The 108,003-nt window shown below is 43.2% G+C and overlaps 1 protein-coding gene across 1 annotated transcript; it reads right to left on the minus strand.

Annotated features, from left to right (window-relative positions):
• Positions 1–29,917: 29,917 nt before the first annotated feature.
• LOC137411317 (pigment epithelium-derived factor-like) lies at positions 29,918–88,337 on the minus strand. Its single transcript, XM_068096677.2, has 8 exons — positions 87,998–88,337; positions 82,610–82,731; positions 70,727–70,946; positions 68,343–68,495; positions 61,992–62,195; positions 57,889–58,031; positions 51,697–51,904; positions 29,918–30,389 (listed from the first exon to the last, which is right to left on the minus strand). Exons 1-8 carry the CDS (start codon positions 88,128–88,130, stop codon positions 30,070–30,072), a joined length of 1,503 nt encoding a protein of 500 aa, XP_067952778.2. The 5' UTR covers positions 88,131–88,337; the 3' UTR covers positions 29,918–30,069.
• Positions 88,338–108,003: the final 19,666 nt, after the last annotated feature.

A 108,003-nucleotide genomic window follows, 5' to 3' on the forward strand; every position in this document is an offset into this window, starting at 1 on the left:
GAGACCACTGAATCATTCATTGCAAGATGGATCCTTGCTAAGACCACTGAATCATTCATTGCAAGATGGATCCTTGCAAAGACCACTGAATCATTCATTGCAAGAAGGATCTTTGGTAAGACAAGTGAATCATTCATTGCAAGATGGATCTTTGCAAAGACCACTGAATCATTCATTGCAAGATGGATCTTTGGTAAGACCACTGAATCAGTCATTGCCAGATCGATCTTTGCAAAGACCACTGAATCAGTCATTGCAAGATGGATCGTTGGTGAGACCACTCAATCATTCATTGCAAGATGGATCCTTGGTGAGACCACTGAATCATTCATTGCAACAAGGATCTTTGGTAAGACCACTGAATCATTCATTGCAAGATGGATCTTTGGTAAGACCCCTGAATCATTCATTGCAAGATGGATCCTTGGTAAGACCACTGAATCATTCATTGCCAGATCGATCTTTGCAAAGACCACTGAATCATTCATTGCAAGATGGATCGTTGGTGAGACCACTGAATCAGTCATTGCAAGATCGATCGTTGGTAAGACCACTGAATCATTCATTGCAAGAAGGATCTTTGGTAAGACCACTGAATCATTCATTGCAAGATGGATCTTTGCAAAGACCACTGAATCATTCATTGCAAGATGGATTCTTGATAAGACCACTGAATCATTCATTGCAAGAAGGATCTTTGGTGAGACCACTGAATCATTCATTGCAAGATGGATCCTTGCAAAGACCACTGAATCATTCATTGCAAGATGGATCCTTGCTAAGACCACTGAATCATTCATTGCAAGATGGATCCTTGGTGAGACCACTGAATCATTCATTGCAAGATGGATCCTTGCTAAGACCACTGAATCATTCATTGCAAGATGGATCCTTGCTAAGACCACTGAATCATTCATTGCAAGATGGATCCTTGGTGAGACCACTGAATCATTCATTGCAAGATGGATCCTTGCTAAGACCACTGAATCATTCATTGCAAGATGGATCCTTGCAAAGACCACTGAATCATTCATTGCAAGAAGGATCTTTGGTAAGACCACTGAATCATTCATTGCAAGATGGATCTTTGCAAAGACCACTGAATCATTCATTGCAAGATGGATCTTTGGTAAGACCACTGAATCAGTCATTGCCAGATCGATCTTTGCAAAGACCACTGAATCAGTCATTGCAAGATGGATCGTTGGTGAGACCACTCAATCATTCATTGCAAGATGGATCCTTGGTGAGACCACTGAATCATTCATTGCAACAAGGATCTTTGGTAAGACCACTGAATCATTCATTGCAAGATGGATCTTTGGTAAGACCACTGAATCATTCATTGCAAGATGGATCCTTGGTAAGACCACTGAATCATTCATTGCCAGATCGATCTTTGCAAAGACCACTGAATCATTCATTGCAAGATGGATCGTTGGTGAGACCACTGAATCAGTCATTGCAAGATCGATCGTTGGTAAGACCACTGAATCATTCATTGCAAGAAGGATCTTTGGTAAGACCACTGAATCATTCATTGCAAGATGGATCTTTGCAAAGACCACTGAATCATTCATTGCAAGATGGATTCTTGATAAGACCACTGAATCATTCATTGCAAGAAGGATCTTTGGTGAGACCACTGAATCATTCATTGCAAGATGGAATCTTGGTAAGACCACTGAATCATTCATTGCAAGAAAGATCTTTGGTAAGACCACTGAATCATTCATTGCAAGATGGATCCTTGCGAAGACCACTGATTCATTCATTGCAAGATGGATCTTTGCAAAGACCACTGAATCATTCATTGCAAGAAGGATCTTTGGTGAGACCCCTGATTCATTCATTGCAAGATGGATCGTTGGTGAGACCACTGAATCATTCATTGCAAGAAGGATCTTTGGTAAGACCACTGAATCATTCATTGCAAGAAGGATCTTTGGTAAGACCACTGAATCATTCATTGCAAGAAGGATCTTTGCAAAGACCACTGAATCATTCATTGCAAGATGGATCGTTGGTGAGACCACTGAATCATTCATTGCAAGAAGGATCTTTGGTGAGACCACTGAATCATTCATTGCAAGAAGGATCTTTGCAAAGACCACTGAATCATTCATTGCAAGAAGGATCCTTGGTGAGACCACTGAATCATTCATTGCAAGATGGATCCTTGGTGAGACCACTGAATCATTCATTGCAAGAAGGATCCTTGGTGAGACCACTGAATCATTCCTTGCAAGAAGGATCTTTGGTAAGACCACTGAATCATTCATTGCAAGAAGGATCCTTGGTGAGACCACTGAATCATTCATTGCAAGACATCATTTTCCTCATTCATTTTAATGGACAAAAGCAAAACAACAAAAGCTTTTGATCGAATTGATCACACAATTTCCATCGCAAAGGTCATTCGATCATCTCGGTGTCCGTCCATATGTTATTCCTTGGATCTGGGATTTCTTGTTCTCCCGCCAGCAGTGCATACGCTCCCATGTAATTCGCTCGATTAGGCATCGCTCAATGCAGGAGGTCCTCAAGGAACATGCTTGGGACCCATCATTTTTTTTTAGCTATAATCAATGATTTAAAGTTGGAAGCTCATGTGGAGAATACAGAAAAAAAACGTGTAAATAGTAAACTCCATATGCTGTGCCTTTTGAAACGTCATAGATTACCACCCCAAGACTTGCTTGTTTTCAAAATTAATATTCGGTCTTTTACCGAATATGCAGCACCTGTTTGGTGTGGAGCACTTGCAAAACACTACAATTTTCATATTGAAAGAGTTTTAAAAACATGCTCTTCGCATAATATTGGCAACAAAATACGTAACTTCCCATTAAGTTATTTTTCTCGGTATTCACTTCCTCGTCTGGAAGGGAAAGCATAAAATCACTTTGTGTAGCGACCCATGGGTCCCCCAAGCGAGACCAACAACAGAATCTCCTTGCTCCAGCCGGTGACGTCACCGGCGGGCAAACCACGGCGCCGGGGTGGCCGGTCACGTGACCACCAAAGCGTGCCGCACGTGCGGTTATAATCCTTTGCACCTGTCGGTCACGTGACCACCAAAGCGCGCCTCGCCTGAGAGGCGTGGCTTTCGGTTTCGGTTGTGCTTTCTGGTTGTGATATATATGCAGCCCGATAAACGGGCTTTTTAGAGTTCCCGAGTTGGTTTTTACAATAAACATCTTCTCGGACGAGTTTGTGTCTTGCCCGTCACTTCGTCCGTCTCAAGCAAGAGCCCTGCTCTTCACTGGTGACCCTGAATTTACGACACGCGATGGACCCCGCAGTGTCCCTCAAATTGCCCACCTTCTGGGAAGCACACGCCGCCGTCTGGTTCGCACAGGCGGACTCCCAGTTCGCCCTGCGTAGCATAACGGAGGACGCCACGCGATACCATTACGTGGTCGCCGCGCTTGGCTCCGCGACCGCCACCCGCTGCCTGAGCTTCCTCCAGAACCCGCCCGCTGACGGCAAGTACGACGCCATCAAGGCACTTCTTCTGGGCGCTTTCGCTCTCTCCCCGGCTGAGCGTGCACGACGCCTGCTCGACCTTCCTGAGCTCGGCGATACGCGCCCGTCCGAACGCATGGACTACATGCTCGCGTTGCTCGGCGAGCACCCCTCGGATTTCCTGTTTCGGGAGCTTTTTCTTCGCCAGCTCCCGGCCCAGGTACAGGTCGCCCTGGCAGGCACGACCATCGTGAACCCCCGCAACCGCGCCAAGGAGGCCAACAAGATCGATTCGGCAAGCCAGCTCGTCGGGGTGGCGGCCGGGAACCCTCCCGCCCACCCGCCCGGCGCCCGTGACGCAGTTTCCTTCCCGGAGGCCGCCGGGCCGGCGCGACTGGCAGTGGCGACGCCGCATCGCCCGGTCCCGACGCATCGACCGGAGCCCCCGCCGGACCCGGCCTGGTGTTATTTCCACGCCAGGTTCGGGCGGCAGGCCCGATCATGTCGACCCCCGTGCACTTTCGGCAAGTCGGGAAACGGGCGGGCCGGCGTTCCCTACCAGCAATGAACGCCGGCCGTTCCAGAAACCTGCTATTCATCGCGGACCAAGCGTCGGGGCGGCGCTTTCTCTGCGACACCGGCGCCCAGCTGAGCGTCATTCCCGCTTCGGCGGAGGACAGGCGGGCCGCCGTTTGCGGCCCCTCCTTAATCGCGGCCAACGGCTCCGCCATCCACACCTTCGGCCCACGCACCGTCGCCCTCCGCTTCGGCAGCCAGCTCTTTCACTGGGAGTTCGTGACGGCGGACGTCCCCATGGCTTTGCTCGGGGCCGAATTTCTGTGCGCCCACGGGCTGCTGGTCGATGTGAAACGCCGGCGTCTCGTCAACTCCGAAACTTTCAGCTCCCTGGCATGCGCTTTGAGCCGTACCACGCCCACCGAGTTTTCCTGCATCCTCCCATTGGCAGACGACTTCGCACGTCTCCTCGCGGAGTTCCCGGCCCTCACGCGACCGACGTTTTCAGCCATCGCGGTGCGTCACGGCATCGAGCATCACATCCCCACTACGGGCCCGCCGGTGTATGCCCGGGCTCGCCGTCTCGATCCCGCCAAACTCGCCATCGCCAAGGCCGAGTTCGCCGCGCTGGAGCGCCTCGGCATCGTGCGGCGCTCCGACAGCGCCTGGGCCTCGCCGCTGCACATCGTCCCGAAGCCGGGGGGCGGATGGCGGCCATGCGGCGACTACCGCCGCCTTAACGACGCCACTACCCCCGACAGGTACCCCGTCCCGCACATCCAGGATTTTTCCGCCCGGTTGGCGGGGCGGACCATTTTTTCAAAAGTGGACCTGATTCGGGGGTACCACCAGGTGCCCGGCCGACCGGCCGACATCGCGAAGACAGCCGTTATTACACCTTTCGGCCTCTTTGAATTCCTCCGGATGCCCTTCGGCCTCAAAAATGCGGCACAGGCGTTCCAGCGCCTGATGCATGGCGTGCTGAGCGACTTGCCGTTCCTCTACACCTACCTGGACTACATCCTCGTCGCCAGCACATCCAGAGCCGAGCACCTCCTCCACCTCCGGACGCTGTTCGGCCGCCTCAGCGAGCACGGATTGATCGTCAACCCGGCCAAATTTCACTTTGGTGCGGCGACGATCGACTTTTTGGGCCACTGCATCACCCGGACCGGCGCCGTGCCGCTACCGGCCAAAGTCGAGGCCATCGCCGCTTTCCCGTGCCCCCGCTCCGTCAAGGCGCTGCAGGCGTTCCGCGGGATGGTGAACTTTTATCACCGCTTCGTGCCCCGAGCTGCGCAACTCATGCGGCCCTTGTACGCCGCCCTCCGCGGCCAGCCGGGCGAAACGCGACGTTGTCTGGTCCACGGACATGGACGCTGCTTTTACCGGCGCAAAACGGGCCCTCGCCAATGCCACGCTGCTGGCCCACCCAGTACCCCAGGCTCCCATCGCCCTCACCACGGACGCCTCCGACTACGCCGTGGGCGCGGTCCATGAACAATGGGTAAACGGGGCCTGGCAGCCGCTCGCATTCTTCAGCCGGCAACTCCTGCCCAACGAGTTGAAGTACAGCACCTTCGACCGCGAGCTCATCGGGCTGTACCTGGCCGTCCGCCATTTTCGCCACCTCCTGGAGGGCCGCCCGTTCACGGCTTTTGTCGACCACAAGCCGTTGGTTTTCGCCATGGCCAAGGTCACGGAGCCGTGGTCGGCCCGCCAGCAGCGCCACCTCTCCGCCGTGTCGGAGTACACCACGGACATCCGGCACGTTGCCGGGAAGGACAACGCCGTGGCCGATTACCTTTCTCGAGCCGGCGCCAACGCCGTCCACCTCGGCGTCGATTTCGCCCTCATGGCAACGGACCAGGCCACCGACGGCATGGTGCAGGCGCTCCGGGTGGCGGACACGGGCCTCCGCTTGGCTGACGTCCCCTTCGCGGACACGGTCCTGCTGTGCGACATCTCCCAAGGCCGACCTCGCCCCGTTGTGCCGGTCACCTGGCGGCGTCGCATTTTTGCTTCACTCCACGGCCTCTCTCACTCGGGCCGGAAGGCGTCCCAGAGGCTGGTGGCGGCGCGTTTCGTCTGGCATGGACTGCGACGGGACGTCCGCGACTGGGCCAACGCCTGCACAACCTGCCAGCGGGCCAAGGTCCACCGTCATACCCAGGCTCCGCTGGCTCCCTTCACCGTGCCCGAGCGACGGTTCGACCACGTCCACGTGGACCTGGTGGGTCCCCTTCCCCTGTCGCAGGGGTTCACCCACCTGCTTACCATGGTGGACAGGACCACCAGGTGGCCGGAGGCCCTGCCCCTCGCATCCACGACCACCGCCGACGTGGCCCAGGCGTTCATTGCCACCTGGGTCGCGCGTTTCGGCGCACCAGCGGACATCTTGTCGGACCGCGGCCCACAGTTCACGTCCGAACTATGGGGCGCGGTCGCCCTCAGGTTGGGCGTTACCCTGCACTGCACCACGGCCTACCACCCCCAGGCCAACGGGTTGTGCGAGCGGTTCCACCGCTCCATGAAGGCCGCACTCATGGCCGGCCTCCAGGACGACGGCTGGGCCGACCGGCTCCCGTGGGTCCTTTTGGGCTTCCGCACGGCTCCCAAAGAGGACCTCCAGGCATCCACCGCCGAGCTGGTGTATGGCCAGGCCCTCCGCGTACCGGGCGAGTTCATTCCCGACGCCACCAGCCCCTGGTCCGCCGCGCGCCAGCGCACGGAATTCCAGGAGGCCGCCCGACGTTTCGCCCCGGTGCCCACGTCCCGCCACGGCGACCCCCAATCCTACGTCCCCCCAGCACTCCGCACGGCAGAGTACGTCTTCGTGTGCCACGACGCGCACCGGGGGCCGCTCCGGCCACCATACGACGGACCCTTCCGGGTCCTACGACGGGACAACATTCATCGGCGGCCGGGCGGACCGGATTTCGCTGGACCACCTCAAGCCGGCCCACATGGACGTCGGCCAGCCGCCACGGCTGGCTCTCCCACCACGGCGCGGCCGCCCCCCGTCCACTGCACCCCCCGTCCGACCACCCGCCACTACACCGGACACCCCCCCCCCGCCCCCCCCCCCCCGCGACTGGCCAGGAGTCGTTTCGGTCGGGTCATCCGGACCCCCCTCAGGTTGACCTTCCTGGATCAAGTCCATCCTGGGGGGGCGTGTGTAGCGACCCATGGGTCCCTCAAGCGAGACCAACACAGAATCTCCTTGCTCCAGCCGGTGACGTAACCGGCGGGCAAACCACGGCGCCGGGGTGGCCGGTCACGTGACCACCAAAGCGTGCCGCGCGTGCGGTTATAATCCTTTGGGCCTGTCGGTCACGTGACCACCAAAGCGCACCTCGCCTGAGAGACGTGGCTTTCGGTTTCGGTTGTGCTTTCTGGTTGTGATATATATGCAGCCCGATAAACGGGCTTTTTAGATTTCCCGAGTTGGTTTTTACAATAAACATCTTCTCGGACGAGTTTGTGTATTGCCCGTCACTTCGTCCGTCTCAAGCAAGAGCCCTGCTCTTCATTTGTATCATTCATGGGAAAAAACTATCAAAACTACAAATGAGTTTATTTAAAAAAATTCCCCATTAACAGCTCAACAAGGATCCTGGAGTGGACTCACAAAATCCCTTCAGGCGGGAGTAATGCATTCGATCGTGTCTGTGTGTGTGTGTGTGTGTGTATGTGTGCGTGTGTGTGTTCGTGTGTTTGTGAACAAGATATCTGGAAAAGTTCTGAACGGATTTAGATGAAAATTGGTGGGATGATTGCCTTTGGGATAAGGAAGAATTGATTCGTTTTTGGTGAAGCTCAGGATATTATTCCGGATCCAGGAATTTTTTGAAGGATTGCTTACCTTTGAAGGAAGGGCTCATTTTTTTTTTTACAGTATCTTCTATATATTCTATATTTAACATTGTGATATGAAAATAGTTTTCATATTTGTTGTAAATGTAGTTTAAACTCGTGGTTATGCGTTAGAGCGGTGTATTTTATTAGCAGCGTCGTCTTCAAGATTCTTTTTTTTCTTTCTAATAAAGACATATTCTGTCATTATAAAACAACCGAAGTGTGTATTAGGTTTCCCCGTTTCATAAAATGTATCGCTTGATACGTATAATGCTTTTAAACTGTTTTTTTTTTTTTTTTTACCTCAGAAGAGATATCAACATTTACCTCAGCGAATGTGAATCGCGGTGTCAGTATTTGATGAACTTATAAAGACTTAGGTGAGTTATAAGTGTGACAAGCATGTGCACGGGATTCTTCCCAGAAGAATGAGTGGTCGCATTAGCTTGTACGACTTAAAATGAGCGAGTTTTGTTTTGACGTTTGGGCCAGTTTTACATGTTGTATCCCTAAGGAATGAAACGAACGTTTTTTCTGGCTTACAATTTTATTTGAAGTCACACATGCCTCAAAATACACTCACTTATATGGAATTGAACGCTGAATCCGAAAATGTAAGTGAAATTGGCTTGTTTTTTTTTTAACATTATCTTCTATATATTCTAAATATATATCTGTGCAGTGTCTGTCTTGTGTTGTCACTGAACTACTCCCTCAAACTTTTGTGAAATCGTACTATTCCAACTTGACCCACGGCGGGAGTATGCGCTCTACTGAGTGGCGTTCTAGTTTGTATTGTATTTGAATGTGAATTTAGTTGTAAAAACAAACCGTTTGAACAACAGTGCTGTACATTACTTCGTTCATATTTTAAATGAAAAGTAGATTTGATGTTATCAGAACTATGCTCGCTGAACTAACTCTATGTTGGTCGTGCATATGTATGTATTTTATTGTTATTTCATAGTGTAATTTTTTTTTTTACTTTTTTAATTTTTTTATTAACATGATCATATTGCTTTCTTTTTTACAACGTATTGCTTAATTTTATCTAATATATAATTTCTTAAAACGATTGCACCCACTCTATATGGGAGTGGCAGGAGGGTTTATGTTATCCTCTCTGGGATATATAGATTACAGTAGATCTATGGTCGGGCCTCAAGAACATCAGGAGGTGTGTTCATTTACAAAGTTTCTTGTGGAGAGCTCGCCAAGTGGTTTAAGCATTAGAGCAAGCACACCATTCAAAACCATTGATAAGGAACGGTGGGCTTGGCAAGCGCTAGCTCGCTGCTTGGTAACTGAACACCCCCTGGGTTTCCTCCCTTGCAGTTTTGTGTTAAACAGCAGGAGCGACTGTTTAAAAAAGCAATCCAACGTGCTTGTGGTTGATAATATTTTTACTTCTGGTCGGGGCCGTTGCCCCCATGAAACGGCATGATAAGATGTTTATAAACGTGAACAGCGTTTGTTCAAGGAGAATTCCTTTGGGAAGGTGGGAAAAATGCAGTTGCTGCAACCTTCATTGTGTGACCCTTAGTCCTCCTGTCAAGTTTGGGTGAGATTGGATGAGTAACGATGATCCCTTTCTTAATTCTTTTTTTTTTGTATACAGTCAAGGTTCGTGGAAGAGCTAACATATTGCACAGGAAAACATGCATGGACCCATAAAGCATCTAATAAATAAAGGGAGTGGGAGACAGCAGGGGGAGAGAGAGGAAAGCAACCAAGCACAACAGTAGAGAACAGGGACGTGGAAGATCTGTGGAAGGGAGTTTGGGGGAACGGGGCATGGGAAGGGGGTGGGAGAGGTACAAAACACATGGACACTGCTCGGACCTCCAGAAAAGAAGTCGGTATTTCAAAAAAGTGGCTCCCCTGTATTTTCTTCTTTTAAGCTCACCCGGAACGTAGTTCTACGGATGGCGCAGAACATGTTCATGCGATGGCGCGTTGTCCATCCGTCAGTCATTCTATAAACACTTGCAACTTCCTAAACCGCTGATGGGATTGCGACCAAATTTGGCACAAATGATATTTGTTGTGTTGTGACTAAAGTTTGTTCACGGCATTAAAAAGAAAAATCGGAGTCTAAGTTGGTCTATCAGGGGTCAAAGTGGAACCAGGTTTGACCCCCCAAAATAGGAATTTGCTTTTTTCTCTGAAACTACACATACGATTTCGATGAAACTTGACCACAACCTTCATCACCCATAATGTACCAATGTTTGTTCAAAGCATTCGAAAAATTGGGGTCTGAGGATGCATACGGGGTGTGGGGAGGGGGAAGGGGGTGAGGTTGCCCCCCAAAATAGTTATTTTACTGTTTGTTTGTTTAAAGTCTAATGATTATGTCAGTATGATTCTACATGCTGCTCTGTCTTCGAGCAACCATGGAAATTGGTTTCAAATACCTTTAGTCAGTGCAGTTTACTGTTTATTGTCCCCCGTCGCTCAGCGGAGCGAAAGGGGGACTATGGCTTTCCCCTCCGTCCGTGTGTCCGTTCGTGCGTGCGGGCGTGCGTGTGTGTGTGTGTGTGTGTGTGTGTGTGTATGTGTGTGTGTGCGGGCGTGCGTGCGTGCGTAAGCGAAGGACCGCATTCGAATTTGGTGTGTGGGTGCAACCCACGTCAAAATCCAAGATGGCCGCCGTCATGTATGTCTGATGCCATGTATGTCTGAACCTTGTAACCTGCATATCTTGAAAATAAGCGAAGTACCAACTTCTAATCTGGTGTGTGGGTGTATCTCGGCAGAAGGAAGAACGCTATTGAAAATTGGGTCGCCACGTCAAAATCGAAGATGGCCGCCACCATGTATGTCTGAACATTGTGAGATTAATATCTTGAAAAATAAGCGAAGTACCAACTTCTAATTTGGTGTGTGGGTGTATCTCGGCATAAGGAAGAAGGCCATTGTAAATTGGGTCGCCACGTCAAAATCCAAGATGGCCGCCACCATATATATGTCTGAACCGTGTGAGCGTAATATCTTGAAAAATAAGCAAAGCACCAACTTCTAATCTGGTATTTGGGTGTATCTAGGCATAAGGAAGAACGCGATTGAAAATTGGGTCGCCATGTCAAAATCCAAGATGGCCGCCGCCATGTATGTCTGAACCTTGTGAGCAAAATATCATATCATAGCATGTTTTCTGCGTCTTAAACTTTGTCAACTCAACTCACATCACTTCACCGACGGGGGACCTAGGCGTAACGCTTGTTCTACCAGGTGAGTGCCAGGGGTATTGCCCCTATGTTTTAATGACGTAATCCACATGAAATTCGACATGTAGTTGCATGTGTAGAATTGAATAAACAATCTTGAGCTCACCTGGAACAAAGATTGTTCAGGGGAGGTATTAATTAGCATCTTGCGGTGTCCATAAGTCAGTCAGTCAGTCAGTCAGTGAGTGAGTCAGTCAGGCCAAGCTGTATGTAGAACACCATTAACTTCTTCGCAGAAACTAAACACGATTTCGATGAAACTTGACTACAACCTTCATCACTCGTGATGTGCCAAAGTTTGTTCATTGCATTAGCAAAATCGGGGTTTGAGAGGGTGTATGTGGTTGGGGAGTGGGAGGAGGGGTTGGTTAACCCTCAAAATAGCTATATTTGCTTTCTTTTCTGAATGTACACACACAATCTTGATGAAACTTGCTTGGCAAGTTTGTGCACGGCATTAAAAAAATCAAATCGTGGGTTTGCCCCCAAAATAGGTATTTACTTTCTTCTCCGTTATATTGTTATGTCGGTAGGGTAGCGCAATATCTAGAGTTAGGTAGATCTGAATAGGTAACATGCTTCGACTGTCGCGATAGGGAATCTACCTGTAATAAGTTCTGTATGTTTAGTCCGGTTTGTTGGGTTAAGATGTCTGCTTGTGAACATACCAGGATTTTCGGGTGTTAGATAGTGTAGGGATTAAGAATAAACCCCTGTGTGTCACACCTGGTAATCAAACCTTTGTCCCTTATGGCAATGCATACACCTGTAGACACTTAGACAGGCCCTGTAGTGCACACATTAATTAAATTCCCTTCCCTGACAAGGACTTCGGAAGAAAACAGGCAAGAAACCAGGCCAGGACACCACCGATGGCGGCCACCGTTCGCATCACGAACTTGCCTAGCAACATCGCGTGACCACGCCACAGGGGCCTGTGATTGGAGGGAAGGCGCTAGGAGGTTCGGTGGAGGGCGCTGGTTGGTGGCGCGCCAAGATTGACGTCACCGGGGAGGTTATATCAGGGCGCGCCGAACGACATTTTCTCTCTTGCAGCTCGCTCTGGCAGATCCAGCAGTTCGTCTTGCACATCCGGCTCTTCTTGCTTGCGCAGCACGTCTCTCTTGCAGTTCGAACTCTCTTCACAGCATGTCCCTCCCTGGCGGTCTTGTGCTCTCTGCGCTTTTCCTCTTGGTCTTGAGAGGTCCTGGTGGTCTTGGCTCGCCATCTGTTTGGTGCTTGGAGCGGTGCTTTCGGAGCGAGGGACCTCGTGGTGTGCGATCGATTGGAGCTTGGAGCGAGGCCTGGTGGCGCGCGAGCGGGGCCGATTGGAGCCGTCTTTGGACGGCAGACAATACAATACAATACAAGACGACAGACGAGATAAGTCTGCACCCACACCCCACATTTACAAGTACAAGACGTTTCCTTTTATTAATTCATCTTCCCTTTAGTCAGGTTCACTGTTTTTTCGTTCAAAATTTTGGTAGATTAGCAAAACTATACATTTTTGGAATATTCAGACCATGAGGAATACAAAAATTAATGTTTACATTTGCGTAGACACCTTTGCGAAAATGACACTCAGGACAGTGATGAAGATCTGTAAAAGCATATTCCTGAACGGTATAGACCTCGTAGATCCTGTGTATAGGACTTATAGTTCAATCTGATACTACCTATAACTTCCTATAACAACCTATAACTTCAAAGGACTTGCAATATCATGTATTATGTAATACAGTTATATCACAAATATAAAGACAATGGTTTTCAATTACCTTTGTTGCTTTTCTATAATCTTGAGCACTATTTTGAGGCCTTTATTGGATTCCTTGACCCAGAAAACATAGGATTAGCATATTTAATTAAGTCTCTAGGTTGACTAGAAGCCGAGATAGCGCAAAATATGTATTTTATGGCGGCCATTTTCAAAATCCAAAATGGCGGCCATGCAGGTGTCTGTGCAAATGCCAACATTGATTTTCAGATTCTCCATGCTCTGAAGATTCCAAAAATGTACAGGTTTGCTAATCCCAAAATTTTGAAAGAAATTATATTTGTTAACATAGTGAACCTGACTATCTTCATCACTGTCCTGAGTGTCATTTTCGCAAAGGTGTCTACGCAAAGGTAAACATTAATTTTTGGATTCCTCATGCTCTGAATATTCCAAAAATGTATAGTTTTGCTAATCTACCAAAATTTTGAACGAAATTATATTTGTTAACATAGTGAACCTGACTACTTGTTCGTTTCTGAAGTGAGTTGTGGGGACTTCTCAATTTAGTACTTTTATTTGATTACCGTCGCATTTCATTGTTATCGGGTGCCGGGAATAAAAGTGTTTATTTTTGTACATTAAATCTTGTGGTTGTTCGGTTTATTAATTTCCCTGCAGGATCGAAGCTGGCGTCGGTTCGTCTTCCACAGGTACGCGCTTTTACCGCAGCTTCCACTTTCCTTCTTCCTCCCGCGTTTTATAGCCGAATCCGTGTTTGGTCGTTGCCTCCGTTAAAGCCGTTCTGGTCTTCCGCGGTCCCTGGTGTTAACCGAAGGGTCCATTCGACAATATTTTGTCGGTCATCCATGCCCAACAGTGATTTCCTAGTTCTACCACGTGAGCCCAGTGGCATTGCCTCTATTTTTAGTATTTATATTATTTAATTTCGTGGCGTCCTACCTTAGGTTCCGCTTCCGGTCCCTCGAGCGACGGGGCTTGCTTTGATCTCTCCACGGCATCAAAGTTTGAGTGTTTTCCCGTTCGTTTCTTTGTCAAATTTCCGCTGCGTATTTTGTTGTGTATGTGTTATTGTGTGTTTCTATTTGGTTTTGGTTTTGTAGTTGTTGCAAATTTGTGTGTAATTAGTCGTTTCTTTGTCCGCGCCTCGTGCGGCCTGGTGTCTCGTGCGGCCTCCTCGTCTCGACTTGTGCCCCGCCCCCTATATTCTCGTTTGTACTTTCACTCCTGCTTTCCTGCTTTCCTGCTGCACTCCTGCTTTCTCAAATCCACGTTCTCACTTAGAGACTTTTCCCAGATTGTTTTCATGGTTTTGTTTAAATATATATTTAAATGTTTAAACCGCAGCGGTGATCCCCCCCCCCCAGGATTTCCATGTTTTAAACGTTTCCCAGTGTGTACCCTGGATAAGAATAGGTACGCCGTATCCCTGCGTGTCGTAGGAGGCGACTAAGAGGGTTGGCGTCAGGAAGGGCATCCGGCCATAAAAAAAAAAAACATTGCCTCAAAAAGAGAACCATGACAATTACAACTACATGTGGGCAGGGTACAGCCCGAAGTGGAGATCGGTTTCTGAGGTTTGGGACATGGAATGTAGGGACAATGACAGGGAGATCAGGAGAAGTGGTGGAAGTATTGGTCAGAAGAAGAGTGGACATATGTTGTGTGCAAGAGACGAGATGGAAGGGAAGTGGTGTGAGAATGGTGAAGGGTAGGCAGGGACAGAAATACAAGTTTGTGTGGCAAGGGTGCCTGGAGGGCGTGAATGGTGTTGGTGTCCTGTTTTCTGAGGAGTTTGTAGATAGTGTGGTGAGTGTGACTAGAGTGAGTGATAGGTTGATGATGGTGAAAATGATGATTGGAAAGCTCTTGGTGAACGTCATCTCGGGATATGCTCCGCAGGTTGGTCAGAGCGATGAAGAGAAGGACAAGTTCTGGTGTGCGATAGAGAAGCTGATGGAAAACGTGAAAGATGAGGAAGTTGTTGTGGTAGGAGGAGACCTAAATGGACATGTGGGAAAGAGTATGGACGGTTTTGAGGGAGTTCATGGGGGTTACGGATATGGTGTGAGAAATGGAGAAGGTGAAAGGATTTTGGAGTTTGCTGATGGAGCTGATTTGTTGATTTGTAATACTCAGTTCCAGAAAGAGGATAATAAGCTTGTTACATACACGTCAGGTGGGTCGACGACAACCGTTGACTACCTGATGGTGCGTAGGCGAGATAGGGGGCACCTCCGAGACACAAAGGTGATCCCGGGGGAGGAGGCTGTTTCACAGCACCACTTGGTTGTCTGCGACGTAAGGGTGAAAGGTACGAGGAGAGCTCGGCGGGTGAAGTACCAACCGAGAATGAAGGTGTGGAGGTTGAAAGAGGTGACAGTAAGGGAGGCATTAAAAGAGAGGCTGAGAAGGGTCAAGGATGATGTGGTTGAGCTTGAAAGTGGTTGGATGTCAATGAAAGCTAGTCTGTTGGGAGCCGTTGGTGAGGTATGTGGATGGACAAAAGGACCACCGAGGCACTCGGAAACATGGTGGTGGGATGATGAAGTTGGAAAGAGGATTGACGAGAAGAGGAAGAAGTTCAAGGAGTGGCAGAAGGCGAAGGGTACGGGAGCAGAAACAGCAGAGCATGAAAGTTATAAGGCAGCCAGGAAGGCTGCAAAGAAAGAGGTAGCAAAGGCGCAGGAGGCATGTAGGAAAATGTTCGGAGAACGCTTGGATTCGGAAGAGGGTCAGAGAGCGGTATTCAGGATTGCAAAGCAGATAGCGAAAGAGAGGTGTGATGTGATGGGGTGAGCTGCTTGAAGGATGAAGTGGGACAAATCGTTGTCGACCCAGATGGAATTAAAGGAAGATGGAAAAGATATATGGAAATGCTGTTGAATACAGAGAATGAATGGGATGGCAACATAGAGAGTAACCCAGTTTTAGGACCGGCAGAGAAGATAACTGAGAAGGAAGTTGAGGAAGCGATAAAAGCAATGAAGGGTAGAAAAGCGGGAGGGCCGACAGGAGTTGTGGGAGATATGTTGAAGGCAGCAGGAAGTTGGGGTGTGAAGAGAATGACAGAGATCTGTAATCTGGTGGTGAAAGAAGGCCGCATTCCAGTGGATTGGGAACTGAGTACTCTCGTCCCTCTATACAAGGGGAAAGGTGACCCTCTGGAGTGTGGCTCGTACCGAGCGATAAAGTTATTGGAGCATGGAATGAAGGTATTGGAAAGGGTGTTGGAGAGGAGGATAAGGAAGAAAGTGAAGATCGACGAAATGCAGTTTGGATTTATGCCAGGAAGAGGAACGACAGACGCGCTTTTCATTGTGAGGCAGTTGCAGGAGGAGTACATGGAGAAGAGGAAGAAGTTGTTTCTTGGGTTTGTTGATCTGGAGAAAGCATTCGATCGGGTTCCACGCAAAGTATTGACATGGGCATTGAGGAAGTTAGGAGTGGAGGAATGGTTGATCAGAGTAGTGATGGCAATGTACAAAAGAGCGCGCACAGCTGTAAGGACGAAGGACGGGAACAGTGGTGAGTTTGAGGTGAAGGTGGGAGTGCATCAGGGGTCGGTACTAAGTCCACTACTCTTTGTAGCTGTGATGGAGGTGCTGGCTCAGAACGTAAAGGAGGGTTTACCGTGGGAGTTGTTGTATGCAGATGATCTGGTGTTGATTGCGGAAAGTATGGATGGACTGAAGGAAAAGATGAACACGTGGAAGGAATGTATGGAGACAAAAGGTCTGAAGGTGAATATCGGAAAGACGAAGGTGATGACAAGTGGTAAAGCATGTGGTGAGGTGGAAAGAACTGGGAAGTGGCCCTGTGCTGTGTGTAGGAAGGGTGTCGGAGTGAACTCCATTCAGTGTACAATGTGCGCTGAGTGGGTTCATCAAAAATGTAGTGGTCTGAGAGGGTCATTAACGAGTGTGGCAGCTACATTCAAATGTAAGGTGTGCACAGAGGGAGCTGCAGATGGAGGAAATGTTGAGTTGGATCTTGGAGACGGTGTGAAGCTGGAAGGTGTGAAAACATTTTGCTACCTCGGAGACATGCTGAATGGAGAAGGTGGATCAGACTCGGCAACGGTTGCTCGAGTGAGATGTGCATGGAAGAAGTTTCGGGAATTGAGTGGCGTGCTGATGATGAGGGGAGTGTCGTTGAAGCTGAAGGGAAAGGTGTATGCTGCATGTGTGAGAAGTGTTATGATTTATGGGAGCGAGACATGGGTAATGAACGTAGAGCAGCAACGAAGGTTGGAAAGGGTGGAAATGCGAATGGTTCGACGGATGTGCGGAGTATCGTTGAGAGAGAGGAAGACAAATGATGAATTGCGAAAGATGATGGGAATAGAGCCTGTGATTGATGCTGTGAAGAGGAACAGGTTGTGATGGTTTGGTCATGTGTTGAGGAAGGATGAAAGTGACTGGTTGAGAAGAGTGATGGAAATGAATGTAGAAGGAAGTAGAGGACGGGGAAGACCGAGAAAGACTTGGCTAAAGATGGTGGAAGAAGAAATGCGGGCAAGGGGGTTAACAAGGAGAGATGCAGAAAATAGGGCAAAATGGAGAAGATTGTCATGGGGACCGCAAGGCCCCGCTCTAGCAGGGAAAATGGCCTTAAAATGCATGTTGTTGTTGTATGGATCCAGATCCGGCCAATCAGTGGATACAAAACGTTAACTAATCAGCCCGGCGGAGGTATGTGCTCTACCGAGTGCCGTTCTAGTCTTTACTGTATCCCATGTTGATGATCAAGTTATGACGTTTTAGCACTCACTTTTTCTGTTTTCTTATCTTTGTTCCACGGGCTCTGATGGATTGTGACTGAACCCATGACCACTTGAAAGTGTATTTAGTTTGTGTTTCCTGGTATTTCTTTCCTAATCTGTGGAGGTTCTGCTTTATCACTCCAATTTCTCTACCAATGGCACAGTGTTGACAACTCCTCAACTTCCAGGTTCTCTTGAACTCCTCCTGCATATCTTGGTGCTTGATCCATTTCCTATTCACTTTTGTGTAATGCTGAGTGACAACACTTGTCCTGACACCACTTTTTGTTCACACACGATTTCCACTCAAAACAAGTAAACAGGGTAACTTTTTTGTTTATTTCCAAGCAATGATGGGACAACTAACAATTCCTTTACCTGTTATGCTCAATCAATTTATGCTGCCACAGTTGCTTTCTTTCTCAGTACCCAAGTGAAAGGACCATTTAATAACATTGAAACAGCAAAAGTTTCATTCATGTGAGGAGGATTCTGATGAACTTTCCTCCGAGCTTTCGTCATTGTGTGATTCTGGCTGCACAAAGTGCCCCATAAACATCACCAGGCCAGAACTTCTATTTCTGATGACAAATACGAAAGGGCGGTCAAGGAGAAGTTCAGGTAGGAAGGCAGGGTTTATTGCCGTGCGCGATATTTCAATGGCAGAAGATGCAGCGGCTTCAACTCCTTCCTCCGAAACCTTGATGACTGCTTTGTGTAGGGCACCAGTGACGGCGAGTGGTGCAAGTGAGATACCCGAGAGGTTGGGAGTACGGAATAGATCATCAAGATCTGGTGCAAAAAAAAAAAAAAAAACGTTATTTTTTAAACTCCATTTTTTAACCTTAGTGTGCCAGCATATAGCAAGAATCACTGTTTTATTATATCAATGACACTCCGCCCAAAAGGGGGTTCAGTGCTACCAAAGCATTCTCACTGCAATGGTTACCTGCGTCGGTGAGGTAGTTTGTCTTTGCTTTCCCAGAAGGAATTTGGAAATCGTTTATTTGGCTGTTAATAACTCTAGGATCAGGGTTGAGATGAGATGTACCATACTAACGGAACGTTGGTACAGCTGAAGCAGATTCTAGGCACATCTTATATTGGGTAGTTTGCCATTGCCTCCCCAGCAAACAGTCAAGGCAATAATTTGGCCGGTATGCTGGCGATAACTCCTCTACTATTCAATTTATAGCTGGGCCGAGATTCGAACCCAAGCTATGAGCTCAGAGGTGAGTGTGCATACCTCCAAGTCTTGCCTATCCTGCAAGTCCCAAATCAGGGTGAGACTCCAACAAGTAGAAGTTTATTGGATTATTCAACATCAATTGAGCGGTCTAAAGATTGTAAGATCCACGCAGATCTCCAGCAGGGTCCAGAGCGAGCCCTAAAGCTTAAAAATAAAATTGTTCATACACGAATATTCAAACTTTTCAGTGCCAATTCAATTTTCCACCTGAAAGATGGAAGTACAGATTTAATTGTTGGGCCTTTGACTTAGCCTGAAACAGACTCAGTGCTTAACATATAGTTATCTCTCAATGTCTTGGCTAGAAGGACAATCCTTACCTTATCTTGAGTAATGTGATTTAACTGTAAGTCTCTATGTTGTGTGTCACTGTTTTTGTGTACAAAATATCAGCTCATGAGAGTGTGATGACAGTAAAAATGCAACATACTGACAGTGGTGCCACAGTTGGACATAAGCTAGGGAGATAATTAACAGGAAAAGAAAGGAGTGAAGGAAACACAGTAACTTGCAAGAGGGTTGTGGTAGATATAGTTATTGATGAATGATGAGAAAAGCTAATAAACAAGTACAGATACATTCAAAGTACACCGCCCCCATGCCAAATAAATAAATAACATCCTCTAGTGCGGCATTGCTGGGGCGCCTTTGGCTTTAGTGTATGACCTTTGCCCTTTAGCGCCCGGTGACACCACCATGCAGCGCAAAGAGACAGGCCCCGGGGGTGTCACAAAAGACACTCGACACGTGCCCACGTGTGCCCGTGGGTGCAAAACCGGGTGCCCACCGACGCGCATGACAACAAATGGAACACATGTCCTGGTCCTTTCGAGGGACGTGAAAGAAGATTGTGCTTGTGCTTGTGCTGTGTGTGCTGAAAATGGAAACGTTAAAAAAGTAGTGATTGATTAATTGCATAATTAAAATCAATAAATAATGATCATAAAATATTTTCTTAATCAATTGGCTAATAGCATACCGAAACGACCCGTGCTTCATCCGAAGCTGTAACTTTTTGAAAATTAATGAAATGTCATTCATTGAAAAAATTAAATAATTAATTGATTAATAAATAAATAATCAATTGATTAATCAATAAATCAGAAATATCCTTTTAGCCACATCACTTGGTAACTGTCGTGTGCAAATATCAGTTGCCCAACTCAAAAGGTGCCGGAGATAATGTCCAGATGGGAAAGGAAATAAATAAGTACTTAATTAACCACCTTTAGAGGCCATTTTTCCCCGCAAAGCGGGGGTTGGCCTTTTTCGGGAACCGTGGTTGTTGTTGTTTTTTGGTCCCCTTTTTGAAGCAATGTTTTACGGCCGGATGCCCTTCCTGACGCCAACCCTTTTTGCCGCCTTTAACGACAAACAGGGAATTACCAGTGAACTGGTACTCAATTAGCCGACCTCGGAAGGATGACAGGCTGAGTCAACCCCCCTGGCGTTAATTCAGCGATCACCGGGATTCGAACCCAGGATCCTAGGATCCTAAGCCGGCACCCTAGCCGCTAGCCCAACACCAGGGTTAAACCAGCCGCCATGTCACGTGACCTATGACGTCATAATTAGGATATGCATCCATCAAGTGACATACTGTGCTTGGTCAAAGTTTCAACTCAATCGATCGAAAAATGACATAGATGCATTTTAAAGGTTTTCATAAAATCCAATATCGCCGCCATGTCACGTGACCGATGACGTCATAATTAGGATATGCATCCATCAAGTGACATACTGTGATTGGTCAAAGTTTCAACTCAATCGATCGAAAAATGACGGAGATGCATTTTAATCGATAATAATTAAGTAACTAATCAATTAATTGATTAATCAAAAAATAAAAAATAGCATTTTTTCCAAAGCACTTGCTCACTATTGTGCCGAAATTTCAGCTTCCTAGCTCAAAGGATGGCTGAGATATCGCCCGGACAAACAAACAAACAAGAAAACAAACAAGTACAGATACATTCAAAGTACACCGCCCCCATGCCAAATAATTAAATATCAGACAGCGCGGCATTGCCGGGGCGCCTCCGGCACCCGGCAATACCACAGTGCACCACCACCACCATTTCATCAGAATCTGTAACTAAAGGGAAAAAATTTTTTGGCCATTAATCGAATTCATTTAATAATTAATCGATTCCTTGATTAATTGATTAATTAATAAATCAAAAATAGCCTTTGCAGCCAAATCACCTGGTCATTGGAATGTCCAAATATCAGCTTCCTAACTCAAATGGTGCCTGAGTTAATGGTCAGAAGAGAAAGGAAATTTAATTAATGAAATAAGTACTTAATTAATCGCTTATAATTAAAGAACTCCTCAATAAATTGATGAATCAAAAACCAAAAAATACAGTTTTTGACAAAGGACGTGCTCACTATTGTGCCGAAATTTCAGCTTCCTAGTAGGCTAATGGTGAAATCTCAAAAGGGGCCTTTAAATGGGTCTAACCCCTCCCCATTTAGAACAAAAAACAACCTATTTTTTCTTCAAGGGGGATGTCTGGGGAGTTAGAAAATCATGGTTGTGAATATGAAAGCATTGCACATCACTCCGAGAATCACATTTGCATATATATATATAATAGGTGCTGATGTTGACGCCAAGAGCCGATTTGACGTAACAGGTTTTTTGCCTTTATAGGCGTCAATATTGATGCTATATGCACAAATATGGTATTAAAATGTGCAGGAAGATAAGACACAATCAATAAAATAGGAATAAGGCTTAAAAAAATAACTTTTCTTGGGTAGAAATGACAAAATGTTGAAATTAAATGCTACAAATTCAGTTCGGTTTCATCGATAAAATGGGGACAAATACATTGTAATTTCAGAAATATTAGCTTCATAGTCATAAAGTTTATGTTCAAATTTCCCCTGTTCATTCGTGTATTTAACATTATTAACCAAAATGTTAATATCAATAATACTGATAATTATACTGTCAAAATCAAATGTCACCCCCCTAATATTTTATTGAAATTCACAAATCGCAATACCGCCAAAACATCAAGTAGTGGGGCAGATAAGGTCATATATGGAAGGTATTGTGCATTTTATGTGCATGGCAGTTTCAGCATATAATCTACATACCCCAAGGTTTTATGTCAGACATGGAGGCAATTTGTTTCTGACCTGTGGTGACCTTGAGAGGTCATTGACCCCAGCATTGCATGCTCCATTGACAGTTTGACCTTGATCCCTTGTTCCAAGGTGAAATCTGATGGTGGCAAATGATTCCCCATATATGATTTCCTATTAGTGCCTAATACATACCTAAACTGTCTGACCATTATTTAAAGAGTTACAGGTACTTGAAAGTAAAAGCTATAAATAACTTCGGGACATCCCCTTATGTCATGTGACTGATGACACAATCCTCTCCGCTTCCAACTGTCTCCATGTGGACAAACAAAACTCTGAGGTCAAGGAAAAAGGTAAGATTTTGAAAGATATAAACTTTTTCTGAATGAAATAATGTAGCAATATTATGCATAAGAGTACCAAGAACATGTATAACTAAAAAAATGGCATGTTTTAAGGGGGAAATAAGAAAACTAAGGCAAAATACTGAAAATCTGTTGACTTAAACCTTCATTGGGGTATGTAGATTTTCTGTTGAAACTGTCATGCTGTAGTCATAAAATGCACAATTGGTTTGCTATATTTCTTTCCAGATGGACTTTTCTGACAATGGTCATCACTAACCTTCTACCATGGATTTGGAAGCACCAGCTGTGAAACGTCGAAAAATCGATACGGACCATTGTATCATATATGCTCCAAAACTCTTGACCCGAAAAAGGACCATGTGGTTAAGAACCCAACTGCTGGTGGCTTGAATGCAATTCTAAAAGGAAGTAAGCTGAGACAAGATGATGTTTATGAAGCACTCTGGCCTTTGCAACAAGAGATTTTAAGCCTGAATCTGAAAGTGGCTTTCCATAAATCATGTCGTGCCAATTACACCAGCAAGTCAAATTTGCCTGAATGCCAATCTACCGATACTGAACAACAACCGTGTACGTCGGAGTCCATCTCTACGGAACCTTCAAGGCTCATGAGAAGTGAAACAAGCGGGTTTGACATCAGGAATGATTGTTTCATTTGTGGCAAACGGAACACTTCAAAGAGAAAAAAGCTTACACAAATTTCCACAGGCATCGGACAGACCACCAGAGAAAAGGTTCTTGCAGCGGCCCGCAAAAGAAAAGACGACACCATTCATATGCGAATGCTCTTGTATTCAGATTTGTTTGCCTATGATGCCAAATACCACCGATTATGCTATGGACATTATATAACAGACCTCAACATAGCTGCTGCGCAAAACAAGTCAGGAGAGTCAGCAGCAGTTACATTACACGATGTAGCCTTTGATGAACTTAAAATTCATTTGGACCAAACTGTCTTCTCCAAAAAAAAGACTGTGACAACCCTTGCCAGTTTGAAAGCACAGTTCATCAACTATTTAGTTGAATTGGGTGCCAGTAATGCGCAGCAGTACACCGCCTGGAAATTGAAGGAACGATTAACCAAACATTACAGTGATCAGTTGGTCTGTGTTACATTACGTTGTACTGACATCGTGTGCTCCTCTTATGTGACCTTGGGTGATGCACTAAAAAAGGCCACTGCTCTGCAAGATGCAAACGATGATGATGACTATGAAGAACTGGTTTCTACAGCACAAGCAGAACCAGTGAATGAAAACCCTATCTTGCACACTGCTGCTGGCATACTGAGGAAGCACATGGCTGACATCAAGCATGCAACTGGTGTCTATGCACCAGCTGAAGACACAAACATTGAGCAGTATGCCAACTTCATTCCAGATGCTATGTATGACTTCATTCAGTGGTGCTTCAGTGAGAAATCATACACGAATATAACTAGCTGTAGCAACGAGGGTGTTTCAAAGAGCAACCTGAAAACGATCGCCATATGTCATGACATAATATCACAGAACCAAAATGTGGACACAGCAAAAACCCTGGACCTAGCCTTAAAAGTACATCACCAATTTGGAAGTAAGAACATCATTGACTTACTTCATTCACTGGGTCACTGTGTATCATACGACGAAGTACGGCGTTTCCTCACATCTGCTGCCATTGATCAGACAAGTAGATCAGAGGATGTTTACATACCCAAAAGACTCCAAAACCTGAGGGTCATTGATGATTATCCTATCATCAACGGCGCCATTGATAACTTTGACCAAAATGAAGCAACTTTGGATGGAAAGTCAACTACTCATGCCATGGCAGCCGTACTGTTCCACAGAGGAGCATCATCAGAATGACATGTATATACTACTGCGATTTCTGGATGTTGGTAAAATATTAGGGGGGTGACGTTAGATTTAGACAATATAATTATCAGTATCATTGATATTAACATTTTGCTTAATAATGTGATTTACACAAATGAAAAGGGGAAATTTGAACATAAACTTTATGACTATGAAGCTAATATTTCTGAAATTACAATGTATTTGTCCCACTTTATCGATGAAACCGAAGTGAATTTGCAGTATTTAATTTCAACATTTTGTCATTTCTATCCAATAAAAGTTATTTGTTAAGCCTCAATCCTATTTTATTGAGTGTGTCTTATCTTCCTGCACATTTTAATACCACATTTGTGCATATAGCATCAATATTGATGCCTTCGAGGCAAAAAAGCTGTCATGTCAAATCGGCTCTCGGCATCGACATCAGCACCTATTATATATATATGTAAATGTGATTCTCGGAGTGATGTGCAATGCTTTCATATTCACAACCATGATTTTCTAACTCCCCAGACATCTCCCTTGAAGAAAAAATAGGTTGTGTTTTGTTCTAAGATGGGGAGGGGTACTCGACCCAAAAGCACCCTACACCACTCGCCTATAGCTCAAAGGTCGCGTGTGTAGCGACCCATGGGTCCCCCAAGCGAGACCAACAACAGAATCTCCTTGCTCCAGCCGGTGACGTAACCGGCGGGCAAACCACGGCGCCGGGGTGGCCGGTCACGTGACCACCAAAGCGTGCCGCGCGTGCGGTTATAATCCTTTGCACCTGTCGGTCACGTGACCACCAAAGCGCGCCTCGCCTGAGAGACGTGGCTTTCGGTTTCGGTTGTGCTTTCTGGTTGTGATATATATGTAGCCCGATAAACGGGCTTTTTAGAGTTCCCGAGTTGGTTTTTACAATAAACATCTTCTCGGACGAGTTTGTGTCTTGCCCGTCACTTCGTCCGTCTCAAGCAAGAGCCCTGCTCTTCATTTGTATCATTCATGGGAAAAAACTATCAAAACTACAAATGAGTTTATAAAAAAAATTTCCCCATTAATAGCTCAACAAGGATCCTGGAGTGGACTCACAAAATCCCTTCAGGCGGGAGTAATGCATTCGATCGTGTGCGTGTGTGTGTTCGTGTGTTTGTGAACAAGATATCTGGAAAAGTTCTGAACGGATTTGGATGAAAATTGGTGGGATGATTGCCCTTGGGATAAGGAAGAATTGATTAGTTTTTGGTGAAGCTCAGGATATTATTCCGGATCCAGGAATTTTTTGAAGGATTGCTTACCTTTGAAGGAAGGGCTCATTTTGTTTTTACAGTATCTTCTATATATTCTATATTTAACATTGTGATATGAAAATAGTTTTCATATTTGTTGTAAATGTAGTTTAAACTCGTGGTTAAGCGTTAGAGCGGTGTATTTTGTTAGCAGCGTCGTCTTCAAGATTTTTTTTTTTTCTTTCTAATAAAGACATATTCTGTCATTATAAAACAACCGAAGTGTGTATTAGGTTTCCACGTTTCATAAAATGTATCGTTTGATACGTATAATGCTTTTAAACTGTTTTTTTGTTTTTTTTTACCTCAGAAGAGATATCAACATTTACCTCAGCGAATGGCAATCGCGGTGTCAGTATTTGATGAACTTATAAAGACTTAGGTGAGTTATAAGTGTGACAAGCATGTGCACGGGATTCTTCCCAGAAGAATGAGTGGTCGCATTAGCTTGTACGACTTAAAATGAGCGAGTTTTGTTTTGACGTTTGGGCCAGATTTACATGTTGTATCCCTAAGGAATGAAACGAACGTTTTCCTGGCTTACAATTTTATTTGAAGTCACACATGCCTCAAAATACACTCACTTATATGGAATTGAACGCTGAATCCGAAAATGTAAGTGAAATTGGCTTGTTTTTTTTTTACATTATCTTCTATATATTCTAAATATATATCTGTGCAGTGTCTGTCTTGTGTTGTCACTGAACTACTCCCTCAAACTTTTGTGAAATCGTACTATTCCAACTTGACCCACGGCGGGAGTATGCGCTCTACTGAGTGGCGTTCTAGTTTGTATTGTATTTGAATGTGAATTTAGTTGTAAAAACAAACCGTTTGAACAACAGAACAGTGCTGTACATTACTTCGTTCATATTTTAAATGAAAAGTAGATTTGATGTTATCAGAACTATGCTCGCTGAACTAACTCTATGTTGGTCGTGCATATGTATGTATTTTATTGTTATTTCATTGTGTAATTATTTTTTTTTTCTTTTTAAATTTTTTTATTAACATGATCATATTACTTTATTTTTTACAACGTATTGCTTAATTTTATCTACTAATATATAATTTCTTAAAACGATTGCACCCACTCTATATGGGAGTGGCAGGAGGGTTTATGTTATCCTCTCTGGGATATATAGATTACAGTAGATCTATGGTCGGGCCTCAAGAACATCAGGTGTGTTCATTTACAAAGTTTCTTGGAGAGAGCTCGCCAAGTGGTTGAAGTATTAGAGCAAGCACACCATTCAAAACCATTGATAAGGAACGGTGGGCTTGGCAAGCGCTAGCTCGCTGCTTGGTAACTGAATTACCTGGGTTTCCTCCAGGAAATCACTGGAGGAAACCAGTCCTGAGTGTCATTTTCACATCACTGTCCTGAGTGTCATTTTCGCAAAGGTGTCTACGCAAATGTAAACATTAATTTTTGGATTCCTCATGCTCTGAATATTCCAAAAATGTATAGTTTTGCTAATCTACCAAAATTTTGAACGAAATTATATTTGTTAACATAGTCAACCTGACTACTTGTTCGTTTCTGAAGTGAGTTGTGGGGACTTCTCAATTTAGTACTTTTATTTGATTACCGTCGCATTTCATTGTTATCGGGTGCCGGGAATAAAAGTGTTTATTTTTGTACATTAAATCTTGTGGTTGTTCGGTTTATTAATTTCCCTGCAGGATCGAAGCTGGCGTCGGTTCGTCTTCCACAGGTACGCGCTTTTCCCGCAGCTTCCACTTTCCTTCTTCCTCCCGCGTTTTATAGCCGAATCCGTGTTTGGTCGTTGCCTCCGTTAAAGCCGTTCTGGTCTTCCGCGGTCCCTGGTGTTAACCGAAGGGTCCATGCGACAATATTTTGTCGGTCATCCATGCCCAACAGTGATTCCCTAGTTCTACCACGTGAGCCCAGTGGCATTGCCTCTATTTTTAGTATTTATATTATTTAATTTCGTTGCGTCCTACCTTACTCTCCAAATACTCTGCCGATGTCATCCAAGACCAACTCCACACATGGCTTGCTGACTTCCTCTATTTTCGTAGTCAATGTGTGGCTCTCAACAGAATCCTTTCATCTCCTCTCCATATTAAGGCTGGAGTGCCTCAAGGCAGTGTTCTTGGCCCCGTCCTATTCCTAATCTTCGTAAATGATCTCTTTGCCTCTCTGGAAAATCCCCTTTATTTATTTGCTGATGACTCTACTCTCTGCTGTGACATCCCTCTGACAGACAGGCTGCAGCCTCTTCCCTCTCTGACCATGAAAAAAATCACAAGCTGGTAAAACACTTGGAACATGTCTTTCAATCCTGACAAATCTCACTCTCACTATCTATTTATGGGTCCGTGCATATTTTTTTTTTGTGTACAAGACCGAGGCTCGTGTAAGAGCTAACATTAATCACAAAAAAAAAACTGACATAAAACATATGATAAAGGGAGCTGGAGACAAGATGGAGAGAGAGGGAAGCACACAAGTACAACAGTAGAGAACAGGGACATCGGGAGATCTGTGGGAGGGAGAGGGCTTGGGGGGGGGGGGGGGAGGAGGCATGGGAAGGGGCGGTGGGGGTGGGACAGGTATAAAACACATGGACACTGCTCGGACTTCCAGGAAAGAAGTCTGTATTTCAAAAAAAAGTTTTTCTGTTATTAACAAGACAAAAAAAAAAAAAAAAGACAGAGCTGGGGGAGCTACGCTGGAGAGGAGTCTGTAGAACACTTAAAGACCACCAACCTGCCCGCTGATTATTGGGAGCAGGCTGATTGGTCTGTAGTTGCAAGGATCTGTTTTTGCACATTTTTTGTGTAAAGTGGTAATGGTTGCTGATTTCCAAGATGCTGGCAGATGACCTTGAGCAAAAGAGAGGGTGAAAAGAACAGAGAGAGGGTGAGATAGAGAGGCAGAGCAGGATTTTAGGACCCGTGGGCTGATACCGTCTGGTCCAGTTGCAGAATCAGAGTCGAGGTTTGACAAAAACTCCTCCACCTTGTCAGGAGAGAAGGACACAGAGTCCAGGAGCAGTTGGGTTCGACTGGGTAAGGTGAGAGCAGAGAGAGATGGATTTGGGACACAAGATTTTGAGGCAAACACAGAGTTGAGGCACTTGGCTTTGTCACGTGCGGTGTCAACTGTGTAGCCATTTGAGGTAAGGGAGGGGATGGAGGGGGAACAAACACCAGAAACAGATTCTCCGAAAGGACCTTCTGGCAAACCCCCGTTGAGCATTCTGCTCTTTTTGGCCTCAACATTTGTGTGATGATTTTCAATTATTCCAAGTAATGTTCAATGATACCTGTTGTTCATGGTGAATATGGAAATGCTCAATTTAATTTTTTTTTTCTGATAATTTCGATAATAAAACATAGAGGCAATACCCCTGGTGCTCACCTGTAAGAATAAACCGTATACTACACTGACTAAAGGTATTTTAAACCAATTTGAATGGTTTCTAGAAGACAGGGCAGCATGTAAATCATACTGACATAATCATAAGACTTTAAACAAACAATAAAATACCTATTTTGGGGGGCAACCCCTACCCTACCTCCCATCCTGTATACCTCCTCAGACCCCAATTTTTCTAATGCCTTCAACAAACATTGGTACATCATGGGTGATGAAGGTTGTGGTGAAGTTTCACTGAAATTGTGTGTGTAGTTTCAGAGAAAAGAGCAAATACCTATTTTGCGGGGCAACCCCTCAATAGACCCCTCACGGCCCGATTTTTTTAATGCTGTGAATAAACTTTGGCACAAGACGGGTGATGAAGGTTATGGTCAAGTTTCATCAGAATTGCCATTACCTTTAGTTAGTGCAGTATACTGTTTATTCTACCAGGTGAGTGCCAGGGGTTTTGTATTGCCCCTATGTTTATTTTATTTATTTAAATTATTTTTTTTCAGTGATTCTTCACCATTGAAGGTTGGGGGCCAAAAACGATACATATGATATCATAGCATGGTATTTCAAAAAGTTATAAACGAGTTATGACAAAACTTGGTGTATGATTTGGATAAGTGACAAAAACAAGCCCCAATTAGATTTTGGTTCAGGTATGGATCCAGATCCGGCCAATCAGTGGATACAAAACGTTAACTAATCAGCCCGGCGGAGGTATGCGCTCTACCGAGTGCCGTTCTAGTCTTTACTGTATCCCATGTCGATGATCAAGTTATGACGTTTTAGTACTCACTTTTTCTGTTTTCTTATCTTTGTTCCACGGGCTCTGATGGATTGTGACTGAACCCATGACCACTTGAAAGTGTATTTAGTTTGTGTTTCCTGGTATTTCTTTCCTAATCTGTGGAGGTTCTGCTTTATCACTCCAATTTCTCTACCAATGGCACAGTGTTGACAACTCCTCAACTTCCAGGTTCTCTTGAATTCCTCCTGCATATCTTGGTGCTTGATCCATTTCCTATTCACTTTTGTGTAATGCTGAGTGACAACACTTGTCCTGACACCACCTTTTGTTCACACACGATTTCCACTCAAAACAAGTAAACAGGGTAACTTTTTTGTTTATTTCCAAGCAATGATGGGACAACTAACAATTCCTTTACCTGTTATGCTCAATCAACTTATGCTGCCACAGTTGCTTTCTTTCTCAGTACCCAAGTGAAAGGACCATTTAATAACATTGAAACAGCAAAAGTTTCATTCATGTGAGGAGGATTCTGATGAACTTTCCTCCGAGCTTTCGTCATTGTGTGATTCTGGCTGCACAAAGTGCCCCATAAACATCACCAGGCCAGAACTTCTATTTCTGATGACAAATACGAAAGGGCGGTCAAGGAGAAGTTCAGGTAGGAAGGCAGGGTTTATTGCCATGAGCGTTATTTCAATGGCAGAAGATGCAGCGGCTTCAACTCCTTCCTCCGAAACCTTGATGACTGCTTTGTGTAGGGCACCAGTGACGGCGAGTGGTGCAAGTGAGATACCCGAGAGGTTGGGAGTACGGAATAGATCATCAAGATCTGGTGCAAAAAAAAAAAAAAACGTTATTTTTTTAACTCCATTTTTTAACCTTAGTGTGCCAGTGTCAGGGAATAAATATTCATATTGACAATATTGCTAGAATATATATCAATGTAATCTTGTTTAAAGTGGAATTATGTTTTACTTTACGAATGAGCAAAAGAGCATAGAACTAGAATTAACAGGTGGTCAGGAGAGTTAATTTCAGACAAGAATGTGTAACGCTCTTGGACCGCCACCTGTCGATCATTAATAGCCTATGTTCAGGGCACTGCGCACACGCTGCAAATTCTTTTTCAGCAGGTCAGAGTATTTGACCTCTTGAACAGAAATAAGTATTTGCTGGCCAAGAGAGCCAAATAAGGTTTTGGATAAGGAACACCCTGCATGCTCTGCAACATCAAAGGAGTTTGGGGCTTTAAAACCAGGAGAAAGTTGCGAGCAGAGAGAAGAGAGTGGACTGGGAGAGAGAACTGAAGAGGAGTGAGAACTGAAGACCAGTTGAACTGATCAACCAACTGGAGACTGGTCAACAACTGAACGAGCTTCAAAAGACCTACAGACCGAGCTTCAACCAAGACCGACCAAACAAGCTTCAACAGACTCTGGAACAAAGACTCATTAAAGATCTCGGCTTAGTATACAACAAATTCTCAGAAGTGAATAAAACATTGATTTTGCTAAAACGAGTTTCTGAAGTTTCTGAAGTAGAACAGTAGTTAAAATTATTATTCTACAATTGGTGGCCCGTAGGGACTCAACTGCCCAGGTAAACAAGGTAAGTTTTTGTTTGTTATCTGTGTAGTCTGATGTTAATCTGTGAAAATAGCTCAGTGTTTGAGTTTTGTGTGTTTGTTGATATGTGGAAGGAAAGGAAATAAAAAATCACGAGGCCTTTTAACAGGTTTCAGAAATCATGACGATTTTTTTCTCTTTTTCTTCCAAAATTTATGTATACGCATTTTTGAGGGATGGTGCCATGAACCGTCACAAATATCCACTAAAGCCTTTTGTCTTTAGAAAAGGTGCTGTGCTTTCATGAAGGATTTGTTTTAAAATTTCAGAAGTCATGACGATTAAAAAAAATTTTTAAAAATTAATAATCAATTATTTTTTTGTTTTTTCTGTAATTTGAATTTTTTTTCGGTACATTTTACGAGTTTAATGAGACGAGTGCAAAGAGCCACTAACGAACCCCGGGCGTTAGCCAACAGGTGCTGCATTCGTCTTGTCATGTACAACTGAAATATGGATTTTGTATATTTCTTGCTCATTTCATGAACGTCATGAATTCATGAAATAGAACGTCAATTTTGTAAATATCTTCAAAATGATTTCCAGTTTAATAGTCTGCATTAAATATCTGCTCGTTTTCGTGATCAAACGACTTATAAGTGTGTCGATTTTCCCGTTAAAATAATGGTTGAGATCCTGCTTGGTTGTGACCACAGGCACGAGCAGATTGCAGAATGGACACTATTTGATTTATAATCATATTCGCGGTTTTTGTAAAAAGCGATTTTATACAGCATCTGTACAGTAAGCCAAATAATGGTAAAATCGGCTGGATTCGATTTTCAAACATGCATTTCCAGTGTGGTACAAAAAGGTGAGTTTAGTATTTAGCATTGTTTAGCATTTAGCCAATTTGTCTGCACGAGTCGACAGACAGTCCAAAAATAGGCATTCTTTTCCACGTTCAGCCGGCCACTGGAATGCGTGCAGGCAGGTTGCCCATGGTAACCGTTTGGTGTTGTGTCCTGGGTCCCGTAAGATTTGCACACACTGACCCTGCCACTGGAATGCGTGCAGGCAGGTTGCCCATGGTAACCGTTTGGTGTTGTCCTGGTTCCCGTCCACTTATCTATGGAATCAGAAGCGATTTTAAATGTAACCTCTTTACATCCTGATTAGAAAAAAAAAAATATATTTTTAGGATTTTTTATGGCGGCGGCCATCTTGGACCACAGCTAAAAATCCTTCAATCAAGATGAAATTTAATGAGAGCCAATCCCATGCTACTGTGATCCGTAATCTCTAAAAAAATAGAACCATCAAATGTACCTTTGATCATTTTATATTTCATCTGTCTTTTAAGATTTTAAAAAGGGAATTTATTGATATAAGATCCTATGACATTTGACAAGGCAATTAAATGGAGGGAAACCAATGATGAAATATATTGTGATCTGTTTATACATGAATGAATTTACATGTACATGAATTTGTTGACCCCAACCCAATCTTAACCCTAACTTCATTCTACCATTATCCATCCCCTCCAAATCATGTTATATTACTGATTGTATGAGGCATGTAAAGGATTGTTGATCCCATATCCCATTGGATCCCATGTTGATTTAGCATATCACCTCATTATGTGGCTTTATGTGTTTTTGTGTGTGTGGGTATGTGTTTTTCATTCTCATTTTTAAAATTTCTCCCTCTCCCTAAAGAATATGGCCCCATAGTGTTATGAGTGCCATGATACGACACAGTTTACATCGTTAAAATAATACACAGATGAGTGTATGATTTGCACCAAGGTTGAGAGGGACAATAGTATCCATCATATAACCTTTCACAGCCTTGTAAGGGAGAATAAGTGCAGCCAATCATACACAGTTATTTTTAGGAAAATACAATGAGTGTCTTATTTCGCATAGTAAATACCCCTAAGCCCCACCCCTCCCCCAGCCTCATTCCTCCCTTGGCATTCTGCCACTTCTCCTCCTCCCTTCCCCACCCTTTTCCTCCCCCCTTTCCTTCTCCTTTCCTCCTCTTTTGCTTCTTCTTTTACCTGTTTTCACCTTTCATAGTTCTCATTGTTTTCTCATTTCTCTCATTGTTTCTCATTCTCATCGTTTTCTCTCATTGTTGATGAGATTCATTATTGTCATTATGATTGTCATATTGTTGATTATTATTGATGTTCATTCTCAAATTTTGTTAATGATAACTGTTTCATTGTTGATTATACCACGTGGATGTGTTGATACAGGAAATGTTTGTCTTCTGCAATGGATGATTATGGTATGACTCTGAAAATGGTAACAATTTACAATTTTTTTTACAAATTATAATTTATAATTGCCAATTTACAATTATGGTAAATTTACATTTACAATTTATAATTACAATGATTTACAATGGTCATGATTTTACAATCATGAAAATTGCTATGATTGTCAGGCATGTCATCATTGGGTTTTGATGTAAATCGATTGCATGGACTTTAAGGATAGCTTTATAGCCCTGCAGGATTAATGATGTATTACAAGTTACAAAGTTTATTGGAGTGTCGAAATTTCGGTATGATTGGATTCCATTGATAAATATTATAAATTGATTGCCATTCATTGGTACACATTTCAGGAATATTACGCCATTTTAATTGTCAAGAACTTTGAGTGTCTTTCAAAGTGAGACATGGTGGGTGACACATGACATGACATGTGACATCACATGACGTGTGACATGTGACACGTGACATGTGACATGGGTGACATGTGAGACATTGCCCAAATGGACTGGCTCATATCTGTCGGAGCAATTTTCGCTGATTGTCTCACAAATGAAGGGTTGAGTTGCCTTCAGTGGTTGTTCAACTTTAATTTGTGATATAATGACCACACAGGATTGAACAAATATGTCAGATATGATCCAGAGGCAGAACGGTGATTTGTCAACTGATGGCAGATATGGGTCAAACGGTGACGACCGATGCTCATATTCCCCGTCAGTAGATGGAACTGTTTTGGCAACATTGGGAAAAGGTTTAGGTATAGAGTAATGTTGATCCCATATCATAGTTCAGTATCAGACATGGGTTTCAATTCGGTATCAGACTGATAAATGTGAATTTGGATATTATCATTTATATTATTTTATTATATATTATTATTAGAATTTTATTGATGAATATTGATAAATTGATTAAAATTGCATAATTGAATTGATTCTGATTCTGATCCGATTGATCTGATTGATTTTGATCTGATTAATTTAATCTGATCTGCTTTTATTTAAATTTAATTTAAACAAGTCAATTGATGGATGAATAAAAAGTGCGGTCTCAGGAAAGAAGCTTTGAGACATTTGCAAAACATCAAGGTGCAGACAACCTGGGATGATGAGCGAGGTGGTGAGTCTAGTGGTTATTTGTTATACTAGGGCATGCCCGTACTATATATATGCCCGTACTATATATCTATCTAAAATTATATCCCCCCCCTCTATTTACATGAAATGGTTTGGTTCATTCGCAACGCCAAAGCGAACGGCGAACGGCTTGCGAGTACAGTGACAACCCCCCCCCTCTATTTACATGAATGGTTTGGTCCATTCGCAACGACCACAGAACCCCCCCCTCTATTTACATGCAATGGTTTGGTCCAAAGCGAACGGCTTCCGGAGTTTGGTAAAGCAATCGCCATCGCGTGCACAAACGCGTGGTTGCCCGTTCCTTGCCAAAAAAAAAAAAAAACGCTACCCGTACGCTCTACCCCGCCCGTACGCCCGTAAACAAAAAATACAACGCTCTTCGCTTCCGCCCTTCGCTCTGACTGAATTGGGAGAAATAATGCGCATAAGAAATCGAATTACGTACCGTAATGGCGGTCAGCTCGTAACGCGCTCAGCTCCGCTCGTCTCACATCGGCCACGCCTACGCAACAAAGCGTTCTGTGATTGGCTGCCGGAAAGCGTGCTGCCGGACAGTCTTCACTGTCCGGAAGTTCGCAAATCGCAGTTAGGATGAATCGTTTTAATTTAATCGCAGTTTGAATTCGTTTTAAAACATAGTTTAACGGCAACATAGTTTTCCAACGTGAAATAAATGAATACGCTGTCAAATGTGCCGTCCGAGGCAGAGTCTGATCGCCACGTTCGGCACACGTGATAGCTCGCTGCTCTCTGATTGGTTGAAGCGTTTTTTGGACATAGCTCGGTAGGTACTTGTCCGATTAATTTCAAACCTTGAAAAGGCACATCCTCGGGTCCCCAGCAATATACCTGGCAAGTTTCAAGTATATCGGACCCGTGGTTGTCGAGAAACAGCGGTCACAGACAAACACACAGACAGACACACAGAGATTACTGGCATTATAGATAGATTATGTGGTTATTTTGTTTGACCCCCCCTTAACAGGACTTACTGATCCAGACTCATCTGCAACACTGATCAGTGAGATTGGGGTGTGGGAAAAGCCACAGGGCAGGGGGACTCTCTGGAAATCACCTGCAGTCATCAAGTGGACAGGTGGGGAGATACTTCCTGGAAGACCACAGAGTAGAGCTTATCGGAATAAGCTAGACAACAACGCATTCAACGCTACTTTGTATAAGGTGGAACAAACTTCTGCGATTTTTGCAGTACACACAGTTGATAGTGGATACAGGTGTAGTCCGATGTGTAGTCCTTGTAGTTATTTGATATATTGAGTGAGTATAAAGAGGTACTCACACACAGGCAAAATGGGAAGTGGATTCTGCAAGATTAAACAAGGTCCATTGGATTTGAGTCAAAGAGGTGCTTGTATCAGCTCCATGTATCAGAAATATGGGGCAGAATCACTTAAAGATGTGGAATCCTGGTATGAATGGACGAAAGGTCGAAAAAAATGGATTCCCACAGGAGGGCACTTTTGATAGAAACGTATTGGCAACACTCAGAAAATAATTGGAAGCAAGAGGGCGACAGAAGTTCAAAGTGGATTGGCAACCATTCTATTACTGGGACGCTGAATCTAGGGAAAGGGAGACCAAAGCAAAATGGGGGGCTTGAAGAAAGAGGTGAAATAGATACAGCATAGGTTGTGTAAGGTAGCATATCAGATGCCTCTTCGAGTCAGCAATGGAGAGCAATCCAAACCCAAATTGTATCCAGAAGCCAGATCATACGAGACAAATGAACTGGAAGATGAAACTCCTCCACCTTATCGGAGACATGGAAATATCAAAAGTTGACTCTCTCACAAGGAGGGTTTGAGCAATGTGGTGTTATGAATTTTCCTCAGCGGCAATTTCCAGGGGCAAATCAGCAACATCCAGATCTGATGTATAGACCATGGCAGGTACATCAATTGAAGGCATTGCAGAGTAGTATGCCATCAATCAAAACAGATCCACTTCAATTTGCGGAGGAACTGCGGTTAATTGTGGAAACTCAGTTGCCCACTGCAAGAGACATGGCAATACTTTTAAAATGGTTAATTCCTAATACCACCACTTTGAGGAACTTAATGCGTGAGGCCAATTGGGTAAATACGGAAGATGGACAGGTAGACATGCCCACGGAGGCTAGAAGGGCACAGATCAATAAATTGATAGAGGCCATAAAAAAAAATTGCCACCAGTGACGAATTGGAACAAAGTGGTTACATGCAAGCAGAAAACAGGCGAAGATGCTAGCGATTATTTGGACAGATTGCGAGATGTTGTCCGACTATATTCAGGCATAGACCGGGCACAAATTGACAATGCCTTAAAACCCCTTTTTATTAATGGTCTATTGCCCAAATTGAAGAGTGCAGTGGAAAGACAATGTATTGCTTGGGAAGGCAAGCCAATGCAAGAAATATTGGATTACGCCTTGCATCATCAGCGGATTCAAGCCAGAAATAGTGCTGTAAATGCCGAGAAATTGATGCAATTACAGACTCAAGCCCTGATGACTACGAATCAACGCAATAGGTTTTCTGGGCAACAACGCAACAATGCAGTAGGAGATAACCAGGGAGTGGGGTGGCAACTCAGGGATCTGGAGAGGCAGCCCAGCGATACAAGTGAACAGGTGGACAAACCAGCCAATGACAGACATCGATGTTTTAATTGTGGAAATATTGGACACTGGAAACGATGTTGTCCATATTCAAATAGGAAGACGAGTTCATAGGACGAACCAAGATCAAGGGTACCAGTGCTTACCGGTACCTCAGATAACGATTAGGCCTTCATTGCTGCAGATTCCAAATGCCAACAGACCAACATGAATAATTGTTCCTGCTTCTTGTCTCAAAAAAAATTTTTTTTCGGAGCAAGAATGAATTTTACTTTTGCTTATTAGCGAATTAATAATTAGTTGATTAAATGCCAAAATTGGATTTTTTTTGGAACATGAATTAAAAGATCCAGAATTAGAGTTCATTCTGGAAGCCTCATATTTGCCAATTATAAATGTGGTTTTAGGGAGTATTTTGGGCAAAACAATTTTTTACAACAAAACAATTACCAAAGTGTGGAACATTGCTTTGCAAAATTTTTTGGAAACCAAGTGACGAGCATCACATGATCAGCAGGGGGGCATTTTGGACTTTTTTTTGCATGCGGATAGGTCAGTGGTCGACTGACATGTAAATAGAGGTGTTGTAGAATTTGTAAAATTTGTAAATTTGTACAATTTGGATAAATTATTGTAGGACCAAAAAGGGTAATTTCAAGGTGACATTAGGGGTTTTCTAAAAATAAACTTTTTGTCTATTTGTGTATTAGCGTTTCTAACATTAAAGGATAAATTTTACGAAATTGAAATGAAAATTGACACCCATCTTGATCTGTTAATGATGGTTCAAAGGCAAACAAATATACATAATGCTTGGGTTTGTGTATGTTTGTGTGTCAATGTTTTGTTTTGTGTGTCGATCTTACAAGAATATCCGGAAAATTCGTAAAATAAAATAGGAATATAATTTGATTATGAACATTATCTCTTTTGTCAAGGGAGATGGAATATGAAGATTTGATGTGCTGGGTTATGAGCAGCCATTAATTAATAGTACAATTGTGAGTAATTTTGGGATTCCATTTTTGATAGAATTTATATGAGAATAACAGCTATTTATGGATAGGAGCTTCATAAACAAAAGGAGTACAAAATTAGTCAAATTTGGAAGTGGTCTTACACTGACTTTCCAGAGTACTCTGCTCATGGATTTTTACATATATAAACTTGACCTTAATCAGCATATAAATTGTGCTGTATGTATGGATGTGTCTTAGGCATAGATGATATGGGCAGATAGTAAAGAAAATTTTGTTGCATTGAACTATTGTGAGTTTTACAACGAAATGCATTGTGAATCTTAAAACCAAGGGGCAGACGTGAACGCGCTGTTATGTTTTTTACACTCAGATGTTTTTTGGGTTTTTATGGGTTTTTACACTCAGAACACGATGTTACGTGTACCTGCAACATATTTTGTTAATCTGCCACACCTATATTGGCATACTGGTGTCAGTAGTCTTCACTAAGTTGCATAGAAAATGGAGGAACAACTTTTAAGGGAGTATACAACCACGTATTTGGATATTTTCTACAAAAGTAGGGGTTTCAATAAGTGGGAGCTGTACACATGGGATTTATCAAATTAAGTTATGCAGTTTAAACAAAGTTACTGGTAAACAGAAGGGAAATGGATAGTAAATAAATTCTTCAATGCTGGGTAAATTTAATGAGATATTACAAAGACTTATAAGAGCTATTGTTCTTCCTTATAGCAGTGGGAAAAGAGTGAATTAGAACCAAATGAATCTATAAATGAATGTGATAGGGATAATATCCTCAATTTGTGTTACTTATTTGATTGTGGGTAAATAAATTATTTTATCATAATGGATTGGTAACAGCAGCCTGCAATGTCCTGACAGTGTGCATCCATGTAATTAGAAATCCCAGATTTGTTTTTACAAACAACATTTGGTAGAGATCTTATGTCGATGAGCACTTACTTGGTAGATAAAAATGGTACTGCATGTTGGCAGCCACTTTTGCGGCCATTTAGGCCAAACACATTGAGAGAAAATTGTCGTTCAATACGTAATTTACACATGGCTATTTGTAAAAGGGAAGTTGTTGCGATGGGCAACATTTCTGAAGGTTTATTAAAATGTTATAATATGACATGTGTCAAGGCAAACTATTGGATGGGAAAATTAGATCTGGTTATAGAATGAATTTGCTGACCCTTTGAAGTTAATTTTTTGAAATTGATTGTTTTACTAGTATTTTGAGTTCACATTGGAAATAGTTTGGTAGAGCTTTGTTAAAACCTATGGTTGTGGTATTTTGGAACGAATTCACAGATCATAGGAAGTTGATAACAATAGAAATAAATATGGACCCCGGGAGATAGGGGCATCAGAATAAGGCAAATAATCAGATTTATGTTACATATTAAGGGATTTTTCTTTAGTCACATTTTAAGAAGTTTGTTAGTTTGGTATATAATGTTGAATGTCATTGACATAAATGAGGGCATAACAACTTGTTGTGCACTATGTCCGTTTTACACGATCGATGAACTCGTATCACCACAAGTAACACTGTTAAAGAAAAAACAAAAAGCGGGGAGGACTATGCTAATAACATATTAGGCATAGTTTGCTTGTTTGCAAGAATTGTTGGGAATTAGATATTCCTGTTTGTGATTTAAATCATATATAATCATTATTAATGCATTTATTTTCTTTGAGTTGAGTTACAATACCTGCATGAGTTTAATTTTTTGAATTATATGAACCTGAAAGCAATTGTGGATGCTATTCTTAGTTTTAGTAGTGTAAAACACATGTCTGAGTTGAATATTATTCGTGTGAAGTTGTTCTAAAATATAGTGATTTCATGTTACAATGTACCCCATCTGATTCAATCTGTGCGGAGAGCAGATATAAATGTGGCTAAGTAAAGGAAAGACAAGACCACATCCCAAATGGAGTGATAACGACATCTGGGAAGAAGTTTGAAAAAGGAAAATTTGTGAAAATGAAGTTAATCTTGGCATACACCCTCTTTCTCAAAGAATGATGAAGAAATGCTCCTTTGGAAGATGGATGTTTACCTTCACCAAGGGAAAATTATGTGACCATTTGTCTGGGTCACACTGCAACATATGGAAAAGGGCGATCACTTACTTGTGTTCAAATACCTCGAACAGTCATCACATCAGCAATTGCAGGACGACGATATTTTACCTGCAACGTTTACGGGATACGGTGACGTGTGTCATTACTTCACCAACTTCCGGGGAGCCAGCATGGAGCTGCAAGCGAACGACTGCCTTTTCCTTCACAACAGCTGTGCACGATTCTGCTGTGGGCTCCTGGTATGGACCATGGGCAACTGAGTACCATGGTCCCAACATCATCATTGCGGATGCATCCGGCATCCCTGCTCCACATCTTGTTGACAAATCAACATCACATCAATACTTGCTCCATGTTCACGATTAGTGAGGAGGCAAGTCGACTACAACTGGATGGAGGCCTTGTTCAAATCTACTATGGCTCACAGCAAGAGTGGCAAGGATGCTGCATGGAGAGCAGGGTCAGTCTTTGACTCTGCCCAGCTATCACAACAGCGGAAAATCCTATGCAAATAGTGAAGGTGTGATGAAGACAACAGGAGAAAAATGTTTTATGCTGAAATTCCAAACACAAGTGATCCGCCCCTTTTTTCAAACAAAGAAAGTCAATATTTGATTAAAGGCAAATATTTTGCCAAATGTTGCAGATGCTTTATTATTTTGATGAACTGAAATTATTGCGTTTTGGTGAAGGTGAAATGTTTTGTGATCTTTATGCAAATGAGTTGAATTGAATTATCAACATAGAAAGAGTCAATGAACAAGGAAATGTATTGTGATCAAAATTCTTCCAGAATGACGGTGTATGCCTTAGGAAATTGAATTACCAGATTAGTGGTATGAATATTTAATGTGGTAATGTTTAGATTAATGGTTAATATAAACATAAAAGAAAAACTGGGGATTGTCAGGGAATAAATATTCATATTGACAATATTGCTAGAATATATATCAATGTAATCTTGTTTAAAGTGGAATTATGTTTTACTTTACGAATGAGCAAAAGAGCATAGAACTAGAATTAACAGGTGGTCAGGAGAGTTAATTTCAGACAAGAATGTGTAACGCTCTTGGACCGCCACCTGTCGATCATTAATAGCCTATGTTCAGGGCACTGCGCACACGCTGCAAATTCTTTTTCAGCAGGTCAGAGTATTTGACCTCTTGAACAGAAATAAGTATTTGCTGGCCAAGAGAGCCAAATAAGGTTTTGGATAAGGAACACCCTGCATGCTCTGCAACATCAAAGGAGTTTGGGGCTTTAAAACCAGGAGAAAGTTGCGAGCAGAGAGAAGAGAGTGGACTGGGAGAGAGAACTGAAGAGGAGTGAGAACTGAAGACCAGTTGAACTGATCAACCAACTGGAGACTGGTCAACAACTGAACGAGCTTCAAAAGACCTACAGACCGAGCTTCAACCAAGACCGACCAAACAAGCTTCAACAGACTCTGGAACAAAGACTCATTAAAGATCTCGGCTTAGTATACAACAAATTCTCAGAAGTGAATAAAACATTGATTTTGCTAAAACGAGTTTCTGAAGTTTCTGAAGTAGAACTGTAGTTAAAATTATTATTCTACACCAGCATATAGCAAGAATCACTGTTTTATTATATCGATGACACTCCGCCCAAAAGGGGGTTCAGTGCTACCAAAGCATTCTCACTGCAATGGTTACCTGCGTCGGTGAGGTAGTTTGTCTTTGCTTTCCCAGAAGGAATTTGGAAATCGTTTATTTGGCTGTTAATAACTCTAGGATCAGGGTTGAGATGAGATGTACCATACTAACGGAACGTTGGTACAGCTGAAGCAGATTCTAGGCACATCTTATATTGGGTAGTTTGCCATTGCCTCCCCAGCAAACAGTCAAGGCAATAATTTGGCCGGTATGCTGGCGATAACTCCTCTACTATTCAATTTATAGCTGGGCCGAGATTCGAACCCAAGCTATGAGCTCAGAGGTGAGTGTGCATACCTCCAAGTCTTGCCTATCCTGCAAGTCCCAAATCAGGGTGAGACTCTAACAAGTATAAGTTTATTGGATTATTCAACATCAATTGAGCGGCCTAAAGATTGTAAGATCCATGCAGATCTCCAGCAGGGTCCAGAGCGAGCCCTGAAGCTTAAAAATAAAATTGTTCATACACGAATATTCAAACTTTTCAGTGCCAATTCAATTTTCCACCTGAAAGATGGAAGTACAGATTTCATTGTTGGGCCTTTGACTTGGCCTGAAACAGACTCAGTGCTTAACATGTAGTTATCTCTCAATGTCTTGGCTGGAAGGATAATCCTTACCTTATCTTGAGTAATGTGATTTAACTGGAAGTCTCTATGTGGTGTGTCACTGTTTTTGTGTACAAAATATCAGCTCATGAGAGTGTGATGACAGTAAAAATGCAACATACTGACAGAGGTGCCACAGTTGGACATAAGCTAGGGAGATAATTAACAGGAAAAGAAAGGAGTGAAGGAAACACAGTAACTTGCAAGAGGGTTGTGTTAGATATAGTTATTGATGAATGATGAGAAAAGATAATAAACAAGTTCAGATACATTCAAAGTACACCGCCCCCATGCCAAATAAATAAATAACATCCTCTAGTGCGGCATTGCTGGGGCGCCTTTGGCTTTGGTGTATGACCTTTGCCCTTTAGCGCCCGGCGACACCACCATGCAGTGCATAGAGACTGTATTGAGAGAGGTGTCAATAATTGATTGATTAATTGCATAATTAAAATAAATAAATAATGATCATAAAATATTTTCTTAATCAATTGGCTAATAGCATACCGAAACGACCAGTGCTTCATCCGAAGCTGTAACTTTTTGAAAATTAATGAAATGTCATTAATTGAAAAAATTAAATAATTAATTGATTAATAAATAAAAAATTAATTGATTAATCAATAAATCAGAAATATCCTTTTAGCCACATCACTTGGTAACTGTCGTGTACAAATATCAGTTGCCCAACTCAAAAGGTGCCGGAGATAATGTCCAGATGGGAAAGGAAATAAATAAGTACTTAATCGATAATAATTAAGTAACTAATCAATTAATTGATTAATCAAAAAATGAAAAAAATCATTTTTGCCAAAGCACTTGCTCACTATTGTGCCGAAATTTCAGCTTCCTAGCTCAAAGGATGGCTGAGATATCGCCGGGCCAAACAAACAAACAAACAAGAAAACAAACAAGTACAGATACATTCAAAGAACACCGCCCCCATGCCAAATAATTAAATATCAGACAGTGCCTCCAGCACCTGGCAATACCGCAGTGCAGCTCGTAGAGGCTGCATTGGGAGGGAGAAGTGTACACTAATTGATTGATTAATTGCATAATGAAAATAAATAAAAGATTATCATAAAATATTTTCTTAATCAATTGGCTAATAGCATAATTAAACCACCAGTGCTTCATCCGAAAGTGTATCTTTTAGAAATTCAATTAAATAAGTTATTAATAAAAAAATAATTAATTGATTAATCAATAAATAATTCATCAATTAAATGATTAATCAATAAATCAAAAATATCCTTTATAGCCACATCACTTGATCACTGTCATGTCCAAATATTAGCTTCCTAGCTCAAAAGCTGCCTGAGATATTGCCCAGATGAGAAAGAAAATAAATAAATGATTAATAATGAAAATAAATAAATAAAAATCATAAAAAATCAAATAATTAATCAATTGCATAATAGAACACATAAACCACCACCATTTCATCCGAATCTGTAATGTTAAAAAAATAATTAGTCATTAAATCAAATAATTAAATAATTAATCGATTAATTGATTAATCAATAAATCAAAAATATCCTTTATAGCCAGCCACATCACTTGGTCACTGTCATGTCCAAATATTAGCTTCCCAGCTCAAAAGATGCCTGAGATATTGCCTAGATGAGAAATAAAATACATAAATAATTAATAATGAAAATAAATGAATAATAATCATTAAAAAATTAAATTATTAATCAATTCGGTCATAGAACACATAAACCACCACCATTTCATCAGAATCTGTAACTAAAAAAAAATTAATTTTTTGGCATTAATCGAATCATTTAATAATTAATCGATTCCTTGATTAATTGATTAATTAATAAATCAAAAATGGCCTTTGCAGCCAAATCACCTGGTCATTGGCATGTCCAAATATCAGCTTCCTAACTCAAAAGGTGCCTGAGTTAATGGTCAGAAGAGAAAGGAAATTTAATTAATGAAATAAGTACTTAATTATATAAAATATATAAATAACCACCTTTATAGGCCATTTTTCCCCGCAAAGCAGGGGTTGGCCTTTTTCGGGGACCGTGGCTGTTGTTTTTTTGGTCCCCTTTTTGAAGCAATGTTTTACGGCTGAATGCCCTTCCTGACGTCAACCCTTTTTGCCGCCTTTAATGACAAACAGGGAATTACCAGTGAGCTGGTACTCAATTAGCCGACCTCGGAAGGATGACAGGCTGAGTCAACCCCCCTGGCGTTAATTCAGTGATTGACTGGGATTCGAACCCAGGATCCTAGGAATCCTAAGCCGGCACCCTAGCCACTAGCCCAACACCAGGGCTAAATAAGTACTTAATTAATCGCTAATAATTAAAGAACTCCTCAATAAATTGATGAATCAAAAACTAAAAAATACAGTTTTTGACAAAGGACTTGCTCACTATTATGCCGAAATTTCAGCTTCCTAGCTCAAAGAATGGCTGAGATATAGCCCGGACAAACAAGAAAGCAAGAAAACAAACAAACAAACAAGTACAGATACATTCAAAGTACACCGCCCCCATGCCAAATAATTAAATATCCGACAGCGCGACATTGCCGGGGCGCCTCTGGCACCCGGCAATACCGCAGTGCAGCTCATAGAGGCTGCATTGGGAGGCAGAGGTGTACACTAATTGATTGATTAATTGTATCATTAAAATCAATAAAAGATTATCACAAAATATTTTCTTCATCAATTGGCTAATAGCATAACTAAACCACTAGTGCTTCATCCGAAGATGTATCTTTTAGAAATTTAACTAAATAACTCATTAATAAAAAATTAAATAATTAATTGATTAATCAATAAATAATTAATCGATTAATCAATAAATAATTAATCGATTAAATGATTCATCAATAAATCAAAAATATCCTTGATAGCCACATCACTTGGTCACTCATGTCCAAATATTAGCTTCCGAGCTCAAAAGGTGCCTGAGATATTGGCCAAATGAGAAAGAAAATAAATAAATGCTTAATAATGAAAATAAATAAATAATAATCATAAAAAATTAAATTATTAATCAATTCGGTCAGAGAACACATAAACCACCACCATTTCATCAGATTCTGTAACTAAAAAAATATATATTTTGTTAGTCATTAATCGAATAATTAAATAATTAATCGATTCATTGATTAATTAATAAACCAAAAATAGCCTTTGCAGCCAAATCACCTGGTCATTGGCATGTCCAAATATCAGCTTCCTAACTCAAAGGATGGCTGAGATATAGCCCGGACAAACAAGAAAGCAAGAAAACAAACAAACAAACAAGTACAGATACATTCAACGTACACCGCCCCCATGCCAAATAATTAAATATCCGACAGCGCAGCATTGCCGGGGCGCCTCCGGTGCCGGGCAATACTGCAGTGCAGCTCATAGAGATTGCATTGGGAGGGAGAGGTGCACAATAATTGATTGATTAATTGCATAATGAAAATCAATAAAAGATTATCATAAAATATTTTCTTAATCAATTGGCTAATAGCATAACTAAACCACTAGTGCTTCATCCGAAGGTGTATCTTTTAGAAATTCAATTAAAAAAGTTATTAATTAAAAAAATAATTAATTGATTAATCAATAAATAATTCATCAATTAAATGATTAATCAATAAATCAAAAATATCCTTTATAGCCACATCACTTGGTCACTGTCATGTCCAAATATTAGCTTCCTAGCTCAAAAGCTTCCTGAGATATTGCCCAGATGAGAAAGAAAATAAATAAATGATTAATAATGAAAATAAATAAATAAAAATCATAAAAAATTAAACAATTCATCAATTGCCTAATAGAACACATAAACCACCACCATTTCATCCGAATCTCTAATGTTAAAAAAATAATTAGTCATTAAATCAAATAATTAAATAATTAATCGATTAATTGATTAATCAATAAATCAAAAATATCCTTTATAGCCAGCCACATCACTTGGTCACTGTCATGTCCAAATATTAGCTTCCCAGCTCAAAAGGTGCCTGAGATATTGCCTAGATGAGAAATAAAATACATAAATAATTATTAATGAAAATAAATAAATAATAATCATTAAAAAATTAAATTATTAATCAATTCGGTCATAGAACACATAAACCACCACCATTTCATCAGAATCTGTAACTAAAATAATAATAATTTTTTGTCATTAATCGAATCATTTAATAAATTAATCGATTCCTTGATTAATTGATTAATAAATCAAAAATGGCCTTTGCAGCCAAATCACCTGGTCATTGGCATGTCCAAATATCAGCTTCCTAACTCAAAAGGTGCCTGAGTTAATGGTCAGAAGAGAAAGGAAATTTAATTAATGAAATAAGTACTTAATTAATCGCTAATAATTAAATAACTCCTCAATAAATTGATGAATCAAAAACCAAAAAATACAGTTTTTGACAAAGGACTTGCTCACTATTGTGCCGAAATTTCAGCTTCCTAGCTCAAAGGATGGCTGAGATATAGCCCGGACAAACAAGAAAGCAAGAAAACAAACAAACAAACAAACAACCAGAGTGAAAACTGAGTACTCCCTTTCAGCGTGCGTCATTGCCGAGCCCCCTTCGGTGCCCAGAAATGACGATTTGCAATGCCTGGAGATGGCATAGGAAAGCTGCGGTGTACAACAACCAGAGTGAAAACTGAGTACTCCCTTTCAGCGTGCGTCATTGCCGAGCCCCCTTCGGTGCCCAGCAATGACGTTATGCAGTGCCTGTAGATGGCATAGGAAGGGTGCGGTGTACAACAAACAAGAAAACAACCAGAGTGAAAACTGAGTACTCCCTTTCAGCATGCGTCATTGCCGAGCCCCCTTCGGTGCCCGGCAATGACGTTATGCAGCACCTGGAGATGGCATAGGAAAGGTGCGGTGTACAACAAGTACAAAGTACATTCAAACTACAAATACATTCAAATAAATAAATAACATCCTCCACCTTTGGTGCCCGGCAATGACGTTATGCAGCGCCTGGAGATGGCATAGGAAAGGAGCGGTGTACAACAAACAAACAAGTGCAGATACATTCAAAGTACTCCTTTCAGCATTCAAAGTCCCCCATGCCAAATAAATAAATAACATCGTCAAGCGCGGCATTACCGGGGCGCCTCATGCGCCCGGAAATACCGCCATGCAGCGCATAGACGGTATTGGGAAATAATTGATTGATTAATTGTGAAATTAAAATAAATATAGAATAATCCTAAAATAATTAATTTATTAATCAATTGGTTAATGGCATACCTAAACCACCAGTGTGTCATCTGAATCGAACTTTTTGAAAACTAATTAATAACTAATTAATCAAAAATTAAATAATTAATCGATTAATTGACTAATCAATAAATGATGAATTGATGAAACAATAAATCCAAAATATCCTTTATAGCCAAATAACTTGGTCATTGTCCTGTCCAAATATCAGCTTCCTAGGTCAAAAGGCCTGAGATCATGCCCAGAAGAGGAAGGAGATAAGTAAGTACTTAATTAATTGCTAATAATTAAGTAACTAATCAATTAATTTATTAATCAAAAAACAAAAAATACCGTTTTTGCCAAAGCACTCTCACTATTATGCTGAAATTTCAGCTTCCTAGCTCAAAGGATGGCTGAGATATCGCCCGGACAAACAAACAAGAAAATAAGAAACCGGAGTGAAAACTGAGTACTCCCTTTCAGTGCGTCATTGCCAGGCCCCCTATGGTGCCTGGCAATGACGTCAAGCAGCGCCTAGAAATAGCATAGGAAAGGAGTGGTGTACAACAAAGGGATTCCTCACTACGCATTCCTTCAACCTATTGTAGCAATCATTAGTTTATGCATTTTTTACAAATTTCCAACAGCAAAGCCTACCCTCAGTCTCTTTCCCCAATCCTGTCCACATCAAATATTTATCACAACATTTACAATCCTCCCTTATTCTCCTTGTTATCTGATTCACTTGCACTCTTTTGACAATCATCTTTTCACTACCTTTCTTTACCTCCACTGCCTAATGACAACCAATGTCAAGATTAACTCTAACGGCACTCTTCGATGTTGCAACGTCGACCGATATGCATCCGCCCACATTATTACATCATTATAATACTTGTACCAAGTTTGATTTAAATCCCTTCATTTAAATCCCGCATTCCTCCACCAGGCTGAACAGTTTATGTTTTGTACCCCACTGATAGGCCAGATCTGGATCCGGACCTGAACCAAAATCTAATCGCTCGTCGGTCAGAGTGTAAAACGTGTAAAACGAAACAACTCATCCACCTAGTTTTGTCATAATCCGCACACAACATTTTGAAATATGCTATATATCATGTTTGGATCTATCTCTCAATGATGAGGAATCATTTAACTAGAACGACACTCTTCGACGTCACAACATCGACCGATATGCCTCCACCCACATTATTACATAATAATACATATTTGTACCAAGTTTGATTTAAATCCCTTCAGCTGTTCTCAAGTTATCTCATTTTTACTTGACATGACCTTTGACGCCAAAATCTAATCAGTTCATCTTTGCATCATAATACATACTTATACCAGATTTGGTCAAAATCCCATCACTGGTTCACAAGTTATCGTGGTAACAGGATTTTTACCTAACATGACATCTAACCTTTGATCTATTGACCTATAAAATCGAATCTGTTTATACATAATTATCCATACTTGTACCAGGGTTGACTTTGTTCCCTTCAACCGTTTTTAAGAAGTTATCGCGGTAACGAAAACCTATCATGGACAGGCGGACGGACGGACAGACGGACAACCCAAAATCATAATATCTCTGGCGACTTCATCGGTGAAGGCATAAAAAAAATCGCTGAATTTGCCACAAAAATGTGTAGGCCTTAGAACACTCGCTTCAAAATAAAAACAATATACAATCATGCTAATCTGCTAACAACACTACTGCAACCTTAAGTGTATCTAATACACTACACCTTACACAAAATCATGACAATAAATATTTTAAAATACCAACGATTAAAGCATTCTGTCATTTGCACCTCTGAATCTCGGAACTGAACCCATGAGTGGGGTAGGGGTAGTGTAGGGGTCAGGGTGAGTGGTGGGGTGAGTGGTGGGGAGGTAGGGCAGACGGGGTTTATCGACAAAAACGGTTCATATTAATGAGCTAGAAGAAGACCGAGTTTCTCTACCCGATCCCAAGTTCTACCATAGACGACAGACATCACAACCAGTTTGAAGGGGAAGGGTTATTGAAAGCACAAATGAATTAGTATCACTATTGGATTACAACGGGGGGACATTCGGCACAGTTTTGCAAAATTCTCAGAGGAACAAATGTGGGAAGAAGATAAGGTTATAGGCATTTGGAAAGTACAGTAATAGAAGATGAAGCATTTTAAAAGGTCGTTTAAAAGAAGCATAAATTTATTTGACTCGAGGGCAATTAATACTAAAACTTAAACGAGGAAACAATTATTTTTCTAAGAAAAAAGTATTGAGGAAAAGGATAAAGAATGAGTGAAGGAAGGAGTAACAGGACAGAACAAGTTTAGGATTTTTTGGGATTTTCATGTAAATTATTTTGTATTTGAGAATGCAAGGTAAGAAACCTAAGCAAGTGGTCTTGAAAAACCCAAACTCCAAATGGATACATGAGGATCAAGTAACTACAGCTAAAATGATTCAAGGTTGGATTCGAACCCGCACCAGTGAAGGAAATAATTAATAACGCTTGTACTCATTCAAACAGCACCAAGCCTTTCATAGACTATATGGCCGTATTCATATTACATCTCAAAAATGTCGTGCAGCCCTGAAAACTATGCCGATTTTTTTTAACGTACAATGGATACATGTGAGGAGCAAAATAATTCTGGTACAGGTCAATGTACAAGGTATTTCAATTTCCAAACCATAAATTCCTATGCACAGCTATTGGGAGCATTCAAGAGTAATCTTGGGAGAGAAAATAAACATGTGACTTTGTCAACACGTATGATCGTTTCCTTCTTTGCCAAATCTTTTTTGTACCAACTAGAGAGTTCATAGAATACCTTATCCTGTGCAGTCTTGCAAAACAAGGACATGGGCGGGGTCTGCAAGCAGCAAATCTGATTGGTTATGATGATGTAAAATGCCATAAAAGTGCTGTTCAACGGATGGGTGTTGAAAGCGCCAATAAGGCGATTTATGTTATACAGTGTTCCAAGTATATAATTCAACTGAAATGAAACAAAATTTTTTCAAGATTGTAGAAAAAATGTTTTGATCGTTTACTGCCATTGATGCAGCGTCTTTTACGCCACCTTATCGACCACATTACATTTGTTCTCTGTGCCTTCTGTTTGTGTCCTTTATGACGTCATCAAAAACAGTAAGTTTTCTATTTGCAATGATTTTCAATTTTATTTGACTGCCAGACAGTAAGAAAAGTTATCTCGCTCCTCTCTGTGGTTGCTCGATCGGGACAAATTCAGAGCCGAAGTACTGCTGAACTAAAAGTTTGTTTTCCGATTCGTGTTCAAAATATAACATTCAATTGAAATCAAGTTGTTCATCGATGATAAGCTGATGCTTGTAGATAGACTGACAGAAAAGTGAATCAAATGCTTAATTCCAACTTTTCGCTTTGCATGTGCACGCTCATGGAACAGTCAAGATGACCTTGTCATTTGAAATGCAACACAGGTTGATAAAATGTTTGCACTTGAATTATATTATTCGTTTTTAACTCACTCAGAAGATAAATTGAATGTATAAATAGAATGCAATGCACCTACATAAAAAAGAATAGCATATTATTCACAAAACTCATGTTATGAGATATTCAAAGCACTGTAGCATGACATTGATGAACCGAAAATCAACTGATAATCCACAATAGTTCTGCATGTTTCACCAACAATGTTCATTTCAGTCTTTTCAAATCCTAATCTTCTTCAAGGTTTCTCCCTCTGCTCCACAACTTCCCTAACCTACCTTTTTCGCTCAATCCTCTCTTCTTCCTTTCTTTTTCTCAAAAATTTCTCAATGTACCTAACTAACCCCCCTTAACCCACATCCATATGTAATATCTACAAGCCTCAAACAACACGTTTTAAGGAGTTTTTAAAGGTACCTGCCCAAAGGCTGACCCATCTTATAAAATTCAATGAAACGTGGAGCAAAAAAAAAACTCACCTAGATCATCGAGCACTGGCATTAGGTCCTGCTTAGATGTTATCTCAAACTTGGGAATAGAAACTCTGACTTTTTCTATTGGCAGCGTATCCTCGAGGTTCTTCAAAAATCTGTTGTTTAGCGAAGCTTCTAATGCTGTGATGTTCGCACCAATTGAGGGGACGAAGACCATCAAACTGATATCACCAACAAACGGAATTATCCCAATCTGGAGAAGTGAAATAAGTCATTATATAGATCAGTTTCATTCCCTTCTTAAAGTAACAATGTACTTATTCCTCAACATTCAACTGCAGTTCCATTTTCAAATATGTATAATTTGAAATACAAGATTAAGACTCATGGAAGAGCAAGGTGACATAGGGCAAAACTGTGACAAATTGACAGTGGGGCAGCGGGACAACAGTTGGACACAATAATCAAGGGAGGAAAACAAATAGGAAAAGACGAGAGAGGGAGAGGGGGAGAGAGGGAGAGAGGGAGAGAGAGAGAGAGAGAGAAACCGAGAGAGAGAGAAACCGAGAGAGAAACCGAAAGAGAAACCGAAAGAGAAACCGAAAGAGAAACCGAGAGGGAAACCAGAAAGCAGAAAGCAGGCTATCTCAAAATGTTGTAGATGGATTTAGATGAAATTTGTTGGACAGGTTGGATGTGTGACAAGGACGAATTGATCAAAAAATGCTCGAGAATAAAGAGTATGGCTTTTAAAAGGCTTATATCCTCACTCTATGTCATATCACTTTGCACACATCTGATGCAGCGGCCATTTTTTCCATATTGGTACAACTGTACTCCATGATATCAAACCATATATATATATATAATGAATTTAAACATATATATACATACATACTGTATATATATATATATATATATATATATATATATATATATATATATATATATATGTATATATATATATATATATATATATATATATATATATATATATATATATATATATATATATATATATATATATATATATATATATATATATATATATATATATATATATAATATATATACACACTGGAACCCCGCTATAACGAACACCAGTATTACGAACTTCCGGATATAACGAACGAACTTCCTGTCCCCCGCATATTTAATGAGATTCTATTGTTTAACTTAAGGCAAATCAATATGGCTACACCGTCCCGTAAACGCAAGATCTTGTCAGTTGAAGACAAGCTCCGTATCATTGATCGTCTCAGTCTTGGTGAGAAAGCAGCAAACTTTTCCAGAGAATACGGCATTCCTAAGAGCAGCATATTAACGTTCAAAGGAAAGGAAAAGGAGTTACGGGAATTTGTCCACAAATGCAGTCAACAAGATGGTTTGAAGCGGAAGAAAATGCGGCAGGCGAATGACGGCGATCTCGATCAGGCAGTCTATCTATGGTTCGAACAACAACGAGCTGCCAACATACCGATTTCCGGCCCTATGGTTATGGAGAAAGCTATAGCATTATCAAAAGAAATGCATGGTGAATAGGTGTGATAGTATGGTGATTCGTACGTTATTCAGTATTACGAACACTTCAAAATAACGAACTTTTTTTTATGTCTCCCGAGCAGTTCGTTATATCGGGGTTACAGTGTATATATATGTATTGTCCTGTCCGTAGCCGATAAAGACCGGTCTCGGACGGATTAGATGAACGACCTTACACTCCGAGGCGTTCAGTCAAAAATGACGGTGTTCTTTACACACGAGTGAAAGGAGAATGATGAACTTACCTTCACGGGTCCCACCGGACATCCTCGAACCTGCGATAATTCATTCAAGCTGACACAGGATTAAAAACGTACAAAAATACCGGCTATATTGAAGAAATGCCAGTAACAAAATAACACACGGCAAAACTAAGATTCCGAAATGGGACATCCCCACACAGACCCGTATACACACAAAGGGAAAAATAAAGGTGAAAATAATGCATAATGTCTCTAGGTACTTAGCTCTGAGCATCTCCTGAACCACCTCGGGAATCGTCAAAACCCCCGCGTTCTTGGTGGGACAGCACAGGCCTCAGTGCACAGTTCGTGCGTGGGAAACCGCAGTTCACTCCTCCTCACGATCGTCGAAACCTCCAATGTCCCTAGCGCGAGAGCACTATGAACTGTGACTGCATGGCACCAATGTTCCAACACAAGAGGAGGGAAAATGTCGGAACACGACCGTTCGTTGAGACTGTGCCACTGCAAGAGATTGCAAGCTTCGACCGTTCACCTCCGGATCCAGAAACCGAGAGAAAGCCAAAAGAGAAAATGTCAGGGAGAGCGTTCCTTTGTACTCAAGGCTCTGACGTCATCCGACGCCGCCCGTGCCTGCTCCTATCAGCCAGTCCCTCTCTTTGTTGCTCGACAAATCTCACTAATCACTGCTCTCCGGGGTGTGGCCTCACGGACCTTCCTGCTCTTGTGACCACCCGTCGGTGGTATCATCGTTGGTGCTCAAGAGTCCTGTTTCCGGTTAGCTTTTATTTAGTGTCGTTAAATGCGCTATTGCCTGGCTTTGTGTGTGTGCACTGCATTGTCATAAGGAACAGAGGAACAATAAGAGGCAATTACATACAGGGGATTCATCACCCATAATCCTTAACTAATTAACATAACCCCACCCCTCTCATGGACACTTTTACATTTACATGACACACGGTCTACTGGATCCCTACTTATGATACATGGGTTTCTTCTTCACGACAGTCGGAGAAAACTACCCATACAATTCCACCTGGCTCTCAGCCTAAGGTAATCATTGTCTACCCCCCACAAACGTTATATATATATATATATATATATATATATATATATATATATATATATATATATATATATATATATATATATATCTATCTATCTATATATCTATATATATATATATATATCTATATATATTGTTACGGATCTCTACGTCGGCCTTTTTCCCCTTAAGAAGGGGGATTAATCCCCTTTTGTTTTTGACTGACCGACGTGAGTCCTGAAGTTGCACAAGCTCCCTCCGGAGAGGCAGGTGCGCAACCTCGTTCGCGACCGCGGACAGATGTTAGTTGCCGAGCGGATTAGCAACCGCGGCACGAACCATTAACAAGAACTAGACCCGATTCTCATTCGTTGGCCAAATCGTGCCACAGGTATTCAATTGGGAAATCACAAAGACGACCGGACGAGCATGAAGAAGAAGAACGAAGGTAGGAAATACAAATATAATTTATTACTAATATTATGTACACAATCAAAAGAAACCAAGGAGAAGGAAGGATGAGAAAATAAAGACAGAAAGGATGGAAGGACCAGAAGACACCGTGCAATTACTAGCTTATACTATGCAGTCTTACTTAACCCCAGGACAAGACACACAAAACAAACTCACGTACACGAATGGATGGATGAGGCCAGGCACGGATGATTGGAAGGGAGGAAGGTTTGGCTGGACACGGGAGGACGGCCGGGCCGGGAGTGAGCAGCCGCCGCCCTTCCTCAATCATGTTCGCCCGGCGGCGTTGCTTTGCAAAAGCTCAAAGCTGCGGTGGTCACAACTGCGGTGGACTCAAAGCTGCGATGGTCTCAAAGCTCATGCGTGCTTCTCTTTCCCTCAATCACCTTCCTCCACTCGTCTCTTCTTCTGGTCTCTACTCGTCTCAGGTGGGGTGCGTCGCATGCTCTCCAAGGACTCATCTTCGTGGGGGCGTCCCACCCCGGGTTATATAGGCCACACCCTCTCAAGCCATACCCCTGAGCCTTGGTTGGTCGTTCGGGGCTCCACCCTTCATGATGAGGTGGGGGCCACGCCTTTCTTCTCCGAACCGACCGCGTGTTTAATGGAGGGCGAATGCAGTTGGCAATCGAGGCTTTGGGAATGGGGGGCTTTGGGAATGAAAGGGAATCTACCTTATTTGAATTCGGTGCAATGCAGTGTCAATTAATGGAAGACACAGCCTTAAACTAATACACACAATAAGGAAATAACTATTTAGAAGGATATATGATTTGCTACGTGCATGTATATGGATTAACTAGGAGGACGACCTTTGACCTTTACACTACGAAGGGTGATATTTACAACAATTCTCAAATCTACAACAATATATATATATATATATATATATAATATATATATATATATATATATATAATTATATATATACAGACTTGGCATTTAATATGGAATATTTTTTTTGTGGGGGTGAACTTACTTTTCAAGATGACTTAGAACCAAAAGTTCATTGGAATTATGTTGAAATCATTCTAGATTTTGTTAATGTGACCTTTAAAAGAAACAAAAACCACATTTGACATTTCGAAGCAAACAAATTGATCCTTGAGTGATGTAAACTGATATCGAACTCAATTCACGGACAGTACTGTGTTAAACTTCTGTACGTTTTCCAGAAGTATCTCTTTATTTTGCACATTAGCCAAAAAAAATTTCAACAAAAACAAAAGCAAAATTATGACTGGGATTACGGACAGTAAAATTACAGTTCAGTACTTCGTGTAACCCCCACGAGCATTCAGGAGAGCACTACACGTCGAGACATGCTGTTCATGAGATTTGCCAAGGTTTGGACAGGAATCGCTTGCCATGCAGTGACAATAGTCTGCTGCAATTCACGCACAGAGGTAGGCTGCTGGTCCAAGTTGTCGATTTGATGCGTTAATTCTGCCCACAAGTTCTCTATCGGATTCATATCCGGGGACATGGCAGGCCACTCCATATGCTCTACACCACGGTCAGCAAGAAAGTGTTGGATCATGCAAGCACGATGAGGCCGTGCATTGTCATCTTGGAAGACAAAGTTTCCTCGAAAAGCTGCACGAGCAAATGGAAGCAATGTTTCTTCCAGAATGACCCTGTACTTGAACTGGTTCAGGTTTCCATTCAGAACAAACAGGTCAGTTTTGCCCCCTGCATGAAAAGCAGCCCAAACGGCCACCCCACCACCTCCAGCTTGGACTCTTGGCACTATACAATCTTCGTTGTGGGGTTCATGCACTTGTCTGCACACTCGGACGCGGCCATCTTGACGATAGACCAGAAATCTAGACTCGTCACTGAAGGTCACGTGATTCCAGTGTCCTGGCTGCCATTGACGGTGCTCTCTGGCCCACTGCAATCGGTGCTGGCTGTATTGTCTGGTCAGGCGTGGCTTTCTTAGGGGACGCCTGGCACGATAGCCTGCTTGAACCAGTCGTTGGTTGACTAGCCTTCTGGATACAGGCACATTTGTCAGTTGCTGCCACTCAGCCCTAAGCCGATTAGCTGACTTGGTACGGCCATTGCAGACTAACCGGTGCAGCTGGCGATCATCTCTCCTTGTGGTTCTGCATGTACGTCCTGGCCTCGGTATTGGAGTAGGGACACCCCTCTGAGCATTTCGTTTCAGGATCTTTGACACCTGACCTTGAGTGATGCCATACTGCCGAGCAATAGCACGCTGTTTCATGCCAGAATTTCGTAAAGCCACCACTCCATGACAAACAGCATTGTCAAGTTGACGGACCATCTCCAGAGGAAGCGGCAATAACTTTTGTAGACATGCAGCAGTTGTTTTCCTCTAATACAGGACGCAACAACCCTTGTATACCCGATTGTGAAGCCAATCGTCAAATGTACCTGTCCTTACATTTTGTCACGCCACCTGTGATATAATCCTGTTATTGACTTCTTGCTGCGAAAGACAATCAGTGACATGGTTCTTTCAACAAAGACATCACCGAATGGTAAAATAAACTCACCAGATTGATATACTCAGTTCAGAAAGTAAACCCAAGTCAATAAAAAAAAAAAATTCCATATTAAATGCCAAGTCTGTATATATATATATATATGGATCTATAAACAGGGGCTTCAGAAAGTATTCACACCCCTTGACTTTTTTCACATTTTGTTATGTTACACTGAATAAAAAAATTGATTAAATTGGGATTTTATTTAAATTGACACTTAATACCCCATAATGTCAAATTTAAAAAAAAATTAGAAATTTTTTCAAAATAGTTAAAAGTGAAAGGCTGAAATGTCTTGAGTCAAGTATACATATACATATACACATATATGTATGTATGTGTATATATATATATATATATATATATATATATATATATATATATATATATATATATATATATATATATATATATATCGAATGGGTGATTGAAGAGGGAAGAGGGTGCATTAAATCACCTTGCAATGCAATACGTCGTTATCACCATACTTGATATTCATGTTTGGTGAATACATCATGTCTACTTTTTTGGTTGTTTTTTCATCCAAGTGAAAGTCCCTCAGTTCTGTCAATCTTTCCTTGAATGGGTCTTTCCACAAGCCTGTGCACAGCAGAGGAATGAAGCATCCATCCATCAACACGGTTCAGGCACAATAGCAATACATTTTAGGACATAAGGCACACAATATGCATTTCTATGTGAAAGGAGGTTATTTTATTGGAGGTGGTGAAAGGAGATTACTCCAGCCTTGATAGGAAGTGGATCCTGTTCAGAGCTACAATGCTACATGCTGCCTTTGGGAGTGCAGGAACTCAGTTCCAGACTCGGACTCTGTGATGTAATGGATAGAGAATCCCCTCTAAGTCTGGGAGGTTGGCGGTTCAAACTCCGGCCTAGTCATACAAAAGACTTAAAAACATGGTATGTGCTCCTTCCGTAGCAGAATTTGAAAGGATAGAGCATGGACAATGCCCTTCGGTTGGCATCCATGGGGAGGAGGAAATTCCTCCTGAGTGCGGTGAGCAAAGCGGCGCTATTGTTGTGACGGCACTTCCCCCAAGCTCAGTGGCTGTGTTAAGTGTGTATCTCATCTGTGTGTGTGTGTGTGTGTGTGTGTGTGTGTGTGTGTGTGTGTGTGTGTGTGTGTGTGTGTGTGTGTGCAGCTCCATTACAAGCCTCTGACCTTGTATAAAAAATGAGTTAATGGGATCATGTTACAATATGTCATAGACTACAATGCATGTGAAGATTTCAGCCAAGGAAAGATAAAACTGATAAAAGTGTTCATAAAAAGAGTATTTTAAAGACTTTGGATTACTGGATGCATGGAATTCCAGGAGTACGACGATGAACATGTGTAGGACAGTGAATGTGTTGCCACAAGTTGAAAATATTCACGAATCATGTAAAAAAAAATTATGAAAGTTGATCATGCAGGTCATCAACATAGATAGTAAAATCTCCGACAACCAATACCCTTCCAGGATAGATAAGCAAAGTTGACAGAAAATCTGAAGTCATCAGGAATGTTTTTAGGGGCTCTGCCAAAGATGATTATATTTCATTTCATTTATGAACCAACAGATATGCAAATCTGTTCGGAAATTGAATGTGGATTAATGTGAGAGCATCTGGCTCTCACTTCTGTCTATTGAACAGTTAATGGCGTTTGAGGCAGTCTTCTTCACTTACGTAGCACTTATTGTGACGTTGGTTGAGTAGTCTTTGTGGCCCATCCTTTTAATCACTGTCAGACATTTCTCTCCACTTCATTTCAAAGAGTTGTAATTTTGATGGCACTCAATTCCCTCCATAAAATTATGGACATAAATCCTTGTCGATGAGGAAGACCCTTTTTGGTCCTTCAGCTTAGTTCCATCTCTTTTGCCACTAACATCATTTTGCAATGACACTACATAACTTGCCAAATGAGGCTTCATAATTTCATACATGCACATCCCAAAATTTCATCGTTTACACTTTTCCCCACCACCACCAACCCCTAACTTGATTTAGTTGCAGAAAGAGTGGCATCATTGTTTGGATTTTAAGATATTTCCTTTGTATAAATCTTTAGGGCAAGACACTGCTTCGCTGCTATTTTAAATTCTTTATTCTATCTGGCAAAGGATAAGTAGGACGACTAGTGGCAATGCTTGGATGCTACATGGTGTGAAAGCAAAGCACCTTCCTGTCTTACACCGAGATTTTTCTATTTACCAGATACCATGTAAGATGAGTAAAAGCATTGCATGGATAAGGTACGGGGGTCTATAGCAACTTTAATGTACACCGTCGTCTCAATCAGCCACCCTTTTTTTGGCAGAGACAACATGGATAACAACAACACAACAACAGGCATTTTAAGGCCATTTTCCCTGCTAGAGTGGGGGTTAGCCTTGCGGTCCCCATGACAATCTTCTCCATTTTGCCCTATTTTCTGCATCTCCCCTTGTTAACCCCCTTGCCCGCATTTCTTCTTCCACCATCTTTAGCCAAGTCTTTCTCGGTCTTCTCCGTCCTCTACTTCCTTCTGCATTCATTTCCATCACTCTTCTCAACCAGTCACTTTCATCCTTCCTCAACACATGACCAAACCATCTCAACCTGTTCCTCTTCACACCATCAATCACAGGCTCTATTTCCATCATCTTTCGCAATTCATCATTTGTCTTCCTCTCTCTCAACGATACTCCGCACATCCACCGAACCATTCGCATTTCCACCCTTTCCAGCCTCGGTTGCTGCTCTACATTCATGACCCATGTCTCGCTTCCATAAATCATAACACTTCTCACACATGCAGCATACACCTTTCCCTTCAGCTTCAACGACACTCCCCTCCTCATCAGCACGCCACTCAGTTCCCGAAACTTCTTCCATGCACATCTCACTCTAGCAACCGTTGCCGAGTATGATCCACCTTCTCCATTCAGCATGTCTCCGAGGTAGCAAAATGTTTTCACACCTTCCAGCTTCACACCGTCTCCAAGATCCAACTCAACATTTCCTCCATCTGCAGCTCCATCTGTGCACACCTTACATTTGAATGTAGCTGCCACACTGGTTAATGACCCTATCAGACCACTACATTTTTGATGAACCCACTCAGCGCACATTGTACATTGAATGGAGTTCACTCCGACACCCTTCCTGCACACAGCACATGGCCACTTCCCAGTTCTTTCCACCTCACCACATGCTTTACCACTTGCCATCACCTTCGTCTTTCCAATATTCACCTTCAGACCTTTTGTCTCCATACATTCTTTCCACTAGTTCATCTTTTCCTTCAGTCCATCCATACTTTCCGCAATCAACACCAGATCATCTGCATACAACAACTCCCACGGTAAACCCTCCTTTACGTTCCGAGCCAGCACCTCCATCACAGCTACAAATAGTAGTGGCGCGTCATAGGTGACAGGAATGCAGGTAACCCAAGTGAAAAGTTTCATGGTCAATCCATGCATGGCTGAGAAAAGTTTGGGGACATGTTTAAGCAACAAAATAGCTTCCAGGCAACAAAATAGCTTCCATTTGGCCATCTTGGACCTCATCTAGAAAATAAACGACGTGCATATGGAAGCCGTCATTCATTATCTGTGTGCCAAGTTTGAATAAGATCACTAAGTACATTTCCGACAAATGGTTGAGGACGTGTTTAGTACCGGTTTTTTTTTACAACTAAAATGACCTCCAGTCATTGGACTCCTTGTCCAATGGTCGTGCGCACATTGCCATCAGTCGGCCATCTTTTATCAGAGCGCAAAATAAAGTGAAGTTCACGTGTATGGCATCATTTACTGTGCTTTTGCCCAGTTTGAACAAAATTGGACCATGCATGTCCGAAAAATGGTTGGGAACACGTTTATCTAACAAAATGTCCGTCAGTCGTCCATTTTGGATCTGATCTCGGAAAAAAGTATGTGCATATTTAAGCTATCATTCATTATCTGTTTGCCAAATTATAACAAGTAAATGCAATTCAGTAAATCAGTAAATTCAAAAAAAATTCAGTAGATCATTAAATGTCTGAGAAATGGTTGCTGACATGTTCAACATCTGGTTCTTTTTACAACTAAAATGGCCACCAGTCGGCCATCTTTGATCGCATCATGAAACAAAATGATGTGCCTATGTATATTGCCATGTATTGTCTTTATGTCATGAATTTTTTTTTTTTTTTTTGTATATATTGTTTTTGTATATATATGTATATTGCCATGTATTGTCTTTATGTCATGAATGACCAAAATCGGTCCATACATCTCCGAGATATGGTTGCAGACGCATGCACAGACTGACAGACGAACGAGACCCAATCCATAAGCCCCCATTTCTGACCAAGTCCAACGGGGGCTAATAATATTACTTGTGAGCAGGGCTAAAAAGACACATGGCCTACCTTGTACAATCTTTGTACTTACTGTTGAAATGGTACTATTATTAGATGTTCAATTCAAGTTCAAGTCAACACAGAGCAAAACAATAATTACTCTAGGTAAGAAATATATGTGATTACAAGACCTGTGCAATTACAAGATCTGGTAACCTTACCTTTGAAATAGATGGCACTAACCAGCAACATATCAGTTCGGTCTGAGAGATCAGTTAGAAAGTTCTTGATCATATTTTCAGTTTTCTCCGCCACCCAGGAATTCACCATTTCTATATTGGCTTTCTTGTCTGCCACAAGATTTGTTGGCTTTGCAGAGTAGAATTTTTCCGCGTTTTCCTGAAAGCTGTCCAGTAAAGGCAAAGCTGTGGAGAAGCAATCACAACGGTTCAATCACATCCACTTAGATATAGATAAGAGAAGCAAAATCATCAATGCGCAGTACTCCAGTGCCTTGCTACACAAGGAACTAGATGGTATTCATAGAATACTTACCCTGTGCAGTCAACTTGGTGTGAGCCAAATCTCTATTTTTGAACGTTTCTCTGTTTTTATCTAATATGGCTGCCAGACCACGTGAGCGATGACATCATAAATTTATATTCTCGAAATAATTGTTGCATAGATCATGCTCAATTAAATTTCAAACTGATCAGACTAAGCGTTGTCCCTGTCGAATTATGACGTCATAATTATGGCACCAATGACGTCATCGTTAACAACACCTATTCCCCATATTGAGTTCTTTACAATGAGCCACGTTTCAATTTTTCAAATACTGACATGGCAAACACTTTACTTTACTGAAATGCATACACAAATGTTATATTTTCGTCAAAAATCGTCGAAATTTCGCCAAATCTGTTTTGGTCGTTTGTTAATATACCTCAGCGATTGACAAATCTGAAATCAGAATTTTATTTGAGGTCAAAATGACCCTGTGAGGTCGCTCCGTACTTTGCCTGCTCGTGATGTGCAGTGTGATAATTAATTCCCTGCCCACCCTAGAAGACTCTTCTTCTTCATGCAATAACAACTTCTAGCTTCCAGACTGTACATCCAATCATGTTGAAATTTTGCACACGTGTTACACTTTTTTACCTCTACTATAATATTGCTACGGTTTTGAGATTTGTACTATGACATCATTAAAGGCTAAAGGTTTGCCCCCCATAGTTAGGCCATGAGCAACACGTAGGCCACCTCAGAGTATTAGTTATGTCATAGTATGTGTGAGTATAGGCCATTTCCACTAGTAATATCTGCGTTGTGTAAAGACATGACTTTAGGTCCTTTCATTTTTGCGCCACCCTCCAATTCCACCTATGGGCATAATTGATCCCACGCCCCATTTGGCTGATCCCTCAATTTGTTACGTTTTGGCTGCCCGCAGCATTCTGTTACGCTTTGGTTGCCAGCAGCATTCGCTGCCCTTTGTTCGCTCGCTAGTTGAGTAACACGAGGTAGGCCTGAGAAGAGGGAGGAGCGTGGGGTCGGGGTGCGGTGGCGTCAAGGCAGCGCGTCAGAGGCGGTGACGTAAGGGCCACCAGCCAACCAGGGCTCTAAGGGCATGGCGTGATAGGGCGTGGTAAGGCGCATCTGGCAAGTGCTAGAAGGTTTGTGGGGCATGCCTATAAAAGCCTTTGCACAAAGCCCTTGCAGAGGACTGATGCACAGAACTTCGTTGTACAAGAGGACTTGCTACAAAAGGACTTGCTTGAAGGAATTGCGCATTGTAAGGACTCGCAGAGAAGAGGGCTGGAAGGACTTTTACAGCGAGCGCATTGAGAGCACTTTATGGTGTCAGCGCTTCAAGGCTTTGAACTGTATTCGCCTATTACGTACACAGCCACGCGAGTGAATGCGGCCATAGCCGCCAGTGTTAACGGCCAGAGCCCAGACCCTACCGTTCGCCCCGTATTATCCCGTGTGCGCCAACGACATGCGGAGAGCTCCTGCCTTCTCTACTTACCATCTGCCCGGTACGAGCTGGGGACCAGAGAGAGAGCTGCACGGATGCCATCCCTGAACGCGCTGGTGACCATCAACCTGACCTTCATCAGCAAGCACCGTGTGAGTGTGTCTGTGTGTGAGACGGGCCCGTTTGTCCTGGGAGTAAGTTAAGACTGTTCTTAAGGATTGCCCTGTGTCTCTGCTTCTTCTCATCATTGTAAATAGTGTAAATAAATCTTGTTCTTCCTTTCTTCCCAATTCGACCGCTTCTGTGATTTCTCCATTGGCTAAGCGTGGTACGAGTAAGATCGCTAGAACCGGGTTCACCAAATAAACGGCACGGATCGCGTGTACGCACCGCTCGGCGTCTCAGCACGCGTGATTCGTGCGGGGCTTATTTCCTCGTTTCTGGGCAGCACCAGTAATTAGGTAATAGTGATTCTAGTCCTACGACCCTACTTCACGCTGTCCGGGAAGGACGTCATAGGTCCCGGGTCCCGTCGGCCAGTCAAAGACAAGGGGACTAACCCCCCCTTGGTAAGGGGAGAAGGCCGGCGCCGAGATCCACAACAATATAAAGTTTCACGTCGATCAATGAAACGGTTTAAGAGTTATAAATGTTTAAATATTTTCGTTTAAGTATTTATATCTGCCAAACCACGTCACCTATCGCAAATTCCAAAAGGTCATTTTAGCAGACTGATATGTTGAACACATCTGTGAAGTTTCCCCTCGATAGGATCAAAAATGAGGGAGGAGCTAGGTTTTAAAAGTTTATTCTTAAAAACGTCATAACTCCGAAACCATGCGACACATGCAGTCATGCTCACTGACTTTTGTGTTCGTCATGGGTATGTGATTCTGCCTGAAAAGTTTGGCCTCGATCTGTTTAGTCGTTTTGGAGAAAATTTGATTATAGTGGTTTTTCAGGCTTTCCACTCAAAACAATATGGCGTCCGAACCACGTGACCTACGACGTCATTATAATTTTATTTCTGCATCAATTTATACCGAGAAGATGCTTAAGAAATTTCATCCTGATCGGATAAAGTTTTTTACTTGTCGAATTATGACGTCATAACAGCGGCACCTCTGACGTCATCATTCACATATGTTATTCCGCCTGGAGAGTTCTTTGCAATGAGACCTGTCTCAATTATTTCTGTTCAGTGGTTTTTGAGATGTAGAGGTGCAAAGTTTTCTGGTTTTTCCAAGATGGCGCCCGTACCCCGTACCACGTGACCTGTGACGTCATAATATTCACTAAAATATTCTACAGGAGGAGGCCCTCCTATGGTGAAAATTTCATGTCAATCGGACCAACGGTTGCCGAGAAAATGAATTTTTAAAATGCAGACACGCACGTACGTACATACGACGTACGGACGTACACGAATGCTTAACCCTGAATTTCGCTTCGCGAGCGCAGGGTAAAAATATGCAGAAGATGGGCAGATTCGCTGTCTCAGGGTGTGACATTAATGAATTATATAATGCTCACAACTCAAGGACACAAAGTAAGAAAGCTACTACAGGAGGGGAAATCGGTTGGGAAATTCTAAATGATCTTCATACAGTCTAGATATGTTAGGTGGAAGCCTTTCATCTATTTGATGGGAAATGTGCATACATGTAGGATGTAACAGGAGAAGGCCTTTAGAAATAGGTGAAGGTTCATCAACTTCCTTGTACTTTTTGATTTTCATTGATAAAGAGTCCACATAAACCTCGAAATATATTCGAATGAAAATAGCCTAGGGGAAGGGATAATTTACTCATATTAGTTTTCTACTGGTGCATTTGTTTAAACTAGGGCATTGCCCGTACTATATCTATATCTAAAATTATATCCCCCCCCCTCTATTTACATGAAATGGTTTGGTCCAAAGCGAACGGCTTGCGAGTACGGTGACAATCCCCCCCCTCTATTTACATGCAATGGTTTGGTCCAAAGCGAACGGCTTCCGGAGTTTGGTAAAGAAATCGCCATCGCGTGCACAAACGCGCAGGAAAGCGAATGAATCGCAAATTCGGTTTTATTAGTTTTAAAACATAGTTTAACGCCAACATAGTTTGCAAACGTGAAATAAATGAATACGCTGTCAAATGTGCCATCCGAGGCAGAGTGTGTCCTCCACGTTCGGCACACGCGATCGTTCGCTGCTCTCTGATTGGTTGAATCGTTTTTTGGACATAGCTCGGTAAGTAATTGTCCGATTAATATGAAACCTTGAAAAGGCACATCCTCGGGTCCCCAGCAATATACCTGGCAAGTTAAAAGTATATCGGACCCGTGGTTGTCGAGAAACAGCGGTCACAGACAAACAAACGTACAGACGTACAGACGTACAGACAGAGATTACTGGAATTATAGATAGATTAACTGTCGTTAATTACCTAAATTAGTATCGCCAGAGATCAAGTGTTTAGATAGCATCTCATCATCCACAGAAATCCTCTGTGTTTCACTACTAAATGTGCTATATTTTCCTCTTTGAAGCGCCAGTGCAGTGCAGAGTGAGCATTGAGCGGACTGTTCCATCTGGCAGGATGTGAGGGGCATCACGTGGGCCAGTGGTGCATCTTGGCCAGTTGGATTCAAACTTCGAGGTTTGTCTGGAAAGCCAATGATCAACGGTTTTCGTTGTGCCTGAAGTGGTTGGTTTGATGTGACTTGACCAAACATGCGCCAAATGCGATCGAAGCTCTCGGTGCAGGTGTGGAAGATGGTTGTTGTTGTATAGCCCTGGACAGTTCTCTTGAACAAGGCCACGGCACGGAGACAGCCGATCAATCTAGCAGGAGCGACCCAGAGATCCCGCACATCCAGGATGGTGCACCCCCACTTTCACGAAGTCAGGGTCATGACAGAGTTAGAGTTAGAGTTAGAAAGAAAGAAAGAAAGAGAGAGAGAGAGAGAGAGAGAGAGAGAGAGAAGGAAGGAAGGAAGGAAGGAAGAAGAGAAGGAAGGAAGAAGAGAAGGAAGGAAGAAGAGAAGGAAGGAAGAAGAGAAGGAAGAAAGGAGAGAAAAAGAGAAGGAAGGAAAGAGAGAAGGAAGGAAAGAGAGAGGGAAGGAAGGAGAGAAAGAGAGAAGGAAGGAAGGAGAGAGAAGGAAGGAAGGAAGGGAAGAGAAGGAAAGAGAGAGAGAGAATCAAGAGGGAAAGGGCTGGTCCATGAGGACCGATCAGCTCGCTGACTGTGACAGCGCTGCCCTGATGAATCCGGGCAGCAGGGAAGAATTTGGTCCCCGACTTGTATTGGGGGCACAACCACCATGAAGAGGCATCCCCTATAGTTGTCGTGGAAAATGGTTGCTCTGCATGAGAGACAGAGGATGAATGACTGATAAAGATCACCTCCACATCGAAACAGGACACAGAGCAGATCGGCGCCATGGCAGGGAGAGAGAAAATGACTTTTGCTCTGTGCTGCAACTTGAGTTGTGGGTCACGGGAAACGCCACTGAAAATGACAGTTCATGCTCCGTTCCTGCAGAGAGCACATTAGGACCACCTCGAGCTGCACTTTGCTGTGGGAAGTTCAAAACTCCAGCGCATCATCATTTTTTCTTTATTTTTTCCCTCTCAACTTGTCTCTATATCCTGCTGTGTGCTTCTGCTGTGTGTCTATGTGATTAAGGTCTCGTTTAATTAAGTAGTTGAGCCATTGGTATTTGTTAAGTGCTTATCTTTCCTGCCAACCCAATTCCTTCCCCATTCTTATTTATAATTATTAGTCATTACCCTGCGCTCTCGAAGCCAAAAGCAGGGTTGGGCGATGGGTTGCGTACGTGTGGCGTACGTGTGTGTACATGCATACATGCGTCTGCATTTTAAAAATTCATTTTCTCGGCAACCGTTGGTCCGATTGACACAAAATGTTACCAAAGGAGCGCCTCTCTCTAGAATTTGTTTTATTCTCAATTATGACGTCATAGGTCACGTGGTATGGACGCCATCTTGGAAACACGTTACACCTCTATATCTCCGAAACTGCTCAATGGAAGACAATGAAACATGGCTCAAGTACTCCCCTTGGGGTATAAGATATGTTAATAATGATGTCATCGGTGCCTTCATTATGACGTCATAATTCGACAAGTACAATGCTTGATCCGATCAGTATGAAAAAACAAATTTCTCCGCAAATTTTAGTCTGATGGGCAGGCACGAAATTTTGACCATAGGAGCGCCTCCTCTAGAATTGTATTAACTTTCCTGTAGTTCCTGTAGAATAAGAGCACGTGCAGTCATAAAATCATGGCGAAAACGTTTGACAAAAGAAAACGCCGTTCTCGAGGTTTCTCTTTCTTTTCTTTTCAATATATATATATATATATATATATATATATATATATATATATATATATATATATATATATATATGTTCCATGCATACCTAGTTACGTCTTCGTATTGATCTCCTCTGACATTACTCAAAAACTTATGTTAAAATGATGGCACTTCTATAGAAATATACGGACAATTGACATCACGGATCTCTTCCGTGTGTGCTGATGTTGACAATATTGAGTGATCTGTGAATGTGACTTCTCTTACCCTCTTTCAGGAATATGCGAGCAGCGAAGCTGGTGCTTTTGTGACTGTGCGTGGAGTCGATGACTTGCTTCATGGTGGCATGGACGTCTGGGTTCCTCAATCGCAGGAATCGCAGACGTCGAGCCAGGATCAAGTCTGTCGGTTTACCAGAACCTACAACATATCGGTGTTTGTTATTATGTTAATTGTTGATTAAATTATGGTTTACATTAAAACAAAACGTAAACGTCACCATCTCTCATTCTAGTTATAGTACAATGTGTCACAACTCGGAATCCCTAATTGAAACGTTTCAAACCTCATGTTAAAGACAGGTATCGATATTGATATTTTGCTTCATTTTGCCAAAATAAACCAAAAACATATCTGCTCGTTAAACAAGGAAAAACAAAAGTCAGCAAGCAGCTGTTTTTATTTGATCCACTGCTTACTTCCTTCCTCCATTATTTTGCTGTCCACCTGTCCGTCCTCAAATTAACACTTACCTTACCTCTGTTTGTACATTCTGTATGATGATGTGGGGAAGATGTCTTGTTTTATTAGGGCCCGTTGTGATGCAACAACAACAATATTTAGATGCAACATAACCATGATGAACCAAAATGATTATTTATCTTTTTAGCGTGCTGTTTTGTTACACTAGTGGGCCCGTTGGTCGATTGAAATAAATTTTCATTGGTCTTCACCGCCTTGTAGCATACCTGCCGGACTCGGGGGAAGGGGTGGGGGTGTTTGGGTCCTCAGGGACTATTGGGTCATCTTGTTCTTTTGGGTCCATGGCGTATTTTAGATCCTCTGCCTCTTGGGTGATCGGGGTCTCTTATGTCCTCTGCGTCATTGGGTTCTCTTGGATCCTCTGGGTCTTTTGGGCCTTAAGGGTATTTAGGGGTCTTAAGGATATTGGGGGTCTTAAAGGATCTTCAAAGGTCGAAGGGGTTTCAGCAGTCTAAAGGGTTAATAGGTATATTTCAATATTATATAATTAATCAATGACGTACATAATTAATAGACACTAAAAGTATGACACACACACACACACAACTCATTCATTTATAGTAGTCTAGCAGAAGTACCCGGCATTGCCGGGCGGGGGAGGGGAGGGGGAAGGGGAAGGGGAGGGGAGGGGAACGGGGGGAGAGCGAGCCCCTTGGTAAAGCGAGCGATTTTTTTTTTCATAGCGTCATAGCGTCATAGCGTCATAGCGTTCATAGCGTCCATAGCGTCATAGCGTTCATAGCGTTTCATAGCGTCATAGCGATTTTTTTTTTCATAGCGTCATAGCGTTCATAGCGTTTCATAGCGTCATAGCGATTTTTTTTTTCATAGCGTCATAGCGATTTTTTTTTTCATAGCGTCATAGCGTCATAACGTTCATAGCGTTTCATAGCGATTTTTTTTTTCATAGCGTCATAGCGTCATATCGTTCATAGCGTCATCGCGTTCATAGCGTTTCATAGCGTCATCGCGTTCATAGCGTCATAGCGATTTTTTTTTTCATAGCGTCATAGCGTCATATCGTTCATAGCGTCATCGCGTTCATAGCGTTTCATAGCGTCATCGCGTTCATAGCGTCATAGCGATTTTTTTTTTCATAGCGTCATAGCGTTCAAAGCGTTTCATAGCGATTTTTTTTTTCATAGCGTCATAGCGTCATAGCGTTCATAGCGTCATCACGTGATCGCTCTGAGCGAATCAGCGCCCACCTGCTCTGATTCCGTTGATTCCGTGCGCTGAAATGTGCTGAGGGAAATATGAATAAAAAATATGGATCGTCAAATATTTTGAGTTCGGCCATGTTCGTCCCAGGCTCAATGGGCATGTCTATGCCAAATATCAAGCACGTAAGCCTCTCCGTTTAGGAGTCTATCGGTAACATTACACACACACACACACACACACACACACACACACACACACACACACACACACACACACACACTGTGTTTTATATATATAGATAAAGTAGTATTGTATTTTCGTCAACTATTAGAATATCGAAATTTGTATTTCTCTGTGGTTTTTGGATCATTAGATCTTTCATCTGTTTCTTCGGCTTTATTTCTTTGAAAAGTTTGAGGTAAACCATGAATACTCTGGAAAAGTGTTGATGTCACTTTTTCATATATTGCTGTGGAAGGCATAGTCCACAGAGGCCTTAACAAATATACATGCAGTTCAATTTTATCAGCCCATTTATGTTTTTGACATTATAGCAAGATTATTCAAATGGAAAAATCTCTATCAAGACTTCGTAAGCCAATGGTTTGGCATCTTATTACTTCCAACCACTATATTATGAAATGTATATCCAAATACTCTAATAATAACAAATAACTAATTTAGGTCTAACAAGCGAGTGACATGTTTTGGTGTTGGAAATTTACCCATATGCATCATGGATAAGAGCATCGTGGTGGTGAACGGAGACATGAAGACATTTTCTCCGGCCTTGTGTTTGGACACTGAATTGTATATATCGAAACCACAATCATTTAAGGACTCCACGAGGCTATGAAAGGTGATCCAGGTCATATTTAAAATGTGTGGTCTTCGATTGTCTTGCAAAGGTAGGTGGGGAGGAGTTTTGGACAGATGCTGCATCGGCTGCAATAATTAGAAAGGGAAGGCAGACAAATCGATCAATATAAATGCAACACTTGGTGAAACATGAAGGCAAGGGATAACAATGATATTGCAATAGGATAACATAGAATGAAGTGGAGTTTTTTTAATCACTCCTGTCAATCCCCCATTACTCCAAGTATCCCATGCAATGCCAATGCCAATCCATTATTTTTTGTTCTCCTCCTTCCTACCCAATATTGATATATTTTGCAGGAAGTTGTGATCACTTTTCATCAAATTTTCATTAGCCCATCCACCGCTGTGTGGGGGACACGGTTTTGGAATCACGTGTGTGTGTGTGTGTGTGTGTGTGTGTGTGTGTGTGTGTGTGTGTGTGTGTGTGTGTGTGTGTGTGTGTGTGTGTGTGTGTGTGTGTGTGTGTGTGTGTGTTGTTGGTTGCTACCCCCATATGTGGGTTTCGGAAGTTGGAACAGAGACCATGCAACATAACATGTGACAGTTCATTTGACATTCCCACGTCGCAGGTGTTGAAGTATCAATCTCAATTGGTGTGTGTGTGTGTGTGTGTGTGTGTGTGTGTGTGTGTGTGTGTGTGTGTGTGTGTGTGTGTGTGTGTGTGTGTGTGTGTGTGTGTGTGTGTGTGTGTGTGTGTGTGTGTGTAATATATATAATGTGTGTCTGTGTGTCAGTCCAGGCCGTAACATTTGTACCATTTGAGCTTTTGTCATCAAATTTTCAAGAAACCTTTATTATGAGAATATGAAGAAGACCAATTAATAATTGGGTCAAAATGTCAAACGACAAAGTAATAGTAAGTAAAACAAGTTGGGACAATACCCCTGGGCGCTCACCTGGTAGTACAAACAGTATACTGCACTGACTAAAGGCATTTTAAACCAATTTCAATGGTTGCTAGAAGACAGGGCAGCATGTAGAATCATACCAACATAATCATAAGACTTTAAATAAACAAAAAAAATATCTATTTTTGGTAGCAAGCCCCACCAACCACTCCGTCGCCCCATCCATATACCTCCTTCGACGCGCTTTTTAAAATCACGCCTTGAATAATCATTGGTACATCACAGGTGATGAATGGAATGTTGTAGTCAAGTTTCATCGGAATTGTATGTGTTGTTTCTGAGAAGGCAAATACCAATTTGGGGGTATGGGGGGTGGGAGGGGGAACCCCACGTAGAACCCTCACGGACAGATTTTTTGATGCCATGAACAAACTTTGGTACAACACGGGCGATAAAGGTTGTGGTCAAGTTTCATCGAAATTGTGTGTGTAGTTTCAGAAAAGAAAGCAAATACCTATTTTGGGAGGGGAAGGGGTCAAACCTGGACCCACTTTCACCCCCGGTAGACCCCCTTAGACCAGGATTCTTTAATGCCATGAAAACAAACTTGAGTTGCAACATGCGAAAGATCATTTGTGCCAAGTTTGGTCACAATCCCATCAGCGGTTTCAGAGAAGAAGTTGCAAGTGTTTACGGCCTGACGGACAGACACGCGCCGTCGCATAAGCTCCCCAGAACTACGTTCCAGATGAGCTAAAAATAGGGGCAATACCCCTGGGTGCTCACCTGTTAGAATAAAGCAGGATGCTGCACCAATGAAACAACAGATATATCATTAAATAATTACTCATATCACGGTTCCTGACCAAAAATATTTTTGCACCTGTGAAAAACCGGAAATATGACCGAAAATACATATTTTGGGGGGTAACTTTGGTACATCACATGAGATGAAGGTTGAGGTCAAGTTTCATCAAAACTGTGTGTAGTTTCGGAGGAGAGAGCAAATACATATTTGGGGGGGGGTGGGGGGGGGGAACGCCCCTTACTCCCCCCGATGTTTTTTTAAAACGCAGCGCACAAACTTGAGTTTCAACATAACAAATGTTCGGATATCTTGCCAAAATATAATTTGTACCAAGTTTGGTCACAATCCCATCAGCAGTTTCAGAGAAGAAGTTGCAAGTGTTTATGGACTGATGGACTGACGGACAGACACGCGCCGTCTCATAAGCTGCCTGGAACTGTATTCCAGGTGAGCCAAAAATCGATCCCCGACAAGATTTCCAACAAAAACAACAACAGCAACACAAAGCTCTTGTACACCTGCTACATGTCTCAGGTAAAAATACAATACAGACAAGACAAAGTATGTATGCTACAATATCATACAGCAAACATTTGGAGAAAATTCTATAAAATAAAATATACTGTTACAGACGTGGCTTGGATGTTATTTACCGAGCGGTTTTATGGTATGACCACGTCTGCACAAGTTACCCGATTGTGCCCGAACGTTGACTAGTCGCGCGATGCTGGCTCAATAAGAAAAAGAAGACACCCGGCTGGATTACAATAACACAATACGACACCAATGTTTCAATTCTCAAGACCTCCGGAGGAGATTATATTCGTACGGAAAGGTCAGATTACAGGGGCTAGAGGTATAATCACAGAAAGACAGGCACTTAGACACACTCTTATATTAACCCCGGACAGACGACAGACAAACGGGACAACGGCTGACTCACACGGGGGTTGATGGCAGGAAAGCGGGTATCGATGGCTCCAGGTCCTCCTGGGCTCGGGGCAGGGTACAGTACGGTCCGGTCCGGTCCAAAGATGCGGGGAGGTATCGTCGCGCTGGGGGTGGCGGTGGCTTCTCTCTCCAAGCTGAGGCGCATCTGTCGTCACATCCGGCGCGGGGCCGCGTATATCCGGCGGGGAGTGACACGCCCTCGGCTCGTTAGCTCCGCCCCAGATGGAATCGGCACGTTGCTTCTCATTGGGTGCGTGGGGGGGTTACTGGCTCCGCCCCTGACGAGGAGCTGACAGCCAGCCCCTTCGGGGTAACGCCGTGGAGCGCATGGTCATGGCGGGTAACCGAGCCGGTGTGAGGACGCACACTCCCCGCCCCTCTGTTGTTGTAGTCGTAGTTGTAGTTGTAATTGTTGTTGTAGCTGTTGTTTGGGGAAGAAGATGGGAGGAGGTATGGGAAAGGTCCTAAACTCACTACTGATGCCATATAATCACATTCTGGTGCAACGAAGAGTCATAATTAATGGAAACGAGGCCTTAACTGACATAGATTAAGAATAACTAGGAAGATGTCCGAAAGTTGTCTACGTGTGGTGCGGTGGACCTGGGCACGACATTTAATGGGGGAATAAGGGGAAGGTCGGCTCTACTGATTGTTATTTACATGCAATGGGACTAGGGAATGGGGGATTGGGGAAAGTTGGGGAGTATTGGAGAAAATAGGGGAATATTTACAAGCGGATATGGAGGCCAAATTCCATATTCGCAACATTGCACCCTTCTCTACCCTCGGGGCGTCCCGACCCGATAAATTTTTACCTACTTTAGTGTGGCACGCAATGTAGTTCCCTCTACTATTAACTCTACCCTGAGTGCGACAGTTTTACAGATATTCACAAATGAGTAAATATGTCCCCCTGCGACGTTGCACCCTTCTCCTCACAGAAACACACCCACAGGATAACCGAATCCGGAAAGAATTCTCAAACTAAACATACAGCCGGTAGGGAGCATTATTTACAAGATTACGCTGATATCTACACTACGATCCAGGACCTGTTTTTGGAGGAACACATGCAGATGTTATGCATAGAGAGAGCGCGCTTGCCAGCATCGATACACCAACCCACGAGTGCTCTGTGGCCGACGGCCTTTAATAACGTGCAGAGCACCCTTCCCGAGCATCAAAAGCACCACCCCACCACCAATCGGTGCAGTCACCATTGTTCATTGGAATAAAAATAAATTCGACAACCCCTAACCCTGCAGGTGTCTCTTGCTCTTCGTGTGGCCTTCAGTGGTGTTAATTAACAGTGGTTCACCTTTATGGCATAGGTGCCACGTTGACCCATAGGTCCATCCCCGGGTGGTGCTTGGCCGCAAACGAACTGCGGGCCATTGTGGGTGGCCACAAACATTGCGGTCCATATGGTGTATCGATCCCGGCAGCAAACAGCGAAAGTGCAGGCCCACAACTGCGCAGCCAGCACCTCTCTCTCCTCTCTCTCTACCCCAAAGCCAGATCCTCGGAGGTGGGAGACAAAAGAAGAACCAAGTGAGTAAGGTGGTAAGGGCGCAAAAGTGCACGCAATATAAGGTAATGCACACTGGGGGCACATGGGAACCAGGTGAGACAGGTACGTTCCTATCGTACGCCCCCCCCCCACCAGGTAACCTACATGGCCCCTCCCTTACCCCTTACTGTATCCACACAACACAACACTACCCATAAACATCTACTTTACAAATCAACAAACATCCCTACTGTCTTCCCCGTTCCTCCCATAAACCAAATTCGTCTTCTCTCCCTCCTAACCAATCAAATTTGCCATTTTCAACTCTCATCAAAATTTGCCATTTTCAACTCATCAAAATTTGCCATTACCAATTCATCATCAGTCCCTCCTAGGGAGGGAGAGATGGAATCACCCCAATGTCTCATCCACGTCGTGATGCGTCTCACAAATCCTCACAGCAATCTCATTTTCTGCAACAAAACGAAGAAAACACAGGTGTGGAGTCATCATCATCACCACAGGTAAGTGGCTGCGTATGGTGCGACAGGTTCATCAATCCTAACTATCGCCTAAATGACTTTAACAACTTTACACTACCCGGGGTCTTTCTCCGGCCAAACCATTGGCCCTCTTACACTATGGGTTCTAAAAACCAATTCCCATTGGCCAAACTGTGGTGCTCTTCAATTTGGGGTCTCACTCCCCCGATTCATCTCCCGGTGCCCTCGTACAATTTCTGGGCTGCGACGTGTACCTCTCCCAGTGGGTCTACCCACCTGCACACCTCCACCACTGCAGTTGCCTCCGAGCTTACCTGATCCTTACCCTAACCTAACTACCAGGGGAAGGCCCTCTGGCTCTCTCCCCACTCCGTGCCCTCTCTGGCACTGGGCTGCCCGATCCACACCCGGGATCCTCAGGCACCCACTCACAACTACCGGCTCCCAGAGCCCACCTGCGGCCTCACCTGGCCGACATCCTCACAGTGGTGGAGTGCCCAACCAACTACACACACTAACAGGCTACACGCCCAGCCATTTCCACAACACTAATGCACCCATTCACAACACCATTCTGCAACCGCACCACAAATGCCAATATCCAACCACAATTTACCTGCACCCTCTACCTAACACTTACACTACCCGCCCCGGGTACTCGTGAAAGGGGTCCACTCTTCCCCCATCCACACCTTCGCACCATGCACACCACTCCGTACCACTCACTCCAACTCTCTCCACACACCTGTACCTGCACACCTGTGCTCTCACACCTGGTGCCACCTGCACCCTTCTCTCCCCAAGCGCATTCGCGCTGATCCACACACTCACTACTCATACACTGCTCCACACACCTGTCCAGTTGCACACCTGTGCAATCACACCTGTTCAATTCTCACAAACACGGCATCATCTCAGCTAACTACTCCCTTCTGAAACTTGCGCTTCCCAGTCGTCCCTTTAAACTATTGCGCTCCCTCGTCATTATCATCCATACTAATCTACCTGCGTCCCCACTACAGGTATCAGTCACTAACTAATCTTAACGTTACCTAATGTCATCTTCTAGATCCCTACACACAATATCCTAACCCACCCGGGCTAGTTTTCACTGCCATACACCCCATAAGCTATTGCTCCTTTGCCCCACATGGGAAGGATGGTGGATTTGCCATCCCACCACATCGGGGGTCTCTCACTACCAATTTTGCACATCAAATTTCAACAAATTAAAAATTTGCCAATCACTACTGCCAATCCCTTGCCAATCATCAAATTTTGTTTTTCTCTAATTTTGGGTCTAAAACACTAACCTCATCACCCAGTCGACTCACTAATACCTCTCGGTGCGCCAATCCCTGTCCAAAGCCCGGCTTCGTAAAGCCAAGCAATGGATGCTGGTTGTTTTGTGCCAGCGGCTGGACACGTCCGGTACTCGGTGCAGGGACGGGGGTTTACCCGTGCCGAGATCCCACACATCACCTCGGCGTGGAGCCATCCAATGTCCCGATCTCGACCTGCCGGCACGTCTCAACAAAACGTGGTCGCCATAACGACCCTTCCTATCGGGCTGCCCGCTCCGCCTCGTGGAGCACGGACGCGGCCGTTCAAAGCGAGGCCCGGCACGCACCGAGGGCCCGATTCGGCTATAAGTCGTTCTACACTCTACCCCGTCTAACGTCGATGCTTCACCTGCATGCTTACACCCCGCAGCCCGTTCCTTGCTCACACATCCAGCCGTTTCCATGCTCCTCGTACCTTTCCTTACACACCCAGGTACCCTCATTCCACTCACAGCCTTGGTCACACACCTGACCACCGAACACTTCGGCACACATTCGTTGCTCGCACACCTCACCAATACACCGCTTCGCGCCCCCTCCTCGGTCACCTCCTCTGTGACAATCACAGGTGTGCCCTCATTCGCACACCCAACCACGTGCCTCACCACCAACTCCAGCGTGCATTCCCACTCACGCTCTACCATTCCAGGTGTGCATCCTTCCATCCCAGGTGTACATCCTCGCTCACCTGTCACAACTAACTCACGCTCCATGTCACTCTCACTACTTTCACCTCCACTCGTGACAACGCACTCACCCTTACTCTTGACAGCACACTCTTTCCCCATGCACCTGTCCGTCACACACCTTTCTCGCGCACACTCTCCCGTTACTCCCTCTGTAACACTCACCACAGGTGGACACTCTTCCTTACTTCTGACAGCGCACTCTTTCCTCATGCACCTGTCCGTCACACACCTTTCTCGCGCACACTCTTGCGCACACTCTCCCGTCACACCCTCTGTAACACTCACCACCCCGCGCTTCCACGTGCTCCCTCGCACACGCGCTACGACCGACTCACTCTCGCCAGCACACTCACTCCTTGGCACGCACTTTTTCCTCACACACCCCAGAGTCGGACTTTCTTGCACACCTCCATTTTCGCACACCAGACCTGTCGCACACTTCACCAACGGCCTCTCACGAACACCCGGGTCTATCTCGACCCCCAAGCCTCTTAAATCACCTGGCGCATCATACGCACGACCATATTGGTCACCACTTACACCGGGTCCTCTTCCTCTTCGCTTCTCCTCCATCACCTGCGAATCCCTCATCCGGTTAATGAGCACATCATCACGATCCAAACACAGACTTTGGACCAATTCTTTTATCTCCTCTTTTATCTCTTTGTTATCCCCTCTCCGTCGCTTCTTAATTTCGCTCACCCCTTCTTCCACTTCTTCTAATTTGTGCCTCACCTCTTTTATTCCCCGGTACGTCTCCTCAAGCTCGTCCTCCAAGGCTACCTTGACCGTTTCCAGGTGCGTCCTCACCTGCCGGTCCTTCGTCTCCATTACCTCTATCACCTCGTCCAACCTCGTTGTCAGTCCCTCACGTACCATCTGACATTCCCTCTTCGTCGCTATTAAGTCGTTTTTTATGTCGTTTTGTGTCGCTTTCAACCCTCCTAATACCGCAGTGTTCCTTTGAACCTGCTCCGTTAGTCCTTTTTGTCCCTCCGTCAGCTGTTCCACCTCCTGCGTCAGGACCTCTATGCCCCCTTGTAACTTTACAGTCCCCTTTCTCACCTCCTTTTCCATGTGCTCCTCACAGTGCCTCACCTCCTCGCGCACTCCTCCGACCTCCTCACTCACTCCTCTTCTGATCTCTTCTCCCATCACTTGCATCTCCTGCCCAGATGCCACCCTCATCTGCTCCATTTCCTCCCTGTGAGCATCCAGTTTGGTTTCTACCCCCATTCTGACCCCCTCTATCTGCTGCTCCATTTGTTTAACTTCCCTTTCCGCTTGGTCCCTCATGTCCCTCAATTTGCCTTCCATACTGTTTTCTAACCCCTCTAACCCATTTTTCACTCCCTCTATCTGATTCTCCTGGGCAGCCATTCTATTTTCTACCCCCGTTAACCCATGTTTCACCTCTTTTATCCCGTTGTCTAACCCCTCAAAATTATTGTCTAACTTCCCAATTTTCTTGTCTAACTCCTCAAAATTATTGTCTAACTTCTCACCGGTACCCCTCATTTGGCCCTCTAATCGCCCACTATCAACCCTCATTTGCTCACTCTGAGCATCCATCCGGTTCCCCATTACCCCCATTTGGTCCTCCAATCGCTCACCCTGAGCATCCATCCGGTTCCCCAATTGGTTACTCTGCAGTTTGAGGGACGCCTGCATTTGCGCCATAAATTGCTCCATGAGGACCTGCATCTGCATCTGGGCCATCCCTCCCACTTGTGCAGCGGGTGCGGCCGCCGTAGCTATGTGCGAGGCGCCATTTCGCGCGTCTGCTACCCCCGCTGTTTCGCTCTCCTCACGTGTCTCAATTTGGTCCTGGACCGACCCTGCTTCACTCTCCCCTACCGGACCCCAGCCGTCTTGATCCGCCATAGCGCGACTTTCAAAATTCGGGTTTTGTAAAACAAAACAAATTTCGGCCGCTCCAAATTTTGACCAAATTTTTTTTTTTTTTTTCCTCTATTCGTTTTTTTTTTTTTTTCAAAATTTGGTCGGGCCTCGAATCCCACTCCTGACACCAATTGTTACAGACGTGGCTTGGATGTTATTTACCGAGCGGTTTTATGGTATGACCACGTCTGCACAAGTTACCCGATTGTGCCCGAACGTTGACTAGTCGCGCGATGCTGGCTCAATAAGAAAAAGAAGACACCCGGCTGGATTACAATAACACAATACGACACCAATGTTTCAATTCTCAAGACCTCCGGAGGAGATTATATTCGTACGGAAAGGTCAGATTACAGGGGCTAGAGGTATAATCACAGAAAGACAGGCACTTAGACACACTCTTATATTAACCCCGGACAGACGACAGACAAACGGGACAACGGCTGACTCACACGGGGGTTGATGGCAGGAAAGCGGGTATCGATGGCTCCAGGTCCTCCTGGGCTCGGGGCAGGGTACAGTACGGTCCGGTCCGGTCCAAAGATGCGGGGAGGTATCGTCGCGCTGGGGGTGGCGGTGGCTTCTCTCTCCAAGCTGAGGCGCATCTGTCGTCACATCCGGCGCGGGGCCGCGTATATCCGGCGGGGAGTGACACGCCCTCAGCTCGTTAGCTCCGCCCCAGATGGAATCGGCACGTTGCTTCTCATTGGGTGCGTGGGGGGGTTACTGGCTCCGCCCCTGACGAGGAGCTGACAGCCAGCCCCTTCGGGGTAACGCCGTGGAGCGCATGGTCATGGCGGGTAACCGAGCCGGTGTGAGGACGCACACTCCCCGCCCCTCTGTTGTTGTAGTCGTAGTTGTAGTTGTAATTGTTGTTGTAGTTGTTGTTTGGGGAAGAAGATGGGAGGAGGTATGGGAAAGGTCCTAAACTCACTACTGATGCCATATAATCACATTCTGGTGCAACGAAGAGTCATAATTAATGGAAACGAGGCCTTAACTGACATAGATTAAGAATAACTAGGAAGATGTCCGAAAGTTGTCTACGTGTGGTGCGGTGGACCTGGGCACGACATTTAATGGGGGAATAAGGGGAAGGTCGGCTCTACTGATTGTTATTTACATGCAATGGGACTAGGGAATGGGGGATTGGGGAAAGTTGGGGAGTATTGGAGAAAATAGGGGAATATTTACAAGCGGATATGGAGGCCAAATTCCATATTCGCAACAATACGTATATGTCAAAGTAGTACCTACAAAATCAATATATTAAATCATTCATAATGTCTAACCCCTCTAGCTTATCACAGATCAAAGGGATCAACTGATTGAAAATGGGAGCAGAACATTTATCTGGTGTTGGATAAGGCAGATGATGTCTACAGTATGCTGTTGTTGATGTCGGATTTTCTAATCATTGTATGGGGGATTTAAAGAGGACACTTTACTCCCCATAAAATGTGAATTGGGGTTAATCTATTTCTCCCCCTACCACTGTAAACGGTGTAAGCCTTCTGTCGTACCCCTCCATCCAATGAAAATCTCCCTTGAAAATCCATATCTTCAGAACCGCTTAACCAATCCAAACCAAATTTTACAGAAATGATCGACTACCGACCGGTGAGGAAAATGTATTGAAATGATGACGTCATCAGTCACGTGGTACGGCAGCCATTTGGCCTGGAAGCCTATCACTGCTCACAGTTCTAGTTCTCACTAAATTTGTGGAGACATATCCGAGAAAACCGTTATAGCTAGCTCTACGAAACCTTAACTCATTATAGATGCCACAGTAACTTGGTGCATCACAATTTCATTTTTGAGATTTTGACTTGCATTCGCTGCCATTGCCTATGACATCATAAACTTTAAACATCTTATCTAGAACCGCTGAACGGATCAATGCGAAATTTTACAAATATAATCGATTAGCCATGTGGATTAAAGTTTGCAAAAAAAAAAACCCCATCATCGGTCACATGGTTTGGCGGTCATATTGGATTTTAAAACAATACTTTAAAAGCCACTTCTCCGATACCGCTTATCCAATCGATATGAAACTTAAAACATATCTTTAGATACCAATGGGGGAAAAAACATTTGCAAACTATAATATCATCAGTCATGTAGTTTGGCCGCCATCCTGAATTTAATTTAAGCAAAAAAAAAAAAAAAAAAATCTTTTACTGAGTAGCACTTAACGGATCATTGCGAAATGTCAAACATATGATCAACTACTTATGTGGGAAAATATTAGTAAACTATGACGTCAGTCACATGGTATGGTGGCGATCTTGGATTTAAGGAAACATTTAAACATCTCTTTCTCCAGAACTGCTGAACAGATCAAAACGAAATTTCATATCTATGAACAACTCCCCATAAGGAAATTGTTTTGAACTATGCCATCATCAGTCACATGGTATGGTGGCCATCTTGGATTTAAGAATTAAAAAAATGAAAAGCTATATCTCCAGATCTGCTCAACCGATACAAACCAAACTTTACAGATATGATCAACTATCCATGAGGAAAATATATTGAAAATGATGGCATCATCAGTCACGTGGTATGGTGGCCATTTTGCCTGTAAGCTTTTCATCACTGCTTGCAGTTCAAGATTATATTTGCTCTTTTGTTTTTACTATTTTGCTGACTATATTTTTCTATTTCTACCTTAATTTCTGCATTTATATCATATTACTTTCTTTTTGTTTTGTTTTTTTAACCAGAATAGCCTTTCTCAAGTTGCCTTTTCACCAAAATTCACGTGGCCACAAAAATCCAGCCCTGCGATAGTGCCAATTGATAATGCATTCCAAAAACATTGTCAACCCCATTTGTACACAGGTTAGGGTGAAACATCCATACTTGTTGCGGTTATATTGTCTGAAAATACCAAAAAAAAAGCATTATGAAGATATTGCTTGCAGACACTCTATTACATACAAGAGAGTGGGTTGGGGGTGGGGGTGCGGGGACGTTTATATCACATAATGTGCCTTGCAAGCAGATTTGCAAGCAGAAAGGAGGTGGGTTGGGCATACAACAATTCTAACTGCATGATTGTTATTTTTCTATTTGGATATCTTGCCATAAATAGTTCACATACTATTCCTATATGATGATATGCTTAATAGAAGCATCTATGGAAATCTGTTACTCTTACCGGAGCAATAACCAGTGTGTCACCATTTTCAGTGCCCTCCAAACATCCAGCAAGAAGCAAAGTCAGGCCAAACACAAATAATTTCATGGTGAAGAGAGGGGAGCCACCAAGGTGCGAAAAATCTGCAGACACAAATGTAACTGATACAGATCCGTCACTTCTGCCTTTGTTGTTATTAAATACTGTTAGGATATTTAGTTTCAGGTAATATTGTTAAGATTTTTGTGTGAAATGAAGATGACTTTAGTAAAAGGTGAAAATAAATTTTTGTGAAGAAAAAAGGAAATGTGGCAAAGGAACCGGAAGAGGAGAAAGATGGGATCGGCAGAGAGAGGAGGAAAGAGACAGCTGTGAGTTGCGTCGAGGCTGCGAGTGGACTTTTTAATATTGATCGCGAATGAGTTGAGACTTCCTGGGAAAGGGATTGTCTGCGACATCGTCATATATTGCGAGTGCAATTAAACCTGCGTCTCAGGTTTTATTACCAAGCGTGAGTTTGTTGGAGGGAGCCAGCGCCTCCATTACAGGCTGATACGCCATTTTGTCCTCGAAGAGGCTGTCAGTTTGGTGCATTTTGTTTTGTCATTGGGATTCCCATATCGACCTCAACATGTGGATTGCCGTAGGTTTCCATATCGGCTCAATTCCCATATCGACCTCTCACCTGGTAACTCCTCATTCACAATTGCGCCAATACCTGCCTGTTGTTTTGCCATTCTGCACGATTTCAACCTTCACCGCTTTGGGCTTAGTGCACGGACTTTGGGGAATGTGACATTCCACTCACGTTTGGCGTATCGTGAGTTCATTGCTTTGAGAGTATTGGGGAATGATGGTACTATCATATGTATTGTTCATTTGATGCAAGTGACATTTTCTTGGTACAGTGAAACCTTGACTTACGAGTGCACCAAGTTACGAGTTTTCCGAGATACGAGCTGTCGCTCGGGCGGTTTTTTGCTTTGAGATGCGAGCTGAGATCTGAGTTACGAGCTTACGCCACCCGCCACTAGGTGGCCCAACGAGCGTTCCGGTCACGTGGTTATCTTGCCGTGCAAGCATCTCTGCCGTATATCGCTGCTGCTTTGTTTTCGCATGTTGGTTATTTTGGAAATTTTCTTAGTTTTAACCATGGGTCCTAAGAAATTGAGTGCCAAGGGAGGTACTGAGAAGAAGAAGAGGATGATGTGCTTGGATATAAAACACGCAATCGTCGAAAAACATGAGCGAGGTGTGCGTGTTGTCGACTTGGCGAGGCAGTACGATCGTAGCAGTACGATCGAAACATTTTGAAAGGGAGGAAGAAACAAACCTCGTTGGACAGGTTTTTATTGAAACGCCCTGCAAGTGAAAGCGAGGAAAGTGTGGCGAAAAAGGCAAAAGTCATCTCCTCCACCTCCGCCAGCATCTTCGTCTGATCTTCAAGGTAAATACACTTAATAAAACCAGTTTATTTCTTTACATTGTGGCGGACACGGAAGCTCACTGGCGTGGTGACATCATTCCGCGCACCAAGTGGGCGGCGGCCACGCCGAGGGGTAGGCGTGGCCTCAGGATATACACCGGGCGCGCAGCCCGGAGCGCGCCAGTGTTACAGTGAGCTCTTGAATAAAGACTCTTACAAATTACCGCGTTGTCCGCTTCCTCCTTGTTTACAAGCAGCGTGCGTAACGCCGCTTATTATGTACAGTATATACGAGGTCGTGCTTGTTTATACATTATTTGTTATTTATAAAGTACATTTTTCTTATTTAAAAACACGTAACAAAAAAAATTGGTGTGGTTTTTAGGGGGCTGGAACGGATTAATAGCATTTCAATGCATTTTAATGGGGAAATTTAATTTGAGAAACGAGCAAATTGAGTTACGAGCTCAGTCACAGAACGAATTAAACTCGTAAGTCAAGGTTTCACTGTACTTTCTTTAAGAGTGTTATTATTGTGTATGTGAGAGTTCTTAATACAATTACTTGTTTGTTCTACAATTGCATTGGTGTGGTTTTACCATGGTTTATTAGAACACTCAAAATAACAAATCTTTCTGCTGCGTTCCCACTCCAGACTCTGAGGTGCACAATGACCAGGGTTTGGGGAGGGAACACGTAACAGAAATTGGGGGCTCGTCGTCCGGGATAGAATTCCCTAACATTCCTAAATTTGACATTCCCAAACATTCCCAAATTTGACAATTTTTGTGTGAAGGTTAACAGGCTTGTTATTTTTGCGGTGACAATGGTGTTTAATGTGGAAAATTTGGTGACGTCCCCTAACGGGACACAGTTCCAGACGTTAAAAAGATCGGAACTTAGGACGTGGGCCAAATACTGTAACTTGGAGGTCCGAGTTAATATGAAGAAGGCAGAGATTCAGTCGGTGCTAGAATATTTAGTGGGAGAGAAAAAATGGGAAGAGGTAGCATTGGATTGGTTACCAGAGGAAAAAGGAAATATGGAGCTCCAGAAAATGGAGATGCAACTGCAGAGCCAGGAAAGATTAAAAGAGTTGGAATTGGAAGAGAGGAGGCAGCAAAGAGAGGAAAGAAAAGCAGAAAAGGAACGAGAACTCGAGGAGAAAGAGCAGAGGAAAGGAAAGATGAAAGGGACTTAAAGGAACGGGACATGGAGTATCAGAGGGAAATTAAACTCAAGGAGCTTGAATTACTGGGAGGACAGAGAGAAATTATGCAAAATTTAAATCCGAGAAACAGCTTGGAAATTCGGAGTGCAGGAACAAATATTTATTTTTTTATTTTCTAAATTGTGGTTTAGTATCCCCAGGCGTTTAAGAAACTCTGTGGTACCATTAAAAATTGGGGCACTAATTATAGAAACAAACTCTACAACAGGTAGAAGCCCCCACTTATCCTATAGGGAGGGGAAGCCCTAAATATGGCAGGAATGCAATACATGGTTCAACATGAACAGCACTCGATAGAGCGCAGACCTCCACCAGGCTGAACAATTTGTTTTCTATCCCACTGATAGGCCGGATCTGGATTCGGTCCATTTGTCTTTGTCACACACCAAAATCCAACAGGCTTGTTCTCATCCCAACTCATCCACCAAGTTTTGTCATAATATCGATCCACACCATTTTAAAATATCGTTTGTATTTAATTTTGGCCCTCTCACTCAATAATGAAGAATCACTTTCAAATTCTCGGAACCGGATCTTCAAGTGCCGGCAATTCATCATTGAAAGACATTGGGGTATTTTTTAACGACCACCATACCTAATGTTAGCAGACCGGACACCCAGCTTAATGCCCTCACTGATGAAACACCCTGACCGCACCGGTCCAAAAGTTTACCATCAGGTGGAAAATCTATGCAGACAATACAGTTCGAAGGCTAATGTGCAATCTCTGCACCATTCTCATGTCCAGGAAAGCAGTGCAAGTATGAAAAATAAATAAATATGTAAATATCATTCCAACCTGTCCTCCCTTGATCCAGGCTGGAAGAGGTTGGGCTGGATCGGCTTTATGTGGGGAAAAGAAGAGGGTGGGGCAGGGGCGTCAATCGATACTGGAAAGTGGGGGAATAGGAGGGTGGGGGGGGGGGGGGGGGGGACAGACATTGCAAGTGCAAATCGCAGATCCAATAGTGATGACCAGGCAAGTCTAGCCCATGGAAATTGTTGATTTTAGGCGCTCTTTGATGTGGTGCATTCTAAGAAATTAATCTGACTGCCTTTGTGAATTAATTTAATAAATAAAAGAGGGTGCTTCTAATTTCAAACTTTTTTTTCGTGCCATAGTTTATTATTGTGCTGAAAAAAACAGATGTAATCATTCAACATGCCAAATATATCAAACAAAACAAATCAAATGTTTCACTGCATTTTTTTCTCATGACTCTTGAACCCATTCCAAATACAAATAGAAAGCATCTGAAAATGCAAAGCCCGTCCGTGTCCGTTTGTATTCAGACATCTTCTTCTTCCATATGCTAAAAAATAACGGAAACAGCTTTCAAAACTAGAAGGGAACTCGGTAGAGAGCATCCCTCCGCCAGGCTGAACGGTTTACGTTTTGTATCCCACTGATAGGCCGGATCTGGATTCGGACCTGAACCAAAATTGAATCGGCTTGTTCTTGTCACCAAACCAACTCGTCCACCAAGTTTATTCATAATTCGTCCACAACTTTTTTAATATCATGTTATTTACATCGGTTTTCACCCGATATCTCAATGGTGAAGAATCATTTAACAATTAAATAATCCTTGTAGCCGAATCCATATTCATATCTTCACCAAAATCGAAACGATTAGTCCTTTTCACACACACAACCTCTCCACCAAGTTTCGTCAAAATCCGTCGGCAACTTTTTGAGATATCCTGCTGTATATCATTTTTGACCATATCACTCGATGGTGAAGAATCACTTTAAAAACTCTACTAGCCGGATCCGGATCCGGATATTCACCAAAATTCAATCAATTCTTCCTTGTCCCACACACAACCTGTCACACACACAACTTTCGTCCAAATCCATCCATAACCTTTTGACATATGTATCGTTTTTGGCCCCATCTCCCAATGGTGAAGAATCACTTTAAAAATTAAATAATTCTCATATCCGAATGTGAGCAGAGCGGAGTGCCAGAACGTATTTAAGGCACGAGATATGTGAAGGGAGACAGCTCTGATTTCCTGTTTGGCATTGAAGACCTCCATCCATTGTTGAGACAGCAGAAGCAGCATGTCCAGAGTAGAGTGACCTGGTCTGAATCCAAATTGATGATCAGAGATCAAGCCATTGGAGAAGAGAAAGGATTTGATATCCGAAGCAATGATGGATTCCATGACTTTGCTGATAATTGGAAGCAGGCTGGTCTGTAGTTGCAAGGATCTGTTTTTGCACCTTTCTTATGTAAAGCGGTAATGTTGGCTGATTTCCAAGCTGATGGCAGATGATCTTGAGCAAAAGAGAGGGTGAATAAAACAGAGAGAGGGTGAGATAGAGCAGCAGAGCAGGATTTTAGGACCCGTGGGCTAATGCCGTCTGGTCCAATTGTAGAATCAGAGTCGAGGTTTGACAGAAACGTGTCCACCTTGTCAGGAGAGAAGGACACAGAGTCCAGGAGCAGCTGGGTTCGACTGATTAAGGTGGGTACAGAGAGAGACAAGACAAGTTTGGGACACAATATTTTTAGGCAAACACAGAGTTGAGGCATTCCGATTTTTCATGTGCGGTGTCAACTGTGTAGCCATTTGAGGTAAGGGAGGGGTTGGAGGGGGAACAAACACCAGAAACAGATTTGACCAGACGCCACCAAGAATTGGAGGAGGGAGACAGGTTCGGGAGTAGAGAGATATTTTTTCCTGGCTCTCCTGAGGGTAGACACACACTTGTTCCTGGCTTTGCGAAAGGAATGGAGATTACCTTCAGTTGGATTAGCCTTACATGGGGTGAAGGCAAGTTGTTTCAGGGCAACTGCCTCATCACAAGCTTCAGTGTACCATGGACGGGAGGAAGGGTATGACAACTGAACATGAGATGGGATAAATCTGTGCATGAGAGAGAGCAGTTTACTTTGGAAGAATTCCCAGAAAGAGTTGATGTCAGAGGCAGTAGAGATGGGAGACCACTCCAGATTGATGGCTGCTTGCAGACCGTCCCAGTCGGACTGGGTGAAATGCCAGACTCGTCGATGCTGAGGAGGCTCTTTGAGAATGGCCAGAGAGATGTCCACTTTAACAAGCACATGATCAGATGAACCGATTGGAGCAGAAGAAGAGCAGCAGACATTTTAATTTTTTTCATGAAAAAGTGAAAAATACACTGGAAGTAATTTTTGGCTACACATTATTGGAGGTTGCTGACCCTAAGCCCTCTGAATTTAGTGAACTTTGCCCAAATGATTTGGAGTGAGTAAACAGTTTCGTACAAAGACAGCAATTAATGATTAGAGAGCTAAAAAATGTCAGACACAGCAGTGTCAACATGCTGTTTTTTGGGGCTTTACATGGTGGCACTCGTGGAATAGCTGGAGAAAAATGGAATGGGACAAAATGGAAAGGTTTGAAACACCAAAAGCAGTGTAGAAGTGAGATCAAGGTGAGGGGGAGAAGTGCACATGGGGGTGTACAAGCTGCACATAAGATGAAACAAAACAAGGAAAGGAAGGGGAAAGTGAAACAGAAAAGGATCAACCGACAAACTTTCAAATTGAAAGAAGTGTGGGAGAGGGGAGAAAATCACAATAACTTGGAAAAGAGTGGGAATGGGGTCATTTGAGGTAGAAAAATTAATGAGTATGGATGGGGGGAGGTGACCTAAGGTAGTTGTGAACAGCCATCTTGAACTCCTGGAGGGAAGAATGGGACTACACAGATTGGGGAAGTAGGTTCCACATGTGAGAGGAAAGAGGAACAAATGAATGGACATGAGTAGTGGGCCTTGATTTTGGAAGTTTAACAAGAGAGTTACTGGCAGACAATGTATGGCCTGCAGAAAACTGGGAGTGACATATCCAAGAGAAGATAGATGGTGCAAGATCAAAAAGGAGGTGGTAGAATACAAAGATGCCAGCAACCTGTCTGAAATGGTGAATTGATAGGTCCATAGTGTCATAGCAGCAGATTCCAATTTTTTTTAATATCATACTAATACCAAAAAATAGCATTTCGTTGAAACAAAATCTTGACAAATGCCAAAAAATTTACAAGCATTCTCCTTTCCCCTCCCCTCCCTTCCCCGAGCCCATCCTCCCTTCTTCCCCTTCCATTCCCCTCACCACCTCCATTCACCCTCGCCTTCGTCCCTCTCCCCTCCGCTTCCCCCCTTCCCTCACCCCTCCCCCCCTTCCCTCACCCCTCCCCACCTCCCTCTCTCTTTTCCTTGCACCATCCCTCCTTCCCGGAGTGTACAGTACAGCGACATGTGGTGTGGCTGCCCCACCTCCTTTCTCCCTCCTCCCTTCTTCTTCTTTTATTCTCTCTCTCTCTCTCTCTCTCTCTCTCTCTCTCTCTCTCTCTCTCTCTCTCTCTGCGTTGGGTGTGGCGTCATGGCGGCTGTGAGCAACTGCTCTGTGCTTTGGTGAGCCCGTTGCGTTTTCCCCTCCCCTCCCCTGCTCCCTCTCCTTCTCCATCCTGTGTGCTTCGGCATTGTGTTTTCATCCATTCTGCACCCTTGTCTTCGAGAGAGAGAGGATTGAGAGCGGGCCCTTGTTGGGTGCGGCCTACTGGCTTTGACGGCGCTTTGTAAGCCATTTTTGTGTTTAGAACGCACGTTTTTTATTTACTTTAGCTCGATTATTTAGGTTTGATACCCTCTTGTCCGGTCCGGACAAGGGGAAGGGGGGGGGGGGGGGGAATTTGATCTGTTTGTTGGTGTTCGACAAACATTGGGTTCTCTCGGTTCTTGGCTACGAACTTTTCTTTGGTCGAGTTAGAATGGCGGGCGAACGTTTCCGCATTGATACGTACGAATCGCTAACTCGTAAACACGGGCTAGCTTGTGTTCCCCCCAACTAGGTGGAAATTAACGATGTGCTTTCCGCCATTGGAAACATCGTTGGTGCACACAGTATTCGCGCTGCCTCTCGTATGAATAAGAAATTCGTCGTATTTTTGTCCGAGGAGCACATGGTAGCGAGTGTAGTCGAACAAGGCTTGTTCATTGAACCGAACACGTTCCTCTCTGTGTTCGCTTTACAAGCCCCGACGGTAAAGATTAACATCAGTAATATCCCGCCATTTATTAGAAATGAGGAGTTACGTGAACAATTAAACAAGTTCGGTAAGGTCGTATCGAGGATTTCGATGGTGCCGATGCGAAATGTTTGCGATCGATTCAAACATGTCATGCCCTTTAAGAGAGTGGTGTACATGATACTGCCTGCAAATGTAAAAACGCTCAATGTCGTGTTGAGTGTGAAAATCAACGGCTTTGAATACAAAATGTATGCCTCCTCGGAGGCTATGACGTGTTTCGGGGGTGGGGCTTACGGGCATGTGAGGAGTGCCTGTCCCAATGCGGTTAAACCGCAGGAACGCGGAGGATTGGTGAGGAGCGACTCCTCTTCACCGCACCATGAAGGGGAGGAGGCGGTTCGAGTGGTTAATCCACCCACCGCACCGACTGCGGTGAGTGAAGCGCCAGACCCGTCCCCCCCCGACCGGGGGGGGGGGGGGGAGTGGGGGAGGGAGTGATAGACTTAGAACGTGAGGTTTGGCCCTGCCCTGCCCTGCCCTGCCTGCCCAAACCATGCCCCTCCACTTAAGGTGGGAATAAAAGTGGTTGAACCCTCTCTCATTTCGTCCACGGTACACGACAGTGCGGACGATACCATGGAAGTATCCGTAGTGGACACCAGGAAAAAAGGTCAGAAGCGTTCAAGTGATGAATCCTGTGATTCCGAAGAAAAACAAAATAAGATTCAGATCGTGTCAGGTTCGCAGGACCTCCAGGGTGAGGCCTACACCGGAAACTCCTTGGCGGTAATGGAGATGGTACAGGAAGTGTGTGTACATGAGGAAGATTCGCTGGCACCACTTGCTGAGATTGAGTATGACCCGGAAAATAGTCGATCCTCTCAGGATGTGGTAAGTCCTTGTCCTGATAACCAAACTCGCTCAGACGAGTTAGCAGCTGGATCTGCTAGTGAGGAAAAAATAGATAAAGGGGAAAGTCCTTGCGACTGTGAGGATAACGTTAACCCTTCCCTGACAGATAAAAATGAAAGGGATGATGAGGTGGGGGACATAATTATAGCCACAGAGGATATGGTAAATTTGGAAGGGTCTGCAAAGAGTGCAGAGGTCCTTGACCCTGTAGAATTGCTGTTTCCAAAACTAAGTGTTCATCAAATAGGAGGAAAAGATGCAGATCAAGATGAAGCACTTGATTCTGATGAAACCTCTTCTACTCCACTCTTTAGTGCTTCAAGTGCTCAAGAGAGTGAGGCGTGTGATGACAATACCATCACCATGGTTTCTCAAGAAAATGTTATCAAGTTCCTTGAAGAAACGTTCAGGAAAAGACATGTAAAAATCAGACTACTTTCCGAATCTGCATGATTTTATTTTGACTGCAAAGAACATGATTCGTGAACCTTATCAGTTTAACATGTCAGAACCTCAATTCCAGAGGCTAAGAAAATGTGTAACTCGAGCGGGCAAGGAACTTTATGAATAGTTAACAGAGTGGAGATAAAAGTAGCATCCTTAAACATCAACGGTGGTCGCAGTTGTGTGCGTCGCCTCCAGGTGTTTCAAATGTTTCAGAATGAAAAAATTGATGTGCTGATGTTAAAAGAGACGCATGCAAATCAGTCTTCTGAGGTTGAGTGGCGTAATATCTTTAAAGGTTGTCACTTTTTCTCCAGTGCTTTCGTTGATGCCAAGGCTGGTGTTGCAGTCGTCTTACATCCTAGACTCCAGCCGTTGGAGATCAGATGTAGAGAAATTTGCAAGGGCCATTTACTATCTGTGGAGTTTGTCAGCGGTAACCAAAAGATTTGCACGACTAATGTATACTGCCCTAGTGCGAACTCTGCAAGAAGTGCTTTTCTTCACAAGTTAGCAGGTTTTTTAAGCACTATTGACCTGTCCATGTTGGTTTGCTTGGGGGGAGACTACAACTGTACCCTCAACCCACAACTTGATAGAAACACTCCTGAGCCTCATCCACCGAGTGCAAGGCCTTTGGCACAGCTCATTAAAAAATTTCAACTTGTGGATGTGTGGCGGGTACAGAACCCTAATATCCGGCAGTACACGTGGGTTTGTGCTGCAAGAAATCTTTTGACAATGGCTCGTTTGGATAGAATTTATGTTAACCATGATAAGGTAAATCTTGTCAAGAATTCATATATAAGGCCATCTGGTTTTTCTGATCATCACATGGTTGTTGTTGTATGTGGCCTACCTCATCACGTGTGTAGAAGTGCATATTGGACTTTCAATGTCAAACTTTTACAAAGTGAGCATTTCAAAGAAGCATTCAGAATGGTATGGAAGGAATGTGAAATGCAAAAGTTTTCCTACCTAAATTTAAGGCAATGGTGGGATTGCACAAAATCCCAAATTAAGTGTTTTTGCCAGCAATACTGTCGTTATAATACCTGTAACACACTCGGTGTGATAACTGCCTTAAAAAACGATATACTTTATTGTGAGCAGAAATCTGGAATGTCCAACGAAAATGTCCAGCAGTTGTCAGAGAAAAGAACACTACTGGCTGAAATGGTGAGAGAGCGTGCATCTGGTGCTTTCGTCCGACTGCGAATGGACAATATCCAACTTGACAAACCAAACAAAGACTTTTTCAACCTGGAAAAGACAGCCAAGATCCCTCAACAAATTCACGCTTTGCGCTCTTCTGCCGGTGCGCTTCTGTCTTCTCAAAGTGACATCAAAGATGAATTACGAAACTTTTATTCAAAGCTGTTTGCCTTGAGAACTGTGAACCAGGAAAACAGAAACGAGATGTTTGAACTGCTCCCATCTTTGTCTGAAGACCAGCGACAACAACTGGAGCCTGGCATCTCTCTCGGAGAACTTACGGTTGCTCTTAAAGGAATTCAAGATGGGAAAGCCCCTGGACTTGACGGCCTCCCAGTTGAATTTTACAAGGCCTGTTGGGACATTCTAGGCCCTACTCTACTTGACATCTTTCATGATAGCCTTGAACAAGGTGAATTGCCACTAAGTTGCCGGAGGTCAGTTTTGTGTCTCCTTCCAAAAAAAGGGAACTTGCAAGACACCACAAATTGGCGGCCTGTGTCACTCCTAAATACGGACTATAAAATATTGTCGAAGGCGCTCGCGATACGTCTAAAGGAAGTCATCCCCCTTTTGATTGATATTGATCAGTCTTATTGTGTTCCTGAGCGTTCAATTTACGATAACATTTTTTTGGTGAGAGACTTGATCAGTCTCGGTCGTACTACATCTCATGGTTTTGGTTTGGTTCTTTTAGATCAAGAAAAAGCTTTTGACAGTGTTGACCATTCTTTTTTGTTTGCTGTACTACAGAGAGCTGGTTTTGGACCAAATTTTGTTTCCTATGTTAAGTTGTTGTATGAAAATGCATCCTGTCTGTTGAAGGTAAACAACAGCTTATGTTGCCCTTTTCCCTTTCAGCGAGGCATCCGTCAGGGCTGCCCGCTTTCAGGAATGCTATACAGTCTTTCGGTCGAACCTTTACTAGCTTTGCTCCGAAACTCAGTGGAAGGAGTCTCCTTAACAAAAAACCACAAAATGGTTACTTCAGCTTATGCGGATGACATTTGTGTTGCTGTTTCCAGCCAAAATGATGTGGGTGAGGTCTCTCGATGTCTGTCCTAGTTTGAGCTCGCCTCCACGGCAAAAGTAAATTGGAACAAAAGTGTTGCCTTATGGGTGGGCCCCAGTCCACCTTCCTCAGCTCTGCCTGTGTTACCAGGAGGAATGCAGTGGAACAAAGAGGGGTTTAAATATTTAGGGTTATTTCTCGGAGTCCAAGCATATGAACAAAAAAATTGGGAGGGTTTCTTGGAAAGAATTAAGCAGAAACTGGCTAGATGGAAACGGTTGCACCACCTTCTATCGCTTAAGGCAAGGGTGACAATAATAAATAACCTGGTGGTTCCTTTTATTTGGCATAAAGTTATCCCCCTCCAACCTCCGAGATACTTGGTCACAGGCATTCAGAGGGTTCTAACTCAGTTTTTCTGGGGAGGCCACCATTGGCTTGGACCAGACACGGTGTGCAGACCCCGAAATGCAGGTGGCCAAAGCTTGATACATGTTCCGAGTCGGATAATGGCTTTCCGCATGTGGACGATAAAGCGTTTATTGTATGGTGAGTGTGTCCCGTGGCGGCCTCTCACAAACGCTTGGCTGCAGGAAGCAGATGGGTTCAAGTATGACCGAGAGCTCTTCCTCATGGACCTGCAGCATGTCAACACGACTCTGCTCCCCGAGTTTCATCAGAGCCTTCTGAATGCCTGGCAAGTCCTTGGAATACAACGATTAGAGGTGTCCTACGATGCAAAAAAATATATGCATGAGCCATTGGTTCTGAATCCTTTATTCCCTGAAATTTCAACCTCCAGGTCATTTATGCATTGCTTCACCTGTAATGGAATAAACAGAGTGCGAGACCTGATGAAGCCTTCCCTAAATGGATGGTTATCCACCGGTTCTCTCACATCAAAAGTGGGGGTTCGGTCATCTAGAATGGTGGACAAAGTTTTGAGAGTTGTGATTAAAACTTTCAGGGAATTAAATATCGGGTGGACTGGGGCAGATGAAGTGGTGGACTCTCGTCTCTATTTCCCCGAGCTCCAAGTCACCTCAAAAAAACAACAGGGTGTCTTCTCAAAGTCAGATGGTTGCGGTGTGTTCCATGTGATGGGAAAAAAAGTTATTTATGGGATATGCCAAGAGGTGCTTATACCGGGTTTCACAAAACCTTTAAAAAATCGGTGGGATGAGATCATTCCGGCTAATTCGTTCCTATCTCCAGTGTGGAAAGAGATGTATAGGTCTCCAACCTTAGGTCGAACCGGAGACTTAAATTGGAGACTAGTTCATCAGGCCCTGGTCACCAAATACTTACTTAATAAGTTTGATCCTTCTGTACTGAATGTTTGTCCTTTTTGTGAAGAGGCTGAAAATGTGACCCATACTTTTGTGAAATGTAAGAGATTGGTACCCCTTTTTTGTTTCCTCCAACAGCTCTTTTATAAATTTCAGTTTGTTTTTTCTGTTGCAATTTTTGTGTATGGCATTGAAAGGAGCACCAAGAACAAGACAGCGGTCCCTTTCTTGAATTTTCTGTGCGGAATTGCTAAACTCGCAATATATAAAACTAGAAAGATCAAATTGAGTGGCAGAGATGAAAATGTGCTGTTTTGCTTTAAAGGAATAGTGTCGGCCCGGATAAGGTTCGGCAGTGTGAACGATGATTGTTTTACAGATGAGGTGTTGAGTTTGTTTTTGTAAATTATACTTACGCTCAATGTCCACATATACATGTATATACATTCTTTTTGCTTGTACAACTTTCTTTTTCTTGTAAAAATTTTGCAGTGTTCTTCCATGTGTGTTTTGATACTTTTATAATAAAAGCACATAAAAGTCTCTCTCTCTCTCTTTTTCTTTCTTTCTCTCTCTTTTTTGCTGCTCTAATTATAATTAATGTCATGTTTTTCAATTCCTTGATTTAATTATTTTGTTGACTGCTATTGAATTACTTGGTTTGTTGTGCTTTTTAATACTTTTGTAATAAAAGACCTTAAAAGTCAAGTCTCTCTCTCTCTCTCTCTCTCTCTCTCTCTCTCTCTCTCTCTCTCGCCCCCTTCTGGATGGTTGTGAGTCGTGCGTGGGTGTGGTAATCATGGCGGCTGTGGGTGTTGAGCTGTGAGTACGGTGCTGTGTTGGTGGTCTTTCCTATCCTCCTTTCACTCCATTTGTGTCCTTTGTACGAGTTTGTGAAGTTTTCTCCGTGTTTCCCTTCTGCTCTTGAGACAAGAGAGGGAGAGAGAGACAGCACGGTAACGGTTAGCCACCTGTATTAATTTATAACGTGGGTTGGTTATATCGTGCCGATTATTTATTTATTTAATTATTTAACTAATTTTGATTTGTTTGGTTAGTTTATTGCATTGTTACTGTTTAGTTTGTTTAGTTTATTGCCGATAAATGGCTAATAGGAATAGTCAAAGGACTGCTGATCGTGTTAGTGATGAGGTGTTATCGCGTAAGCACGGGCTGTGCCTTGTTCCGCCGGAAGACGTGCAAATGGACGATGTTCTACTTGCAATCGGGGATTTGATCGGGGTAAATAACATTCGTGCTGCGTCTCAAATGAACCACAAAGTGGTGGTTTTCGTGTCACAAGTTAGCCTTGCAGACATCGTGGTGCAAAACGGGTTAACGTTGGGGAATGACCAATTTGTCCCGGTATCGTCCATGGACACGCCGGCGGTTAAAGTTATTTTAAGTAACGTTCCGCCCTTTCTGAGGAATGAAGAAATCCTACGTAAATTAGGGGAGCATGGGACTGTCGTCTCTCGAATTATCACGGTCCCCCTGCGAACCAGGAACGGAAGGCTGAAGCATGTAGAGTCGTTTAGACGTTTTTGTTTCGTCGTACTAAAGGATGAGGCAAAACAGCTGAACATATCTATAAATTTTAAAATAGGAGATCATGATTACCAGATCTTTGCAGCTACTGAGACCTTGATTTGCTATACATGTGGGGCATACGGACACACTCGGCAGTATTGTCCTGATGTGAGGAAGAGTTATGCCACAGCAGCTGGGGCAGCCCCCCCTCCCCCTGTAAATGACTTGAACGACCCTGTAGATGAGCCAGGTGTCGAAAAAAGGTCAACACCGGAATACGAGGGTGCGGGTGACAGTGGTGCTGGTGGAGAAGCCCATACGGTAGTGGAGCAACCATATGTGGAGGAGAGGCTGCAACCTCAAGAACAAAGGGACTTCGAGGAGGTGAAGCTGATGGAGACCGAGTCGAGGAGAAACTTGAAACGCTCTCTTGCGAGCGATGAGAATGGAGGAAAAGGAAACAAAATGGTTCTCGTGCAGGCAGATGGTAATACAGACCAACTTGATGACCATGAGCAAAATGGTAATGCAATAGGTAGAGATGGGAATCTGCCCATTTCACAGGATGAAGAGAATCGAAGCATTACCGAGCGTGTCACCGTGTGTGATGGTGGACACCCTGCACCATGCGACGAGCAGTTAAGGACCCTCATCTCAACGGAAGATGATGAGAAAGAGATTGATAAGTCGGTGGCAGACAACAACGATGGGGTAGTTGGTGCCATGCAGACGCAACAAAAATACCATGGTGACAATGACACAGATGAGGTGCCAGTGCCTGACACACCACTGGGTGAGAGTGGGGTCGAGGCTGATGAAGGATGCAGTCTTGCTGCCCTGAGTGAGTCTCAGAAGGAGCAGGTGAGGCAAGCAGAGGTGACAAAAGGGAAGGTCATTGATTTCTTAAACGAAACGTTTAGACAACGTCATGTTGTAATTAGAGATCATTTCCCTGATGTTCAAGCTTTCATTAAGGTTTCGAAACCTCTTTTACAGAAAAATGACCCCATGCTCTCGGAGCCTCAATTTCAACGTCTTCGTAAAGCAGTAACAAAGGCGAATAAGGAATTGCAGGCGGATGGTGAGCTACCACCTTAGAATGACAACGCGAGAAATACATATTGCCTCCCTGAACATCAATGGGGGATGTGCCCCCTTACGAAAAATTCAAGCAATCCAGGCAATGGAGAGGGTAAAAGCAGATGTCATTCTATTGCAAGAGACCCATGCCACAAACAATTTGGCAGCTGAATGGTGTAAACTCTTTAAAGGGCAATGGTGGCTGAGTGGGGTTTCCACACCCAAGGCGGGTGTTGCCATCGCCTTAAGTCCCAGGCTTCCCACTCAGAGTGTTATTTATAGGGAGGTCCATAAGGCACATTTGATAGCCGTGGAGTTCTACTGCAATACACAAAAGCTTATTATAGTAAATGTGTATGCACCAAGTGAACCTATAGAAAGAAGAACATTCTTTTCCACATTGCGGGACTTTGTAGAGGGGCTGGATCCAGCTGCTCTCACCTGTATCGCAGGGGACGTTAACTGTACAATTGATCCTTCAGTTGACAGGAATGGACATGAACCCCACGGCGCTTCTGCAAAGGTGTTAGCGAGCCTCATCAAGAACTATTGTTTTGAGGATGTGTGGAGGTTGCAGCATCCAACTTCACGGGCCTACACATGGTGCAGATGTCATGATGGCGTCATATCAAGGGCAAGGCTGGACAGGATCTATATCAATAAGCCAATGCTGAATGTGGTGTCCACTACCCAAATACTCCCAACAGGGTTTTCAGATCATAATTTAGTGGCAATGTCCTTTAAATTACCCCTGACATCAGGAGGTAGCACGTACTGGTCACTCAATACTCGGTTGTTAAGTGATAAGAAATTTGAAGATGCCTTCCAAACAGTGTGGGGGAAAATCCGGTCCTCTAAGCTTGAGCATGCCAACCTTCGCATATGGTGGGACCTTGGAAAGTGTCAAGTTAAAACGTTTTGTCAACAGTATAGTCTGTTTACTACTAAAATGCAAAGTCTCTCAGTTGACTCATTAAAGGCCGAAATTGCAGAATTGGAACAGAATCGTAATGGGGCTGGGAAAGATTTGGGATATGATCAGTTACTATGGACAAAAAGGTCGTTACTGACCGAAATGGTGAGGCAGCGGGCAATGGGTACCTTGGTGCGTATGAGGATGAGTTACTTGACTTTGGATATGCCAAATAAGGACTTCTTTAGTTTGGAGAACTCTGTCAAAAAAGCACAACAGATTCACGGGCTACGTGCTGCTAATGGGTCAATAGTGACCTCCCAACAGGAGATTAAGTCTGTTTTGAAGGGTTTTTATACAAACTTGTACTCCCCCCAGAGCATAAGTAATGAGATCTTGCAGGAGCTGACTACTGGGCTTCCCAGACTTGAGGAGGACCAGCAACGCACATTGAACATGTCAGTTTCGGCTGCTGAACTTGAAACTGCTATGCGGAGCTTGAAGGATGGTAAAGCCTCTGGGATTGATGGTTTGCCTGGAGAGTTCTATAAGACTTTTTGGAAACTTGTGGGACCTGACCTGCTTGAGGTATTTGATGAATGCCTTCATGTTGGAGAGCTTCCCCTGTCCTGCAGAAGAGCAGTCATGTGCCTGTTGCCAAAGGCTGGGGACACTCAACTAGTCGAGAACTGGCGGCCTGTCTCATTGCTGTGTGCGGATTACAAGCTTTTGTCAAAGGCTTTAGCAAACCGTTTGGGAACTGTGATCAGCTCTATTGTGCACCCTGACCAGACCTACTGTGTACCAGGAAGGTCAATTTATGACAATATTTTTTTGATAAGGGATATTATTTCTTGTAATAAGTACTTGCGTGCCAGTTTTGGGTTGTTGTTTCTTGACCAAACAAAGGCTTTTGATCGTGTTGATCATACATATTTGTTTTCTGTTCTGGAGCGGATGGGTTTTGGTGAAACTTTCATTTCCTATGTTAAGCTGTTATACACTAACACCTTCTGCATGATGAAAGTAAACAATAGTTTATGTCCCCCTTTTCCTTTCCGACGGGGTATCCGTCAAGGTTGTCCCCTTTCTGGACTTCTGTATATAATTGCCCTTGAACCACTCTTAGCATCCATCAGGCAGCGAATAACTCAGGATGTGGGAGCCGTTTTTAGTTCAAGATTTGTGGTCACAGCTTATGCTGATGATGTATGTGTTCTGATTAAAGGCCCAAGTAGTGTTGCTGCGGTGCAGCGTTGCCTTAAAGACTACTCTGCGGCCTCTTCTGCCAAAGTAAATTGGGGCAAGAGTGTAGCCTTATGGTGCGGTTCAGATAACCTTTCTTTAACACTGCCACCGTCACTCCCACATAATTTAGAGTGGAAAACAGATGGGGTCAAATATCTTGGTGTCTATCTCGGCAACCAGGAAGTAGAAATGAAGAACTGGGAAGGAATGATTGAACAAATTACACACCGGTTGAAACGATGGGAAGGACTGCTGCGATCTCTTTCTTACAAAGGCCGCACTCTTGTTATAAATAACTTGATAGCAGCAAGATTATGGCATAAACTAATTGCCTTGCAGCCACCCAAGGAGTTGATACCAGCCATCCAGCGGGTCTTGGTCAATTTCTTTTGGAATGGATACCACTGGCTTCGGCCGCAAATACTGTACCATCCTCGGAAGGAGGGTGGACATGGAATTGTGGATGTGTCCACCCGGCTTATGGCTTTTCGCCTACAGTCTGTGCAACGTCTGTTGTATGCTGAAGAGCTGCCCTGGCGCTCATTTGCGTTTTGCTTGTTGCAACAAGCGGGAGGCCTGTGTTATGATAGGCACTTGTTCCTGGTGAACCTTGACCGTGTCAGCTTAGTTTCAATCCCAATTTTTTATCAGGGTTTGCTGAGAGTTTGGAAAGGTTTTGGGGTTCATCGTTGCCTTGAGGCTTATAATTGCCGGATGTTTATCCAAGAGCCTATTTTCTATAACGGTTTTTCCCATGCATTCCTCATAGTCCGACTTTGATTAGGAAATTTACTCAAGGAGGAATTGGCAAAGTTTGTGACCTGAGGGATACATCTGGGACAAAATGGATGTCTGCTGGCAGGGTGGCGGCCATTCTTGGTTTAAGATCCGTGCGTATTGTCAGCCAAATTATACGCATCGTCAAGAGGAAGTTTAAGGAGTTAAATATTGGCTGGGAAGGTATAAACAATGTCGAGGATTTTCGGCTGTCTTTCCCTGAAATTAAGGTGCTCCCAGCTCTCCAGTCAAATGGTGAACTTGTATCTCCTTTTCATTTGGTAAAAAAGGCGGGTATTCACAAGCTCCTTCGAGAAAACCAAGCATCACCCTTCTCCGGAGTGGCGCGAGTGGCCTTGTGGTCAGAAAGGTTAGGGCCAGGGTCTCCTGCCACGCCACTGTGGCCTAATATGTACAAACTACCTATTTACGGGTTCCTCACAGATATCCAGTGGAGACTAGCACATTGGCCTCTCCCTACGAACACCTTTGTTCATCACCTTGACAGCTCAGTGCCAGTAGCATGCCCCTTCTGTGTCCAGAAGGAGGATCTCTTTCATGCCTATGTGAAATGCGAAAGACTAATACCTCTTTTCTTGATTCTCACACACCTTTTTGAGCAGTTGTCTTTTCCTTTTACTTCACACTCTTTTATTTTTGGTGTATCTTTCAGACCCTCCTGCAAGGACTCTGGTGTTCTCCTAAACTTCTTAGTTGCTGTAGCAAAATATTCAATATATAAATCAAGGAAAATTAAAATTGATAATGGGCATGGGTTTGATGTTGTTCCTATGTTTAAAGGGCTGGTGTCTGCAAGAATAAGGTTAGAGTTTGATTATTATGTGGCGAATGAAAATGTCAAACTCTTTGAGTGCAAATGGTATATTAATGAAGCATTATGTGTTGTAAATGAATCGAATTTGTACTTTTCTTTTTAACATTAAGAACTGTTGTTTTTATTTTTATTTTTCTCTCCTGTAAAAATGTAACTTGACCTGGTGTATTTTTTGTGAAATAAATGGTGTTGCAAATTCACAATTCTCCCTCTCCCTCTCCCCCTCTCTCCCTCTCTCTCCCTCTCTCTCTCTCTCTCTCTCTCTCTCTCTCTCTCTCTCTCTCTCTCTCTCTCTCTCTCTCTCTCTCTCTCTCTCCCCCTCTCTCCCTCTCTCTCCCTCTCTCTCTCTCTCTCTCTCTCTCCCCCTCTCCCCCTCTCTCTCTCTCTCTCTCTCCCCCTCTCCCCCTCTCTCTCTCCCTCTCTCTCTCTCTCCCCCTCTCTCCCCCTCTCCCCCTCTCTCTCTCTCTCTCTCTCTCTCTCTCTCTCTCTCTCCCCCTCTCTCCCTCTCTCTCCCTCTCTCTCTCTCTCTATATCTATCTTTATCTTTCCCCAACCCCTCTCTGTCTTTCCCACCGTCGCTTCATATTCCCATCACGAAGTGATGCCGGGTACCTTTGCTTGTCATATATAAATAATAAATCATATATAATTAAGAGCAGTATCATGCAGTTTTATTTTCAATTTTGATGGATACCCTCATTAAATTAATCATAGTATTGTAGCGACCCATGGGTCCCCCAAGCAAGACCAGCATCAGAATCTCCTTGCTCCAGCCGGTGACGTCACCGGCGGGGATCCCCGGCGCCAGAGTGGCTGGTCACGTGACTGCCAAAGCGTGCCGCGCGTGCGGGTATAATGAGCTACACCTGTGGATCACGTGACCACCGAAGCAAGCCTCGCTTGAGAGGCGTGGCTTTCGGTTTCGGTTTCGGTTTGGCTTTATAAGACAGTGTGACAGTGTTCCCGAGTTGGTTTTACGAATAAACATCTTCTCAGACGAGTTTGTGCCTTGCCATCCTTTTGTCCGTATCATGCTGGAGCCCGGACTCCTTCAGTATCCTAAATAAATTCTGTGGAACATTTGGTGTTTTTTGTCTGCTCTGTACCAGTATTTCCTATATAGACCAGGGAATTTAGTGATATACCCACCACTAATTGCAATAGAAACCATTCAAGTGTTTTTCAACTGCAAATATACTATAGAATAACATACTAAAAGTCTCGGGAAATCGAAGTACAGGCTCATGCTTATTTTTCAAGCTGGCCGCCAAAATTCCCGCCAAAACTGAATTTTTAAAATTGGCCCTATATACGCAAGTAAAAGTGCTAAAAATGTATATGAAACACCTAGACATATGTTGTTGGTGACAAGAAACCCATTTCTGACATTTTTAAACTGGTCACATATTTCAAATTCAAAATGGCTGCCAAAATTCCCTCCAAAACTGACAAATTTTAAAATTGGCCATATATACGCAAGTAATAGTGCTAAAAATATATGTGAAACACCTACGTATATGTTGTTGGTAACAAGAAACCCATTTCTGACAAATGTTTTCAAACTGGTCACATATTTAAAATTCAAAATGGCCATGAAACTAATATATTTAGAGATAAAATCAAATATAAGCAATTACTTGTACTTCATATAATGAATCATTGGTTCAAAGGTAATGAAAGTGAATGAAATACATTGGATACACTGGCTTAGTTGTTGTCTTTAATAGTAAAGTGTTCTTTTCTTTTCTTTCACAGAGTAACTAGCTCATCATGGACAAGTGCGTTTTCTGTGAAGAACCTTTATCCAATGGAGAGGCATCCTCCACATTACGCCCAAAAGGATGTCAAGGCATTGCTAAAGCTAATGGGTTGCGGAACAGAAATATAAGTACCGTGCCTGGCCAACTTGTGCATGTCAAATGTAGGAAGAACTTTTGTTGCCCAAACAGCATAACCAGTGACAACAAAAAGCGAAGTCTTGACTCGGCAGCTCCAAGTAGTTCACAAGGTGCACGTCGATCCACAAATATGGCATTCAATTACAAAGATAACTGCATATTTTGTGGTGTTTCCGATGCACAGAAATATAACAAACCAACACATAAACTTTTCGCTGTCAGAACGATAGATTTCCAGAAAACGATATTGCAGGTACACAATGAACACAATGATTCATGGTCAGACACTGTTAGAGGTAGAATTGAGTACGCACAGGATCTACATGCTGCAGATACAGTATATCATAACCTCTGCAGCACAAACTTCAGAACAGGAAGGGAGATACCAAATGAGTTTGTTGCAGAAGAAACGATCCCTTCCAAACGCCCGAAGCAGGGCAGACCCCAAGATTCAGAACAAGCAACTGCTTTCCTCAAAGTTGCTGAGTACCTTGAGGATAATGATGATGAACAAGTAACAATATGAGATCTAATGCACAAAATGGATGACTATCTGGATGGCACTGACAAAGAATCCTATGGATTTACTTACATGAAAGATCAACTTGTACAGCACTTCGGCGACAACATAGTGATCACCGAGATCAATGGAAAAGTAAATGTGGTTACATTCCGCCACAAAGCATCTGCTATACTCCATGATTTCTACAGTCAACCCAAGAAAAGTAACAGCACTGCAGAGAAAATGAGTCTCATTGAAACTGCTGCCAAACTGATTAAGAGTGATGTTAAATCACTGGAACAGACAAATGAGTTCTACCCAGATGCAAGCACAATGGCATCTACTGATGAGGCAATGTTGTTCTTACCCGAATCACTGAAACTTATGCTTCAGATATTGGCAGTTGGGAAGGACACCGATAGGAAAGTAGCATCGTTGGGCCAAGCCATTGTGCAGTGCATTCGACCAAGAGTTCTCATTGCTCCCTTACAGATAGGTTTAGGCGTACAAATGCACCACCACTTTGGGTCTAAATTTCTCATCGACTCTCTCCATGCACATGGATTCTGTAGCTTATATAAGGAAGTTCAGAAATTTGAGCGCAGTGCAGCAGTTACCCAAGGAACAGACATACCAAACTACACTGAAGGCCAATTCATCCAGTACATGAGTGATAATGTAGACCACGAAAGATGTTACACATGGTAAACGGGCCAGAGGAAGTGTCAGTGCTTCCGTGCATTTTACAGGGGACATGGTGTGTTCGTTGAAGAGAGAAGACTTTCTGGCCAACAAGACCAATAAGCAACGATTCATAAATCTGCTCAGCGAACACTTTGAACACCATGGCACTGAAGTATTGCTCGCAGAGGCTGATGCAGACGTCCTGATGGTGCAAACGACTATTGCATCTGCAGATAGAAAGAACTCTGTCCTCATTGGAGATGACACCGACCTACTTGTGCTCCTCTGCGGTCAGGCATCAGAGACATCCTTTGACATTTATTTCAGACCTCAGCCAAAGTTGACTTCCAAGAAGCCACCCAGATGCTGGAACATCAAACTGGTCCAAAAGGCACTTGGAAAAGATATTTGTGACAACCTTCTCTTTGCGCATGCCATACTTGGGTGCGATACTACATCCGGGTTGTTCGGCATTGGGAAACCCATGGCTCTGAACAAACTCAATAGGTCAAATGAATATTTCCGGCAGCAAGCTGCAGTCTTCAAAGACCCATGTGCCACACATGACGGCATAATGACAGCTGGAGAAAACGCCCTAGTTTGTTTGTACAATGGCAAACCTGGCGATAGACTGAACGCCCTTCGTCTGCAACGCTTCCACCAGAAGGTTTCATCCAGTACAACTTGTGTAAAACCTCGCAACTTGCCTCCCACATCGTCAGCAGCTCAGTACCATAGCCAGCGTGTGTATCACCAAGTCCAGCAATGGAGTGGGGTAGATATGCGTGCCGAGGATTGGGGATGGAGGATCAGCGATGGGAAGATGTTTCCTGTTCAAACGAACTTGAAGCCTGCACCTGAGTATCTCCTGCAAGCGATCAACTGTTCCTGCAAGACAGACTGTAGAGGAAGATGCAGTTGCGTAAAGTATGGACTACAATGTTCTCCAGCGTGTATAGAATGTAAAGGACTTCATTGCTCCAATGTGACTCTGCCTGATCAAGAAAGTGACTCTGATGATATGTAATGGTATCCAGCAGAGGTTTAGTATTCAGTGCACTAGATATTTTAACATGTTTCTAGAAAATGAAAGTACAAAACTAGTGTCGAGTATAATAACACTGCTCCTGCGCCGCTGTGCCCAGCATTTTGCTTAATTGTTGGTTTGATGCACCCCACTGGACGTGCCAATTTCATAAAATCGTTGTGAAACTTCATAGAGTGCAGTGCTGAATTCTGCAAGAGCTGCTAATGTCACGACCTAAATTAATATCCAATAGCAAACTGACAGTTTGGCGGCCATTTTGAATTTGAAGTGAACAGTTTGTATATGTCAGAAATGGGTTGATTATATTCAATAACATATACCAACGTATTTCACATCTGTTTTAGCTGTATTACTTGCTGATAAGAAGGTAATATTCAAAAATTAGCAGTTTTGGTGGTTATATTGGCAGTCATTTTGGCGGCCATTTTGAATTTGAAATATGTAACCAGTTTTAAAATGTCAGAAATGGGTTTCTTGTTACCAACAACATATATGTAGGTGTTTCACATATATTTTTAGCACTATTACTTGCGTATATATGGCCAATTTTAAAATTTGTCAGTTTTGGTGGGAATTTTGGCAGCCATTTTGAATTTGAAATATGTGACCAGTTTTAAAATGTCAGAAATGGGTTTCTTGTCACCAACAACATATGTCTAGGTGTTTCATATACATTTTTAGCACTTTTACTTGCGTATATAGGGCCAATTTTAAAAAATTCAGTTTTGGCGGAAATTTTGGCGGCCAACGAGAAAAATAAGAATGAGCCTGTACTTCAATTTCCCGAGACTTTTAGTATGTTATTCTATAGTATATTTGGAGTTGAAAAACACTTGAATGGTTTCTATTGCAATTAGAGGTGGGTTTGGCCATACAACTTTACAGATTCCCTGGTCTAATAAGCCACACCCGGTTGGCCTCGACGTCACCCATTACCACCCCTTCGAACGGAAAACCCGAGTCCACCACCCTCTATATAAATGGGAAGATAATCTTTGTATGCTGTGTCTGACATTTTTGACCTCTCTAATCATTAATTGCTGTCTTTGTACCAAAGTGTTTACTCACTCCAAATAATTTGGGCAAAGTTCATTCAACTCAGGGGGCGTAGGGTCAGCAACCTCCAATAAAGTGGAGCTTTAAACTAATTCCAGTGTATTTTTCACTTTTCAACACAAAACCCTTACAAACTTATCATCTCCAAAATAAATCAGAGAAAATATTTTGTTTCAAGAGCGAGATCCAATTTACCGAATAAACATGAACATTGTGACAAACTTCTCAATTGCTAATACATCTCACTGGTCATATCCTGCAAAACACCTGTGTTCATGACATGGAAATGAGGGAAAATATTTTTTGTAGACAACCATTAACACAAAATGGTAGAATAACTGATGTTTTCTCTCCCTATCTCTCGCTCTCTCACTCTTCAATCCCACAAATTCCCTCCCCTCTCCTCCATTTTTTAACCCCCTTCATTTTTCCCACAAATTCATACCTTCACAGTTGTTTGGCCGCTATGCATTTTGGGATGGAATTCGAGTACGCTCTCCCTTCCGGTTGCTTTATAGTTTATCAACCTCACCAGATGAGAGGGTAGTGCATTTGAGTCCGCTTGTCTGTCTGTTGTAATGTCTGTTATAAAGATGCGGACACGCCGAGAGGATCAAACACCATCTTTTATTCCAGGCAACACAGGCCTCACTCGGCTCGGCCCCCCCCGCCCCCCCGCCCACAGTGACCTCACTCGGCCCCGCCCACAGCGACTTCACTCGGCCCAGCCCACAGCGACTTCACTCGGCCCAGCCCACAGCGACATCACTCGGCCCCGCCCACAGCGGCCTCACTCGGCCCCGCCCACAGCAACCCCACTCAGCCCCGCCCACAGCAGCCTCACTCGGCCCCGCCTACAGCGGCCTCACTCGGCCATACACGGCGCACTACATCTCTTTGTCTGCACAATAAATATGATTTTCTCTGCAACAGTTGGTCCGATTGACAGGAATTTTTTTTCCATAGGTGCAACTCCACCTGCAGCATTTTCTAATGATAATTATGACGTCGTAGGTCACGTGGTACGGGCGCCATCTATCCCATCTCAGAAAACCGAAGAACTTTGCACCTCGACATCTTCGAAAGTGCTGCATAGGCAAAATTGAGACATGGCTCATTGTAAAGAAATCTCCATGGGGAATCAAATATGCTAATGATGATGTCATAGGTGTCTCCATTATGACGTCATAATTCGACAAGTACAAAACTTCATCCGATGAGGATGAATTTTTCTTGAGCGTCATCTCGGGATAAATTGGTGGAGAAAAAAGAATAATGATGACGTCGTCG

The sequence above is a fragment of the Myxine glutinosa genome, chromosome 1 (genome assembly GCF_964187855.1).
Source record: "Myxine glutinosa chromosome 1, kmMyxGlut1.1, whole genome shotgun sequence".
Lineage (NCBI taxonomy): Eukaryota > Metazoa > Chordata > Myxini > Myxiniformes > Myxinidae > Myxine > Myxine glutinosa.

What these genes read in the sequence shown, in the direction of transcription:
- LOC137411317 (XM_068096677.2), bottom strand. Translation starts at nt 88,130, where the DNA reads ATGCACAGATTTATCCCATCTCATGTTCAGTTGTCATACCCTTCCTCC. An exon ending in TAAGGCTAATCCAACTGAAG is followed by an intron (nt 82,732 to 87,997) that starts GTAATCTCCATT and finishes TTGTGTCTGCAG; the next exon opens with ATTTTTCGCACCTTGGTGGC. An exon ending in TAGTGCCATCTATTTCAAAG is followed by an intron (nt 58,032 to 61,991) that starts GTAAGGTTACCA and finishes TGCTGTGCACAG; the next exon opens with GCTTGTGGAAAGACCCATTC.